The sequence below is a fragment of the Pleurodeles waltl genome, chromosome 4_1 (genome assembly GCF_031143425.1).
Source record: "Pleurodeles waltl isolate 20211129_DDA chromosome 4_1, aPleWal1.hap1.20221129, whole genome shotgun sequence".
NCBI classification, from domain to species: Eukaryota; Metazoa; Chordata; class Amphibia; order Caudata; family Salamandridae; genus Pleurodeles; species Pleurodeles waltl.
The window spans coordinates 60,764,361-60,868,114 of record NC_090442.1 but is presented as its reverse complement, the minus strand read 5'-3'; the positions used below and the strand labels follow the sequence as shown (position 1 = coordinate 60,868,114).

At 45.5% G+C, this 103,754-nt stretch overlaps 2 protein-coding genes across 2 annotated transcripts; both read right to left on the bottom strand.

Moving 5' to 3' along the window:
• Positions 1-8,548: 8,548 nt before the first annotated feature.
• LOC138286989 (mucin-22-like) lies at positions 8,549-64,288 on the bottom strand. The gene is made up of 6 exons (XM_069227352.1): positions 63,952-64,288; positions 57,040-58,881; positions 51,040-53,205; positions 34,318-34,421; positions 16,442-16,543; positions 8,549-10,667 (listed from the first exon to the last, which is right to left on the bottom strand). The coding sequence occupies exons 1-5, from the start codon at positions 64,286-64,288 to the stop codon at positions 16,475-16,477; spliced, it is 4,518 nt and encodes a 1,505-aa protein (XP_069083453.1). The 3' UTR covers positions 8,549-10,667; positions 16,442-16,474.
• A 6,315-nt stretch (positions 64,289-70,603) lies between these two features.
• On the bottom strand, positions 70,604-79,439 carry LOC138286988 (uncharacterized). Its single transcript, XM_069227351.1, has 4 exons — positions 79,328-79,439; positions 73,479-74,380; positions 71,609-71,670; positions 70,604-70,763 (listed from the first exon to the last, which is right to left on the bottom strand). Exons 1-4 carry the CDS (start codon positions 79,437-79,439, stop codon positions 70,604-70,606), a joined length of 1,236 nt encoding a protein of 411 aa, XP_069083452.1.
• Positions 79,440-103,754: the final 24,315 nt, after the last annotated feature.

Here is a 103,754-nt window from a genome sequence, read left to right as displayed (position 1 = left end):
GTATAATGCATTCAGTAAAAAAAAAAACTGTTTTGAACGGTCTAGTACATAAAATACTTTTTACCCATCCATGGTTCACTTTTTCTACTTTATGGGCATTTGACAGTTTATTTTGGCGTAATTGACTTTCTCAATTAACTTGCATTGGAATGTGACAGTTTGTTTTTGCACGAGAATGCGAAAATTAACATTGTTTTGCTTAATCAGTAATCTCATGCAGTGCTTAATTTTATCGGTGGTTGCAGGCGCTCATTTTTGGGGGTCAGCTCTTATTTTTCCTCATCCCATGTGACCCACAAGAAGGGAGAGAAAAACACGAAACGGGGAAACAAGAGTATAGTAATGACACAAGACCCAGGTAGGTCACTCTATAGTTTAATCATCCAACAAAACTTTAATCGAGGGAATTCGTGACTAAGGAGAAGTGTTACTCTCTTAGCCATTGATTCATTTTCACATCTTGCTAAACAATTTGTGACTACCAACAGTTCACCCCTCTCATGTATATTGGCTACATTGCACCACATTCTAGGAATATCATTGTTCACTTTTCTACATTCTTCAATGACACCCTCATAATCAACTTCATCCTGCTCATCAATCAGGGTATGGCAGTCCTTCGTATGAGGGCAGACCACTGTCCTTTGAAATGTAATGTTAGGCCCTCCACCCTTCCAGCCCAGGAAGACCCATTCAGTATGCAGATGTGTGCAGGTGTGACTGAGCATCCTGTGTTTGTGGTTGTCTGGGTGAAATGCACAAGGGAGCTGTCAACCAGCCCAGCCCAGACGTGGATTGGAGACAGGCTGTAATATGAATATGACCTGTCTACTCCTTTCTGATCAGAATCTACCACTCAAACAATAAATGAGGGTAGCCCTAATGTTGGAAAGGAGCAGGCCTCACAGCAGTGGAAAACACATTTAAGAGTTTTCCACTATCAGGACATACAAAACACATAGGTATATGTCATGCCTTTAACCTACACAGCACCATGCCCTATGGGTTACATAGGGCCTACCTTAGGGGCGACTTACATGTAGAAAAAGGGGAGTTCAGGGCTTGGCAAGTACTTTTAAATGCCAAGTCGAAGTGGCAGTGAAACTGCACATACAGGCCTTGCAATGGCAAGCCTGAGACATGGTTAAGGGGCTACTTATGTGGGTGGCACAATCAGTGCTGCAGGCCCACTAGTAGCATATAACGTACAGGCCCTGGGCACATGCAATGCACTTTACTAGGGACTTACAAGTAAATTAAATATGCCAATTGGATATGAGCCAATGTCGCCATGTTTTAAGGGAGAGAGCATATGCACTTTAGCACTGGTTAGCAGTGGTAAAGTGTGCAGAGTCCTAAAACCAGCAAAAACATTGTCAAAAAAGTGTAGGGAGGCAGGCAAAAAGTTGGGGGTGACCACCCTAAGGCTGTCATGTGTAACAATATGCATAATTGAAGAGTTCACTGTCAGTAGTACAGCTGCTGTTGGATGATCTGTCATCAACAAGTTTTTTGTTGTTGACATTAAAAAGGTACTCACAGATGGATTTTCAGTTGCTGAGGATTTGTGAATGGGTGACCACCTAACTGTCGTAATTCTTATGCTGTTGTCTTTTTTTGAATGACCAACACTTCTTTTAGTCAGGGACTCTTCACCTGACTCAGACTTATGTTTCATTGCTTCAGAATATTTCTTTGTTTTTTCAACAATATCCAAAGAAGTGTCAAGCAGCAGGGGACGAACCTGTTCACAACCAGTATTGCGTGGTAGCACAGAGTCACAGCTATAGGACCCACTTGAGAGAGAAACTTACCTATGGGCAGTAGACTCACTGCCTGGGAAAATGTGATGTGCTTGAAGGAAAAGGAACAGAGGAATTCAGTGGGGTAATAGAAACCCTGATGAAGTCCGTCTGGGAAGAAACGTGTTGGCTTGGCAGGGTTGTTTTGTATGAAGATTTCAAACAAAGGAATTTGGACGTTACACTATGGCTACCGCCTTGTAATGGATCTTGAAAGGACCACCAAATTAATCATAACCTATGGATAAATAAATAATGAACATTGGGACTACCGTGTGCATACCCTCTATGTGGGTTCATTCTTCTGAATGACCAACTTCAGTTTTTTAGTCAGGGACTCCTCACAAGACTCAACTTTATGTTTCGTAGTTTCAGTAAGTTTCTTTGTTTTTTCAACAATATCCAAAAAAAAGTGGCAAGCAGCAGTTGTCCAACTGTCATACCCTTAGAAGCAGGATCAGAGGGTCTTACAACGGGCATTGAAGCCTTGCTGACTGACTTCAGTATTTGATCCCCAGTACCCTTCTCTTTACCTGAGTGCATAGTTTTGACCACCTTCTCTTCTAAAATGGCTAACACCAATCTTTTTTCTCTGTCTTTAAGATTTTTAGAGTAGAAATAAAGCAGATGTAGCATATTTTGGGATTATAACAGGGATATTGAAGCAAAGGCACTTCTATTGTGGATCATCCATATAAATCTTTTTCTTTCCACAGCCTATACATGACCTGAAGAGAGATTTCTTTACTCCCAGCTTGGACATATTAATGAAAAATATCCTTTTTTGAAAAATCCTTTAAAAAATCTTCTAAATAGAGAGCTTCTTTTCAGGGTTCCTCAATGTGACATGTGGAAAAAAAACCTTACAGTTGGAAGCCTCCGGCAGGAGAACATCTGAGTGTGCTGGCCTCTGATTGGCTGTAATGTGGATCATGCATAATGATGTGAATGTGTTACTAAAGTTGTTCGATTAGAACAGTCGTGCATGGTGATGGACGTGCACCCCTTCCCTCAGTGCTCCAGCTGCAATGGTTTCTGTATCACTGGTGCTGATTTTTGTTGTCATAGGTGAACATGGATCATGCGTGTGTGCCATGACGTAGGCCTGCCTCACAGATTGTGGTCTTGTTGGACTGGGATGGCTGCTTGGAGTGCCACCCCCTCGTAGTGGTGAAAGGCTACTGCCCTTGCCAAAAGTTAAGTAGCACAAGTGCAATGGTGGTAGCATACCATGTAGTGATCAGGAGGAGTCACCAGGTCTTTTTATCTGTGTCAATGGAGTGAGGTCTACAAGCTCACTCGTGTAAAGTTTGTGTGACTGTGAATGGTGTAATAGATGTGGGACTCTGGGTTCCATTTTGGGAGACCAAGAGCTGACAGAGGAGCGCGTGGAGATAGATGAACACCCCAGGTACATATGTGGATTGCTGCATTCCTGTGAGATGGGTGGGACACACACTGGAGGAAGAGCCAGGCTCTTCAGTACACTTTTAAGGGTGGTCTTTGATTCAGGGAGAGGTCACTGACTTGCGTACTGCGCTTGAGGTACATCTTGAGAGTTTGGGGCCTCAAACATCTCCAGCTCATATGTTACTTGCATAGTTTTCTATCTTATTCTAGTAGCCACACCCACCAAAGCTAGCTTTACCATTACTGAATCAAGCAGTGCAAAAAAACTACGATTGAGTAGCAGTGGTAGGCTCTGGTCAAGATAATGCAGTTAAGGGAGGACTATCATTTTCATAATGCCAATTTGCTCAGCCATAGATATTGGGAGTCTCTCCTATTTGTCAACATTAGTAGCTATATTCTCTGTCCACACCCCATAGTTTGCACGATACAAAGTGTCTGCATCCTAGCGATTTTGTATGTCTATGTACTGGTCCGGGTCCACACTGCACTGTAGGGGATAGTTTAGTGCAACAGCATTACCTCCCTCAGTCAAAGGAATCATAATGGATTTGTTCCAGTCTATGGTAGTACCAGACCGTCAACCAGACACGATTATTTTTCAAATGATGGGTTCCTGACAAGGAGCATGATGTCATCTGCATAAAGCGATAAAAGTATTCTAGGCCTACTGAACTTGATGCTGCACTTACAGTAATAGGCATGCTAGGGTCTCCCCCTCCAGCGCAAACAATATTGGTGACAGTGCGCAACTCTGTCCTGTACCTCGCTGGGTGGTTATTGGTTCAGATACCATCACATTCACCCTCACCCGGGCTGCAGGTTTATTATATAGTAGGAGGACTGATCTCATTAAATCGCATACCAGTCCCATTGTCTCCAATGTGGTGAAAAGGAATGGCCAAGTAATAAAACTGAATTCCTAGCCAGCATCTTAAAAAATACTACTTCTATCTTAATATCTGAGACTATCTTGGGTGTAATGACAAATAGAGGGACTCGTTTACAAGAATCCGATGCATTAGCATTGATGCGTCAGATTTCTTGCGCTTCCCTAAGATCCTCTAACAACGTCATGGATGGGCTGTATTTACAATACAGAGCTCCATGGTGCATGTTTTCACAGATGCGTCAGAAATTCTGATGCATATGTTGATGCTAAACACATGCATTGCTGGAGTAACGTAAAAACGACGCTACTCCAACAATACGAGGAGGCTCCCATTGGAAAAAGCCCTACATCAATTTTATGCCTGCTCTGAGCAGGCGGTAATATCCTGAAGCAGTGAAGTTGCAGAATGAAGTAGTGAAATGTTGTAAATTTCACTAGGTCAGTTCTGCGTGTTTTTTTGCCTGGAAACGCCTACCCTGCCTACCTGGCACAGGTATAATCTGATGCAGGGCTTTACAAACCAATGCATTGGGCCCAGTGCATCAGTTTGTAAATCTGGAGCAGTGCAGTGCACTGCTAGCACCAGCACTGTATCAAAAAAAGGATGCAGCTGTGGTGCAAAGGGCTTGTAAATAAGATCCGGAGTGTGTAAGTTGTCAGCAATAGACCTGCCAGGGATAAACCCTGATAGCTCCGGCGGCACCAAACCATGTAGTAGGGAAATCAATCTGGATGCAATTACTTTGGCAATAATTTTATTGCCTCTGTTGATAAAGTATAGGGGGGTGATACAGTCCACACCTAGTAGAGGGTTTGTCTGGTTTCTGGACCGTGACCACAACTGCCATATGCACAATCAGTGGTAGGCATCTTCTTTTCAGGGCCTCTTCAAAAACCTTTAGCAACACAGGCACATGCTCTTCAATGCATTCCTTGTAGTATTTAATTGTGAAGCCATCACTCCTTGGCACCTTATTGTTTTTCATGTCCCCGATGGCACCACAAACCTACGCCAAAGTTATTGGGGAGTACGATTCCTATTTCTCCACCCACACTAAGGTAGCTTTTTCCAAATACTGATTTATATCTAAAGTGCTATGGGCCTCCCTTACGTCATACAGGTCAGTGTAGTAATTAATGAACTCCTGCATGATTGCCTTCGGTTGAAAGTGTGCAGCTCTATCGCCAGACTCTATTGAGACTACCGTCAAGGCTGCTCACCGTGGTCCAGTGAGTTTCGTGAACACGTGCCAAGGTCCATCTCCCTAACCATATATGCATAGTATCACATACCTGCTGAGAAATTTTATTTTCCTATCTGCCTCATCTCTATAATCTTGTAGTTTCATATGCATAGCATGTAATGCATCAGTAGTACCCTGCACGCATATCCCAAATGTTTAAGTTCAGCTTCCAATTTCCCTAAATGACTACAAATTGACTTCAGTATACCATGCCCCGTGGCTATACATTTCCCCCTTATCACTGCATTGTAGGCCTCCCAGAGTACTCCATAAGAATCTACCAAGCCAGAATTAGTATCAAAGCATCAGACACTTCCCTGTCTACTATCCTCCTTGAGGGCGCTGCCCACAGCATAGTGGAACAGAGGCACCACAGTCTATGTCTGTGCATCTGATCTGGAACTGTAATTGTTAGTGTTACAGAGGATTGATGTGAGTATGCACATGATAGGTGATTGACGTAACATGTCCAGTTGGTCATGTCTCTCTTACCAAGCCAATAATCTAATCTTGAGGCTGAGTTATGGGCCAATGTGTGACAAGTGTTGTCTCTCCCCTGGTGTCTAAATCTCCAAATATCCACTAGGTCATGTTGCTGTAGGATTGCAGGTAGGGCCTCCCTCAATCTGGGATGGATCATATTCTGATTGCCCACACAATCAAGAGTGGATGTAAAGTCACATTATGATACTCGTCCCAAATTAGAGCACCTGGATCCAGCTGCTCACGTTTAGTGATGGCTGACATAAAGAAGTCAGGGTTCACCATGATTCCGGCCACATGAGTTTATTGAGACTACGCTGGCCATGTGGAGCCTTTCCTATAATATTAAATACCATCCCTCAGGGTCTGCAATGTCTTGGATATGTGTGTATGGTACTCCTCTGTGAAAGAATGTTGCCACTCCCTATCGTATGCAGAATCTGAAGAAACTAACCCATGTAAGCTCAATTTTTTCGCTCCTGCTCACCAACAAGATGCATCTCCTGCAGGAATAATATGTCAACAGTATTGAGAGTGGCATACACTAGTATCTGGTAGTGTTTTTAGGATTGTTCAAACACTCTAGGTTCCATGTTATAAGATCATTTTCAAACTAGTTGTACCCTGTATTTGTTGCTCCAGGTTTCATTATAAAGAATGGAATATCTGCCCTCATTTCTATCTACACTTAACTCCAACATTTCAGTCAACTGTCCCATACCCCAACCAACAAATCTAATGTTATAACAACACTGCACTCAAAATTTCTCTATATCTGTTGAAGACTAATCAGCCTAGGCAAGTGGAAGGCAGCCAAAAAGATCATGTGTTATTAATGCTCAGTTATGGATACTTGACAAAACAGAGGTTCCCAAGCCCAACACCATGAATGGACAAGTATGCGCCCAGCAGTGAGCATATGCATAACTTGTGCTTCAGTAATATTCATGCGAAGCCGGTACTAGCAACCCTTTATTCGAGTGTTTCTCTGAATGTATCAGTACACTGGCATCCAGGTCGCAGTCTTAACACCTCCGATCTAGTCCTGCCTGCGACACCACAAGATAGTTAATTTCCTGTTATCCCTAAAATGGAACATATAATCCAAAGCAAACATACAGGTCACCATCACCACATGGTCTCTGTGGAGCTCGTAATTCCCAGGGTCCATCATTCCAGATCACCGAGTTTGTTGTGCACGAGGATCCGAAGCCTTGAGTTTGTTCTCTTTTTTTTTTATTTAAGAATTTCAATGCCGCCCAGAGGTCCGTGTACATGTGAACTTTCCTGGCCCATGTACATCTCAGTCATGCAGAGTAGATGATAGAGTATCGAATGTCCAGTTCTCAAAGTAGTTTCTTGACCTGTAGGAACCTGCAACGAGCTTTCTGCATGTGCTAAGTTGGGATATATTGAAACTCTGAAGCCAGCATGTGTGAGGTCCCTTTATTACCTGGCTAATTGAAGAGTTTTATCCCAGTCTCTGTAGCACAGCAGCTTGGCAATAACAGGGCACTTGGCACACTATTTTGGCCTCAGGGCTAGGAAACGATGTGCCCTCTCAACCATATATATGCGGAACAAGTTCTCACATTCACAGCGTATGGCTACAATATTTTTGATGTAGCCTTTCATTTTTCCCACCTCAGTTGTCTCAGGAATGCCCAGAATGTGGAGATTCCACTTATGAGTTTGGGCCTTCAGATCATCATTGCGCAGAGTTAGATGTTCAAAATCACTCAACATCTCTTTTAGTGTCTTGGCTAGTTTAATAGCATCATCCCCCACATCCGAAAAATCTTGTTTCGCTGAAGCGATGCAAGTTTAGTGCTTATTGAGCTATTCTTTCATCCCGTCCACTTGGTGTTCAAGGGTATCAACATTGCCTTCAATGGCATCTTAAGTACTAGGGTCTGCATGTTTAATTCAGCATTATCAACCTCTGTTGTCTCTGAGTCATTGGAGGTGCCCCTTTCCCATCTTTCTCCTGCGATCTGGCATCTTTTCTGGATTCAAATTGCAGTCAGGCCTGCTTATTATCTACTCTACCCATGGTGAGGAGACACGTGGCTTTAAGAGGCAAACGGATGCCGCCGACACCTGATCCCCCCAGAGTTTAGGCCCACTACAACAAAAGTAAGGTAGAGCACTGGGCACACATGTAATCAAAGCTCTCCCCTTTGTTCTATGTAGCAGGAGTTCAGCAGCAGAAGCCCTCACTCACCCCATGCATAGCCGTAATCTGCAAATACGGTTCACAAGGGCCTCAGCAAGCGCCTACACCAATATGTCAACATAGTTACCGAAGGTTCCCAGTCTGGCAATGGGGAATAATTCAAGTGTGTGAATGTATGAAAGATCCAGCGCTTGGGAGCACGTAGTACGGTCTATGGATGCCTCCCTTTTTGTCCACGCAAATATTTATTCACACCACGCCTGGCTCTACTACTGATTCCTTTTGGCACAGCCAGTTTTGTACTAGTTTTTCACATACACAATGTAGCATCTCCCACATAGTAATAGTATTCACCTTCCACCCTTAGCCTCTGTTGAATGCTATCACTCTCTATATTTTTCCTCACACGCACAGATGAACACATGCTTTCAGCATCTCAGATGCACTGAGTCTCCTGCCAGTGTTTTCAACTCCCAACACACCGTCATTGTTTTTGTTTTCTGAGTTTGTCATACCAAAAAACAGAGTTTATTGAATGCGCTTTATTGATCGATTTATTTGCACAATACTTTAAGAACATGTTATCAGTACAATTACCATCTGCCTGCCCACATATTTACTAATGCATTTTGAAGCTCCTGCAACCAACCAGAGTGGCAGAATATAGTTGTTCAAATCAGCTGTGCCTTGGCTCATTTGGCTTTTTCTTTGTTTTCTCATAGCTTGGAGTTGGCTCTAACACAGCCTGACTAAAATATTCTCACTTTTCCATGTTCGCTAGGATCTGGAAGTGGACTTGCAACCTACCATTGCTGCACTGGGGCAAGTAATCCAATGCTATAGCTGTCAGTCAGTCTAGCAGTGGTTGTGCTTTATAAAGGAGCTGCACAGCGGCCGTCCATCAATACAATGCTTAATCTGCAGCTTAAAAAGGATCGAGGGACTGTGCGTATTATGTCTTCTACACACCAAATTTGCCGCTAAGGAAGGCCAGAGGCACAGCAACATCATGCATTCTCCATACCTAGGGCCTGATTTATGAAACGTTAGCGCCGCCTTAGTGTCATTTTGTGCCACTTTTGCGTCAGAAAATGATGCAAAGGCGTCGCTAAATTTTCATAAATCAGGTCCCTAGTCTTCAGCTCAGGTTCTGTGGCCATCATGTCTTCTCCATACATGGGGCAGATTTATGATTAAAAACACACAACTCAACGCCTCAGGACAGCTTGCTATGCTGCGTGTCAGGGAGAGAGCAGGAATGTGCCATATCTAAATAGATATGGTGAGTTCCTACTCTTCCCTGTGCAGGCATTCTGAATGATGCCTAGGGCCAATTCATGGAACACTTGCGCTATGGTGCAAGGGTGCCTGCATTACAGGCAGGATTGTTTGTTATGCAGGAAGGGACACCTTCTTGTACAAAAACAATAGTTTGAGGGACGTTCCTGTTTCTAGGTGTGCTGCAGAATGCTACATATGTGGGAGGAGAAAATAACAGGGAGAAATAGGGTGGGTCACTATTAGGTTCTCTAGAAGCGCTACAGACCAGATCTTGACCTTAGCCCAGGGCTGTTCTCTACAAGCAGATGCATTGCATTGTTACTTCCCTTCCAAGCCTGGACCTCAGTCTAGGTGGGGCATGGTCTGCAACTTCCTCCCCTGGCTTGAACAAATGTCTAAGAAGGCTCTCGGTCTCTGTAACCAGAAACATGCACCTTCCACTCCATCAGACAGGAGTCTAGGGGGGAAGTGGCCTCCACCCACTGATCCACTGTGGCTTTTCGTTCCACCCCATGCTGTGCCTGCAGCTTGGAAGCAACTGTAGTTCCAGTAACTAATAACAATAATATTAATAAAATAGTACACCTTTGTTCCATAAATAAATATTATTTCCGTAGTATAATACTGTATAAATATATTCTGTTTGGGTAGCTGCCAAGATGGGCCTGTAATACTGGCATTTGTAGAACTTTGGAGATAAGCCTGTGTTGCCTTGCCACGCGTGGTAGCGGGCCACAGCAGGACACAGTTCAGGAAGCCCAAATTCCCAGGCTGGCTCCATTTACAGCATTGGGGTGTCGGACTCCACTGCCAGGAGGCTCTGACTACATTCTCAGGAGGGTCTGACTACAGGAATGAATTTCTGCATTTCCACTAGTGGGTGCCTACATTCTGAGGAGTGGCTATTCACATTGCTTGGGCTGACTGCTCACATTCAAAGGGCTGCCTGCACACATTTCCATCTTGGAATGGCCATGTGCTCTTCTCAGGCATGTGTAGGGAGGTGAGAATGACTGCTAGATCCGGAACCCATGTGGTACCACCAACCACCCAATCCCCGGAAATGGCTGATTGGTTTTGCTGCCTACCACAGAGCTCTGGGCCTTTTGAGCTTGGAGCGAGGGCACCTGATAGAGGGTCAAAGCAGCCTAAGTCAAGGAGTTGGTCGCTGAGTGGGTCAGGCCTAGGGTTACCCACTGGGATAGATAGCACTTGTTCTCACTCAGCCCCTTCATTAACTCTGCTCAGAGGGTAGAAAGAATGAACATTGTAGCAATGTAAACACTGCACTGCTTCCGAAGTCTTTATTTTGCTACTGGTTTGGTCATTCTTCCATCTTGTTTTGTCTTCAAGTTGAATGATTATTCAGATGGTCCAGACTGAAAATTAAAACAGAACTCTGTTTAGGAATCAACATCAGTGCACAGGGTTATCAGACACTCTAGGCAAGCACACACTGCACTCGTTTACTGATCAGATACCAAAAGACTGCACCTTCTGCACTTATTGAGTGACTGGACACCATGAGGAAGCATCATCTGCACTCACTTATTAATCAGATATTCTAAAGAAGCACCTTCAACACTCGCTGAGTAATCGTACATTTTAAAAAAGCACCCCCTGCACTCAGTGACTATTCAGATATTCTAAATATACATCCTCTCCCTTCAGTAAATAATCAGATATTTCTAAGAAACACCTTCTGCACTCACTGAGTAATCAGATATTCCAAAAAAGCATCTTCCTTCACTCACTGGATAAGCAAGTATTCTAATGAAGCTTGTTCTGCACTGACTAATCAGAGAGCAAAGCAGAAGAAGCAAACTGCACTTATTAAATAATTAGATGCCTAAAGTACACTCTGCATTTGCTGTGTAATAATATATCCAGCCACGCACCAGTCACGTGCTGTGCTCATAAGCCTTCGGTGACATACGATGATGAGCTACTTCAGACCCTCAGCTGGTAGGCGCTACACAAATTTAGGTAGTTTGTCATCCAACACTGGTCCCTTCCTGGACAGTGACCCTGCACCAGTCACTCTCTAGGCACAGTGAACACAGTGACCGTGCAAAACCCACTTCCTGAAGGCACTCTGAGTGCAGACATCCGAGCCCAAGCAGTAGTGCCTGGTGAATGTGTGAACAGATCTCCATGTAGCTGCCTTGTAAATTTCAGTTGGTTGAATTTGCCTTTGGTCTAGCTGATATGGTCTTGTTGGCTTTTTGGTAGCATAACACAATGCAGAACACTATCCATCAGGAGATGGATTGCTTGGAAGTGGCTAAACCAGTACGAACCGGGCCATAATTTATAAACAACTGGTCCGATCTGCGTAGGTCACGTGTTTTCTCGAGATAAAACTTTAAGACCATCCTTACATCTAGGGAATGAAGGGTTCTTTCAGCCAGGCTCAAGGATGCTGAAAGAATGTTGGTTATGAAATCGTCTGGTTGACATGGAAATCTGGAATAACTTTCACGAGGAATTTCAGGTGACTTTTCATGACAGCTTTGATAGAGTGAAAGACTGTGTATGGGTTGTGAGTAGATAATGCTTGGATCTCGCTAACTCTACAAGCTGATGTGATTGCTATAAGGAAAGCGTTTTTCCATTCATGACTTGTGAGTGGGTTTGAAAGGGTCCTGCATGAGGTGTGAAAGGGCTATGTTGAGCTCCCAGGGAGGGGAAGGATGACCAATGGGAGGGAAAACCTTCTTCAACCCTTCTAGATATTCCTTGATCGCAGGGATTTTGAAAAAAGAGGTTTGTGAAGGTTATTTTCTGTGGGAAACTGCTGATGAAAAGGCATCCCTTGAAGCAAGTTGGCTACAGAGCACCACCATGTCAGAGATATGTTGTGATTCTGTTGTCCCAGTAGCCCGTCAGATGGTCTGATCCTCGAGACATTCCTGTAGAGGACGCATCTGGAGTCGGGCATTCGGAGTTAGGAAAATACACGAGGCCACCGAGCCGAGGAGGGATGACACTGACCTCACGTGGGATGTGAGACTTTCATGAGAGAATTACACTTCAGATGGAACAATAACAGCCTCTCCTCCGAAGAACACACTCTTGTCTGAATGGTGTTGATGGAAGCCTCAAAATAATGAAGAGTCTAAACAGGAGTATGAGTTGATTTATGGTTAATATGAAGCCCCAACCGTCGAAGGACATCGCATGTCCAGTTGAAATAAAGTTGGGCTTCCTGGGAAGTGGACACTTTGATTAGACAATCGTCCAGGTAGGGGTAGACAAAGATTCAATATTTCCTGAGGTGAGCAGCTACTACTGCCGTGCGCTTCAAGAAAATTCTGAGTGCTGATTTGAGGCCAAATGTAAGTACCTGAAACGGATAATGATCCTGCCCCACAATGAACCTCAAGAATTTGTGATGTTTCCTGGTAATTGGTACATGAAAATACACATCTTGAAGGTCTATGGAGTAGAATAATTACCCCTGTTGTAACTGGGGATCGATATGTTCCAAAAATGTTCTCGCCGAATCCACTTGTTGGTAACTTTTAAGTCAAGAATGGGTCTGAATTATTCGTTCTTGCCTTTCTTCTTCACAAGAAAGTATCTGAAATTAATGTCTGTTCCCCATTTTCTGTGAGGAACTGCCTCCACTACCTGTTTCTGTAGCAGTCTGTTGACTTACAACTTTAGCAATTGCAGATGGTAATTGCATGGTTTTGCTGGTATGGTTGGTGGGAGACTTGTGAATCTGAGACAATACCAATTTCTAACCATATTCAGCACCCAGGCATATTCTGTGATTCTTTGCCACTCTGCCAGAAAATGAGAGATGCTTCTCTCTACTGGAGTGGGTAACGAAAGAGGGGGAAGGGAAGATTCATGGCTTGGAGCTTTTTGCATATTTACCTCCTCAAGCAGGCTGTTGGGTGGATCTTCGGATAGGCTGCTTTCGGTGCTGTGGTTGGTAAGGTTGTTGGTGTTGTGGTTCCTGACAACCTTGATATCACTGAGGGATTTGAACTCTCTGATGGTAAAAACGGCACTGATAGGGCTTGAAAGACCTTCTGTGCCCTTTTGGCCTTTCCAGGCCAACTACCTTAAAGGTTTCCACCTCAGCTTTCATGTGAGTCATCTTGTCATCAGTGTGGCTGCCAAAGAGAGTGGACCCTGAGAATAGAAGGTTAAGGATCCTTTGTTGAGACTACGGTTTGAGAGTTGTGCAGTATTTGTGTGCTGCTAACAAGGAAGAATCAGATGCTGCACTGATGACCTGAATGGACATCTTCAAGCCCTTGTTGACGATCTCCAGGAAGTCTTCCTGTTTGTACCTGGGAAGCTCATCAGCAAACTGTTGAATAGAGTCCCATAGTGCTCAATCATATCTGCCCAGGAGGGCAGCTGCACTGGCTGACTTCATGGTGGTTGCAGCTATGGCCTACTGAGTCCAGTTTTTTGCTCTCCTTATTAGGTGGTACCGATGAAGAGGGAGTAGTGGCATGGTGTTTTTTGGCACTAATATGACCACTGAGTCTGGAGGTGGGTTACAGTGGAGGAAGAGAGGGTCCTGCTCTGGAGATCTATATTTTGTCTGTAGCCTCGATGGAGCAGCTTCAACTGAGGCCAGGGTCAAAAACGATTCCATGGCTGGCTCTAGGAGGCCTGGCACCAAAGGCAGGAGTGGTCTTGATGCTGACCGGTGGTGGAGCATGTCAAAGATAATAGAAGTTGAAGGAGCAGGCACTGACATCTGTATATTGAGTTCCGCAGCTCCTCTTACCAGAGCCTCCTGGAAGGTAGTAATGTCATCCACCATCGAGAGATGCGAGGTGGTGGTGAATCTGACAGTGGCGGCGATTATCCTCTTGTGGAAGTAGAGGAAGCACATCTGGAATGATCTGGCTCTTGTATGATGGTGGGAGTGCCTTGAAGGTGGTCGGGATGATGAACACCTGGAACTGTGGCATCTGTGATGGTGAGACCAACTGCACATTCTCAAACACAACCTAGATCTTGGGAGAGGATCCTCCACAGGTAGCAGAATTGGCATTGGCAGAAGAGGCGCTGAAGTGGTGGTGAAGGAGGTGGCGGTTGTGGTGACAGAGGAAAAGGAGGAGGAGGTGGAGTAGATAATGGTGAAGGAGAGCTTGGAATTATAATAGGTGAAGAAGGAGAGTATATTCTCAAATATTCAGAGTCTGGGGGAGTACAAATCTGTCTCCTCTTCTTACTTTTCTCCTGTTGTAGTGTCCTCGACATCGAAAGACTTCTCGACATTGGCCTCCTTCGATGCCTCAATGTCAATCCACTTCTTGACATTGAAAAGTCGCTATGCTTTGACACCAACACACTCCTCAATGTCGATCTCAGTCTGCGCGTCAACGGTGTATGGATCTTTGATGCAGACCTGCCCTGTCATGACTTTGATGTTCGTCTCTTCCTCTACGTCGATCCAGCCCTTGACGGTGAACAAGTGGGAGCTGTACCTTGCCTCAATATCGATCCTCAAAATGTTCGACCCGGACTGATGTCGTTTTTTTGGCTGGAACTCTCTTTTGGACCTTCCACGTCCTTCAAAGCCCTGGTAGAGGACAGACCATCTCCTCACTCTAAAGTGCCTGCTGCCTGCGTCTTTCATCAATGCCATGGAAGTTAATTTTCTCTCTTTCCCTCAGGATGTGTTTTGCAAACTTCCTGCAGAGTTGGCAAGTATCAGGAATATGGCTTGCTGGAAGGCAGATAATGCGGACCTTATGAGGGTCTGATTTGGCCTTATTTCTCCGACAGGAAGGACACTTGTCAAACAAAGATGGCATTTTATTTGAAAAAAAATACCTTACTTTTCAGTCAGAAAATGACACAAAATATCAGGGAGAGATGAAATTTGTAGAATGAAGTTGTTGCCACAAACCTCCACTGGTGTTTTTTTGAGGAGAAAAAGCCTAAAAAGGCCGAGTTCAGTGCCCCAAGATCGTGTCACTAGAAGCCGGGGAAAAAGAGCCAAAGCAAATGCCACTTGCTGGGCATGATGGGATACTTGTGGTCCCTGGGTCCTTAAAGACACAGACTCTGTTGTAAACATACATAATAACAATATATGGGGTTACACTGTCCTGCTATTCTTCATCTCTTTACTTTTACAAAGCAAGGTTTGTGAAAGAGATTTAAGCTGTTTTTACAACATATTAGCTTTAAAGTTTATATATATATATATATATATATATATATGATTTTCTTGGCCCAATCTGAAGAACTGGGCCTGTTGCTATAGGCTGCATAATGTTTTTTCTATTAAGTGACTCTGCAGGTCTTCCCAAAGAAAGGCGAACATCTACACTTAAGAAGATATACTGTGAAAAAGTGCTCTGGGATCCCCGCACTTATGCGGAACTGCTTCCTCTAAGAGAGAACTGTAATGTCACAGCAACACTATCCAGAGGTCAGTGATGTCAGACTTCACCCCAAGATCACTGATGGTGGGGGCCATCAGTAGCGCCATTCACAAGGCACCATTGCAAGCGTGATGCACTGGACATGAGTTGGAGTTGAGCATGATGTGCCCCACTTTGCATCAACTTTCCTTCCACTAGATGGGGTCGGATGAGTGGTCTTCTCAACCTGTTATCAGGACCTCATGAGACCTCTGGCTACCTGTGGCACCAGACTTTCATCAGGACTTTTTATGGCTCATCTGGTTGATTGTGGCCATAGATCCTTTTCAGGAAACTGATTCTCATCTGGCTATCTTTTGTACACAGACTCTCTGGAGGACATTGTGCCTCAGCTGATCACTGGTCTTCTCAGCCTCTCATCAGGATATTATGCCACATCTGGCTACTTGTGGCCACAGACTATCATAAAAACTTTATGCCCTGGCCTGGAGATTACTAATTCTCAGATATTCCTTATATGCTGAGAATTCAAACCGTTGTTCCGAGGTCTATGAGCCTCCCATTGTATAGCTTGGTTACTTCCCTCTGGATAAAACACCTAATAAAGGAGTGACAAAATGTTCTGATACCTTACTTGCCTTTCTATTTACTCAATAATTTACAGACCGTTCTCTCTTTTTTATCCATTCACTCATTAAAGATATGTTGTGTATAAAAATGGCAATTTATAAAAGTTCATTTTTCTTCTTAATTTTACACACTATTAGTTGCTTATGTAGACTTACCATCCAGCCAACGTTCAGGATGTGGTATCCAGATCAGGAAGCAACCGGGGATGGTCTCAAAGACCGGATAAGCCTATCCGAAAAGGATGTGTTTCTTAAGGCCTGGTCAGGTAGGGAGAGAAGCACATGTTTTCATCATTTTCTGATCCACATAACTAGGGTACATCAGTCTTCCATTCATTATCCTAGACTAGCTACAATCCAGGAGTCTTCAGAACCTTGCCCACACCCAACCTTTAAGGTATCAGAACCAAGACCATACCCAAACCTGAAGCACTCAACCTTGAACCACACGCAACCCAGGAGTTATGAAACCCCAGACCATACCCAACCCAGGAAGCATCAGAATCTTGACCACAACCAAACCACGAGGTATCAGAACCAGGACCATAACCAATCCTGAAACATCCAACCCTGGACCACACCCAACCGAGCGGGTATCAGAACACATACTGTACTCAACCCAGGAGGCATCAGAACATAGACCATAACCAACCCTGCATCACACCAAGCCCAGAAGTTATCAGAACCCACACCATATCCAACCCAGGAGCCATCAGAACCTGGACCACACCAAACCCATGAGGTATCAGAACCATGACTATACACTTAGGGTATCAGAACAACACAATCCTGAACCACCCCAACTCCGGAGGTATCAGAATCCAACCATACCCAACCAAGGAGACATTAGAACGTGGATCACATCCAACCCATGGGGTATCAGCATCTAGACCATACCCAACCCTGGACAACACCCAATCTAGGAGGTATCAGAACCCAGATCATACAGAACCCAGGAGGCATCAGAACTTGGAGCTCACCCAGCCCATGAAGTATTAGAACCCAGACCATATCCAACCCGGGAGGCATCAGAACCTTGACCACTTCCAATCAATGAGGTATGAGAATCATGACCATACCCATCCCAGAATCACACAATCCTGAACTACACCTAACTCAGGAGGTACCAGAATCAGTATTATACCCAACCCTGGACCACACCCAACACAGAAGGTATCAGAATCAAGACTATACCCAACCCTGAGACACCCAACCCTGGACCACACCCAGCCAAGGTGGTATCAAAACCCAGACCATACAGAACCCAGAAGGCATCAGAACCAGAAACACCTCAAGCCAATGAGGTATCAGAACCCACACCATATCCAACGCAGGAGGCACTGGAACCTGGACCACACGCAATCCAGGATATATCAGATCAGAACCTGGACCACACCCAGCCCATGAGGTGTCAAAATTAGGATCGAAACCAATACAGAACCACCCAACCCTTGACCTGACCCAACCCAGGTGGTATCAGAACCAGTACTATACCCAACTCTTGAGCACATCCAACACAGGAACTATCAGAATCCATACCATACCCAACCCTGAAACACACCCAACCAAAAATATATCAGAAGCCAGACCTTACAGAACCCAGGCGGCATCAGAACCTGGACCACACCCAGCCCATGAAGGATCAGAACTAGGGCTTGATGTGCTCCATTACAAGGCAAGGTGCATTCTGGAGGGTCCTTTTGATATCAACTGCCTTGTTATATATTAATGAAAACTAAAACCAAACTGTGGTTAAAACCTTTTAATGCTTTTAATCACAGTTTGGTTTTAGTTTTCATTTAAATAGCACCTCAAAACTTATGCTAACTCATAATTCACTCACACTGCGCCGTTATACAGGAGCACCTTGATTACTTTACTTTAAATTGTGGAATTTAAGTTTCTAATAATTGTGATATATTACTCACAAACTTCATCGGTACAGAAAGTTCTTTATGGTACAACCACTGTTGTGGAGGTTAATTCATATCCCCCCCCCCCCCCAGAGGGACCAAAACATTTTTATGTTACATTATTCATTTATCCAGGTCCCAGGGTACTGGGTTGTCCCATTTTTTCAAAATAATGGTTATATATTAAGTTGGCAGGTGTTTAAATAACATGTATGTTTACATGTGTAGTTTATGTCTGGTGTAAGTGAATTGCATGCATAAACTGTAACACTTTATAGTATTGAATGTACTGCTGTAGTAAGCACACGTACTTTTTGAGCTTACAAGTATTTATGTGGCATCCTAAGTGGGTTGAAGAGCTGTTCACATTTTTTCAATTGTGTTATCAACTGGTAATTATGGCTAGAGGAATGTTTTTAAATGTTGATTGACGGTCGCTTGTAAACGCATCTGAACAAGCAAGTATCTGCCACCTGTTTGAAAGTTACTAACATTTATCCGGAAAGACTCTTAAAAGCCACATTCCTTTAGAATACAATTCAAAAATGGTTTCTTTTCACATGTTTACACCCATAGTGCATGCTATTGCAGAAAATCCCACCTGCTTTATTCCTAAAGCCCTGCATGAAAAATTGACCCTGATTTACACTTATAACTTTTACCTCCCTCGTTTATCTTGAATACCCTTCTCCTTTCCTTCTTTCTTCTGCATGCCTCTTCTGTAAATAGACTTCTCAAAATCACATGCTTCTCTTAATCTTCCTGTGACACCATATCAACAATATCTGTTCATTGCATCAACCATTTGCCTTTTGCATATCTCCCTCTAATGATCACATCTCAGGGCCTGCCACTGACCCATGGAAAGAACACATCCCCCCATCGCCGGACTCGAAGATAAGGATGCCACAGTACCAGGGTATGTTGGCTGGGCACTGCACACGAGGTGGGGACCACTGCAGACATATACATGCCACAGCATTTTTAAAAAATGACTCTGGCATGCATATGTCAGGGAGACAACTGTGTCATGCATGCATGGGGATGCTGGCACTACACACATTTTGCACAAATACACAACTGTCATTGTGGTGTCATTATTCACTGGCAAATGAATGGTGGCAGCACAATGATGGTACGCTTTCATTGGACAATGTTGTGCATTGCAGGGGGACCTGTACGGGTATGTTTGGGCTACCTGTTGTGTATGTTAGTAAGTGTTTGTGTTTTTTCTATATATTTGTTTATTAGTTTTGCAATAAAGAACAACAACTTAAAATGTACCATGTAGCATTAGACATAAAAGTATTAGTATGTATGTAATAGTCAGCTTCCCACTCCAGCTTTCCAGCTAAAATGTAATGCCAATCCTGTCACATGAACAAACCAGTGTCATACCATGGGGTGGTCTAAAAACACTTCTAGCCATTGTATCTCCTACATTTTGTAGTCTAACTAACGTTTGAATTGTGGAGTACATTTAATTACGTTTTAATTTTAATTTGTGTGCCACACCTTGAGAGATTGCACTGACCACTGGTTCAGAGCTAGAGCCCCACATGGTTATGCAGAACATCATGATATTATTCAGGAATGTACTCGATGCTGTCCCACATATCCTCACCTGTTGCATCTGGGGCTTGTTGTCGTAGGTCAGTGGTTCCCAACCTTTTGACTTCTGTGGACCCCCATTTTATCAATACTGGAGCCCGGGGACCCCCAATGAATCATTATTGGATTCTGGGGACCACCACTGAGTCATTACTGATAGTTGGAACCTAATATTATTACATTTTCTAAGCAGTCGCGGACCCCCTGAGGAGGCTTTGTGGACCCCCAGGGGTCCCCAGCCCACAGGTTGGGAACCACTGTCGTAGGTAATTAGTTAGTGGTTCCCAGATATCTCTCAGCTGGAGCTATGTGGAAGCAATTCAGCATATACAGCCAGTTGGCCTTTACAATATATAAGATCAGTAAGCCATTCTTATAATTTCGGTGCTGTCCCACGGCCCCCCCCCGACAGGCCACTCTAGCTAGAAGCAAAGCTAATGTCGAAATTGCCTGAAAGTGGCCTCTATCTCGTTATCATATCCCAGTAAGGCTGTGAGGGGGTCAGCAACATGGACTGTCCCACCATGATTGTGAGGGCTGCGGATACGTTCTCCCAACAAGAGTGTATTGCTCTGCAAGACCCTGCAAGATGGAGGGGGTCGGCCCTCGCTGCGCCACACCTGGAGCAGTTAGCAATGGGCCTAAAATGGAATCGGCGTAGCTTGGCTGGTGTATAATGCATACGATGCAGGGATTTATAGTGTATGGTGCTTAGCCTGCTGTAGAAGTGATCTTGCCTGTTTGGACGCGGCAGTAGCGCCAACTGAGCTTCTGATATCATCGAGTGCCCAGGTGCCGCGGAGTTTCTGCCTGAAGCAGCGCATGAAGGGGCTCATCTGGGAAAGCAGGCGTTACCCTTCCCGCATTATATTTCAGTCTACAGTGGCTCCAGCGTTATAGGAGCATTCCCGTCGAAAAAGGTGTTGTGCCTTAGATTTCCCGTCCTTGTACAGATCTCCCCATCGTGTTGTGCCCCTGGCCTGCAGCAGCCGCCTGCAGATGCCCGTGTGTGTGACCGGGAGCAGACGATGATAGGGCAGTGCTTAACTTGTAAATAAAAAGGTGCCGGTGCCGTAAGCCCTCCTCTTAAACTCGCGGCTGCTGCAATTAAATGTGCGAGCATGAATAATAAAGCTCCGATGCTTCAAAACCCCCTTTAGAAACGGGCAGAGAAACGGTGTCCCATGTTATGCAGGGTTCTGCACTTGCCCATGCCAGCCTATTTGTGCTTTGAGGAGCTGGAAGAACGTCCGTCCCAGAGGTATAGGTATGTTCAGGAAAAGATGTAAAAGTTTGGGTGGGATAATCACCTTCATCAATGCAATGAGGCCCGCTGGTGTTATCCAACGCGCAATACTTTGCGTAATGCCATTGAGTGCAACTCCATAGTTTGCCCTAATGGTGTCCTCTTTCCTCCGTCATAACACTACGCCCAAGTAGCGAGGTTCGGCGTTGCACCACTTCCTTGGCACGTCCGGGTGAAATGGTGGGGTGGAGGATGCGAGGGGGAAAATATGAGACTTTTCCCAATGTATTTGTATGCCGGACAGGTCACCTCATCGGATGAACTCGCGAAGCACCACTAGGCTGTGGGTCTCACAGGTAAAGGGTGATACCATCTGCGTAAAGGGAGAATAATATATGCTTGAAAGGGTAGTGGACCGCATATTCGTGATGGCATTGCCGCAACCTGGCTGCTGAGGGCTCCACCGCAGGGCATACAGCGGCGGCGATGGAGGGCATCCGGGCTCCGTGCCTCTGGAGATCGGGGGGGGGGCTTAAGCCCTTCATTTTCCCTCTGGCAGTTGGTTGGGTACACAGCGGGGTGATGCAGCCGCCGAGGAAAGCATGGGGAAAGCCCATCCGTCCCAAGGTTGTCATGCGGTAGTCCCGCTCTAGCCAATCAAAAGCCCTGCTTGCATCTCAGCACACCGCTGCCAAGTCTGGATGAATGTCACGGAGTAGAGCGACCAGGGCGCACAGATTGCGGCATGTGGATCTACCCGGGATAAAGCCAGACTGGTTTGGCCTGACCTCGAATGCCATGGCCTGGATCTTTGCAGTATTTTGACATCTCAATTAATTAGAGATAACAGGGCCAGATGTAGCAAGCAGTTTTGCCCATTCTGTGTCTATGGGAAAATGTGTTCGTACATATGGCCCACAGTCAGTTATATGCTGTCAGTGGGTTTCCCCGGGTTGGGCAGTTAGATTAGCATGGCTTCCCTCATAGTTGGGGGTAGCACACCTGTGGATCTAGCTTTCTGATATGCCGATTTCAAGACCGGTGTCAAGGTGGTTATACATGTTTTGTCGAAGTCTGCAGGGAGCCCGTCGGGCTCAGGGGCTTTGCCCGATTTCAGCTGCATGGTGGCTTCTCTAATTTCATCTTCAGTTATCTCTTCCGCAAGGAAGTTACAGTGGGCATCACTTAACCAACCTAGGGCTACATCTCCGATGTATGCATCTGCACTGGCAAGTGTCGACCTACGCGATGTTTACAGCGATTGGTAAAATGACATCAATGCTTGAAGGATCTCTGGGGTTTCAATGCATAGTGTCCCAGTTGCGTTGTATACTTCTAAGACATCATTCACTGTAGGATTTACGTGTCATGTTTTCAAGGGTGAAACCTGGTCGTTCTCCCTCCCCATATGCTCCTGCCTATTTACCACGATGTAGACATTCCCCTTCTGCGTATCCTGATAGCCAGAGAGGGTTTCCCTGAATTGTTGGTCTATTCTACGATCGCCCGCCTTCTGCAGCTGTCCTCCAGGGACTTAAGTACAAGTTCTAGGGTTTGTGAACGATTTTGCAAGGAGCAGAGAACTCCTCCACTTTTGGCTAGGCATAGCCCACAAATTGTGACCTTAAAAGCCTCCCAAACTGCGCTCATTAAGGGCACTGAGGCCCTCATTCCAACCCTGGCGGTCTTTGACCGCGAGGGTGGAGGGCAACGGAAGCACCGCCAACAGGCTGGCGGTGCTTCCAGGGCCATTCTGACCGCGGCGGTAAAGCCGCGGTCAGAAAAGGGGATCCAGCGGTTTCCCGCCGGATTTCCCCTGGCCCGGAGAATCCTGCAGCGCCGCCATGGGGATTCCGACCCCCTTCCCGCCAGCCTGTTTCTGGCGGTTTACACCGCCAGAACCAGGATGGCGGGAACGGGTGTTGTGGGGCCCCTGCCTGCACTGCCCATGCCACTGGCATGGGCAGTAGAGGGGCCCCCTAACAGGGCCCCATTAAGATTTTCACTGTCTGCTTTGCAGACAGTGAAAATCGCGACGGGTGCTACTGCACCCGTCGCACCCCTGCAACTCCGCCGGCTCCATTCGGAGCCGGCTTCATTGTTGCAGGGTCTTTCCCGCTGGGCCGGCGGGCGCCCTTTTGGCGGTCGCCCGCCGGCCCAGCGGGAAAGTCGAAATGACCCCCGCGGTCTTTCGACGGGGTTACTTTGGCGGGCGGCCTCCCAAGTTAGAATGCATGCAGCACCGCCATGGAGGATCCCCTTTTCTGACCGCGGCTTTACCGCTGCAGTCAGAATGGCCCTGGAAGCACCGCCAGCCTGTTGGCGGTGCTTCCGTTGCCCTCCACCCTGGCGGTCATAGACCGCCAGGGTTGGAATGAGGGCATGAGTCTTTATTTCAAGTCAGGAAGTCGGTTATCTCTGTGCATAGATCTTCGCGAAAAGGACCATCCAGGAGTGCTGTAGGGAAAGCCTCCATGATGCATGTAGATTCACTCTCGTGGGCACATGTAGTGTCAGAAGCACCAGGGACAGGTGTGAGTATGTACAGGCCAAGTGTACGACCATATTTACTCAGGGTCCCTCCCCCCTAGAAACTAACCAGTAACCAAGCCAGGACCAACTATTATGAACACTGGACTGGAAGGTGCCCTCAGATGTATCTGAACGATGAAACCGCCAGGCATCTAATAGATCTTGTTCTCTCATGATACTATGTATGTTTTGGGCAGCGATGCAGTGATAATCTCAAGGTTGGTGTGAACGGTCATCCCCACAGTCGATCACAGAATAAAGGGTCATCTGTGTTTGGGCCATAGCAATTCACAATGAGAATAGCATGGCAGGCTAATTGTCTCCAAGTTATTGAATAGCGACCTTGCGTGTCATCAATTGATCCCAGATGAACATATGACGCACCCTTGCGCACTAGGGTAGCTATTCCCCAGGCATATGAGGAGTATGTGGAAAGGCCCACCGGTTGGCAAATGAGGCACTGGTTCTGTTCACCATGTGGGTCTCCTGCAATAGGGCAATTTGGATGTCATGTCTTTCCAGATAGGCCAGGATATGCCTTTGTTTATGTGGATCAACCAGCCCCCTGACATTCCATGTAAGGCAATTGACCTTTACATGCTGTGTAATAACAAAGGTGGCTGGAGGCATGAGCAGTTTAAGGTGAGCGATAGTTAATGAGATGTGAATTATGGGGATGATGAGCATGTGCAGTGTGTCGTGGCTGACTTGTTGTGAGTGTTGAAAGTAATGCATGTCACAAATCAATTTCAACAAACCCAGACACACCCTCCTCCCACTCTGGTAGTCCAATCCTGCCAGGGATCCATAACCCCCTCAAAAAGCTAAACAAAAGAGAACAGTCATGACAACAAGTGTGAAGAAATACTCTACGTAGAAGACATCGCCGCTCTGCAAAACCCCCAAATAAATAAACTCTATAGGGATATCCTGTGAACGACCAGAGGGTTGGGCAGGGTCTCCTTCATGGTAACGAGTGTCCAGCGTATAGCTATTTCTATGTCCATCATCTGTCTCGTGTGTTAAGTAATTGGTCTATTTTGCCATGTGGGAGCCAGACCTGTGATAATCATAAGCTTCTTGAGTCCCACTCAAGTCAGAGTGGGTTTTGGCGAAGAGCGTGTTGATGATGCAGGTGACAAGGGCCCCTGGCGATGTTGCTTCAGAAGCAGTTTGACAAAATCAGCAGCCAAGGCTGGATTGGTGAAGTGATCTTTACCTTGATAAGAAATGCGCAGGCACGCTGGGTAGGACGTGGCATAGGGCACGGCGGCCTGGTGTAGCTTTTGCTTGATGAGCACACATTTCACCTGCGCCTCCTGAACTGCGACCGTGAAGTCTGAGTAAAGTGCTACGTCGTATCCATGGAACGTTAACAAGCATTTTTCTCGTGCCAACCGCAGCGCTGTGTCTCTATCCTTGTAATTTAGTAGCCGTGCTTAAATTGCACAGGACGGTGCACCTGGGGGTGGCCTGGACAGCAGGGCTCTGTGCGCTCTTTCAACTATGAGTACTTTAGGGAAGGATGATGCTCCGAATGGGGTGGTGAGGAGCCGCTCTGCATATTCTTCCATTTTGCCTGTGTTAGCTCTCTCCGGAAGGCCCAGGATATGAAGTTATTCTGGTGAGATCTTGCCTCCAAGTCTTCATGTTTAGATGCAATCACTTGAAGGGCTTTCTCCATATTCAATAACTTGTTTCCTCTCATGTTCACTGTATCTTCCACAGTAGATAGGCACTGCTCTGCTTCTTTAAGATGGCTGTCGTGCTGCTCTATATTCCAGGGGAGAGTGTCCACATGACTGCACCTGGTGTCCATTTTGGTCTCGATTGAGGATAAGCTTTGTTGCATCAATAAGAGTAGTGTTTTCATGTCTGCCTCCAATGTGCCAGAACCAGAAGGGGGATCTTCTGAATGTGGCTGCTCCATCACGCCCACCAACCCCTTGACATTATTTCCTACTATTGTACCACTTTTCTTTATTATGTCTTTATTTACCCAGGTCTAGTAGGGTTACTAGGGTAGACCCCTATCTTTCTTATAACTCCAACCCCTTGGCAGTACGTTTGATGTCAAATTTGCTCACCAGAAGCAGCCAACCTAGGAGTAACGTGCATGCTACCCCAGTATGTTTAGCTTTCCGGCTGTCCTCCACCGCACAGCCCTGCACCTGGAGCCCCAAGGGGCTTTTGTAGCCTCCTGATAGCAGGCCCTGCCGCTGTCCCAGGAGAGAATATGTCCAAGGGCCGTGGCCTGGGCTGTATTTGCACCAGATACCCTCAAAGGTTTCCAGCAAGGGTGGGGGAGGGGGACAAGAGCAGACAGGCACACTCTTGAATCGTGTGGAGGGCCTCTGACGCAGGTATGACAGGAACCAGAATGTTAGTGTTCATCACTCAATGCAGCCTGGCCAGGGTTTTCACTTTTCTCGGATAGAGCGGGTATCGTACAAGGTTGGTATTTGCCGGTTTTACCAAATCACAACCCGGGGCACCTAGAGATGGGGGAAGCTGCATACAACTACAGGAACATACACACTCTCTTTGCAGAAGGGGGGTGGGGTGTGCCAGCAATTCATCGTAACAGGGGAGGGTGTTAACATGTATTCAAGCTGTGACTGTTATTGCGTATAGAGTCAGAGTACTAGCTGCTTTTAATTGCAAATTCTATGGACGCGATGGGTCCTTCCCCATCTGCAATGCGCCCATCCCAAATATTTTCTATTTTGGGGGCCGTGCGTGGCGGGGGTGAGCACCATCAGTTTGTGGGCCGCGTTGCTGGCGGCTAGGCCTTGGATGGGCCTGCTCCTAGCCCACCTCCAAAAGCTGATGTCTGTGTTCACCAGATGGTGCTATAGTATCGCAGCACCACCAGTGGTGCCCAGCCACACACCGTTCGCAGCGCTTTTGGAGTGAGGTTAAGGCTTGAAGATAGCCGGTAATCCGATCGGGCCAGTTCCCCCTCGGTGCATGCCGTGGGGATACTGCGACCCCCAGCATATGGCCATATGCATTTCTGGCCACGCTGCAAGGGACAGTGGGGGCCTCCTCAGGACGCTTGGGCCCACCAGCTACAGAGCATCCGATAGCAGGGGCACATAAGTGCACTCACAGCCTTTGTTGTAGTTGCAGGTTGCATCGGGCAGCTGTTAGTGCAGCCCAGCCGCCATGACAAAGCCGCAAGCTAGGTCGGGCAGTCTGGACAATTACATTCTTGCTGAAGAACTGCAGTTCTGTGAGGCAATGTCGGGCAAGCAAGAGATATTCACCAAGGCATGAGGGGCATATATATATCCGCATTCCGACCTGAGGGGCATATGTATCCGCATTCTGACACAATGGTGCGGCCATCTTGCGCACCGGCTCTCTTTTGCCCCCAGTACATGTATGTGTGTGTGTGGATCGGCTGTTTGAGGTGAAGGGATCTAGAGTGAGTAGTGTGGTTGTGTCTGTATGTGTGCCACTTGCATGTGAGACCCATGTTCTTGTGTATGTTGTGTAGTCATGTGGCACATTCAGGTGAGGGTTATTGTTGTGTGGCAGACATTGTTGTGATGTGTGTAGATGTGCTTGTGTGTGTGTAGCTGAGTGTGCAGTTGTATTGGCTGTTGTGTTGTGTGTGGGTGCAGTGTGTTCTGTCATGGATGTATGGCAATGTGTGTTTCCGGCATGTACGGGTTGTGTTGTGTTGGAACTGTAATGGATGATGGTGTGTATGTGGTGTGTTGTGTGTAGTGCAGGGGGACACATGGCTAAGGTAGTGTGTGTGTGTGTGTGATGTGTACCTCTATTCCATAGCCACTGCCATTGTACAAAGTCCATTCGGTCCTGCCGCCTTTTCCCTCCATCAGTAACTGCTCTAAGCATCTAAATGTGGCTTGACGGTCTTCTCAGGTCTGCTGCCGACATGGCCTGGTGGTGACACCGCCAAGATCTAATTCAGGCCCTAAGGGCCAGATGTATCAAGCCTTTTTGCATTCGCAAACAGTGCGAATGCTCATTTGCGAATGCAAAAATGCCTTTGAGTATTTATTAAAGGCATCCGCAACACAAATTAAAGAATCGCTAAAATAGCGATTCCTTAAATTTGCGAGCCTGTTTAGGGAATCGTAAATTGTGATTCTCTAAATAAGAAATCGCACATAAGGAATCCTTATTTGCGATTTCTAAACCACATATAGCAAGCAATTCCTTAATGCAAATTGGGCATTAAGGAATCACCATGACCACCAAGTTGAACTTGGTGGTAACCACGTGCAAATTTTAAAAATGCATTAAAAATGCATTTTTAAAATTGACATGTAACGCACACATGCCACTTTGGCATGTGTGCGCCTTACATGTCCTGAAATATTTTTTTGGGGTGCAGCAGAGGGGGCCTTAGGCCCCCAGCACCCTGGGGTTTTGCATTTCCTAAATTGCGAATTCCAGTTAGGAATTCGCAATTTGGGAAATGCAAAAAAATTCGCAAATATGGGCCTACAGGCCCATAGGTGCGAATGGGGACTGTATCGCAATTTGAGATCCGGTTTTAGCATTTGCGATTTTTAAGAAATCGCTCTTACCGAATTGCAAATATGATACATTGCATTTTGCGAATCAGAAATAGCGATTTCTTAAAAATCGCTATTTCCGAATCGCAAATGCCTTTTTTGTTACATCTGGCCCTAAGTCATTAATGTACTACCAAAACTGGAGTAAATGCATGGGATGGTTTCAGAGTACAAGACTAATCCTAATAACAAAAGGATTGAGCACTAATGTTAACCTAAGAGGTATCTGGATCATGTGGAAGCTAGAAGTTAACAGAACCTGCATCAAGTTCCAACCAAGTGGCATTAGAACCTGTACAAAACCTAACTCTTAATGTATAAAAACCTGGAAAGTACCTAACAATGAAGTTATCCAAATTTGGAAAATACCCAACCGATGATGGATCAGAACTTGGACCATACCAAGCTCAGGATGGACCAAAAACAAACCAGAAGCAGAACTTGGACAAAACCAAACAGAAAGGGCCAAACTAGTATCACACCCATCCCAGGAGGTTGGGTGTGATCCAAGTCATACCGAATCTAGAACGCGTCAGGAAATGAACCATACTGAGCCCACGAGATATCAAACCTATATCACAAACAACCCAGTATCAGAATCTGTACCGCAAAACCCAGGAGTTATCGGACCCTGAACCAAAACCAACTCACAAGCTATCAGAACCTGGACCATGCCAAACCCGAAGCGACATACTCTACTAGGGAGGTTTCAGAACGTAGACTAAATCCAACACAGGTGTTAAGAGAAATGATGAATTAAAAAGAGGATAAAGACATTTGGAGGAAGAAACAATAGGCATGCGAACTAATGTTTGGATCAATGGAAGCAGTTCCCTGGGATAGCTCCATGGTAAAACAGGCCCAAAATGCTTTCCTGCCCCCCTGGTCCTAAGACTCAGAGCCAATGGGGCACTATGGTAGGGTTCAGTCCGTTAAGAATACGAAATGGTGGCATTTCTATTAGACTAGGTTTAGTGAAACCACAACCATCTAGGTAAGAAAAGTGAAAGAATTTCAGGTATTCACTTCCAGACATTTGGGATCAATGTGGGTACTTGTACCACTATGCTGTGGCATTCCTAATAATGAAAGATCAATTGATGAGTTCCTGTGAGTAAAAGGCAAACCAGAACATTTCCTCCAGGATCTGAGAGTACTCCACAAAGGTAATATGAACGGAGGCCCTCAAACTATGGCAGAATAAAAGACACCACCCCATAACTATCTGGTCAGTAATAGTATTTCCATGAGAATATGGCCAAGGAACACCAACACAAGCATGGTTAAATCAATGGAGACATTCAATGATGAAAGTCCAACAGGCTAGCATTAATGAGGATATCTGAATCAATCAGAGGGCACTCTACCTTGGAAGAACCATAATGGGCAGCAGGCTAGCATATGACCATTAAAGGTATTCCTACCATGGTAAGAAGAGTAAGAGAATTCTCACAAATCAACAGCAGCATCCTCACCAGGGTGTGATCCTTAGTGACAATCCCATGAAGAGAAGGACCAATGAAGGCATTCTCACCAGGAAAAGATCAATGAGGTATTCTGTCCAGCCCCTGGCCAATAACGAAGAGCATTCTGGACAGACTAGGATTAACAGGGCATTGTGACCAGTTAACCAACTAGTGCATTCTGATCAAGCTGGGATCAATGAGGCATTCCGATCAGGTATGTACCAAGAAGGGCATTTTGTCAAGGTTGGGTTCCAGAAAAAGATCAATGAGGGCATTCTCTATTGAAGAAGAGAGGGATATTTCCACTAGATGGTCATTAAGGAGGGCATTCCAACTATAGAAAGGACAATGGGCGCATGCTTGTGAGGGTAATATCAGTAGTGACTGTGCCACCATGGAAGGATCAACTATGGCATGCCCACAAATATAGGATCACTGAGACCATTCCCACGTGGATCGAAACACCTCTATAAGGGCATTTCTACCACAGTGGGATTCATGCAGGCATTTGCACCTGGATAAGATCCTACATGGCCGTTCCATTGCCGTTAATCAACGAGGGCATTTCCACCAGGGCAGGGAGAGAGAAGGGACAGGATTATTCATTATTTCCAGAAGGACAGTTTCTCCTTTAGCATCTTTGTGCCTTTATGGAATCAGGGTTAGACAGTGGCTTCTAGACAGTAGTAGCCTGAGTGGTGACTGCATTCACTGCTTGGCGATCCCAAGTTAGAGAAAGTAAGCAGTCATCACTTTAAGTAATAGGCTTCTATTAACATTGACCCTAAGGCCATTGGTAACCTCAGATGTTGCTAGGGCTCTAGTCGTAAGCAGGAGTTAAACTGCTGCAAAACGGTCTTAAAGGTGGGCAGACATGTGGTGACTCCGTGAGTACCAATCTGGTACCAAGTGGTGAATAAAACGTGTCAACTAAAAGTAGATTAAGGCCAAAATAAAAGGCGTTGCCCCCAAAATAGAAGGACTCAAACTAATCTCCACTCTAACAACTAGAACACCTCCTGGCAAAGTCGCTGGTCCTTTCAGTCACCCTGGTGACCTGGGACCAGATTTACTAACATTTGATGCAACACATAAAGACAACTTACCGCGCTGCATCAAATGGAGAGAGCAGGAATGCTCCATATTTTCTAAGATAAGGTGCATTCCTGCTCTCTCTTTGCGCTGGCACACTAAGTGCTGCCTAGCACCAATGCAGACACCCTTGCGCCATAGTGCTGCGTTATTGGCAGGAATGTTTCTGTACAGGAAGAGATAACTTCTGGCACAACAACAATCCTCAGAGGGATTTTGCTCTTTTGATGTGCGCTGCATGATGCAGCACACATAGAAAGAGGAACTAACAAGGATAAATAAACATATTTCTCCTTGTTATGCCTTTGTTGCAATGGATTAGCATGTTGATGCATTTCCAGGTTTATTACCCTTGGTAAATCTTGGAATGCACCAAAATCAATGGGTGGATGCGTAGGAACGCCCTCGTTCCATCCATGGAATACCTTCCAAGCACAGAGTAATGCAAGACAGCAATTTGCGCTGCCTTACATTACTCGGGAATTACTAAGACAAGCAGGGCCACGCAAGGTAGCTTTGCGTCGCTTAGTAAATATCACTTAAGCCCTTGCATTGCCTTCCATGACACAATGACAATGCAAGGGCTCAGTAAATCTGGGCCCAGATGTTTAGTCACCGATGTCTAGTTAGGAACAGCATCCATTGTTAACTAGTATTGATAACCCAACTAATCACTATACTTTTCAAGAAGATTGAAGGAACGAATGGTTACAAGAGTTCCTTTTATCAAGTCCCAAGAATGTCTTTTGCTTTATGGGCTTGGATCTCAAAATCTACTGGTCGCTGTCAGAAATGCTCAGTGTGGAAATCTGAAAACTGGTGACACAAGTCCTAACTTAAAGCTGGATCTTTTGGGTCAGATAGTGAATCACACTTCAATGGGGAACATCTCTGAAAACTAAGATCCATAAAGACACCCCTCAGAAGAGTAAGACCCCATGAGCTGGAACTTGGGTTGACTGTCCTCTAATCCCTGTGGGACTGAAGAATGAGTAACACCAGCACACTACAAGCGTGAGATGGGACAGAGATGCTCCAGGCTCATCCTTGGGCCAACAGCTGACCATGCATCAACTCCTAGTCCTGGATGTTCTTTTTGCTTTTTCCTGAGGATCAAGGCTGAAACAGCCGTGTGTGTCCTGCTCAGGCTCAACTGTCCACTAAGCTGTCCTCACCCAGGTCCTTCAGTCAGGTGGTTCTTGTGCAGGTCTTTTCAGGGTTTGGGCCACTCATTCTGGCAAGTGATGTACAGTACATCAGCAGGTACATAAGTCCCCCTTCTCTCACCAGGTAACAGCAGCAAGGCAGCCCAGCAGGATATTCTAGATTCAGATAGTCTGGAGGGAGAAAAGTAACCCAGCAGAAATTCTACATCTGGTCCTCTAAACTTCTTTCCCAGGCTGGAGTACAGACCTCCATGATGACAAGATGAACAAAGTTCTGGCTGAGGGGTACAGTACCCTGTAGACTCTTTAAATCCTGAAGGAGAACTTTGTCCCTGCTGTTAGGCAGATTTCGCACGCTTCTAAGTCCAGAGCCAAAGTATCACACATCTGCTTTTTTTGTTGGGGGGAGAAGGGGTCTGGGTGAGTTTTACACAGGACATGGGAAGCCTACACTGGATAAAGGGAAAGAATTGAAGATGTTCCCAGCCCAACAATTTCAGAGAGTTGCGGAAGAGTAAGTTAGGTAGCCTGAGTATGCAGGCACAGACCAAAATGGAGACCAGCTTTTCCAAGATAGCCAACCATGCAGGAGCACACATACACGCACACAGCTATCTTGAAATGTTTTTTTACCATAAAGGAAAATAAATCCAATATGGCTGTCTGTGTGTGTGTATGCATGTGTGTGAAGTGATGCGCCATCAGCCACTTTGTAATATCTTTTTACTTTAATTTACCATTCCAAGATGGCTGAAGGTATTTTTGAAAAGAGTATACTAACAAAATAAATTGCATTAGATGCTGCGCAAACTAAAAAGTGAACAGCCAGGTAGGAGTGTGCAGATGCCCGGCCCTTGCAAAAAGAATTTATAAATAAATGAAATAATGTTGGTGCCAAGGGAGAGGCGGGCGATAAGGCAGAAACAATACCCAAAGAGATCCACTCTGAAGCAATGTGCAGATGCTGATCTGTCATGAAAAAGAATTAAAAAACGAAAGAAATAAGATGAGGAGCAGAGTTGAGAATTAGAGGTCGACAGTGACAATACCCAAAACAAGCGGCCAGGTAGGACTGTGCAGCTGCTGGATCTAAAAAAAAGAGAGCAAGAGAGGAAAAAGGGAAATAAGGAAGCAATGTTGGAGGTTAGGTAGTCAACAATATGGGAACAATGCAAAAGCAAGCTGCACGGTACCACTATGCACCTGCTTGAGCCTCATAAAAAGAAGTGAAAAAAGAATATAATAAAGCTGGAAGGGGAGAAGAAAGTGAGAGAAGCAATGCACTACCACAGAGTACTAAAAGACAATAAAAAGTGCAGTGGGAAAAAACAAGTCATGCTATCAGAAACAATGTAAAGACAAAATGTTCCAGGGTTGAAACAAGCACAAGAATAGGAGGAATAGACCCAGGGAACAATGATGGACAAGAAAGCCATCTAACCATGAGCAAGAAGCTGACCCAGGGCTCACTTTATTTATATTGTATAGTAGACAAAAGGTCTTCCACAACAGACATCTGAAGCTGCCCACAGGCTAGAATAAACAAGCATTTGCAATGCAATGGGTCCTCCATTTGCTCGAATTAGAGCTATTGGTGTTGTAAATTCCTAACTGGACTTTTCTTGCCACATACATTGAAAATGAAAAGTGAATCGGTTTACATAAGCATGCCGACTGAAAGTGCCAAGGCCGCCATGAGGATGATTGTGAAGGAGACATACAAAAGGAAAAAGAAGTACGCTCGCAATCAAACATATAGGCAAACGTGCAATTATCCATGTAACCCGGTCAGTCCCCAAGGCGGTAACAAAACCGCCTCAAGGAGGAACAAACGTAAAGTGTTTACCAATGACAACAAAGGATTTTTGAAAGGCAAGCCTGTGAACCAGTGATAGTGATGAGCATGCGGTGGGTGCGGTTGAAAGCCCACATAGATACCAACACGTCGGAAAAGCAGCGCTTGCACGCTGCTATTCTAGACCTACAAATGACACAAGACACTTTCAATTAATTTGAATGATTGACAGAAATGTGCAGGGGCATGGCGGCAAACTTTCCAAAGCCATTCAGAAACTGTTTATCACTGCCAGCCCTTCCACACAAATTGATACAAATCTGGCAATGTTCACCAATGTACGATCAGAGAGGGTATTACCGCTGAACTATGATCAGGGCTGGCAGTACTGCACCTAAAAAATCTGAGGAGCATATTAGAAAGCAGTGAGGAGATATTCTCAGTGAACACCCCAGGTTGCAATGTAGAATGTTATGCGGCCGCTTTGATTGTGTTGCTGGAAAGTGACCACTGGAATTTACAATGTTATGCCACCACCTAGAGTTTGTGGCCAGAATGTGACCTCTGCACCTTGAGTTACTGATCTGGTACTGAATCAATGCAACATCTGTCATCAGAGGTTTCCTGGGACTGCAGGAGGTCTGGGCAGGTTACTTACCATACACACCATGAAGGGCACAGCAAGGATCACCACGCTGAAGAGGACGATGAGTAAGATGGCCCACCAAGGGGCCCTCTCTTCCGATGATATGCCACCAACACCTGTAATTTTTAGAAGAACACAAAATTGTTAGATAGGGTTCATAGTTGGTTGCTTAGTTGTCAGCCTGCATAGTCCACAAACTCTCTTCCTTACAACCCTGCATGAACTTTCAGCTCTCGCCTTCAGAGCTTTGCTCCGGAGAGTAGGACTCATGTGAGTGTCACACACAGGGGGGAAATGGCAGACCACTGCAAATGTGTACTACTACAAAACTGCAGGTTTAGACCACGGTGGCTAAACCAGGATTCACAGTAGAAGAATAGGTTCATACAGTTATGTTATATTATGTAGATTTTTAGAGCGCACCATTGCCCAGGAGGGTATGCTGGTGCTGAGCAGTTGTGAGTCAAGTGTGAGTCTATCCAGTGGTTGACCTGGACCTCCAGCAGCTGAAACCATCTTACAACAGTATATGACCGGCAGTTATATCTTCCATAAGTTACACACAGTACCACCAGTGACAGGTGCACTCTACATCGCTTACGCACATAAATCAATCACATTAGCACCATTGATACCCACGCCCTATATAACCTACACACAACATCACCACTGACAGATACACCCTACATCACTCACACACATAAACCAATCACTGATACACCCTTAATCATTTACACAAATAAATCAATCACATAAAAAAAACAGTGGTACACCTTACCTAAACTACACACATTATCACGACTGACAGATACACCCTACATCTTTTACACACATATAGCAATGAAATTACCATAAGTTATACTCACACCCTACCTAACCTGCAGCCAGTGCCACCATTGACTGATACACTTTATATCAGTCACACACATAAATCAATCACATTAGCACCGGTGGTACCCACCCCCCCATAACCTTCAATAATACACAGGAAGAACTATTAGGGATACAACACCCTACACAATCCACACCATACACAGTACTACTGGTAATAGCGGCACTGTGCATAATCTACAGACACACAGACATTCAGTAACACTAGAGATATTGTGTCGCGCCGCGCGGTGCGGCGCGAGCCGAGAGTTCGACTCAAGCCGGGCGTTCGGCTCGGGCCGCGCACCGCGTTGCTAGGACGCGGCGCGCCCCCAGCCTCTCCTGCGCATTTCGAGGCCCCAGACTTGCATGGGGCCTCGTTCTACCTTCTGCTTTCCACTATACTAGGGGTCTATGACCCCTCTTACCTGTTTTTTCGTTTCTTTCCCTTTTTTCTTCTTTTCTTCTTTTCTGCAGTCTTTTGTTGTGCCTTTCTTTATGTCTTTTCCCCCTTCCCAGATTCCTGTTCTTTCCCAGCATTCCTTGTTTCCTATTCTCTATGGTTCCTGTTCTATTCTGTTCTGTGTGTTGTTTCCCTGTCTAAGATGGTGTCCTTTTACTTCCTGTGGGTCACTTCCTGTTTTTTAGTATATAAGGGCTGTGTTTTCTTCTTTCTTTGCGCTGCAACACTTTCTGCTCAGTTAGTGTCTTCGCTCCTGATTTCCTCACCTTTTGGGCTCTGGATTTCAGCATTCTGTGTTTCCTGACTTTTGCTCCTTTTGGATTCCTGTTTGTTTGTTCTTGTTTTTTCCAGGAATCTTCCTGTTTGGAGGTTTTTCCCCTTTTTCTAAGGGTTTTTTTCCCTCTGGCGCTATTTTCTGAAGGGCACGGTCTGTTCTTGGCGTCTCCATTGCCTACAGCACCGTGGCTACCAGAAAGAGCCGCCCCTTTTTGGGCCAAAGTCGAACATTGAAGATCCACGCCACCAGATCTGCAAATTCTAGGCGCCAGCAGCACGTGAGTCGTGACAGATTGTAGCACCTAACCATTCCGACGTCCTCAAACACCATGGATGACACAGTGGCGGCTGCTGCAGATCCGGAACAATCTCTTTTGACCACGATTCAGCAACAAGCTCAGGAATTGCAACAACTACGCAATGAAAATGCTGCGTTACGGCAGGCTTTGACTCTCCGCACCAGTGATGTTCCAACTATCTCCGCTTCTACCCCTTGTTTCTCTGGTGAACCAACCAGGCTTCGCGAGTTCCTGGATGCATTAACAGTGTACTTCACCTTCCGACCTACCCAATTCTCCCACGACAGGACCAAGGTGGGTTATCTTATCAGTGCCTTAACCGGTCCAGCCTTGGCCTGGGCAACCCCGATGGTGTCCTCCAACGACCCTGTATTGTCGGACTATTCCACCTTTGTGAGTCGCTTCAAACAGATGTTTAGCCGTCCTGGATTGGAAGCCTCTGCTGAAGAAGCCCTGTGTGACATCCAACAAGGCTCTCAAGACGTCCTGCAATATCTAACCCGTTTTCGTCAGCTGGCGGCAGAGACCACTTGGGTGAAACGTACTCTGGTAACTTTATTTCGTAGAGGACTCAAAGAAGAAATAAAGGATGAACTAGTACATTCTACCAGAGCGGAAGATCTTCGTGGCCTGATGGATCAAGCACTGTCCATCGAATATCGTCTTCAGGAACGGAGATCGGAAAAGAAAAGGAGTAGAGGGTTTTCCCAGCCAAGTAGCTCACGAGCTTGCCTGCAGCGTTCCGAGGAACCTCGCACTCCTGCTAGAGACATCGAAGGGGAACCCATGCAGGTGGATACTACCCGAGGTCCGCTCTCTGCTAGTGAACGAGAAGACAGACGCAAGAGAGGGTTGTGCCTGTACTGTGGTTCTGCTGGTCACATGCTTCGTACCTGTCCTGTACGTCCACCCAGGCCTTCGGGAAACGCCACCTCCCGTCCTCTGTAAGAAGGGAGGGGACGGGATCTACAGCTATACCTTCCATCAGCTCCTTTAATGACAATACAACCGCCTTGTTCATTTTTCCTGTCCTGTTACAACTTCCTGACGGTCGTCAAGAAAAGACTATGGCATTACTAGACTGTGGTGCTAGTGGTATATACATGGACAAGACGTGGGCTGCTGCTCACCAAGTTCCTACACAAGCAAAAGAAGTACCCGAACAGGTACACACCGTGGATGGATCCTTGATATCCTCGGGTCCTGTAGACACTACTACCCTGATGTTAAGTCTACAGGTGGGGAACCATCAAGAACACATTTCCTTCGATCTTATCACGTCCCCCAACCATACCATCATTCTTGGAATTCCGTGGTTCATCAGACATAACCCGTATATAAATTGGGTAACCCGGACAGTTTCTTTGTCTTCGCAATTTTGTCATGAGAACTGTTTTACTTCCGACAAGTATTGGTCTCCGAAAAGATCCTTAGATACTGAAGGTGCCACTGGTATGTCCATTAATACGGTCCAAGGGGTCCCAGACCACTATTTGGAGTTTCAGGATGTTTTCCAAAAACCGTCGAAACCTGTGCTACCTCCACATCGAGAATATGATTGTGCTATTCCTTTGGAACCCGGCACAATTGTTCCTTTTGGGAGGATGTACTCTCTCACGGAACCCGAAAGGGAAGTTCTAAAAGAGTATCTGGACGAAAATATACAGAGTGGTCTTATTGTTCCATCGTCGTCTCCGGCTGGGGCTCCTCTCTTTTTTGTGCCCAAGAAGACAAAGGATCTTCGTCCTTGCCTGGATTTTCGAGGTCTGAATAAAATAACAATTAAAGATCGTTATCCTTTGCCTCTCATCAGGGACATACTAGAAGCTATCAGAGGGGCTCAACGTTTTACTAAATTAGATTTACGAGGAGCTTACCACCTTTTACGCATAAAAGAAGGCGACGAATGGAAGACAGCTTTCAGGACTCCATTTGGCCATTTTGAATATAGGGTTATGCCGTTTGGTCTCACTAACGCCCCCGCAATCTTCCAGAGATTTATGGACTCAGTGTTTTCAGACCTTCTGAATCAGACAGTCGTGATCTACCTAGATGATATTCTTATTTATTCTAGAAATCCTGAACTCCATTCTTCCCATGTGAAACAAGTTCTTCAAAGACTTCGTCTCATCAACTATTTTGCAAACCAGAAAAATGTGAGTTCGACATGACGGAAGTCAAATATCTGGGCTATCATTTAAGTCTCACCGGCATAACTATGGATCAAGAAAAGGTACAAGCTATCCTAGAGTGGCCTTCTCCTTCTTCCATAAAAGAAACACAATGTTTCCTAGGGTTAGCAAACTTCTATCGACAATTCATTCTAGACTTTGCCAGACTGACTAGCCACATAACTCACACCTTAAAAAAGGAAAATTTAAAGAAAGGGTTTGTCTGGACTGAAGCGGCTGAAGCAGCCTTTCAAGAATTAAAGAGAGCCTTCACCCAAGCCCCCATCTTGAGACATCCAGATACCACCAAACAATTTATAGTCGTAACTGATGCTTCTGAGAGAGCCATCGGAGTTGTCTTACTCCAACGACAAGAGGATGATGGTCTTGAACATCCTGTTTTCTACTTGTCTCATATCCTTTCCACAGCTGAACAACACTATTCTGTACTGGAAAGGGAATTATTGGCTCTGAAAACAGCCTGCCTTGAGTGGAGACAGTTTCTGATGGGTTCTAAGGAACCATTTGAGGTGAGGACAGACCACCGTAACCTACAATGTTTACGAAATTTTGTATGCCAGAATAGTCGTCAGGCCCGCTGGGCCTTTTTCTTCAGTCAGTACGATTTTTTCATCACATATATTCCTGGATCTCAAAACATTCTGGCTGATGCTCTGTCTCGCCGATATCCAGAGTGTACTCCTTCCTCATCTCAGTATCTTCTGGAACCCAGTAAGATCATTGGAGTGGCTCAGTCTTTCCTGGAAGAAGTACAACTGGAATACGCCAACCTATCGGACCACGACATAGAAGAACTAAGACCATTATTACATAAGAAACAAGGATATTTTTATTATCAAAACCTGATATTCCTCCCTACTAACAAGGTGCAAGAAAAGGCATTACAAATGTGCCATGATTCACCTGTAGCTGGTCATAGAGGCATCAAGGCCACACAAGAACTTCTTTCACGATTTTTCTGGTGGCCTACCTGGAAGCTGGATGTGGAAAGATACGTTCAAGCCTGTCCCATATGTGCCCAAATCAAGATACCCCATACCAGACCGGCAGGATTACTACAGCCTTTGCCTGTTCCACCGGCCCCATGGCATACCATCTCTACGGATTTTATGTGTTCACTCCCACCATCAGCAGGAAACCGGGTCATCATGGTCACTGTGGATTCTTTCACGAAGATGGCTCATTTCACTGCCCTGAAAAGGCTACATACTTCTCAAGAACTAAGTCAAATATTCATTGATCATATCTTCCGTCTCCATGGACTTCCACATACCATAATATCTGATAGAGGACCTCAGTACATTTCCAGATTTTGGAGGCATTTTTGTAAAACACTAAATATTAATAGAGCCCTGTCTTCAGGGTTCCATCCTCAGACCAACGGCCAGACCGAGCGTCTGAACCAAGGACTAGAGCAATATCTTCGATGCTTTTGCAATTCTACCCAAAGTAACTGGAACACTTACCTCTCTATAGCTGAATTTTCCTACAATAACTCAGTCCATAGTGCCTCCAAGGTCACTCCCTTTTTCTGTTCTTATGGTTTTCATCCTACCTCTTTTCCTACTTCTCCACAATCCAACTCTCCTTTACCCGCTATTACCTATTTCTCCAAACGCCTTCTCCAAATCCATAGACTAATTCGATCTAATTTGTTACATACCAAGAGATATATGAAGAAGGCTGCAGACAAGAGACGTGCATCCAATCCAGACTATCATCCGCAAGATAAAGTCTGGCTCTCCTCCAAATTCTTACCCTCACGTATTTCTCAAAATAAGTTCACACCTCGTTACTATGGGCCTTTCCGTATTCTTCAGTTGGTCAATCCTGTCACTGTCCGTCTTCACTTACCTCATACATGGAAGATTCATCCGGTCTTTCATGTTTCTCAGCTTAAACCTTATGTGCCTGACCCTTACTCACGTCAGTTTCCTTGTCCACCTCCTGTACTCGTGGATGATGTTCCTGAATATGAAGTACAGGAAATTTGTGACTCTCGTCTTTTTCACAAACGCCTTCAGTATCTGATTCATTGGAAGGGTTATCCTCTCAGTGAATGCTCTTGGGAAGATGCATCTTCCGTTCACGCACCTCTCCTGATTCAACGCTTTCACTGTTTATTTCCTCTCAAACCTGGACCTTCGGGAGGGGGACCTACTGTCGCGCCGCGCGGTGCGGCGCGAGCCGAGAGCTCGACTCAAGCCGGGCGTTCGGCTCGGGCCTCGCACCGCGTTGCTAGGACGCGGCGCGCCCCCAGCCTCTCCTGCGCATTTCGAGGCCCCAGACTTGCATGGGGCCTCGTTCTACCTTCTGCTTTCCACTATACTAGGGGTCTATGACCCCTCTTACCTGTTTTTTCGTTTCTTTCCCTTTTTTCTTCTTTTCTTCTTTTCTGCAGTCTTTTGTTGTGCCTTTCTTTATGTCTTTTCCCCCTTCCCAGATTCCTGTTCTTTCCCAGCATTCCTTGTTTCCTATTCTCTATGGTTCCTGTTCTATTCTGTTCTATGTGTTGTTTCCCTGTCTAAGATGGTGTCCTTTTACTTCCTGTGGGTCACTTCCTGTTTTTTAGTATATAAGGGCTGTGTTTTCTTCTTTCTTTGCGCTGCAACACTTTCTGCTCAGTTAGTGTCTTCGCTCCTGATTTCCTCACCTTTTGGGCTCTGGATTTCAGCATTCTGTGTTTCCTGACTTTTGCTCCTTTTGGATTCCTGTTTGTTTGTTCTTGTTTTTTCCAGGAATCTTCCTGTTTGGAGGTTTTTCCCCTTTTTCTAAGGGTTTTTTTCCCTCTGGCGCTATTTTCTGAAGGGCACGGTCTGTTCTTGGCGTCTCCATTGCCTACAGCACCGTGGCTACCAGAAAGAGTCGCCCCTTTTTGGGCCAAAGTCGAACATTGAAGATCCACGCCACCAGATCTGCAAATTCCAGGCGCCAGCAGCACGTGAGTCGTGACATATTGACACTCTAGACTTTACAGACTGTCACCAATGATACTTACACACTATCCTTTTTATACACACTACCACTGGGTACAGCTACAACGTGTACAACCTACACTCATATGCACAGACCTACCAGGTTATCTACACCATTTGCACCTCACTAACACACTTACCACAAACAGTGTCCCCAGGGATATCTACACTCTTACTGTAAGGAAATGACTCTTTTTGTATGACTACCCCATTCCCAATTTTAAGGCGGATGCTCCTGCTTTTTCAAAGGGCACTAAATCCTGCTGACCAGCTCCCAGTGCAAGTGCTCTGACCCCTCAAAAGGTATGCAATTGTAATTGTATTTATATAGTGCTTACTACCCCTGACGAGGTATTGAAGTGCTTTACGCTGGGAAGCACACTGCTCCAGATCCTAAAGTTAGAGGATAGTCCAGTGTTATTGGTTATTGTTAGTTACTGGAATTAGTCTTGTGTGTTCTGGAGACCTTTTCATGCATCCATCCCAGTTTCTTTGTCATAGATTACAGTCATATGAGTTTTGTATTATCATAAGCAGGGGCAAGGGAAGGGGGTGTTATGTGAGTTCATGCTGGTGGTGGATTGGGTTAGGAGATGAGTTGGAAGAGATTAGGTATTGTTACGTTGCATGATAGGCTTTCAACAATGGAGAGGTTGTGATCTTTGATATGAGATGCGGGCAGTTTTCAGAAATACAATCAGAGAGATTAAGGCAATGGAGGATCCAAGACAAAGAATCAGCATAATTTGTATGCAAAGATTGTGATATTTTATGTACTTCTGGTAAGTTCTAGAATCAGGCGAACAGTTTCTTTATTGTGTGGCTTCTGCTAGACCACCACCCCAGAAAAGTCAGCTGATCAGTGCAGGGGGTTCAAAGCATAAAGTAATGGCCGGATGCATACACTAGGGAATATCAAGAGCTGTAGGCTGTGCTCGAAGAAGCAGTAACCTCATGATCATAGCAGTGTGAGAAAATATATAGATAAATGTTGCAAACATTGAAAAGGAGATTCTGCAAGTGATGGAGTGGATGTTTATCCTCAAGTGTGGCTCACAGTACTGATGATAAGAATCAATGATGGGTCCCTTTGGATTCACCCTGGTTGTAGCAAGGACAATTTCCCCAAACAGAGGAAGTGTATTGCCTCTATTCCTGATGCTAGAGAGCTGAAATCCAGGCAGCCATTGTGAGGGGGCTTCCTGCAGAAGTTAAATGAAGACTTTGCTAACCGAGGGCTGTTGATTAAACTTCCTGAAACACTGTTCTTTGAATGGTAGGGGACAGGATGTACTGCAGAGTCTGTTGTACAAGGAAAAAAGGTGCCTCTTTGGTTGAGGCCCAGCGTCTGTGTTTCTTGATCACATACAAATGCCGAGACCTCACATCTCTTTGATCATGATCCAGGCTGGAGACTACCCTGATGTGAGGGGCTTCACTACACAAAGATTGTGTCTGGAGAACAGCCAGGAAAGGACATTTAAATTCTGATACCAACAACTACAATATTTTGTGAGGTGTTCAGTCCCTCACACTTTCATTAGGCCTTTCTGTAACAGTTTCTGAAATGCTTATTACTACCCTTGATGAGACCCAGGTGGGCTTTTAAAAAATAATAATGCACCATGTTGTCCTCTCGTAGTTTGCACTAGTTGGAATTTATCATAAATAAATTAAGGGCCAGATGTATCAAAGGGTTTTACCCATTCTGTGTCTATGGGAAAATGTGTTCGTACATATGGCCCTAAAGCCACAAAAACAGAGCGGAGTCAGGAAGTGGAATATTTTTAAAGATAGGCAGATAAGAATGCTTCGATATGAAACACCAACACTCCACAGCCACATTGTGTGATCTTGGGAAGATAACAAACTGAACTGTAGACTGGAAGAACATGAAAGAAGGAAGACCACGGGTTGAGCGCATCGTATATCCGACATGCATCAATAATCTCCAGAACCGGAAGTCAAGGTCATGCAAAAGAGTGGGTTTTTATTGGGATGCATACCACTCATTACATAACTATCCGTAGAAGCGCTAATTCTTTGCTGATAAAGAAACCGATGCACGAGGAGGGAAGTGATTCCTGTAGGATCACCCAAGTTGGGAAAATAAATCTGGGACTCAAAGCAAGATTCCTTGTTTGTGAAGCCTACAACTTATCTGCAGCATATCTCCTCCTTCTACAGTGAAATGGAGATTAATGATGATGTACAAAGACAGAACAGAAGTGACAATGTGGGCCACTGGAGGGACAGAAGACCGGTCCATCAACCACCAGTGACACAGAAAAATGTCATCCATCTAGCAGTGGAGGCCCTTTAGTTTGTAACATGAACCCACTCACTCCCTCACTGGGTTAAAGTGCCTGGATCAATTATGCAAAATTAAGCTGAATCAGATCAAACACATCAAGCCACCAGTCCTTTAACTTCGTGTTTGCTCACTACCATCTGAAAAAGTCTGTGCTACTCTAAAAGCTTATGTCTTGCACAATATCTGCATTTCATTTTTAATTAGGCTAATAAAAGTTACTAAAACCTGTAGAGTTTGAATAAGTGAGTGGATAGGAATGTTTATAAAGCAAAGCTTTACAGAGTAGCGAATGCTGAATGAGTTCTCTTCATGAAGCCGCTACTCTCTCACCAGCAGTGTGGGGCCCTCCCCTGTGCACACTTACCCAACAAGGACACCATGAAGATGACCTGCACAGCCGTGGTGAAGCGTGGGTGGGTGAGGCCAGGGCTCCCTTCTCTCTGCCCACCAGCCTATCATCATACAAGCTGCTGTTAGCCCGCCCCTGCTGGGAGTCGACCTGCTTTGCCCTGCCTACGTGCCTGGCTCTCTGCTGCCTGGTACAATCATGGTTCGTGCAATGCTAATACCTGACTGGAACATTTCACTTACCTATAAGAACATTAAATGTGTGAGTGTTAGAGATTTGGTCCCTCCCTGCTTGTTGATATAATACATGCTGGTCGTATTGTCTGTACGGACTAGCACCAAGGATCCTGCTACTCTTGGGAGAAATGCCTGCAGAGTGAAAAAGATAGCTTTCAGTTTCAGGCTGTTGATGTGCATAGATGTTTCATGTGCCGCCCACTTAACTTGGAGCTGTAGATCCTGCAAGTGGCCTCCCCAGCCACCCAGTGAAGCATCTGTGGTGATGACGAAATTGGGCACCAATGCAGAAACGTAGGCCTTGTGATAGATGAGGTCTGTGAGACCACTTTAGTGTGTTTATAATTCTTAGGGTTATGGAATCAAGTCCTCAAAGGACACTTCTGATTTAATTCATTGGGGCTGCAGTTCTTCCTGCAATGGTCTCATTTTGTGGTGTGCCAACAGGACTAGGTTGATTGCGGAAGAGATCATGCCCAGGAGCGACTTGAACAGCCTCACTGAAACATACTTTTTTCTTGATATTTTGCTATACTAGCCTTGTTTGTCTTTCCTGAGAGGGGAAGGCTTTGTTCTGAGATGTATCTAGGTAGGCTCCTAGAAACATCATTGCTTGACTGGGAGTAGTTGAGGACTTTTGCTGATTCACAGTGAGACCCAGTTTGAGAAATAGTGACAGGTTGGCTTTCGTAGCTCTGACAGCCTGCCTGTGAGTTTAATTTTTTAGCAGCCAGGTGTCTAGGTAGAGGAATACCTGATTACCTTGTTTCCTGAGAGCGTCTGCTACCGGGACCAAGCAATTGATGAATATGTGAGGGGCTGACTTGAGGTTGAAGGGAAAGGCTCTGAATTGATAATAGGTACCAGCTACGGTGAAGCAGAGATATTTGCAGTTTTTGCGATGAATGGGGATATGGAAATATGCATCTTCCAGGTCTAGAGATGTCATGAATTCTCCGCTGTTCAGTAGGTGAAGAATGTCGGAGAGTGTAATCATACGAAAGGATTGCTTGCAGTGATATTTGGTTTAGCTTCCAGAGATCTAGGATTGGTCTCCACTCCCCTGATTTCTTGTGTGGGAGGAAAAAATGGCAGTAGAATCCACTTCCCTCTTGAGCAACCTGAACCCTCTCTATTGCTCCCTTGGCAAGCATTCTGAGGGCTGCTTTCTTAATAAGTGAAGACAAGTGGGGTGCGCTCCCCTTGGCAGAGTGTTTGGAGGTCTTTCTTTAAACTCCAGGGTATAGCCATAGGTTACTAGGTAAAAAACCCATCGGTCTGATGTGGTGCTTTCCCAATAATGGAGGTGATTGGAGATATTTGCACCACGAGGGGTGAGAAGAAGGTGGAGTAGCTGGTACCTGGATGCGGTCACTGCTTGCAACCTGAGTCAGGCTCTGAGGTGGTGGCTCTCTGCGGGGGCCTTGCTGAGAGAAACCCACTGTGGATGGCTGACAGTATTTTTGCTGTTGGTACGCAGACCTGCATTGGGGCTGGTAGGACTGGTACTGCTGGGAGCGTTGGTAACCAACCCTGTGAGTTAAGAAACTGCGCCCACGCATCTCCCGAAAGGGCAACTGCCGGTACTTGAGGGTACCAAGGCATTTGGCTGAGCCACTGTCTGACTTAATGACAAGAGGAATGTCATCAATGGGTACCAAACAGTGTGTCCCCATCATATGTCATGTCAAGTGTCTTAGATTGGTTTTCGGGCCTGAAAGAAGTTCCTTTAAGCCATCCCTGGCGCCTTAAAGTGGCTGCGCTTGCCAGTTGGTGGAAGCCTGTGGAGGGGATGTCCATGGGTCAATCAATGATCTCCGAGGAGGTGTGCTTGCCCTCCTGTAAGATCTTCTTGGCTTCAGGTCTTTTGTCTTCCGGAGTGAGGCCAATGATTGAACCGATATCTGACCACATCTAACGCACTAAAGGCCTGATTTGTACTTATTTAGTGTCGCATTTGCGTCTTTTTTTTATGCAAAAGCGGCTCAAACTTCAAAAATATAATTGAATTTTGAAAGTTTGCACCGCTTTTGCGTAAAAAAAATGGTGCAAACGCGGTGCTAAAAAAGTATAAATCAGGCCCTAACTGTGGTGGCTGACATGGTGGAAAACTTCTTGCCAATGTTTTCTAAACTGCGCCCTTCTTTGTCCAGTGGCGTAGATATATAGTTATGGATGGGTTCCTGGATCTGCAATGAGATGCTTGAGAAATGACCAACTCAGCTTTGGGGTGTCCTGTCAGGCATGAAGGGGAATCCTCTAGTATTCTGTACTTCTTGTCAATATGAGGCAGGACAGCAGTCACTGTGGCAGGGTTCTTCTTTATGTTGACACCCTCTTGCCAGATGTAGTCAATGATGGGTGTTGCGGGGACTGACTTTCTTGTTTGTTCCTTGAAATCATAAATGAAGCTGGTGGACTGCCTAACTGATATAGGGAGATGGAATCTGGTTGCAGCTCTTTCCATTAGGTTATGAAAACCTCCAATGTACTCTGGAGGCGAATTGACAGGTTGTTGAGGAGGTGGAGATGGTGTGGTTATGACGTAGTCATCCCAGTCATCAAGTGGAGTCTGAGGCTCAGAAATCTCACCTTCTTCTCTTTCGTTATCAGATGAGGACAGCTTATCCCTCAGTGGTGCTTCTATATGGGAAGCAGGCGTCATCCTAGGAGTGGCCGGCGGAGTGATAGGTGCTGGAAAAGAGACACAGGCATGTTGGAGCCACTGGTTGCTCCTCAGGAGGTCACTGAAAACATTTCCTGTAGTCAGTGGGCATAGCATGAAGAGCCTGAACCAAGGACCTAGGCACTTGTACGTCATCCTTTCTAGGTGGAGGATCAGGGTAGTATCCGAAGTACTCACAATACCTTTGAGCAGGAAGAGGAAAATAGTCTTGATAATCCTGTCCTTCCTCATCAGAGTCCTCATCTTCGCCCTGGCATTTCACTTGCAGCTCCGAAGGGCTGCGAGCTGGTCCGAAAAGGCCGTTGTCATCAGACTCTTCAGGATCCAGTAAATGGCTTGGAATCAGAGGTGACTCTCTGCTGGATGAAGTAACCTCAGGATGTAATGAGGTCTTGGTTATCTTTGCGATCTTGATCCATGTCAACAGTTGCGTTGAAGGTGTTGTGGTCAGAGCAATGTAACTATCCTGTCTTCATAGCCTTGGTGATGTTGTGCCCTTGGTAGATGGAATCATAGTCAGCGTCGTCGACGGGACCGTCATCGACAGAGCCATCATAGACGGAATCATCTTCGACGGGGGTCATCGTCGATGGGATCATCGACGGGGGCATTGTCCACAGTGTTAGCGTCGGTGGGGGCATCATCGATGGGAGCATCAATGGGATCTTAGTTGACACCACAATCTTCATCGAAGAGATGGGCACATCTATTGATGCTGTCGTCCTTGTTTTAGCAGTTGATGGTCTCAACGAAGAGACAGTTGTAAGGGTCATTGTTAAGGATCTTGCTGTCAACGGTGATGGTGCTGTCGACAGGGTAGTGATAGAGGATTTATGCCTCATTGTCGAAGGGTCTGAGAAGGAGGCATGAGAGTGATCTCTATCCCTGTTAGAAGGTGGTGATGGTGCAGATAAGGCTGTCTCTGAATTGTTTTTGTTTCTCCTTTTTCTTAGAGTCATTAGTCTGATGGGAATTCTTACGGAATTTCCTGCTCTCCTCAGAAGTCCCTTCATGTGACCTAGATCTCTTGTGAGACCTAGAAGAGGTGTCACCATCTTCCTCAAAAGATGCTCTCTGAGTTTTGGCTTTTTGAAGCCACAAGAGCAGCCTCTCCTCCCTGTCCTTCAATGTTTTTGAGGAGAAAGTGAGACACATTTTGCACACTTTTACCTTGTGCCAGGGGTTAGAGGCACTAAAGGCAATCCTTATGTAGGTCATCCATATGTACCCTTTCCTTCCCACAGGTCTTGCAGGGATGGCAAAGTCCTTTTATGTTAGACACTGTAGTAGTAGAAAATCTTTCTACCTTAACACACAATGTGCGGTGAACATCTGGGGGACTCAGCCTCTCTTGGGAGTGTTCTAAAGGGGGCTAGCACCGGATCGGTCACAGCTCAAGTTTGGTCCTTTTTGAAAAAAAAAGGACATAGATAGATTAAACTGATGGCATAGTGCCATTATGGCTTATGGTAGTTTTATGATGCAAGCATGTGAATCTATGAATGATCCAATACTGGATAACCTGCTAATGCCAATGCGTGTGTTCTCACATTCAAAACTGAAGTTATGATGCAGAAAACGTATAAAAACTACAGGCGTCTTCTAAAATTGAGATATCTCCACAGGAATCACTTCACACCGAAATCTCTTTACAGGTATTATCTGTCTGTTGACATCACCTCACACTGTGGTCGTTCTGCAGATATCCCTCACCCTGTGATCTTTCAGCAAATATCCCTCACACTGTGACCTCCCTGCTGACACCACCTTACAATGTGACCTCTCGGCAGATATCCCTCACTCTGGGATATCTCAGCAGATACAACCTTACACTGTAATCTCTCTGGTGACATCTCCTCACAGTGTCATATCTCTGCAGCTCTCACCTCAAACAGTGATCTCTTTTCAGTTAAATCTCACATTGTGATCCATCATCAGCTGTAACGTCCCTCTGATCCCTTTGCTGGAATCACCTCGCACTGTCATCTCCCTCTAGGTCTCACCTCACCCTGTGACCTCTTTCCAGGGATCGCCTCGCACTGCGGCCTCTCTGCAGGTACTACCTTGTATGACTATTTCTCTACTGGTATCACCACACACTGTGCAATCTTTCTGCTGGTGTCACCTCACACTGACATATCTCTCTGCTTGTGTCATCTCACACTGAGATCTCTCTCTGCTTGTGTCACCTCACACTGACATATCTCTCTGCTTGTGTCACCTCACACTGACATATCTCTCTGCTTGTGTCACCTCACACTGAGATCTCTCTCTGCTTGTGTCACCTCACACTGAGAACTCTCTCTGCTTGTGTCACCTCACACTGACATATCTCTCTGCTTGTGTCACCTCACACTGACATATCTCTCTGCTTGTGTCACCTCACACTGAGATCTCTCTCTGCTTGTGTCACCTCACACTGACATATCTCTCTGCATGTGTCACCTCACACTGAGATCTCTCTCTGCTGGTGTCACCTCACACCGACATATCTCTCTGCTTGTGTCACCTCACACTGAGATCTCTCTCTGCTTGTGTCACCTCACACTGAGATCTCTCTCTGCTTGTGTCACCTCACACTGACATATCTCTCTGCTTGTGTCATCTCACACTGATATCTCTCTCTGTGTCTGTATCGCCTCACAGAGCAATATCTCTCAACTGGTATCATCTCACACTGAGATATCTATTTTGTTGTCACCTCCAATGAAATATCTCTCTTCAGGTGTCGCCTCAAACTGAGATATCTCTCTGCTGGTGTCACCTCACAGTGAGATATCTCTCTTCTGGTGTCACCTCACACTGAGATACCCCCCTGTCACCTTACACTGAGATATCTCTCTGCTGATGTTACCTCACACTGATATATTCCCTGCTGGTATCACTACACACTGAGATAGCTCTCTGGTGTGGTGCACCATAAACTGAGATATCGCTCTGCCAGTGTCATCTCACACCAAGATATCTCTCTTCTGGTGTCACCTCACACTGAGATACCTCCCTGTCACCTCACACTGAGATATCTCTCTGCTGGTATCCCCTCACACTGAGATATCTCTCTTCTGGTGTCACCTCACACTGAGATATTCCCTGCTGGTATCACTAACCATAAACAGAGATATTGCTCTGTTGGTGTCATCTCGCACCAAGATATCTCTCTTCTTGTGGCACCACACACTGTGATATCTCTCTGCTGGTGTCACCTCACACTGACATATCTCTCTGCTTGTGTCACCTCACACTGAGATATCTCCCTGTTGGTGTCACCTCACACTGAGATATTCCCTGATGGTATCACTACACACTGAGATATCTCTTTGCTGGTGTCACCTCACACTGAGATCTCCCTGTGCTGGTTTCGCCTCATATAGCAATATCTCTCAACTGATATAATCTCGCACTGAGATATCTCTTCTGATGTCACCTCAACTGAGATGTCTCTCTGCTGTTGTCACCTCACACTGAGATACCTCCCTGTCACCTCACACTGAGATATCTCTCTGCTGATATCACCTCACACTGAGATATCTCTCTGCTGGTGTCACCTCACACTGAGATATTCCCTGTTGGTATCACTACACACTGAGATATCTCTTTGTGTGGACCATAAACTGAGATATCGCTCTGCCGGTGTCATCTCACACCAAGATATCTCTCTTTTGGAGTCACCTCACACTGAGATCTCTCTCAGTTGGTGTCACCTCACATTGTGCTCTGCTTCATCTCACAGTTCCATCTCCCTCAACTATCAACTCTGCTAAACACACTTTATGTTCACTCTTCCCTATACAAGTCTCTATGGAAACTCACCATATACAATTTTATGGTCTCATGGATCCTATAGAATCTTCCCACAGATACTTAATTCGCAACAAACACTACATTCACCCAATACACATTTTGGGGGATCTCCCCTACACATTCTGTAAGGGATCTCCACATTCATGTGTTCTGTAGGCTCTCCCATACACCTTCTCTAGGCACTCTCCCCATACTCAGTTCCAGTGCACCTATGGTGCACACCATATGCTGAAGTACATATGCAGTATTACCACTTAATTAAGGTTTGCTTACTGGCACTGGATGGACGAGTCGTAGAGGCTGTAGTGGTCGCAGTACTTGTTGCACTGCTGGGAGTTGCAGCACTGGTAGATGATCCAGTCGTGTCAGCTGTTATAGTGCCTCTTGTTGTAGTGGTGGTTATAACCGTTCCAGTTCTTGAAGTGCCTATTGTAGATGTACTAGCTGGGGTAGTGCTGGTTGTAGAAATGCCAGTTGTTGAAGTGCCTGTTGCAGAAGTACTAGTTGGGGAAGTGCTGGTTGTAGCAGTGTCAATTGTTGAAGTGCCTACTGTAGATGTACTAGTTGGGGTAGGGCTGGATGTAGAAGTGCCAGTTGTTGAAGTGCCTGTTGTAGAAGTACTAGTTAGGATAGTGCTGGTTGTAGAAATGCCAGTTGTTGAAGTGCGTGTTACAGAAGTACTAGATGGGGTAGTGCTGGTTGTAACAGTGTCAATAGGTGAAGTGACTGTTGTAGAAGTACTAGTTGGGGTAGTGCTGATAGTACTAGTGCTAGTTGTTGAAGTGCCTGTTATAGAAGTATTAGATGGGGTAGCAGTTGTAGTGCCTCTTGTTGTAGTGGTGGTTATAACCGTTCCAGTTGTTGAAGTGCCTATTGTAGATGTACTAGTTGGGGTAGGGCTGGTTGTAGAAGTGCCAGTTGTTGAAGTGCCCGTTGTAGAAGTACTAGTTGGGGTAGTGCTAATTGTAGAAATGCCAGTTGTTGAAGTGCCCGTTGTAGAAGTACTGGTTGAGGTAGTGCTGGTTGTAGAAATGCCAGTTGTTGAAGTGCCTACTGTAGATGTACTAGTTGGGGTAAGGCTGGTTGTAGAAGTGCCAGTTGTTGAAGTGCCTGTTGTAGAAGTACTAGTTGGGGTAGTGCTGATAGTACTGGTGCTAGTTGTTGAAGGGCCTGTTATAGAAGTACTAGATGGGGTAGTGCTGGTCGTAGCAGTGGCAGTTGTTGAAGTGCCTGTTGTAGAAGTACTGGTTGGTCTAGTGCTGGTTGTAGCAGTGCCAGATGTTAAAGTGCCTGATGTAGAAGTACTAGTTGGGGACGTGCTGGTTGTAGCAGTGTCAGTTGTTGAAGTGCCTGTTGTAGATGTGCTAGTTGGGGTAGTGCTGATTGTACCAGTGCCAGTTGTTGAAGTGCCTGTTATAGAAGTACTAGTTAGGATAGTGCTGGTTGTAGAAATGCCAGCTGTTGAAGTGCGTGTTACAGAAGTACTAGATGGGGTAGTGCTGGTTGTAGCAGTGTCAATAGGTGAAGTGACTGTTGTAGAAGTACTAGTTGGGCTAGTGCTGATAGTACTAGTGCTAGTTGTTGAAGTGCCTGTTATAGAAGTATTGGATGGGGTAGCAGTTGTAGTGCCTCTTGTTGTAGTGTTGGTTATAACCGTTCCAGTTGTTGAAGTGCCTATTGTAAATGTACTAGTTGGGGTAGGGTTGGTTGCAAAAGTGCCAGTTGTTGAAGTGCCCATTGTAGAAGTACTAGTTGGGGTAGTGCTGGTTGTAGAAACGCCAGTTGTTAAAGTGCCCGTTGTAGACGTGCTGGTTGTAGCAGTGTCAGTTGTTGAAGTGCCTGTTGTAGATGTGCTAGTTGGAGTAGTGCTGATTGTACCAGTGCTAGATGTTGAAGTGCCTGTTATAGAAGTACTAGATGGGGTAGTGCTGGTTGTAGCAGTGTCAATAGTTGAAGTGACTGTTGTAGAAGTATTAGTTGGGGTAGTGCTGATAGTACTGGTGCTAGTTGTTGAAGTGCCTGTTATAGAAGTACTAGATGGGGTAGTGTTGGTTGTAGCAGTGGCAGTTGTTGAAGTGCCTGTTGTAGATGTACTAGTTGGGGTAGTGCTGGTTGTAGCAGTGCCAGTTGTTGAAGTGCCTGGTGCAGAACTACTAGTTGGTGCTGTGCTTGTTGTAGCAGTGCCAGTTGTTGAAGTGCCTGTTATAGATGTGCTATTTACAGTAGTGCTGGTTGGGCCAGCCCCAGTTGTAGCTCTGTCTGTTGCGGCAGTGCCGGTTGTTGCAGTGCTGGCCGTAGAAGTGGCAGCTGTAGCAGTGCCAGTTGTTGCAGTTATTGTTGAGGCTGTAGTTCCTGTTGTGACAGTTGTGGTTGGCGAGGCTGTTGTTATGACAGTTGTGGTTGGCAAGGTTGTGGTTGTGTTACTTCCAGTATTTATATCTGTAAAGTAAAAAGAACACAGGAACACGTTAGTGATGTCATGGCTATATCAGAGGTGAGTTCTTCTAGGTGACTGAGTGAGCTGAAAATATGGACGAATGGTGTAGTTTCTTCCGCCCAGGCACCAGTAGGTACCTCTTCAACAGCTTATTATGGCTTGCCATCAAGGGGCATATTTAAGAGCCCCTAGCACTTCCTTGCGCCACTTTAGCGTAATTTTGTTTACGTTAATGTGGCCCAACGAGGCCACAATTGCTGCTCCATATTTACAAAGTGGGGCAATGCATGCATTGCACCACTTTGTAACCCTTTGCGCTACATAATGCCTGCGTCAGGCATTGTCCACAGTGTTAGCGTCGGTGGGGGCATCATCGATGGGAGCATCAATGGGATCTTAGTTGACACCACAATCCTCATCGAAGAGATGGGCACATCTATTGAGGCTGTCGTCCTTGTTTTAGCAGTTGATGGTCTCAACGAAGAGACAGTTGTAAGGGTCATTGTTAAGGATCTTGCTGTCAACGGTGATGGTGCTGTCGACAGGGTAGTGATAGAGGATTTATGCCTCATTGTCGAAGGGTCTGAGAAGGAGGCATGAGAGTGATCTCTATCCCTGTTAGAAGGTGGTGATGGTGCAGATAAGGCTGTCTCTGAATTGTTTTTGTTTCTCCTTTTTCTTAGAGTCATTAGTCTGATGGGAATTCTTACGGAATTTCCTGCTCTCCTCAGAAGTCCCTTCATGTGACCTAGATCTCTTGTGAGACCTAGAAGAGGTGTCACCATCTTCCTCAAAAGATGCTCTCTGAGTTTTGGCTTTTTGAAGCCACAAGAGCAGCCTCTCCTCCCTGTCCTTCAATGTTTTTGAGGAGAAAGTGAGACACATTTTGCACACTTTTACCTTGTGCCAGGGGTTAGAGGCACTAAAGGCAATCCTTATGTAGGTCATCCATATGTACCCTTTCCTTCCCACAGGTCTTGCAGGGATGGCAAAGTCCTTTTATGTTAGACACTGTAGTAGTAGAAAATCTTTCTACCTTAACACACAATGTGCGGTGAAAATCTGGGGGACTCAGCCTCTCTTGGGAGTGTTCTAAAGGGGGCTAGCACCGGATCGGTCACAGCTCAAGTTTGGTCCTTTTTGAAAAAAAAAGGACATAGATAGATTAAACTGATGGCATAGTGCCATTATGGCTTATGGTAGTTTTATGATGCAAGCATGTGAATCTATGAATGATCCAATACTGGATAACCTGCTAATGCCAATGCGTGTGTTCTCACATTCAAAACTGAAGTTATGATGCAGAAAACGTATAAAAACTACAGGCGTCTTCTAAAATTGAGATATCTCCACAGGAATCACTTCAAACCGAAATCTCTTTACAGGTATTATCTGTCTGTTGACATCACCTCACACTGTGGTCGTTCTGCAGATATCCCTCACCCTGTGATCTTTCAGCAAATATCCCTCACACTGTGACCTCCCTGCTGACACCACCTTACAATGTGACCTCTCAGCAGATATCCCTCACTCTGGGATATCTCAGCAGATACAACCTTACACTGTAATCTCTCTGGTGACATCTCCTCACAGTGTCATATCTCTGCAGCTCTCACCTCAAACAGTGATCTCTTTTCAGCTAAATCTCACATTGTGATCCATCATCAGCTGTAACGTCCCTCTGATCCCTTTGCTGGAATCACCTCGCACTGTCATCTCCCTCTAGGTCTCACCTCACCCTGTGACCTCTTTCCAGGGATCGCCTCGCACTGCGGCCTCTCTGCAGGTACTACCTTGTATGACTATTTCTCTACTGGTATCACCACACACTGTGCAATCTTTCTGCTGGTGTCACCTCACACTGACATATCTCTCTGCTTGTGTCATCTCACACTGAGATCTCTCTCTGCTTGTGTCACCTCACACTGACATATCTCTCTGCTTGTGTCACCTCACACTGACATATCTCTCTGCTTGTGTCACCTCACACTGAGATCTCTCTCTGCTTGTGTCACCTCACACTGAGAACTCTCTCTGCTTGTGTCACCTCACACTGACATATCTCTCTGCTTGTGTCACCTCACACTGACATATCTCTCTGCTTGTGTCACCTCACACTGAGATCTCTCTCTGCTTGTGTCACCTCACACTGACATATCTCTCTGCATGTGTCACCTCACACTGAGATCTCTCTCTGCTGGTGTCACCTCACACCGACATATCTCTCTGCTTGTGTCACCTCACACTGAGATCTCTCTCTGCTTGTGTCACCTCACACTGAGATCTCTCTCTGCTTGTGTCACCTCACACTGAGATCTCTCTCTGCTTGTGTCACCTCACACTGACATATCTCTCTGCTTGTGTCATCTCACACTGATATCTCTCTCTGTGTCTGTATCGCCTCACAGAGCAATATCTCTCAACTGGTATCATCTCACACTGAGATATCTATTCTGTTGTCACCTCCAATGAAATATCTCTCTGCAGGTGTCGCCTCAAACTGAGATATCTCTCTGCTGGTGTCACCTCACAGTGAGATATCTCTCTTCTGGTGTCACCTCACACTGAGATACCCCCCTGTCACCTTACACTGAGATATCTCTCTGCTGATGTTACCTCACACTGATATATTCCCTGCTGGTATCACTACACACTGAGATAGCTCTCTGGTGTGGTGCACCATAAACTGAGATATCGCTCTGCCAGTGTCATCTCACACCAAGATATCTCTCTTCTGGGGTCACCTCACACTGAGATACCTCCCTGTCACCTCACACTGAGATATCTCTCTGCTGGTATCCCCTCACACTGAGATATCTCTCTGCTGGTGTCACCTCACACTGAGATATTCCCTGCTGGTATCACTAACCATAAACAGAGATATTGCTCTGTTGGTGTCATCTCGCACCAAGATATCTCTCTTCTTGTGGCACCACACACTGTGATATCTCTCTGCTGGTGTCACCTCACACTGACATATCTCTCTGCTTGTGTCACCTCACACTGAGATATCTCCCTGTTGGTGTCACCTCACACTGAGATATTCCCTGATGGTATCACTACACACTGAGATATCTCTTTGCTGGTGTCACCTCACACTGAGATCTCCCTGTGCTGGTGTCGCCTCATATAGCAATATCTCTCAACTGATATCATCTCGCACTGAGATATCTCTTCTGATGTCACCTCAACTGAGATGTCTCTCTGCTGTTGTCACCTCACACTGAGATACCTCCCTGTCACCTCACACTGAGATATCTCTCTGCTGATATCACCTCACACTGATATATCTCTCTGCTGGTGTCACCTCACACTGAGATATTCCCTGTTGGTATCACTACACACTGAGATATCTCTTTGTGTGGACCATAAACTGAGATATCGCTCTGCCGGTGTCATCTCACACCAAGATATCTCTCTTTTGGAGTCACCTCACACTGAGATCTCTCTCAGTTGGTGTCACCTCACATTGTGCTCTGCTTCATCTCACAGTTCCATTTCCCTCAACTATCAACTCTGCTAAACACACTTTATGTTCACTCTTCCCTATACAAGTCTCTATGGAAACTCGCCATATACAATTTTATGGTCTCATGGATCCTATAGAATCTTCCCACAGATACTTAATTCGCAACAAACACTACATTCACCCAATACACATTTTGGGGGATCTCCCCTACACATTCTGTAAGGGATCTCCACATTCATGTGTTCTGTAGGCTCTCCCATACACCTTCTCTAGGCACTCTCCCCATACTCAGTTCCAGTGCACCTATGGTGCACACCATATGCTGAAGTACATATGCAGTATTACCACTTAATTAAGGTTTGCTTACTGGCACTGGATGGACGAGTCGTAGAGGCTGTAGTGGTCGCAGTACTTGTTGCACTGCTGGGAGTTGCAGCACTGGTAGATGATCCAGTCGTGTCAGCTGTTATAGTGCCTCTTGTTGTAGTGGTGGTTATAACCGTTCCAGTTCTTGAAGTGCCTATTGTAGATGTACTAGCTGGGGTAGTGCTGGTTGTAGAAATGCCAGTTGTTGAAGTGCCTGTTGCAGAAGTACTAGTTGGGGAAGTGCTGGTTGTAGCAGTGTCAATTGTTGAAGTGCCTATTGTAGATGTACTAGTTGGGGTAGGGCTGGTTGTAGAAGTGCCAGTTGTTGAAGTGCCCGTTGTAGAAGTACTAGTTGGGGTAGTGCTAATTGTAGAAATGCCAGTTGTTGAAGTGCCCGTTGTAGAAGTACTGGTTGGGGTAGTGCTGGTTGTAGAAATGCCAGTTGTTGAAGTGCCTACTGTAGATGTACTAGTTGGGGTAAGGATGGTTGTAGAAGTGCCAGTTGTTGAAGTGCCTGTTGTAGAAGTACTAGTTGGGGTAGTGCTGATAGTACTGATGCTAGTTGTTGAAGGGCCTGTTATAGAAGTACTAGATGGGGTAGTGCTGGTCGTAGCAGTGGCAGTTGTTGAAGTGCCTGTTGTAGAAGTACTGGTTGGTCTAGTGCTGGTTGTAGCAGTGCCAGATGTTAAAGTGCCTGATGTAGAAGTACTAGTTGGGGACGTGCTGGTTGTAGCAGTGTCAGTTGTTGAAGTGCCTGTTGTAGATGTGCTAGTTGGGGTAGTGCTGATTGTACCAGTGCCAGTTGTTGAAGTGCCTGTTATAGAAGTACTAGTTAGGATAGTGCTGGTTGTAGAAATGCCAGCTGTTGAAGTGCGTGTTACAGAAGTACTAGATGGGGTAGTGCTGGTTGTAGCAGTGTCAATAGGTGAAGTGACTGTTGTAGAAGTACTAGTTGGGGTAGTGCTGATAGTACTAGTGCTAGTTGTTGAAGTGCCTGTTATAGAAGTATTGGATGGGGTAGCAGTTGTAGTGCCTCTTGTTGTAGTGTTGGTTATAACCGTTCCAGTTGTTGAAGTACCTATTGTAAATGTACTAGTTGGGGTAGGGCTGGTTGTAAAAGTGCCAGTTGTTGAAGTGCCCATTGTAGAAGTACTAGTTGGGGTAGTGCTGGTTGTAGAAACGCCAGTTGTTAAAGTGCCCGTTGTAGACGTGCTGGTTGTAGCAGTGTCAGTTGTTGAAGTGCCTGTTGTAGATGTGCTAGTTGGAGTAGTGCTGATTGTACCAGTGCTAGATGTTGAAGTGCCTGTTATAGAAGTACTAGATGGGGTAGTGCTGGCTGTAGCAGTGTCAATAGTTGAAGTGACTGTTGTAGAAGTATTAGTTGGGGTAGTGCTGATAGTACTTGTGCTAGTTGTTGAAGTGCCTGTTATAGAAGTACTAGATGGGGTAGTGTTGGTTGTAGCAGTGGCAGTTGTTGAAGTGCCTATTGTAGATGTACTAGTTGGGGTAGTGCTGGTTGTAGCAGTGCCAGTTGTTGAAGTGCCTGGTGCAGAACTACTAGTTGGTGCTGTGCTTGTTGTAGCAGTGCCAGTTGTTGAAGTGCCTGTTATAGATGTGCTATTTACGGTAGTGCTGGTTGGGCCAGCCCCAGTTGTAGCTCTGTCTGTTGCGGCAGTGCCGGTTGTTGCAGTGCTGGCCGTAGAAGTGGCAGCTGTAGCAGTGCCAGTTGTTGCAGTTATTGTTGAGGCTGTAGTTCCTGTTGTGACAGTTGTGGTTGGCGAGGCTGTTGTTATGACAGTTGTGGTTGGCAAGGTTGTGGTTGTGTTACTTCCAGTATTTATATCTGTAAAGTAAAAAGAACACAGGAACACGTTAGTGATGTCATGGCTATATCAGAGGTGAGTTCTTCTAGGTGACTGAGTGAGCTGAAAATATGGACGAATGGTGTAGTTTCTTCCGCCCAGGCACCAGTAGGTACCTCTTCAACAGCTTATTATGGCTTGCCATCAAGGGGCATATTTAAGAGCCCCTAGCACCTCCTTGCGCCACTTTAGCGTAATTTTGTTTACGTTAATGTGGCCCAACGAGGCCACAATTGCTGCTCCATATTTACAAAGTGGGGCAATGCATGCATTGCACCACTTTGTAACCCTTTGCGCTACATAATGCCTGCGTCAGGCATGATGTATGCAAATGGGGAGGTTCCCCCATTAGGGGGAGGAGTGTGGCCGAAAAAATAGCACAAAGAAATCTAACGGATTTCTTTGCTTCATTTCTTCCGGGATTTTTAACACCTGCTCGCAGCAGGCGTTAAAAAGAGGCTCCCCTTTTGACGGTAATCCTACAAAGCACCGAAATAATATAAAAAATGATGATGCTAGTTCCCTAACAACCGCCATGGTGCCCTGTATATTAAATATGGCGCACACATGGTGGCGTATGGGGGATGCTCTGAGGGGCGCAAGAAAAGTGGTGCTTCACCAGGTGCAGCCCAACTTTTCATAAATCTGCCCCTAAGATGGTTAAAAACTGTGGTTAAAAGTGTAAGACAAGTGGTGCTCCGGCAGTGCCTCTGAGCGGGCAGTGGGACAGAGGCTATTATTGTGCACAAGTCTAAAAAATGTGGGACAGTTGGCCACCCTAATTAGTGGACTAATTTGCTGCTTTTTTTCTGAGACTGTAGTGCCCGTGCAGCAACATACCCCATTTTAAAGTCTGGGTTGACAGTGCAGCTGTCGTAAGACTTTAGGTGATCAACAGAAAAAGAGATTTTAGGACTATTGAAAACGGGGCTTGGGCTTCACCCACGTGTTGAATTACCTTGAATAAAGATTTTGATTGGGCAGATGCTGTATGCTTCCGCTGAAAATGAGTGCCTATGTTTCAGTGTTTGCCCTGTGGGGCAGCTTATGCTTAACTCAACATGACTGAGTTGGTCATAGAGGCAAGCCACTGATCAAGGAAATAGAGCTGATGAGCCTTTTATGAAAAGTTATGACAAAGGCAGTAGGCCCGAATTGTGTATTGTGAAAATAATATGTTAAAGTTAATAGGTATTTAAAGATGGATTATCATTACACTGTGTTAAAGCTTGTAAACAGGTGTTTATAGGGAATCTCGCAGATTATAGTAGGGAAGGGTTTTAGTGTTTGTTAGGTTCTGGAACAAACTTTCTAGATAGAATATTTGCACCCTAACAATCCTTGCTATGCCATTCTAGAAAGGGTTGTAGATTGTTTTGCCAAGTGTAATTTTTTTACATATTTGTAATTTGATGAATATGTGCTGAAAGTTATGTTGTGGAGAAGCTTATGCATAATACTGCAGGTTTGAGTTGGACATGGTGGCAAGCCAGTGACAAAGACAATAAGCCTGATTGGTTCACTGAAATCTTTATGTCGGAAGACACAGGTTAAAACTTTTTATTTTGAAAATGTTCAACAAAAGCTGTAGGTCTGATGTATCTATTGTGAAAATCATACATAGAAGTCGTAGACCTCTTAAGATGGATTTTATTACCCCTCTGACACTTAGAGGGCAAGATTGCTGAGTGATAATCCTTGTTAGACCCTTTCAGAGGGACTGTGTACTGTTTTACCAAATGTCATTTTGTGTATATTTGTGATTTTATTTTGTGCACCAGATGGTTGTTGGTTTATGTACACCATAAGAGGCCTCAGTGGATCATCGTGACAAGCCAGTGATGAAGGCTGTCGGCTTCATTGGTTCAATGGGAAAGGTTTTGTTGAACATTATAGGTCTAATCTCTTTACTCTGAAAAGTTACGACAAATGTAATAGGCTTACTTATTGTGAAATGCTCACATTAAAGCCAATAGGCGTTTAAGGGACATTTGGTATTACACTGTGTTGAAGGCTATTGACTGGAATCTCACAAATTCATTTAAGGGGCAAGAGTTTTGATTTTGGATAAATCTTTGGATAAACCCAAAGGGATTAAGATTTGCACTGTGATATTCCTGGTTAGACCTTTTTTAAGAGGGGTTATATAATGTTTTTCCAACAATAATTCTGTACACATTTGTAATTTTATGACTATATACTTGATGTTTACATTGTAGGAAAGGTTAGGCTTAATATAATAGGCCTAGGTTAATTACAGTGAAAAGCCAATGACAAAGGGTATAGGCCTGACTGATTCATTAGGAAACGTTGCATCAGATGCCACGGGTTAGATCTGTTTATTATGAAGAATTACAACAGAGGCAGCAGGCCTGCATTAAATATTACGAAAATAATATGTTAAAGCCAAAAGGCTCACACATTAGTATAGTAAGCAAGACTTTAGGTGGTGGTTACTTCCTGTGAGAAACCTGGAGGGGAGGAGTAGAAGATTTACACAGTGAAACTTCTTGCTAAACCCTCTTAGGTAGCCTTTCAGATATAGTGGTTTGCAAGCTCTTAAAATTAAAGAACACATTAAAATCTCTACAAGCACAGATGATCTTCTGGTCAGCCCTGCCATTTGCGTTCTGCTTCTCCCTGTGTTAGCTTATGTCTGTCATTTACTCTATGGCTCTGCGAGGAATGTGATTTATCCTGAACACATGTGCACCTCTGCTTGAAAATGAGTGTGCTTCAGGGCCTGGGCTGGTGGTCAGTGTTTTAGTTTTCCATTTGTTTCCTTCTACAGGGCCCCTTTCATATCTTTCCTTCTTTGTTTTCAGAAGATACTGCTCTCCCTGTGAGACAGCCTACGGGCTACCGGGTTGCCACTCATTTAATCTGCAGTGTGCCACATTCTTTGCAGCCACTTTTTCTAAACTGAATGGCCATGTTGGAATGGCAATGTCCAAGTGTATTTCTTGTTTATCATTCAAAGATATTCACCATCTTATACGTCTAGGATCAGTACAACAGTAATACACCATACATTTTAGCATTTAAAGATGGCTATTTTGAAATGCTATTGTGTGTAGTGTATCACTGCTTCCCCACCCCCAAACATCCAACATGTGCCTTCTAAATATGGCGGCCATGTTAGAACTTTAATACAACAATACACTATGCACAATATTAGTGCAAGATTCTCCTGCTGCTATGTTTAATTTTATTTTTGTATTGCAAGCATACTCCCACCAATATCACGTGGCAGCAAGATTTTTTCTATTTTCATTCTTTTATCTTTCATACTCTTGTTAAATGTGTGTGCCTGTTTATTTCAGATGAGTAAGAGTTTGAATTCAAGAATCAGTCTGTGAGCAGATGAAAGGATGTATACGTGGAGGGACGAGTGATAATGTGCATGTATGTTTACTTACTGAGTGCCTAAACTCATTGGTGAAAGAAGGAATAGTTTCTTACATGTAATCCAAGTTCTCTCTCAAAGGAATCACCATTGTAGTCATAAGCACTGAATAGCCCCACCCACACGTAGGATCCCAGAACACTTCTTTAAGCCCAGAATTCCAGCTTACTTCAGGAAGGTCAGGATTAGTACTTAATTTATTAAAAAAGGGTCAGTATAAATTTAAAAAAACAGGAAAATTACCAGCAGCTGAATCATTTTCCCTTACAAATCTCATTTACAAACCTTTTTTAAAGGAAAATTGAGAAGCAAGACGAGGACAATGTAGACTTATAGGCCGCAGTTCTGCAGCTATAAAAAGTGTCCTTATGCCTTGAGTGCTCATAGCCCAACAATATCCCATCACGTCCAGCAGGTGGCAGTCATCTAACTTCTCTTTTACCAAGCAAACAGTATAATAGCTAAGGAAGCAGACTGTCTATTAATCGCCTTTGTCTCTTCCAACGAGAAGGAAGGTGGGTTGCTTATGATTTCAATGGAGCTTCCCCTTCAGAAAGAACTAGGATTACAGGTGAAAAACAGTTCCTTCTCTCGCAGGGGATATCTATTGATAAAAATAAGTACTGAACAGAGTAGCAAGCCCATGTCTACAAAATGCAGTGGAAGAGAAAAAGGCGATCCACAGAAATAGCCAAGTGAAGAGATTCCTCTAGGAAGCCTGTCCACTTGAGCATTTGTTCTAGCATCTGAGTCCAAAAAGTGTGAACTGATTTCCACGCTTTGCACGCTTTGCACAGTTCAGCACTAGGAGTATTCCTCATCAAAGCCGTTGTGCCTGCTTTTCCTCTAGATGCATGAGCTTTTGGGCCTACCGGACGAAGTTCTATGTGCTTTCTGGTACCAACACAGGATGAAAGAAACTATCGACCAGGATGAGATTGTTTAGGTGGGGATAAACCTGTACGTATAGGGCCGCAGTTCACAAACGACTGATTAGAAGTGCATATGTCTTATGTTTTGCCTAGATACATTTTAAGCCCCGTCTAACATCTAAAGTACTGAGAGTTCTCTCTACTGGAGTGGAAGGGTGCTGAAAGAAGATGGTGACGTAATGGAGAGATTAATATGAAATCCGAAACAACGTTAGGTAAGACTTTTGGATGAGTCCTCATAACCACTTTACCACTATGGATTACTTTATATGGGTTGTGAGAGCATAAAGCTTGAATAACACTAACTCTATGTGCTGATGTGACAGCAAGTAGGAGAACACTTTCCAAGAAAGGTATTGTAATGAGGCTTTATGAATGGGTTCGATACGAGGTGCCATGCGACAAGAGAGTACTATGTTCAATTCCCAAGGGGGGAAAGGACGGCATACTGGGGGAAAAACTTCATTGATACCCTCTAGGAAGTCTTTAATAACTGGGACTTTGAAGCAAGGTTTGGGAAAGACATTTTCTATAGGCAGTGATAGCTGCCCAATGGAGCCTACTAGAAATGAATCGTAAGTCAGATTTGGCAAAATAAAGCAAGTATGGAAGTATAGCTTCTTCTTGACACGTAGATGGATCAATGTTCTTGTCGGAACACCAGATACAGAATCTCTACTGTTTAAAAGATTAAGCTAATTGATTTGACAGACTTTTAGCCTCTTTGAGAATGTTAATGCACTCTTGTGATAAACCTAAATGTCCACATTGTACAAGTTCAGGAGTCATGCTGCCAAACTCAAAGAGAAGAGATTGGGATGAACCCTCTGACCTCTGAATTTCATACGAAGGTCCGGTCTGCATGGCAGCTTTATGTGTGAATGTTCCAACATGTGGTGTAGGTCTGTAAACCACCATTGTTGGGAGCACTCCGGAGCCATCAATATCATTCTGGCCTTCATGTAAGACAGCTTGATAATTACTGATGGGATCATTAGAGTCGGAAGAAAGCGTAGAGAAATTTGCTGGACCAGTTGATCCATAGGGCATTCCCGATGTACTTGGTTGGTAGTACCTCAAGGCGAAGTTTGGGCACTTTTTGTTTTCCGCAGTTGCGGATAAATCTATATGAGGAAAACTGCATGAGTAGAAGATGTTTTGAACAACGTTGTTCTGTGGAACCACTAGTGATTTTCTTGAAGAATCTAGCTTAGTGAGTCTGCTTGAGGATTCTGGACACCCAGTAGAAAGGCTGTAGTGATTCTAAGATCCCTGGATAGCAAATAATTCCATATTGTTTGGGCTGCCAGTGCAGTGCATTGGACTTTGTCCCCTCTTGCTTGTCCAGATAGTACATCATTGTTGTGTTGTCTGTCTGAACAAGGAGGGATTTCTTCTTGAAGGATCGTAGGAAAGACTTCAACCCAAATGTACAGCTCTTAGTTCTAGAAGGTTGATATGATAAATCATTTCCTTTGCAGAACATGTTCCCTGAATTTGGAGGTGATCCATGTGTGCTCCCTAACAGTGCAGACAGTACGCTTTCCAAGGGTGCTGGCAGTGGAGCCCCCAGAACTGGCTTTCCGCCAGCCTTTTCATGGGGGGGACCCCGCCATGAAAAGGCATATGGAAAGAGCACTCATGATCAGTATGGTGGCGCTGAACTCAGTGCCGCTATCGCTGACCACGACTCCGACCGACGCCACCCCGTCGGAAACCATGTTCCTGGTGGTGGCAGCGGTCTGACCCCCAGGGTCATTATCCCTGCGTGTCTGGCGGTCTTGAGACTTCCAGACTCATAAAGAGGCCCTTAATCAGGTCTGTGGGTTGTCTCTTTTCCTCTCCATAGCAGTTTGTGGGGATGGGATTGCTACTCTCTTCAGTGTGATGGCTATTAATGGAGATCCCCTGAGGGAGAAGGAATGGTGTCTTAGCTGTAATCCTAAATCTCTCTCAGGGGAATCTCCATTGAAGTCATAGGCAATCTGCCTCCTCCCCAGTGGAAGAAACAGAGGGTCGCGGATGACGGAAGCACCGCCAACAGGCTGGCGGTGCTTCATAGCCCATTTTGACCGCGGCGGTAAAGCCGCAGTCAGAAAACCGGGGCCGGCGGTTTCCCGCCGTTTTTGCCCCGGCTGGGCGAATCCGCCATTACCGCCAGCCTGTTTCTGGCGGTTCTCACCGCCAGGAAGAGGCTGGCGGTAACGGGTGTCTTGGGGCTCCTGGGGGCCCCTGCATCGCCCATGCCACTGGCCTGGGCGGTGCAGTGGCCCCCGAACAGGGCCCCGGCCGGCTTTTCACTGTCTGCCTAGCAGACAGTGAAAAGCGCGACAGGTGCAACTGCACCCGTCGCACGGCCGCAACACCGCCGGCTCCATTTGGAGCCGGCTTCTGTGTTGCAGGCCTCCTTATCGCTGGGCCGGCGGGCGCTAACATGGTTAGCACCCTCCGGCCCAGCGGGAAGGTTGTAATGCCGGCAGCGGTCTTTTGGCCGCATAGCGGCCAAATGGCGGTTCCCGCCTGGCGGGCGGCTACCGCGGCCCGCCAGACTTGGAATGACCACCTATGTTTGGATGATTTTGCCTAATACTGCCAATGTCTCAGTAAAAAGAATGGAGGAAACTGCTACCTGCTGGGCATGATGAGATACTGGTGGGACGTGAGTCCTTAACGGTGCAGACTCTATTTTCATATCTACAGAGTTGCACCCTATAGGGCTACATTGTTGTAGGAAAATACCCTCTTTCTTGGCATGGTTACCCACATTTATTGCCTGTTGTCAGTGTATTTGACTGTGACTACTGGGATCCTGCTAACCAGGACCCCAGTCGTTTTGCTCTCTTCTGTAAATTGGCACACTGGTCCCCTCGTGTAAGTCCCTAGCATATGGTAACTAGGTACCCAGGGCAATGAGGTTCCAGGGGATCCCTATGGGCTGCAGCAGTTATTCTGCCACCCATTGGGAGCCCATGCAAAGGGTTCTGGAGGCCTGCCATTGCAGCCTGTGTGAAACAGGTGCATGCACCCGTTTTCACTACAGGCCACTGCACCAGGTCACTGTAAGTCACTCCTATGGTAGGCCCTCTCATCCCAGAGGGCATGGTGCAGGTACTTGTGTGTGATGGCACTCCTGCACTAGCTTAAGTGCCCCCATGGACTCCAGATCCATTTTCCTGGACTTTGTGAGTGCGGGGACACCATTTTACACGTGTACTGGACATAGGTCGCTACCTATGTCCAGCTACATATTGGTAACTCCGAACCTGGGTATGTTTGGTATCAAGCATGTTGGAATCATACCCCAATACTGTTGCAAGTATTGAAGTATGATTCCATGCACTCTGGGGGCTTCTTGGAGGACCTCCAGCTTTGCTATCACCAGTCTTACAGGGTTTTCCAGGCAGCCCAGCTGCTGCCACCCCTCAGGGAGGTTTCTGCCCTCCTGCTGCTTGATCTGATCAAGCCCAGGAAGGCAGAACAAAGGATTTCCTTTGGGAGAGGGGTGTTACACCCTCTCCCTTTGGAACTAGGTGTGACTGGCTTGGGAGGGGTAGCGTCCCCAAGCCACGTGTTTGCTTTGAAGGGCACATGTGGTGCCCTCTGTGCATAAACCAGTCCACACCGGTTCAGGGACCCCAGTCCTTGCTCTGGTGCAAAACTGGACAATGGAAAGGGGAGTGACCACTTCCCTATCCATCACCACCCCAAAGGTGGTGCCCAGAGCTCCTCCAGAGGGTCCTTGGGTTCTGCCATCTTGTTTCCAAGGTTGACAGGGAACTCTGGTAGCATCTGAGTGGCCAGGCCAGGAGGGTGACGTCAGAGCCCCCTCCTGATAGGTGTTTCAGTCCCCCCTTCAGGGCTATTTAGGGTCTCTCTCTCTTGGGTGGGTCCTCAGGTTTGGCTTGCGAGATTCCAGGAGGACTTCTCTGCAACCTCCACTTCGACTTCTGGCCAATGGAACCGCGACTGGACCCTCCAGGAACCGAAAAACGCTGAAACAATGAAGAAGACTCTTCTGCAACTTTGTTTACACATCTCCTGCCAGCTTTGCAACATTTTGCTCACCGTTCATCCTCAGAAGACTGCAAGTCTTTAGCCTGCAGAAGAAGAAGAAGGAATGTCCCTTGGAGTGGAGTCACTCCTCTGCAACCGCGGGCACCTATAGCAAGCGACGACCGGCTGTGTGGATCTCCCCTCATCTTGAGCTACGTGGGTCCTGCATCAGGGGTGGTGGTCCGAAGTAGTCCTCTTGGTCCTCTCTGCCAGCTGTCGAACTTTGGTGGAGGTAAGTCTTTGCCTTCCCATGCAGGGCAGTACCCTATGCACCGCGTCTCTTGCAGCTGCCAAGGCTTGTTTGCTTATCTTCCAAGGGATCTTCAGGCGAGGTGTAGCTCCAGCCCCCAGCACGGCAACGTGGGATACTCTTTTGTAGTGCTGCGTGGGGTTCCTCTGCGACTCCTGTGTCCCCATCCTGTGGGACTCCTGTGGGCGCTGCCTCTGCTCCTGTGGACTCTCCGCAATGCCGAGGATCCCCTGTGACTCTCCCTCCTGGGGTGAGTCCTCCTGGGCCTTGCTGGTCCCCGGCAGCACCACTTTTCCACTAACCACGAGTTTGCCTTTGCTAAGACTTGTTAGTGGAATTCCTGCACCGACACCCATCTGCAATCTTTCTTCCAGCATGGGGCATCTTCTGCATCCACCAGGAACTCTTCTACGGCTCCAGGGCTGCAGAGCTGACCTGTTCTTCATAACCGTTGACCAACTCCTGCAACTACAGCTGAGTGGGTAGTAGCTCCTACTCCTCCTGGACTTCACTGTGACTCTTGGACTTGCTCCCCTCTCTCCACAGGTCTTCTTTCTTCAGGAATCCGCCACTGGTTTTCTTGCAGTCTTGTCTGGGTGTCTTCTTTTCCTCCTTTTGGGTGGTTTGGAGAAAATCCACTGATTTATTCCTGCTTTCCTGGTCACTGGGGGGTACTGTGTTACTTACCTCTGTGGTTTTCTGGTGCTCCCAGCTCCCTTGAATACATTCCACTTACCTAGGTTGGGCTCCTGTGTTGGCATTCCATAGTATATGGTTTGTGCTCCCCCTAGGGTCACTATTGGTTATTGCTATTTGCACTGTTTTCTAACCTTTTCTGTGCCTATTTCTGATTGCTAGTGTATATATTTAGTGTATTACATACCTCCAATTGGAGGATTGCCCTTCTAGTATTTTGTGGTGATTTGTTCCAAAAATAAAGTACCTTTATTTTTGTACAACTGAGTGTATTCTTTCATGTGTGAAGTGCTGTGTGACTACAGTGATATTGCATGAGCTTTGCATGCCTCCTAGGTAAGCCTTGGCTGCTCATCCACAGCTACCTCTAGACACTGCCTACACTCACCTGGACCTGGTACAAGGTGTAATTACCTTAGGTACCCACCACACACCCGGCCAGCTTCCTTACAATTGTCCTCTACTCCTTCATCATTTTCCTTTAAAAGGGGTTTGCAAATGAGATTTAAACAGTCAAATATCACTATTCCAGTTAATTGCCTGATGTTTTTTGTATATTTATTACCAGTAGCCTTTCTTATATGCTGCAAAACATTACTGTCTTAAGTGTCTCTCCAGGCCTCTCTGAAGAAAGGCGAACAACTACACTTAAGAAAACATATGGTAAAGAAATGCTGTGGGATCCCCGTACACGGACGGGACTATTCAGTGCTTATGAGCATCAATGGCGATCCCCTGACAGAGAAGGAACTGTAACTCATATGTAATCCTCGTTCTAAAATGTAGGTATTTTCACTCAAGTCATGATCGGAGAATAATCCCGCCTGAATGTGGGGAACCCCAAACACTTCTTTATACATATTTTGTGACTTTGGAGGTAACCACCTCAATGTTGAACAGTCTTGTGACACCCCCATAAGTTCATCGTAGGCCAACTTTACCTGCATTTTTTGTATAAAAGACTGCAGCAATATAATTACCATTATTATAAACCTACACTACAGCATTTAAATTAAAAATATGCCCTATAACGAAAAATAGACTAAATTCCTGATGTAACTCTAGAGAACAAATGAAAGGAAAGTTGGGCCTCAGGTCAAAAGTACATTAGCTGCACTCAATATACACTGTAGCTTTAAGAGTCAGCAGCTTCCATTACCAGCATGCACTGTGCTGGCTTTTTGCCTCACAGACTCTATTCCTTATGTACAGAAGTATAACATATCCCAAAGAGAACTCTGTATACTAATGTCTGCATTGTATTACTTTGACTGTGGGGTAGGCGGGAGGGTTTTTCATGACTTTTATGATAATACCTTTGATGTAGAACTAAGAGAACACACAAGTAACATTTCCGGCAATTCTGCAATGTTGTTTAGATTTAAAATAATTATAATTATATCACTACAGTCTTTTATTCACAAAAAAGGCAGTTAAAGTTGGCCTATCATAGACTTAAGGCGATGCAACTAGACAGTTGAACATTGAAATGGTCCCCTCCAGTGAGAGGGGTGGAGACTTTAATGACTAGGCCTCAGCTGGTTCAGAAATGGTTCCCTCCAGTGAGCGGGGTAGACACTTTAACGACTAGGCCACAGCTGGTTTAGAAATGGTTCCCTCCAGTGTGAGGGGTGGAGACCTTAACCACTAGGCCACAGGGTGCCCTGAAATGGTTCCCTCCAGTGAGAAGGGAGGAGACCTGAACCATTAGCCCACGGGTGGTTCAGAAATGGTTCCCTCCATTGTGAGGGGTGTATACCTTAACCACTAGGCCACAGGGCGCTCTGAAATTATTCCCTCCAGTGTGAGGGGTGGAGACCTTAACCAATAACCACTAGGCCACAGGGTGCTCTGAAATGGTTCCCTCCAGTGAGAGGGGAGAAGACCTTAACCACTAGGCCATGGGTGGCTATGAAATTGTTCCCTCCAGTGTCAGAAAATATCTATATCAGGCGGGACTATTCTATGTTCATGACTTTCAGTGAGAGCACTACAACGTCAAAGTGAGAGTTTTCTTAAATAAGGGAAATAATCTGTGAGTGAATCAGTAAATGAAGTAATCAGTGAATGTGCAAATTAATCCAAGTGAAGTTAGTAGTGGATAACTGAACGACAAGAGTAATTAATGAGTGAAAGAGTGAAATATTTAGCTAGTGCGTGAGCGTGTGTAGAAGTTAGTGAGTGAAGTAATTAGTAAGTAACTGAAATAATGCACCAGTGAATGTTAGTAGTGACCAGGGGTACCTACAAACGTGTCAGTATTTTATAGATCAGTCCGGATAGAGTTTACTGCCCCTCGCCTTAGATAAGGATCCTGATTGGATAGAACAGGATACTGTCTTTTAGTCATTGGCTATTGACTGCTGTCACTCACCGCCGACTCTGATGGCAGTCAGTATTAGTTCTCTCAGAAGCTGCAAGGTGCTGTTATCAATAGACACGGCTGCCACAAAAACATTGAAGACGTCCTGGCCTGTGGCGCTGGGGTCTAGAAGCAACAACATGTAGACGTACACGGAGCCGGGCCTGCGAGAATAAAGAGTGCACATGAGTGAAAGTCAGGAAGAAGAAATGTGAAGTGAGAGAAGGGAGCCTTTAGGGACAAGACCACAGCTTCCCGGTGAGGAGAGTAGGTCAAAGATAAAATGAGATCCGCACTAAGTTCTAGCATTGAGGAGAAAAGAAAAGGAGCCAGGACTGAAGAGGCATCGGCTTCCACCAGCGAGGAGAGAGACATCAGCTGCCACCTGTGAGCAGAGGGGGGAGGTAGAACATGAGACCTCCAGCTCCACGTATGATGAGAGAGGAAGGGCCTCTGAATTTCAATCAATCAATCAATCATTCAGGAATTTGTAAAGCGCACTACTCACCCGTGAGGGTCTCAAGGTGCTGAGTGGGGGAGGGGGGCAAGGGGGGGGGCAGGTGCTGTTACTGCTCGAACAGCCAGGTCTTGAGAAGTTTCCTGAATTTGAGGCCTCAGACTCCACCATAAGTAGAGAGTAAGAAAGTCTGTAAAGTTAAAACCTCCAACTTCCATCACTGAGAAGAAAGGAAAGAGCCTGTAATGATGAGACTGCAGCTTCCGCCGTGAGTTGGGAGGAATGAAGTCTGTAACAAAGAGATATCAGTTTCCACCATGAAGAAGAGAGCAAGGCAGCCTGTGGGGAGAAGAGCCCAGCTCCCAGTAGAGCACTGAGGAGAGAGAAACAGAGGAAGGAGACAAGATGGGAGCCCAGCCTCCACGATTGTGGAGAGAGGACTGGAGCCTGTGAAGAAGAGACCTCAATGTCCACCAGTAAGAAGCGAGGAAGGGAGAAGAGAACACCAGAGCTCAGTTCATTCTTCTGCAGGATAAGATTTCAAGCTCTTACCGAAGTTCCACCTGAGTGCAGGAGACGCAGGAATATGAGGCGTTCCTAAATATTTCAGTCACCTGTTGGTCACAAACACATTCAGTGAGCATCAGTTCATTCCCTGAGATGGGACTGAGAGGGGAAATAAGGAAGGGGGGGAGACGAGGAAGGAACTTGAGGGGGAAGTAAGAGTGTGAGAACATACAGGGGCGCGAGAAGTGAACAGTGAAGGATGGAGAGAGAAAGGGGGAGACTGCTGAGAAGAATGAGTCAAGATAGAGGGAGTGTGAGAAGGGAGACATGAGGGAGGGAAGAGGAAGGGCGAGTGAAAGGAGGAAAGGGATGGTAAGAGGTGAGATAGGAAGTGAGGGAGAGGAGGTAGTGTGAGCGGGAGAGAGATTGAGTATAGACAAGGAGAGAAGAGGTGGAGATGTTGACTAGAGGTAGATAAAATGTGTGAGAGGATTAATATGTTGGTTGGGGAGGGGAGACCTTGAGGACAGAGTAAGAAGGGAGGAATATATATACTAGGAGAATACAGATGAGGTGTACATGAAGAAAGAAGAGAAGCACGTGGGGGAGGAGAGGCAGAGAGGTTAGGCATGAGAGGGTGATGAAAGGACAGACCGGAGAGGAGATGAAGTACAGAAAGGAAGTAGTGCGAGTGAGTAGGGTGACTTGAAGTATGCGTCCATATGGATAAAACAAACATTGGCAAAGCCAATGGATCTTGACTTAAATATGCGATCATGGCATATGTTGATCCTTACTTCAATGTTTGTAAAACGTACTGAGTTTAAAAAATAATGCAATTTATCTTAACGCCAATGGGTTCAAGGTTTAAGGATTAAGGAGCTGATTTATGAGCCCCTAGCGCCTCCTTGTGCCACATTAATGTAATTCTTTTTATGCTAATGTGGCCCAACATGGCCAAAATCGCTGTGCCAAATTTACAAAGTGGCGCAATGCATGTGCCACTTTGTAACTCTTTGTAACCCTTTCCGCTACATTATGTCTGCACCAGTCATAATGTATGCAAAGGGGGCGTTCCCCCATTGGGGGCGCCAAAAAAATGGCACAAAGAAATCTAAGAGATTTCTTTGTGTCATTTTTTTTCGGCACTTTTAACGTCTGCTCAGAGCAGGCGTTAAAAGGAGGCACACCATTATTTACAATGGGCCTCAATGGGCTTTGCAGGGCTAGCGCCAACATTTTTGACACCAATCGTGCAAAGCTCCGAACTAGCTTCAGAAATTTTGAGGGTCCCCTAACTACCGCCATGGCGCGCCCTATCTTAGATACGGCGCACACATGGTGGCTTTAGGGGGGCGCTAAGGGAAACAGGAAAAGTGGCGCTGCACTAGTTGTATTGGATTGGATTGGACAAGTAAGAGGACAGAAAGACATGGTTGGGACAGTGAGGAGCAAAAGGAGGGAAGAGGCTGAGGAGGGATGGAGAGAATATGGGAAACACTGGTTGAGTGACAGGTGGGACAGATAATTATGAGACACAGAAAGTATGGGGAGATTGTGAAAGGGAATTGAGGTGAAAATGGGGGAGAGTGAAGTGAGATGGAGAGTTTGTGGGAAAGATTAAGATAGTAAAAGAAGAGATGCAAAGACTATGAGAGAGATTGAGAGAGAAGAAACAAGAGCATGATAGACTATGACAGAAGAGATGGAAAGACTATGGAGAGATTTGGAAAATAGAGTGAAAAGGTAAGTGGAGTGAGAAAAGGAAATGAACGCACTGCGGTAAGACAAAAGGAAGGAAAACATGAGAGCAGTGGGAAAAAGGTAAGGTAAAAAGAACAACTAAAGAGTAGAGAGACATTTAAGTAGTGGGAGGGAGATGACAGTAAAACAAGTAGGAAAGAGAGGAGCCTACCGCCGGTTCTGTGATGCTCCTGATGCTATGGAAATCTGAAGAGGTCTTGTCGCTCATGCTTTCTGTATAATTTCGGTTTATAACTTTGAACTGCAGAGGGTGGCCTCTAACTTCAGTGCATGAAGGTGGTGTTGTTGTCCCAGAAGAAGGCATTAAGGCTGTGGTGGGTGCCTGTGTCATTGTTGAACTTCTGCCAGCCCCCGTTGTTGCACTGGATCCAGGTGTAGGTCCAGACGTCTCTTTGGTGGATGTCTGTGATGGTGAGGAGCTCCCTCCAATCCCTGTTGTTATACTGGAAGCAGATGTGGGTCCTGAGGTGGCTGTGGAGGGTGCCGGTGATGGCGTAGAGCTCCCGCTGGCCTTGGTTGTTGCAATGGATGCAGATGTGGGTCCTGAGGTGGCTGTGGAGGGTGCCGGTGATGGTGTAGAGCTCCCGCTGGCCTTGGTTGTTGCAATGGATGCAGATGTGGGTCCTGAGGTGGCTGTACTGGGTGCCTGTGATGGTGATGAGTTCCCACCAGTCCCTGTTGTCGCACTGGATGCAGATGTGGGTCCTGAGGTGGCTGTGGTGGATGCCTGTGATGGCATAGTGCTCGTCCCAGCCCCCGTTGTCGCACTGGATGCAGATGTGGGTCCTGAGGTGGCTGCGGTGGATGCCTGTGATGGCGTAGCGCTCGTCCCAGTCGCTGGTGCTGCACTGGATGCAGACATGCTCTCTCTGGTTGTTCCCATCGCTGTGGTTGTTTTTCCAGCCGTTGTTTCAGGGGTTGAAGCTGCTGCGGTTCCACTAGTTGTTCCTGAGGTTGTGGGTGCTGTAGTACTGCCCGTGGCTCCAGATGTTGTGACTCCTGTCGTTGAGGCGGTTGTAGTTGTTGAAGATGTTGTGACATTATAGGGTACACCTGTAGTGGGATGATTAGGATACGAATAATACTTAAGATTTATGCATGTCAAACTTAGACAGAAATGGTTAATTTAGCAAAGTCTGATTTATGTTTGAAATAATTTACTAATAAAAACAAATTAAGTATTCTTATCATTTTTAACCCCCTAGCATTTTGTGTCATAAGCCACATCATGTCAGAACTGTTCTATGCACAAGCAGAAAGGAAGTTTGTCTTCGAGCCTTTGTGAGTGTAAATACCCCATGGGTTAATGTGAGGATTAAACTTCTCTGCCACTCAATCACAACTTGTTGAAAGCTGGATGTAGCCTAAATGGCACTGCAGTGTAAGCTCACTTTTACTCTCACGCAATTCAACCATATTCACAGCAGACTGCAGTCGAGAGGACCAGCAGTGTCATTTAAATTTACTGCCCTACAGCTAGAGCTTGCTCACGGCCGAGTGCACCCTAGAGATGTGAGTTAATCTTCCTTGTCACACAGTCAGAGGTTTGTCACAGTAGGGTGCAGCTTGGGGGCCTGAAGTGTGAGTTAACTAACCTTCCTTGTCACACAGAGGTTGGTCACCACAGAGTGCAGTCTCTGTAGCTTTGTATTGTGACGTCACCTTTACTGTTGCACAAGCAGAGCTTCATCAGAGCAGAGTGCATGTCCCATGCCCTATAGTGTGAGTTAAACCTCCTTGTCCCTCAAGACAAGCTCGGTCACAGCAGGGTGCAGCCTCTATAGTTCACTTATCACCTTTACTTTCCCACGAGCAGAGCTTGGTCAGAGCAGGGTGCAGCCTCTATAGTTCACTTATCACCTTTACTTTCCCACGAGCAGAGCTTGGTCACAGGAGGGTGCAGCCTCTATAGTTCACTCATCACCTTTACTTTCCCACGAGCAGAGCTCGGTCACAGCAGAGTGCAGGCTCTATAGTTCACTTATCACCAGGGTGCAGCCTCTATAGTTCACTTATCACCTTTACTTTCCCACAAGCAGAGCTTGGTCACAGCAGAGTGCAGGCTCTATAGTTCACTTATCACCAGGGTGCAGCCTCTACAGTTCACTTATCACCTTTACTTTCCCACGAGCAGAGCTTGGTCACAGCAGAGTGCAGGCTCTATAGTTCACTTATCACCAGGGTGCAGCCTCTATAGTTCACTTATCACCTTTACTTTCCCACGAGCAGAGCTTGGTCACAGCAGAGTGCAGGCCCCTCGCCTTTGAGGAGTGAATTAACCTTCATTATCATAGCTTGGTCACAGCAGAGTGCAATCAGCGTTTGTTCACAATAAACTGCAGCCTCTGTTCACTGTCACACAGTCAAAGCTTATTCAAAGTAAAATGCATTCTGAGCCAGGGCTGTCACACATGCTTGCAACCGGTGCTTCATTTGTGCTGGTATATGGTGGTGCTCAGCTCCAGTACTTTCTTCTAAACATCAGCACATGTAGGAGTCCAGAACATGGTGGCGCTATGTGTCTATTGGTTTGGTTTAGCAGAGTACATCGGTGAAGTGTGTAACTATTTGAAAAAACAGCTCTTCCAGGCCACCCCGAAAGTGTGAGATGACCTCCAATATTCCTAAATGCCAGACCTATTTGTATGTGATCATTTGTAGGTGATGCTGCAGCAGCGCCATGGGTTGTGGGTGATGCTGCAGCAGCGCCATGGGTTGTGGGTGATGCCGCAGCAGTGGCATGGGTTGTGGGTGATGCTGCAGCAGTGGCATGGGTTGTAGGTGATGCTGCAGCAGCCGCATGGGTTGTAGGTGATGCTGCAGCAGTGGCATGGGTTGTGGGTGATGCTGCAGCAGCGGCATGGGTTGTGGGTGATGCTGCAGCAGTGGCATGGTTTGTGGGTGGTGCTATCAGCAGTGGCATGGGTTGTGGGTGATGCTGCAGCAGTGGCATGGGTTGTAAGTGATGCTGCAGCAGCGGCATGGGCTATAGGTGATGCTGCAGCAGTGGCATGGGTTGTGGGTGATGCTGCAGCAGTGGCATGGGTTGTAGGTGATGCTGCAGCAGTGGCACGGGTTGTAGGTGATGCTGCAGCAGCGGCATGGTTTGTAGGTGATGTTGCAGCAGTGGTACGGGTTGTAGGTGATGCTGCAGCAGCCGCATGGGTTGTAGGTGATGCTGCAGCAGTGGCATGGGTTGTGGGTGATGCTGCAGCAGTGGCATGGGTTGTGGGTGATGCTGCAGCAGTGGCATGGTTTGTGGGTGGTGTTAGCAGCAGTGGCTTGGGTTGTGGGTGATGCTGCAGCAGCGCCATGGGTTGTAGGTGATGCTGCAGCAGTGGCATGGGTTGTGGGTGATGCTGCAGCAGCGGCATGGGTTGTGGGTGATGCTGCAGCAGCGGCATGGTTTGTGGGTGGTGCTAGCAGCAGTGGCTTGGGTTGTGGGTGATGCTGCAGCAGCGGCATGGGTTGTAGGTGATGCTGCAGCAGTGGCATGGGTTGTAGGTGATGCTGCAGCAGCGGCATGGGTTGTAGGTGATGCTGCAGCAGTGGCATGGGTTGTGGGTGATGCTGCAGCAGTGGCATGGTTTGTGGGTGGTGCTAGCAGCAGTGGCTTGGGTTGTGGGTGATGCTGCAGCAGTGGCATGGGTTGTAGGTGATGCTGTAGCAGTGGCATGGGTTGTAGGTGATGCTGCAGCAGTGGCATGGGTTGTAAGTGATGCTGCAGCAGTGACATGGGTTATGGGTGATGCTGCAGCAGTGGCATGGGTTGTAGGTGATGCAGCAGTGGCTTGGGTTGTGGGTGATGCTGCAGCAGCGGCATGGGTTGTAGGTGATGCTGCAGCAGCGGCATGGGTTGTAGGTGATGCTGCAGCAGTGGCATGGGTTGTGGGTGATGCTGCAGCAGTGGCAAAGGTTGTAGGTGATGCTGCAGCAGTGGCTTGGGTTGTGGGTGATGCTGCAGCAGTGGCATGGGTTGTAGGTGATGCTGCAGCAGCGGCATGGGTTGTAGGTGATGCTGCAGCAGTGGCATGGGTTGTGGGTGATGCTGCAGCAGTTGCATGGGTTGTGGGTGATGCTGCAGCAGTGGCAAAGGTTGTAGGTGATGCTGCAGCAGTGGCTTGGGTTGTGGGTGATGCTGCAGCAGTGGCATGGGTTGTAGGTGATGCTGCAGCAGCGGCATGGGTTGTAGGTGATGCTGCAGCAGTGGCATGGGTTGTAGGTGATGTGATGCTGCAGCAGCGGCATGGGTTGTAGGTGATGCTGCAGCAGTGGCATGGGTTGTGGGTGATGCTGCAGCAGCGGCATGGGTTGTGGGTGATGCTGCAGCAGCGGCATGGGTTGTAGGTGATGCTGCAGCAGTGGCATGGGTTGTGGGTGATGCTGTAGCAGTGGCATGGGTTGGGGGTGATGCTGCAGCAGTGAACTCCCGTGAAAACCTAGGGGTCACTGTACTTATATTTTACAACTTAAGCACTGCCTGCAACATCAGCAGAGCTGAGCGACCCTGGTAGGGAAGCTGGAAGCCATGTCTACAAGACTTTGGGCCTGATTACAACTTTGGAGGACGGTGGTAATCCGTCCCAAATGTGACGGATCTACCACCTACGGTATTACGAGTCCATTATATCCTATGGAACTCGTAATACGGTAGGTGGTATATCCGTCACATTTGGGACGGATTAACACCGTCCTCCAAAGTTGTAATCAGGCCCTTTATGTTTAAATGATTTTATCAACTTCTAACATGAAATAAATTATGTCTAACTCCCTCCTCAACTTGCCTGTATAAGCAACTTGTTTCCCTCTAAGCTAAAATATGCCAAACTTTACAAATGAAGATTTTAATTATGAACTTTATAAACTAATTTAGGTAATGTTACTGGATTGTTGTATAGTGTAGCATTCACCAATTACGTGGCTGCTTGGATTTGTGTGCAGACACAGGTCTGTAGTTGAATCTTCCATCCAGGGTTCTTTTCCCAGGGTGCTATGCTTGGATAGGTGTGCATCACCCTCACAGGTGTGTGAAGTATGGAGGAACAAGGTGGCCCTTGTGGCGTTCCATCCAGACCAGTGTGAATATTGAGGAGCTTATATACAAGCCGAGTGTGCCACGGAAGCGTCACTTTTTTTGCGCTCCTGGTGGCGCACAGTGCAGACCCATATCGACAAGGCCATGCACAGCTACACTGCATGGCTTTTCATGGCCCTGTAGACACTGCTTCACAATGCGTCAAGGAGGCGTGCCATGGGCGTTGCTGTGGGTGTTCCCACTCAACACCCATTGTAGGAAAGTACCCTCTTTCTTGGCATGGTAACCCCCATTTTCTGCCTGTTGTCAGTGTGCTTGACTGTGTTCACTGGAATCCTGCTAACCAGGACCCCAGTGATTATACTCTCTCTCTCCACCAAATTTGGTTGTTACTTACTGTTAACACAGTTTTTCACCCACAATTGGCACACTGGCGCCCCCTTATAAGTCCCTAGTATATGTTACCTAGGTACCCAGGGCATTTCAGGTCCAGGGGATCCCTATGGGCGGCAGAATATATTTTGCCACCCATAAGGAACCTATGCAAAGGCTTCTGCAGGACTGTCATTGCAGCCTGCGTGAAAAGGTGCAAGCACCCTTTCACTGCCATTTACACTGCACCAGGTCACTTATAACACACCCCTAGAGAAGGCCCTCCAGCCCTGAGGGCACAGTGCAAAGTACCTGTGTGTGAGGGCACCTGTGTACTAGCAGAGGTGCCCGCACAACCTCCTTGACCATTTTCCCGGACTTTGTGAGTGCGGGGATGCCATTTTACACGTGTACTGGACATAGGTCACTACCTATGTCCAGCTACATAATCGTAACTCCGAACATAGGCATGTTTGTTATCAAACATGTTGGGATCATACCCCAAGGCTTTTGCAAACATTGGTTGCAAGCATTGGTTGTATGATTCCATGAACTCTGGGGGCTCCTTAGAGGACCCCCAGTATTGCCATTACAGCCGTCTGATGGTTTCCCAGCAGCCCAAGCATAAAACAGTCTACACCAGATCAGGGACTCGTCCTCATGGGTAGAGTCCACCTGGTCCTTCCTGGTCCCGAGCAGCGCCATGTTCCGCTAAGGCTTGTTGGTAGACTCTAGCGATGAAGACCAGAGTGCAATCCTGCATCGGGCGTGGGACATCACATGCATGGTCCAGGAACCTGACTCCGTCTTCTTCGCGGTTCTTCTTTTGCACCTTCATCTGGGTTAGCAGGGGCTCCTGTTGTTCCTGGACTCTTCTGTGCTTCTTGGACTTGGTCCCCTTCTTCCACAGGTCTTCTGGCCCAGGAATCTACTGTTGGTGTTTTGCAGTCTCTTCTGGTTCTTGCCTAATTCTTCTTCTCATTTCCATGTGTGTTCTAAAACACTTACTGTGATTTACTCCTGCTTTCCTGGTCACTGGGGTCGGTTCTAGTACTTACCTTTGGGTTTTTATAGTACTCCCAGCTCCCCTCTACACACTACACTTGCCTAGGTGGGAGACAGACTTTCGCATTCCACTTTCTTAGTTAATGTTTTGAGCTCCCCCTAGGCCCATTTTAACTATTGTGATTTTTACTAATTGCACTGTTTTCTAACAGTTATATGCCTATTTCAGCATATTGTATATAATTTGTGTAATACCTCTATGGTATTTTTGGTATTTGTGTCACCAAAATAAAGTATCTTTCTTTTTTTAACACTGTGTTTTCTTTCATGTGTGTGCGTACTGTGTGACTACAGTGGTACTGCATGAGCTTTGCATGTCTCCGAGATAAGCCTTGGCCGCTCATCCACACTACCCCTAGAGAGCCTGGCTTCTAGACACTGTCTACACTACACTAGTAAGGGATACCTGGACCTGGTATAAGGTGTAAGTACAGTAGGTACCCACCACACACCAAGCCAGCCTCCTACACTCATGGATTTTGACACTGCCCCACATTTACAACATAGCGTAAATCTGGGGCAGCGCCAAAAACTTACGCCTCCCCAGAGCAGGCATAATGAGGAGAAATGTTTACATTTCTCCTAGTTTTTTCCTCTTTCCACGTGCGCTGCATTCTCCGGCACACATAGAACGAGGAGAACACCTCTCATGATTGTTTTTGTGCAGGAAGGTGCACCTTCCTGCACAAAAAAAATCATGCCAACAACACAGACACCTTTGCACCATGGTGCAAGGATGCCTGTGTTGGCACTTGCCTGCAATTTGTGTGCCAGCTGAAAGGACACGAATGCACCATATCTTGTAAATATGGTGCATTCCTGCCCTTTTTAATTAGCGTAGCGCAGTACAGCAAAATGACTTCAGAAGCTGACCTATGCCAATTCTTTGTAAATAGAGCCCTTAGTGTGCAGGGGGTTTCCTTTGCCTGGCAGTTCACCGTGGGGGTTGAGATCTTGAGGCTCCCTGCCTGTCTGTAGTCATCTATGGCAGTATTTTTGCATAATGCTAATGAGTATTTGAACCTCCCCAATGACCTAGGCGCTTGAATGACGGTCGTTCTAATGCAATGTTTGTGGGTGTTCTGTTCCCCCTCAAAGACAAACTGTCCATGATCTAGGGTTTAATGCAAACATACCAGCCTGGGTACTTGGGTCCCTGTCTCTTACAGTGATGGTTCCTACTCCACAACAGGGGGTTGGGCCTCACAGCACTATAAAACAACAACATAAATGCATACAAACAAATAGAGGATGCCCCAGGAGTCCCTCTGAATGCAGCAGAAGGTCTTTCCCCCACAGCATGGAAGATATTACTTACCTGTAACTCCAGTTCTCCAACATTGGTATCTTTTATATATATTCACATGCTTGAGTCAGGCCAGGAATCCCCGGGACATTAACAACGAGGATACAGTGTAAAATATACAGCATTTTATATATATATGTGTATATATATATATATATATATATATATATATATATATATATATATATATATACTAGAAGATGAAGGATCACAAGAAAACAACGCCAGTCAGGGCACAAATCTGGATCCTAAAGGATACAATGAGTCACTGAGTCACAAGAAAATGTGATATCCAAGAAAGAAGTGACTCACACAGATGATCTCACTAAAGAACAAAAATATATTTCTACTACAACGTTTCAGCTTCCGCCTTCCTCAGGTAGTACAAGATGGTTTGCTCAGTGGCTGCACAGCTGACACTGGTGGATTTTCAAAAAGCATCATGAGTGAAGATTCCAATTGGAATGTGGAATCAATGCAGTCCTGAGAACTCTTCAGAGATGCAGAAATCAAGTGGTATTGTCAGTGATGTTCAGTCCATCTGGATGCAGTGATTTTAAACAGTACATCCAGAAATTTTCTCTGATGTCCAGTAGTTCTTCCTTTAAAACATGTTCCACAGGGAAAATCTTCAAATTTGATAGTAAATGGTCCACAAGGTTAAAATGGTTGGCTACAGGCTGGTCAAGTTTCTTGTTAATTATTGCTGATTTGTGGTTCCTGAATCGTGTACAGAGGTCATTCACAGTTTGGCCTACATATTGTTTTTTTACAGCTTTGACGTTGGCACTGAATCACATACATAATGCATGTAGAGCGACATGTAAGAGGCTGTCTTATTCCATAGGTCCTTCTTGTAACAGAGCTAGTTACTGATGATGTTTGTAAAAGGTACTCACATGTGATGCACCTTTTGGAATCACAGCAATGAACTCCTGCATTTGTTACAGCTTGCTTAAGTTCAGCTCTCACAATAAATGATCGTAAATTGGGAGCTCTGGGGTAAGCAATGACTGGCGGTTTTTGGAAAAAGCTTTTGCAATTTTTCACAAGTAGATAGTAAGGGAAAAGTTGTTTGTATTATATTTCTGTAGTTGGGAGCTGATGGATGATAGTCAACCACAAAAGGGATTCTGGCACTTTTGTTTCTTCTGTTGTTATTCCAAATAAGTGCTTTCCTGGATAACTGCAAAGGCTTGTCAATTTGTTGCAGAATGATATGCAGAGGATAGCCTCGCTTTTTAAATAATCTAACAAGCTCCTGTAGATGGTCTTTACAAGTTTCTTCATTGCTGCAGATGCGTCTTATTCTGAGAGCTTGGCTGTAGATGGTGCTGAGTTTAGTGTGGTGTGGGTGACCTGAAGTCTAGTTTAGATACAACTGAGCGTCTGTAGGCTTGTGGTACAGATCAGTTATAATTTTTTGTTCATGAATGGTGAGTAACACATTCAGAAAAGGGAGATGACTCTTCTGTTTAGTATTGCCACCAGTGAATTTGATGGTAGGATGGCTACTGTTGATAAAAGCTGTAAATTGCTCCAGTGTTCTGCTTCCTGCATTCCATATTATAAATATTTATCAATGTATCGTAGCCATACCAGTGGTTTGATGTTAGAACTCGCAAGTATATAGTCTTCCAGTTTGCCCATGAAGATATTTGCATAGGAAGGAGCCATCCGAGTGCCCATGGATGTCCCTGGTATCTGCAAATAGTGTTTACCATTGAAGGTACAATTGTTGAATAACTCTTGCAAAGTTGGTAAGCACATTTGTTGATGGTTTTTTCACAGTTCTTTTATTAGGAGCTTCAGATTCAAAAGCCCATCAGCATGTGGTATATTGGTGTATAATGATGTAACATCAAATGTAGCCAGAAGAGTGTCATCATCAAATGTGCAGGTTTGGTTTAATTTTTCAATAATCTGAAGAAAGTGACTGGTGTCCTTAACAAATGATGGAAGTTCTTGGACAATGAGCTGGAGGTGCAGGTTAACAAATAAAGAGAGTCTCTCAGGGGCCGTATCATTGCCAGAGATGATGGGGCGGCCAGGATTGTTCATTTTGGGAATTTTGGGAAGCATATAAAATCTTCCAGGTCTTGGTTTGGGGTGAACCAGTATATCTGCTGTTGTTTCATCAATTAGGTTTAAGCTCCTGTACTTTGCAACCATGTTCTTGATTTCTTTGTTCAAGTCTTCTGTGTGTTCAGTTTCTAAAGGTTTGTCAGTGTTGGTATCCATCAGTTTTCTCATTCCCTCCTCAATATAATCACATACTCAGTGCTTTAAATGGGCCGGTACTCTCCGGTACTGAGTACCGGCACTTTTTTATTTTGAGAGGGAGAGTACCGGCACATCTCAAGAAAAATGCAATACTTTTAATTGAAGAGTACCAGCACTTCTCAGAAACAAGCAGGTACTCTGGCACAGAGTACCTGCACTTCTATTTTTCCATTTAAAGCACTGCACATACTTTTATGAATATACATATTTCAAATATAGCCATAGACCTAAAACAGTATAGAATCTTTTGCAGCAAATTCACCTCTTTGGAAAGAACCCAAACTTTAGCCAATGAAATGGAAGGTTAAGCTCTCCTACTTCTCCTAGAGGTCACCATAGCTCAGATGTCTATGGCACAGCATGTGCGAGCTCTGCTCTAACTTTTCAGTGACCCTAAAGTTATTACTATATTGGTCTGCTCTAGATTTGAACCAGCCCTGACTAGCTCTATGGTACTATGAGGTGGTGTTAGGGTAAATTATTATATTTTCTGAACCAGAGGGATATTTTGATCTGACAACCAACTGTCACCATGGCTGACAAAGAGAAGAAATCTCTCATTAAACCTTGTTTATCTTGTCGAAACAATAAGATTTACACCGATGGCCCACACTCTCAGTGTATTTATTGCCTTTATCCCATTCAAAAGCCATCAGAATGTAATATTTGTAAGTCTTTCTCAACTGAAACACTTCCAGATAGGGAAAGGAGGTTGACATTATTCCTTATGGATAAAGAGATTTGTCCTCCTTCTGAAGGAGATGCCCCTTCTGCAGGGGAGGATTATGTGAAAAGTGCCCCTCCAGGCACTTCCACGAAGGGAGTAAGAGTGGGAATAAATATGAATAGCCTCTGCCCAGGTAGGAGGGAGGGTCACATGTGAATAAATAAAAGATATATATGTTGGATAACTGGAGTTACAAGTAAGTAACTAATTTCTACTCCAACATTGGATCTTTTATATATTCACAAACCTGAATCAAAATAGCAGGCAGCACACATTATGAATACAACAATGTGGGGCACAGGCTCACCTTTAATTAAACAGGTTTATCAAGACTCTCTGTCTTACTGCTACGTCAGTCGCTGCATCCACGTCTCAGCAGTAGTGCTTCATGAATGATTGTCTGCTCCTCCAGGTGGCTGCACGGCAGATGTCCTACAATGGCACCCCACCATAGAATCCTGCAGTTGAAACCATGTCCATGGCGGTATGCGTCCTCATTCTTCCCTGGAAAGTACGCTTGACTTTGGCATGACAGAAAGCAATACAGGCTGAGAGCCAACAAGCTATCCCCTGCCTGGAGAGGGCTTGACCTTCTCATGATTGCGTAAACAACACAAATAGATAGTATGATGTGCGTATGTCTTTTCTCTTGTCTATCTATAATTTGAGACATCGACATAAGTCTAGAGTATGAAATGATCTTTCTGCTGTTGAAGATGGGTTTGGATAGAAGGATCTAAGAATGACAGGTTTCTTTAGGTGAAAGTCAGTAGGAACCTTTGGAATGAATTTAGGGTTGGTTCTGAGAATTACTTTGCCCTTTGTGAATGATTGAATCCCTCCCACTCTCCTGGCAGATGTCAGAGTCAGCAGTTGTTCAGTTTTTTTTCCATTAGACATATTTGAAGTCTGCTCTATGCATAGGCTAAGAGAACAAGTTACTTACCTTCGGTAACGCTTTTTCTGGTGGATACAGTATCACCTTTTGAATAGCCCAATGCACCAGAATTCTATGGAAACTTTTCTTCATATCTCTCCACGTTGACAAGGATGTCACAATAGCCTGGCTCCACTTGCGTCTCTGTCTAACGTCATTGGAGCCATAAGAGGCCCTCGTCAGCTTGCTGATATCAGTTCCCTTTTTTCCATTCCTTCGATGTGTAACTGTTTTCTATTATCTCTCAAGTTACGTTGTAGACTTTCTTCAACAGTTTTTTTCTCCAAAGTAACTACTTTGCTGCAGGAAAAGATATGTCTTCTCTAAGGAAATCAAGCTTTAAGCCGTGCAGGGAATGCCTTTGGTGCTTGACTTTGGATCATGACGTTGAGACCTGTTTGTCAGATGAATCCAAAAGCATTAAAGGAGTGGGAGGTGAAGCTAAAGAGGTCGTTCGTAGCTCGCTGTGCCAATAGTGGCGACGCCACCCTGGAGCAATGAGGATCAGAGAGCAATGATCTATCTTTGCCTTCCTCAACACCCTGCGGAACAGGGGAAAAGGAAGAAAAGATGCAAACATCTTGGACCAATTGAATGAAAGAGCATTGCCCATCATCCCTGTGTGCCAAAACATCCTTGTGAAGCACTGGCACTTCTTGTTGGAGTGGCAAACAGGTTGATTGTGGGGTGATCCCACTGATTAAAAATGTAGAACAACTACTTCTGTTTTTGTTCCCACTCTTGACAATCTGACATTTGCTGATTGAGTGCATTTATCTGATCATTTTGGCAGCCTGACAGAGGTTCCACAGTAATGTCTATCTTGTGAAGAATGGCCCGGTTCCACTTCATTTGACTCTCTTTTGAAAAGGGTTTAGGAAGTGTCCCTCCTTGCTTGGTTATGTAGAACATAGACATTGTGTTGTTTGTCCTGACCAAAACTGGCTGACCCACTAATCTGGGGAGGTATATTTGTAAACTTAGTCATATTGGCACAGAGTTCCAATACATTGATTTGGAGCTTCTTCTCTGAATCTGACCAGATGCCTCTGGTTGAAAGTATTTGCAGGGTAGCTCCCCATCTCTTCATGGATGCATCTGTAGTTAGTATTATTCTTTCTGTAATGAGCAGTAAAGAAGGTCCTATATTTAGATTTGCTGGGGTCCTCCACCACATTAATGCTTGCTTCAGGCGCCTTGTAACATGGAGCGTATCCTCCCATGAGCCTTCTATCTGTATCCACTGCAAATCCAGTTCTTGCTGGCCAGGTCTCATACAAAGCCTGCAGAATGGAATTAGGCCTATACATGATGCCATCAAGTCCAATAGGGACTCGCATTGCCTCACTGTGGCAGTACATGCAGGGAGTTAATAAAGCATAAACATACCAATACGTTTGGATATTAATGATTTTGAGAAAATTCTAAAATTTACTTGCAAAATACTTTGACAAATATGCAAAAACGGTATGATAAATGCTATTTAGATAGGGAAGAATTTAGATATCTGGATATTAGTAATCCAATGATACCTATAATTTACTTTTTACCCAAGATAAACAAAAGTAGTAGGATCCCACCATGCAGACATAAAATATCTGGAACTGGATTTTGAGAGAATTTCTGAATACATCAATATATTCTTAACACCTATGGCTACTAGCTTAGCCTCGTATATCAAAGACACCTAAGAATTGCTGCGGAAATTGTCAGGGATCCCATGGGAGAATATTTATTTGTTGGTAATCATAGGCATGAAGAGTTTGTATACCATTATCAGGCATGAGTTTGGGATTGCAGATTTTAGTCATTTAACTCTGCAAGTTGTTCCTGACATATTCAAATGATTTTGGAGAAGACAGCGTTTTTCTTACAGAACAACTATTTTCTGTACCAGAGAGATCTTTACCATTAAATTAGTGGAACGGCTATAGGTGCCAGATTTGCTTCCTCTTATGCCAACCTGTTCAGGGGTTGCTATGAGAGGAAACAGTCTTGGAATGAATGCACAATGGCTATAATCGTTACTTGTTTGGTATAGTTACATTGATGATTTTTTCTTAATATGGAAAGGGACGGATGAAGGATTACGAGAATACCATGATTCTTTGAACTCCAATTCTTTAAATGGCACAGTCAATATTTTCAACTGAGGTCCATTCTCACTATTAGAGAATCTTCTTGGCGTCTACCCTTGCATGGGTTGTAATACAAATCCAAAATTCATACCACCTTTGGATTTCAACTTAAATGAGCCCATAGTGCTAAAAACATACTTCCCCAATCCTCGAACAAGTGCAGAGAGATCTCTTCACACTCTAGACATCAAAAGATGTCTTAGATTTTATTTGCACAGAACAAAACAGTTCCGGAAAACAGACCAATTATTTGTTGAATATGGAAATTTGAGAAAAGGATTTCCAGTATCAAAACAGTCTGTAGCAAGATTGATTGCAAACACCATTTAATTCTACCACAGATAAGCAGCAAAACCCTTAGTGCACAGAGTTAAGGCTCATTTCACTAGAGCCGTCTCAACTACCATGGTTCTCTATGCTGATGTGCCAGTTAAACAGATATGCCCAGCAGCAACATGGTCCAGCAGGGACAACTTTTCCCAGAATTACTGCTTGAAAGCGGCTTACACACAGTGCGACTCATTAGTGGTTAGGTAGCAAACTTGTTGGGTGCGATAAATATCATAATTGTGTATGTTGTAAATATGTAAATTAGAATACTGTTACTTTTACTAATCAGGATTGGAAAAGAAGCTTTAGGATTAAGGATTTTATTAACTGTAATACCAGTTTTTGCAATCAATTTATATTGTGACGTGTTTGCTCCTTATAATATGAGGGATCCACCGATAGACCACTTAAGGAGAGATGCAAAGAGCACCTTGATGCTATACAAATTGGTAGTATAACATCTCCATTTGCATTACATTTTATGGATAAACATCAATACAGAGATATGAGACAAATTCCGATTTTAGGCATAGAACATGTACTCAAACACCAAAGAGGGGAAGATTGTGAAGATTGTGTACAGACACTGTGTTTTAAGGAAACTTGTGGATCAGCAATTTGCAAACTGTACAGCATGGTTTGAATATTGATCAAGAACTGCAGACCACTTTATAGTACATCATGATAGAATGTATTACTGCTATATTCAGTTTTTTATATATAAAAAGATAACGCCGAAAAGTATTCATCTGTTGTTTATATTTGTCCTTTGTACTATATACGGACCACCATGGTTTATGAAATACTTAGGAACTGGGCACTATAATAACCTGTGAATGTTTTGGAGGCTACATGTGATAGCCTAATGCACATATCTTGATGTACTTAGTTGTGAGGGATGCAGGGTTCGAAACTGTTATGTCACTGAGAAATGTTCATATTACACTTAGGCCCTAATTTGGACTTTGGCGGTCAATTTCCCTGACCGCCAAAGTCCAACCCGCCAGACGACCGCCAGTGCTGACGGTCAGCAGACCGCTATATTATGAGTGATGGCTGCTTTCTGCCATCATTGAGGCGGAGAGCAGCCAGCAGTCCTGCTGGCTGTCAGCGCTGCAGAGGTGGGTCCTTCGCCGGCACCGTCAAGCCAGCAGGACTCCGTCAGCTGTATTACAAGCCATAATACGGCTTGGTGGAGTCCTGCTGGCGTGGTGGTGGCGGCGAGGGAAGACCGCCAGGACCCATCCTCTCCCAGACGTCCCCCTCGACTGAGGAGATAAGTGAGCATCTGAAGGGAAGGGGGAAGAGGGTTTGTGTGTTTGGGTGCACGTGTGCATGTTTGCGGAGTTGGTGCTGAATGCATGCGTGTGTGTGCGCGCCTGTATGGGGGAGTCTGTGTTGATGAATGTGAGTGAGTGGGGGTATCTGAGTGCATGTATACTTATGAATGGTGTGCATGTGAATGCATGCATGCATGAAGGGGCGGGGGATGTTTGTGAGTGTGTGGACGGGTGAGGGGGAATGTGTGCATGTGTGGGGACATGTTTGCATGTGTGTGCCAGTGACAGAAATGGAGATTCCTGTCGCCGGGTGCGTGACCGCCAGGGTTTTTGTGGCGGGGTGAGCGCCACAGAAAGCTTAGCGGTTTGCAGCCTCGTAATCCAGACGGCAGGCTGGGGACTGTCGCCAGATTGGAGGTGCTCACCGATGGCCGCGGCGGAGCGACCGCACCGGCGGGCTAAGCAGAGTTGTGGAGGCTTGGCATTTGCCAAGCCTCACAACTCGTAATGTGGTGGTCTCATGACCGCCATCGTCATAATAAGGGCCTTAGTCTTGTTATTTTTGCATTTATATGGGCACATTTATTTTAGCTGTGAGGCCTGTGCCCTCTCACCTAGTTACTTGTCATTTTATTCCTCTTATTATTTTAGCAAAGCTTCATTTTAGTGGCAATGTTTCATTATTTTGATTAGTTGCCCTTCCATGCACAATTTATTTATTTCTTTGCACAACATTTTCATCATGTGCTCAACCCAAGGCTGCACACAATAGTTTACCAGGTGTTGGCGGTCCAAAAAGTACAATGACTACCCTACACAGAAAAATATGTATTGTCACATCCGGGCAGTTCTTAGAGTAACAGATGTTTTATTATAAAACACCAAACTGCCCCCACCTACATCAGAGGGGACAATACAGCCAGCCAGCCATCTTATGCTGCAATTTGTCATTGCAGTTTCTGCTGAAGGTCTGTGTCTTCTCTTCATCCAATTGGGAGCACTCCCAGCAGACCAGCAGACCTCTTCTCTACCTATGGCACAGGTATGGGGATTGGGTTTCCTTCCAGGGACTAGACAGGCAGATTAGGGCTAACACTGCTATTGCTCTCAAGTAGAATTTTAATAGTGCAGGTAGGGATTTTAGATTCGCTATTGTGACAGTATGGTGGGACTTTTCCTCTGCTTCACTTTTCTAGTCACCGCAATAATAGTTTTGTGTTTCATTAACCTGATAATCGCAATTCATGCATTTTTACACAGAATGAAGTTGCTTCAATAAAACGTATTGAATCACATCCTGCTTCTGTTTGTCTTTGCATGTATGAGATATGCATAACTGAGAGAAAGGGGTAAGATCTGTCCCCCCACAACATACCTGAGGAATCTTGAAGTGTCATGCTATAGGCTGCCACAAATGATCTTCACTCTTGGGTTCTGGTGAGGTGCTGCTAGCTAGCCAGAAGGGTTAGGCCAGGAGCTATCATATGGTGTGGGATCAGACTCAGTCCCCTACGTGCCGTGGTGCTGCCTCCCAAAATCCAGCAGTCTCGTTCCTACAACGAGAGTCCTACGACAATAGATAATGCTTAAATGTGTTCATGTGTTATTTGGGTTTGGCTTTTTGCACTATATACCTGATCAAATGGTTCATCATGATTTATAAACAATTTAGGGACAGGCTATTATAATAATCCGTGATACTTACAGGCTTTCGACGGCTACCAACTACATTAACATTATATGTGAAAGTATTCAGTTGTTAAGGATGCAGGGGTTGAAACTGCTATGGCCATATGTACATGTAATTAACTGTGTTGCTCTGGTTGTATCTTCAATTTTTTTCCTTTGCTTAAATGTTTTGATAACATGATACTTTTCATTGTATTAATACTCCGTAGTGACTACACAAGCTTTTTTTTAATCATAATTAACTTTTGTAAATTGATTGTTGTGTGGTTACTATTTTCAACATTTATGCTGTTAATAATAGGCAGGAAATGAGGTCAGACACCAGTCCTAGGCCTTAATATATGAAGTCAGGATCCCTTCGGGTTGGTTTGATCTTTTGTGGCTCTACATGGAGTGATGGGATCATTTCACTTTTTGTATCAAAGGTATGTGATTCTGTGTGCGGTTCCACTTGGATCAGGAGATTTTGGAGTCTTCCTTGTTTCTTTTCAATTCATGATGTTTTGTGTAATTAGTTTAATGCAATTATTTATTCCATCCATGCATAATTAATGTGTGGATGGTTCGGTTATGAGGTATGTGATGTTGTGCTTGACTCCATTTGGTACAGGAGATTTTGGAGTTTTCCTCTGATCCTTTCTGATCCATGATGGTGAATGTGTGTAATCAATCTAACATAAATACTTATAAAATGAGTCTATAATCAAGTGGATGTTATTGTTTCTGTGTCAACATAAAAATATTTTGTAGTTTGTGTTAGGGAAATCCTAGTGCAATTATTTGTTACAACATTATTTGGCAAATGTTTTCAGTTGGTCATGGTCTCAATGAATTGGTGCTAATGACAAATGAAATACTGGACGGACAATGAATTGTTTTGATCAAACTTTAATGAAATTGAAGATGTGTAGTTTCTGTGCAGGTCTTTTTGCTTTTATGGTAATTTGTCAGCTGAGTATTGTGTCAGACATTCTACATTTTTTATTTTTATTGTACAGGTTATGAGGCCTCATGTGGTGACTACATATCTTATTTGTTTTGTGTGTATATATATAGAAAACATAGATTTGTGAATGCTAATTATTGTTTCTTTGGTCTTTTCTTAGATAGGAAGGTGGTTACTCCGTGGTAAGTGTATTTGTGTGCATTTCAACCATTATTCTTTAGACTTTTTAGAGGGATTTGTGATATAATTAAATAAATTATGGTTGGCCCGTATTATCAAGGGTAGCTCGTGACCTGTGGGGCTACGATTATTTGATGGTCATTTGATCTTGGATTTCAATTTGCTTGTAGTTACAGGGACATTAATGTTTTGTGATTTTAAAAATGTTTTTTGCGTGTTTACTTTCTCATTATATCTTTTTATTATGTATTTATGTCAATAATAAAAATTAGTGTCTCATCAGTGTCTCTTGCTACTGAAGTCATGATTAAAGATGAGTGCATCTTCTAACATGGGGTGCTACTGTATAATATATTAATGTGTACTGTATATGTTCATAATATGAACATGGTGTTTATTGTATAGTTTCTCTATATGTTTGTTTTTGTGAAATGTAAATCTTATACACTTCGATTATTGTTCCTGCAGCCCTGAAGAAATGGAAGGACAACTGTGAAACACGTGTTGGCTTTTGCAGGACTGTTTCTTCCAGGACTGTCTTCTAGCTACTGCAGGACTGACATCTTAAGAAATAATTAACACAAGGACTGGGTTTTGCAGGAAAGTTTTCTTAGGAAACAATTGTCTAAAAAGGCAAGACTGGATTAGAGGCACGGTCCTTGGATTCGCAAGTGGAGAATGAATTTTATTTTGGACATTGTTATTAATTTGATGTTTGATATAAATCTGAGTATCTGTTTTAAAAACGTAAAGATCTCACACTCTAATTATGTAATGACTTCAGAACTAGTAAGTCTGTTCAACTTTTAGAGTGGAAAATTGAATCATTCTTGGTATATTTATGTTTTATTAACTCCCCACATCCAAATAGTATACTATTTAAATGTTATACCAGAGGGGTATCTGGTAGTGTGGGTTGTGTGTCTTGCAGCAATAGTCTTTGTCATATTCTGAAACTTTCTCACCCTTTCCGCTGATGGAAAAAAGCTTTTCCTAACTGAGTTTCGAGTTTTTCTCCCAGAAATTGGATCTCTGTCTGGTGCTCTAATGAGGATTTCCCTCTGTTCAAAGTGAGACACAATCTTCAGAAAAGACTGGTGCAGGCCTTTGTTGAAGCCTTTAACAAACCAGTCTTTCAGGTATGGAAACACCTGGTGACTTCTTGTCTGAGAAAAGCAGCAACTGAATATTTGAGGTGCTGATTTTAGCCTGAAAGGGAGCTCTTTGAATTGGTAGTGTTACCCCGCTAATGAGAAACAAAGGTACTTTCTGTTTTTTCAGTGAATAGGTATGTGGAAGTATAAATCTTGAAGTTCCAGGGATGTCATAAACTCTCCTTCCTGCATCATCTGGAAGATGTTTTGTTTAATAATCATGCAAAATGGCTGTTTCTTTACAAACCTGTTCAGATGCCTCAGATCTAGTATTGGTCTCCATTGATCCATCTTCTTTTTGATTAGGAGAAACGTGGAATAAATCTGAGATATCTTTGTGAGTTGGAGACAATTATTATAGCCCCTTTGAGAAGAAGCATGAGCATTTCCATTTGAAACTCCTTCAAGCAAAGATGATGGTCCTTTTTAGGTGGACAAACCGGCTATCTCTTAATGAACTCCAATGTATGGCCTGACTGAACAATTTGTATCACCCATTTGTATGATGTTATGTTATGCGATGCTGGAGCAAAAAGGGAAATTCTCTCCCCCAACTTCTGAAGACCAGATGGAAAAGGGGGTACAAGCTGGTAGTCAAGTTTTTTTCTGATTGTCATTTTGCTTGTGAAGAGCCTCTCTTCCTTTCTGATGACCTCCTGTAAAAAGGTCTATGGTTCCGATTGATGGAGTATCCTCGATTGCATGCAGACTGTCTTTGAATATAATATGAATGTCCCTGACCTCTATATTGATTGAATCCTGCTCTGAAATTTTGAGATCTTCTCGAGCCACAAAAATTAGAAGCCCCAAATCTGCGATACTGCAAAGGTCTTAACACTTTTGTGGTGTCAATGTAAGTTTTAAGACCTTGGAAAACGTCATCTGCGTGTTGCCAAAAAGAGTGAGGCCACTGAATGGCGTATCTCTGATCCTAAATTGGACGTCAGTACGGACTTCTGTGGACTTTACCCAGCTCTTTCTTGTTAGTACAGTACCTCCTGCCAATTGGCGAAAATCTGAATTTGAGGTATCCATTGCTGCTCTCGCTGTTTCCCTCTTATCCTCAGGAATTAGTTCCAGTAATGGAGAAATGTCATGCCACATCTGGGGGCATAAGGACCTAGAATTTCCAGGGCATCGGCTGTCTTAATCGCAGCTTCTGCCATAGACGAAAGTCTTCGGCCCAGATTATCAATGCGTTTGCTATTCTTGTCTGGAGGACTAGGGGATGGTGTTATTGGGATTTTGGTTCTTCTCTGAGCCTCTGAAGAAATGACTGCATACAGTTAAATACGACCAGTGAGGCAAGCCATATCTGAATCCCGAGCCTTATTATTTTTAATCTAGACAAGGTATCACTATTGAAACTGTAGCAGGTGTCCACATCAATTTCAAACCTTCTGACCAGACATAGGGGGTGATTTTAACCTTGGCGGACGGCAGAGGCCGTCCGCCAAGGTACCGCCGTGAAATGACCGCACCGCGGCGGCCATTTAAACATTTCCTCTGGGCCGGCGGGCGCTCTCCGAAAGAGCGCCCGCCGGGCCAGAGGAAATGCCCCTGCAACGAGGACGCCGGCTCAGAATTGAGCCGGCGTAGTTGCAGGGGTGCGACGGGTGCAGTTGCACCCGTCGCGTATTTCAGTGTCTGCAAGGCAGACACTGAAATACTTTGCGGGGCCCTCTTACGGGGGCCCCTGCCGTGCCCATGCCATTGGCATGGGCACGGCAGGGGCCCCCAGGGGCCCCGCGGCACCCCCTACCGACATCCTGTTCATGGCGGGTTTCCCGCCATGAACAGGATGGTGGTAGGGGCTGTCAGAATCCTCATGGCGGCGGAGCGCGCTCCGCCGCCATGAAGGATTCCCCCGAGCAGCGGTAAGTCGGCGGGAGCCCGCCGACTTGCCGCTTCTGACCGCGGCTGAACCGCCGCGGTCAGAATGCTCGTGGGAGCACCGCCAGCCTGTTGGCGGTGCTCCCGTGGTCGGTGGCCCTGGCGGCCACCGGCCGCCAGGGTCAGAATGACCCCCATAATCAAGAATGGGGGTGAACTTAAAAGTTTCTGAGGTTGGTCTTCAAAGTCATAAAGAAAGTATGGTTGATCTACAGTCATTGATAGATTGAATTGCTTGCAGCTCTCTCAATCAATGAATTACATTTTAAGATGTCATCTGTAGAATCATGTGGAATTGTCCCAGCATCATTTCCACTTGGGACAATTAAGTCACGTCCGTTATCATCTCATCTGCCACTGCCTGGTGGAAGCTCGCCTTCCTCTAAATCTATACCAGAATACACAGAACCATTAGAGTGAACCTCATCCATGTCCTCTCCAGGAACAGGTCTGGAAGAGGATTCCCTTGGTGCTGGAGGAGAAGGCGAAACTGAAAAAGGAGCACATTGAGAAGGTAGCAGAATGGGTGTAGCAGGTGAGCAAATATTAGGATAATTAGTTGGTTCCAGTGGTAATACCCTGTTGAAAGTATCCATCATGTGTTGCAACATTAATAAAAAAAAGCCATTGGCACTTGGACTACATCTGGTTCTCTATAATATTTTGGTGATTTCTGCCTCATACCAATTCAGGTGCTCTCAGACTTATAATCCTGCTGGTAAACATATTCGCTGTACGACTCCTCATCGATCATTTCATCCTTTCCAAAATTTGGGACATATCTTGCATCTAATTGTGTTGCATTGTAAGCTGTCAGAGACGCATAATCACTAACTGCTTCTTCTTGAACAGACTGCAGTATTTGAGCTGGAGGTAAATTTGTAAAAGTAATGGTGAAAAATCATCTCCTCCTATGTTTTTCGTGAGCTATGTGGCCCTCAACAGTGAAGTCGTTGAAGGTGATTTTGTCGTTGAGGGTATGGTTATTAACAGTGTTCTCGTCATCGACTGTATGGTCGTCGTCAATGGTATGGACATCATAAACAGCATGGTCAACGTCGTTGGTGTCCTCGTGGTCGACCGTATATTCGTTATCAATGGTGCCATCATTGACGCTGATGTCGTCAACATTGTGGTCGTCATCAATGGTCTCATCATTGTTGACAATGGAGTTGATATCGTCGATGGTCTCATCATCAACGAGGCTTCCTTTGAGGATGAGCCTTTTGAAAGTCTTGTCTCCTTTACCAAAGGTAGATCGTCTCTATAGTTCTTAGAGGCATACTCATTTGGTTTGTTACCAGAGAAGATGGCTGCAAGCGCCAGGGGTATAGCTTCGGGTGGTGGGGGTGTTTGGGGTGCTAGCCCCCTAATGAATCTATTTTTTGATAATAGTTGGGTACAGGTGCTTTCAGTCGGATGTGGTGGGTGTCTGTTGGATTTCGTCAAGAAATTTTACACATACAGACAAGAACGCACACACACACATGCCCTCTCATTGTTTAGAAAGACAAAAAAATGTTGGTTATTTCACAAAATAATGTGCTTTCTCTCACTTAGTACCCCATCAATCTGCATTTCTCTCCCTTTTGCTGCCTCTTCATCCCCTTTTCTGTTTCCTGCTTGTTGTATCATGCATTTCAGCATTATGTGCCAGCGTGAGTGTTGGGAAATCTGAAGTTCACCCCCCCCTAGTATTAGAGACCAAGCTACACCACTGGCAAGTGCTATACCAAATACATTTTACTCATGAAACTGTACAAGTGTGCCTGCGTGGAAATGCTTGGAGGGGCACTTTTTCATGGAATTCTCCCCTCAAGAGGGGGGATTCGCTTTTAGAAGGAGGAACATTCTCTTTATCCGTAAGGAATAATGGCAACCTCCTTTCTCTATCCTTAAGTGTTTCAGTTGAGAAAGACTGACAAATATTGCATTCTGATGGCTTATGCATGGGATAAAGGCAATGAATACACTGAGAGTGTCGTCTCAGTGTTAATCTTCTTGTTTCGACAGGATGAACAAGGTTTAAAGAGAGATTTTCCATCCTTCTCAGCCATGGTGACAGTGGGGTGTCAGGTCGAAAGATCTCCTTGGTACAGAAAATATAATAATCTACCCCAACAGCACCTCACAGTACCACAGTGCTAGACAGGGCTGGTTCAAATCTAGGGCAGACCGATATAGTAATAATTTCAGGGTCACTGAAAGGTTAGAGCAGAGCTCACACATGCTGTGCGGTAGAAATCTGGGCTATGGTGGCCGCTAGTGGGAGAAGAGCTTAAGCTTCCACCTCATTGGCTAAAATGTGTGTCCTTTCCAATGAGGTGGATGTGCAACAGAAGATTCTATGCTGCTTTAGGCCTATGGCCTTTTTTGAACTGTATATAGTATGGTGTATATTATTATTGGATACTGCTATGTTACTGTATGTGGGATTGCCAGCCTGATGACAGGGAATGGTTGAAGTATGTTAATATATAAAAGATCCAGTGTTTGAGAACTGGACAATATGGTTTTGGGGGGCTATGAGGGTCCCATTAATCAGAGAACTTTACTACATCAAAAATTTGAACACTGTGACTCTTGGGGTCCCATGCAGTAATATGTAATTGCAGTGAGGGTCTATGCTCCTCAGCAAGGGGTTGGGCACCGTAAACTGGGGCTCTGATGTATTAGTGAATTGCTGTTCCTTGCTCTATAGCAGGGGGTTGGGCACGAAGATCTTGGGGATCCAATGCACACATGTAGAAGTACCTCCTGCACCACAGCAGGGGGATGGGCATGAAGATCCTGGGATCCCATGTATGAATGCAGCAGTGCTTCCTGCCCCACAGCAGGGGGGTGGGTATGAAGACCCTGGGATCTCACGCATTAGTGCAGCAGTGTTTCCTGCCCCACAGCAGGGGTTGGCCATGAAGACCCAGAGGATCCCATGTATTAGTGCAGCAGTGCTTCCTGCCCCACAGCAGGGTTGGGCAAGAAGATCCTGAGAATCCCATACATTAGTTCAGTAGTACTTCCTGTTCCGCAGCAGGGGTTGGGCATGAAGAACCAGGTGATCCCATGCATTAGAGCAGCAGTGGGTCCTTCTCCAGAGCAGGGGCACGGATAGGACGACTCAAGAGCTTTCAATGTATTAGTGCAGTGATGGTTTCTGTACCACAGCAGGGGGATGATCACATGCATTGGCTCAGCAGGGGGTAGGCAGGGAGACTCAGGGGATCCCACGCATTAATGCAGTAGTGTTTCCTGCTCCACAGCAGGGGGTTGGGCATAAAGACTCAGGGGGATCCCATGCACTAAGGCAGCAGTGCTTCCTGCTCACAGCGGGGGTGCCCATGAAGACCCAAGCGATTCCACGCATTAGTGTAGTGGTGATTCCTGCTCTACAGCGGTGGGCTGGGCATGAAGACTCAGGTGATCCCAGGCATTAGTGCAGCAGTGTTTCCTGCTCTAAAGCAGGGGCTGGGTATGAAGATGCAAGGGATACCATGCATTGGTGCAGCAGTGCTCCCGCTCACAGCGGGGGTGGGCATGAAGACCCAGGGGACTCCACGCATTACTGTAGTGGTGATTCCTGCTCTAGAGCGGTGGGCTGGGCATGAAGACTCAGGTGATCCCAGGCATTAGTGCAGCAGTGTTTCCTGCTCCACAGCAGGGGGTTGGGCATGAAGACTCAGGGGGATCCCATGCACTAAGGCAGCAGAGCTTCCTGCTCACAGCAGGGGTGGGCATGAAGACACAGGGGATTCCACGTATTAGTGTAGTGGTGATTCCTGCTCCACAGCAGGGGATGGGTATGAAGATGCGGGGGATCCCATGCATTGGTGCGGCAGTGCTTCCTGCTCACAGCGGGGGTGGGCATGAAGACCCAGGGGATTCCACGCATTAGTGTAGTGGTGATTCCTGCTCTACAGCTGTGTGCTGGGCATGAAGACCCAAGTGATCCCATGAATTAATGCTGCAGTGTTTCCTGCTCCACAGCAGGGGGTTGGGCATGAAGATGCAGGGGATCCCATGCATTGGTGCAGCAGTGCTTCCTGCTCACATCAGTGGGTCCATCATCTGTTGTTTTTGCATTTGTTGCCCTAAGTGGGAAGGATATGCCCTGACATGGGTCCCATGCTTGCCGTGCCACCAGATTCAAGCTAGCCTGGCTGATGAAGGGTAATACCCTGAAACCGGTCCCCGATGCTTGTTTCTGGTCCAGGGAGGACCTGGCCTGACAGGTCAGGCTGGACTGTTCCCATGTGAGGAACAGGGTCAAGACTGATTTGTGTATGGCTGGGTCCAAACTGGAATGGCGTGGCAAGGAAAAAAACTGATGGATTAAACCGAGATCTTTGACTGGGGGTGAATGTTTGATTTGTTCTGCATTCCGTCCATCATCTGTTGTTTTTGTGACTTCACATTAGTGGGTTGGGCATGAAGAATCAGGGGATCCCATGCATTAATGCATTAGTGCTTCCTGCTCACAGTGGGGGGTTGTCCATGAAGACCCAAGTGATGGCATGCAGTAGTGCAGCACTGCTTCCTGCTGCACAGCAGGTGCTTTGATAGGATGACTCAGGAGGTCTCAGTGCATTAGTGCAGTGATGGTTTCTGCACCTCAGAAGGGCATTGGCCATGAAGACCCAGAGGATCCCATGCATTAGTGCAGCAGAGCTTCCTGTTTAACACCAAGGGCTTGGATAGCATGATTCAGTTCTCAGTGCATTCATACAATTATGATTTGGATATGATGCAGTACAGGGTGCCATGCATTAGTGCAACTGCGCTTCCTGTTCCCCATGTTGGGTTGCACAAGATGACCCAGGAGTCGCACATGATAAGACACAGGACACGTTTGCATTAACAAACCGATGGTCCTTGCTCCGCTTTAAGAGTCTTAACACCATACTGCATGAGGAATGTTGGTGCATTAGTACAAGTGTTGGTCTCTGCACCGCAGGAGGTGGTTGGACACGATGACCTAGGGGGTGCTGTGCACTAGTGCACTGATTGTTCATTCACCACAACAGGAATTGTATGTGAGAATACAGTTTGTGCTGCTTACATTAATACTGTGAGAAAGAACACAGCAATGTGCCCATCGTCTGCGCTCTCAAGTGATGCATGCACGTCAAGAAAGCAGTCTGCCACACACTGAAGGCTGAAGTCCATTTCTCCACTGTCTAGCTTCTAGAGTGCCCGGAAAGTGATGCCATCTTGAGGCCAACTGAATATTGCTCTTAATGGTCTGGTTTGACAGTGCGGCTGTTGCCAAACCACTATCTGAGAATAACGAGGAGAGGGGCTTTGGCTCCAACCACATGTTGGGAGCCAGGAGCACATATTTTGATTGGGCAGAAGTTTTGTGCTCCATAAATTGATGGTGTTTTTTCTCATGCAGCAGCAGGGATGGTAGTAGGGCTGTCAGTAAACTTCACTGATTTTTTATGGCTGGCTTGACAGTGCAACCTTTTAACCTACACCAAGATTATGCTACAGTTCTTTGCTTCCACACAAATACATATCGTTTCCCATGCTATAATTTGCAATGCTCGATATTACCATACAAAATTATTTTAAAGAATGCTTGTTAGTACTGCAGTATGGTTACTAGAGGGCTTCATCTTACCAGGATACAACATTACTGGGACTTACTTTCCCAAATCATTGGTTTATGTCTGCTGCTTAGTTTAACAAATTTAAGCAAGTTTACAACTCCCACAATGCACTACTTTTTGTGTGTTTGTTTAATGAGGCCCACTGACTGAAAACAATTTGGCCTGGATTATGGGGCCTTGAATAAATTTATGTGGCAGAAAAAATACCTTCTGTTAAGAAAGTATCATGACTTAAGCACATGACCCTGAGCCCATCCCTCGCCTAGAGGTTGGTGTGATTTAGGTGGAGCGCCTCAAACCCCCGTGATGTGTCCTGCATTGAACAGGAGCAGCACGTGCTGCGGGTTCTCCAGACAAGGCTCGCCAGTGCGGAGTTACTGCTATCCTGATCTTAAAGGCACCCCTGTGGTCTAATCTGTGAGGATTTCACAAACCTTTTTCATGTTTCATATTCAAAGTATTATTTCATTTATATAGCGCTTACAACCCCAGGCAAGGAGTTTGTGTTGTATTGTAATTGCATTATTTAGCACTTACTACCTCTGATGAGTATTTTGTCTTGCAGTTGCAGTTCAATAGTGCTTACTACCTCTGATGAGTAGTGTGCGTTGTATTCTAATTGCATCTATATAGTGCTTACGGCCCCTGATCAAGCGACTGTGTAATTGCATTTATATAGCACTCACTACTGCTGATGAGTTTTTGTTATTTTATATTTGCATATATACATATCGCTTACTACCCCTGATGAGGTGTTTGTGTTGTACTGTAATTGCATTTACATAGTGTTTACTAACCCTGATGATGAGTTTGTGTTGTATTTGAACTGCATTTACATAGCGTTTACTACCCCTGATGAGGTGTTTGTGTTGTACTGTAATTGCATTTACATAGCGCTTACTACCCCACAAGACAAGTTTGTGTTGTATTTTAACTGTATTTACATATCGCTTACTACCCCTGATGAGGTGTTTGTGGTGTATAATAATTGCATTTACATAGCACTTACTACCTCTGTTAAGGTGTTTGTGTTGTAGTTGTGTTTACATAGTGCTTACTACCCCTGACGAGACATTTGTGTACTCACCATTGACTGTGATGCTGTTCGGATCCACGGGGAAGCCCGCCAGCGTGTTGCTGTTATTTACGATGTAGTCTCCGATCACCTTGGCGATTTCCGCATCGGTAGGCACAGGAAAGGAGGGGTAGAACAAAACTTCCAGCTTTGTTACCACTGAGCCCCGGCTGTGGAAAAAGCACAGAAAGAGTGAACGTTTCCGTGGATCACACCAGCACCCACCAGCCTTGCACATCCCTAGTGTCTGGACTTCTCTAGAAGGCCCTGTGGACATTTAAATATGTTATTAGCGAATTATATGTGCTGATTATCTACAGGAGTGCTTTAAGAAGTTAATTAGCCATCTCACTCTTTACTGTTTGCAAAAACACCTTTTAAGAGCATGGATTCCACGTCTTCTGAAGTATCTAATCTGTTCAGGCCTCTCACTTGCCCTGGTACTTTGTTGAGTGTTGCTCTGCCATTGCCTGGTCTCTCAGCTGTAAATCTCAGGGCCTAATTTACGAGGCCCATGACACAGATCCGTGCAGCAAGTGCCTTCCTGAACTGCCCTGCCCCACCGGGAAAGGGCAGAAATGTGCAGTATCTACAAGATACGGCACATTCTGTCCTCTCCCCCGGTGCTGGTGCACAAACTGCTGCCTAGCGCCAACGCATGCAGGCACACCCTTGCACCTGGTCACCAGGGACACCTTCCTGCATAAAAACAATCAAAAGAGGTGTTTTCATCTTTCTATGTGTGTTTCTCCTTGTTTTTCCTCTTTTGAAATGTGATGCATTCTAAGGCACACGCAGAAAGAGGAAAAAGCCTTGGAGGATTGGAAGAACAATCATGCCTGTATGGCAGGCACACGTGCACCATGGTGCAAGGGTGCTTTCACTGGTGCTAGTTAGCAGCTTGTGCACCAGCACAGACAGAAATGCACCAAATCTTGATAGACACAACTCATTCCTGCTCCCTCTCTTTTATACAGCGCAGCAAGGTGTTGTTGCATGAAATAATGATAAATGTGGCCCATGGTTTTTAAAAATACAAATTTCACTTCTTTTAGTGGCATCGGATTTACACCCTCTGCCTGCCTTGTGCTACATTTAAAAGGCATGTAGCTGGCAGTCACTTATCCATAAACAGCACAAGCAACCATAATGCAGCAGAGATATGCAGTACATCTGGCAACAGCTCAATTCCAAAGAGCTCCAGCTACCAAGACACACAACAGAAAGACAACAGAAGATTTCAAACAGAATATTGCCTCCATGTACACCACAGCACAGCTATCCCACATAATTAGCTTTCACTTTGTCTTCCTCTTCTCAGTCCTACACATTGTAGGGCACTAGTTGTGGACAGCCACCATTTCAACGGCCATAAAGAATACTTTTGACCCCACTGCAAGGCGTGAGAGTGTTTCTTCTTGTCCTGTCTCAGCAGGGACCCTTAGTACACATTATTATGTTTGCTTTTTGCAGGAGGTTTCAGTTTTTCTCTTCCTTACTGACCTGGAGTGGGTAGGTGCTCCTCTTTCTGTCTTCGCATACCCTGATTCCAGGATAGACATCTATGGAGAAGACATTTGGTGGGGGTGGGCTAGAGGCACCCCTGCTGCAGTTGGCATGAGTCCCTCTTCTGGTTGCACCCACATAGAGCCTCAGTGAGTGACAGTAGTTAGTAATTTCAAGTCCCTGCGTTATCTGTTGTGTGTGCATCTGAGGACCGGCATCCAGGAGGGGAGACATCCCTGCATGGGGTGCCTCACCTCGTCATGGTGGTGCCCTACAAGAGCGCAAGGAAGCCATGCTGCAGGAGGGTGTAGAGTGCACTGATCTTCTGGCATCCGTGCAAGTGGTTATTAGGTTGCTGTCACATGATCATTAATGGCTTGTGATTCATGGCAGGAGCTTTGGGAACTTCCATTGCATCCAGGGCACATCTATCTTCAAAGTTGGAGGCAGGTCAGAAGGCCCACATCACCTTTCTTCCATGTATAGGGCCCAAGCTGTTTGGCTTTGCACTGTCTGATATGAAGAAGTAATCACAGAGGAGCAGATGCTCCAGCCATGTTGTCCTCCCATTCCTAGTTGTTTGTTCTTGCCTTGATGACAGTGTCAGTAGTAGCAACAGTAGCCTTGGCAGTGCTTTCATGGGAGGGACGGTTGCAGGTTGGCTCCATTCCTAGACTGGACCTGGCCGCCTGCCAGATTTGGCAACTCTCCACAACGTTGCCACTATGTTGCAGTAGGACTGCCAGCGGGGGGTGGTTGTTGCCTTTTTTGTTGCTGGGACTGCATCCATGATTTGTGGGTCTCGCAGGCAATGTCTTTGGACTATATAATCAGATTCTGCAACTGCCCTCCACCTCCCAGGGAGTGTGGGCATTCCGTCTTGCCTGGAGAAGCAGGCGATC

Bases quoted from the DNA above. Each gene is read 5' to 3' on its own strand.
- LOC138286989 (XM_069227352.1), bottom strand. From the start codon at position 64,288: ATGCCCTATGGATCAACTGGTCCAGCAAATTTCTCTACGCTTTCTTCC. The intron at 58,882-63,951 runs GTCTGTCAAATC...TTTACTTTACAG, and splicing joins CATTCTCAAAGAGGCTAAAA to ATATAAATACTGGAAGTAAC. The intron at 16,544-34,317 runs GTAAGTAACCTG...CTACCTGACCAG, and splicing joins TGCCCTTCATGGTGTGTATG to GCCTTAAGAAACACATCCTT.
- LOC138286988 (XM_069227351.1), bottom strand. From the start codon at position 79,439: ATGGCGCTGCTCGGGACCAGGAAGGACCAGGTGGACTCTACCCATGAG. The intron at 71,671-73,478 runs GTAGGCTCCTCT...TGTGACCAACAG, and splicing joins GGAGCATCACAGAACCGGCG to GTGACTGAAATATTTAGGAA. The intron at 70,764-71,608 runs GTAAGAGCTTGA...TTATTCTCGCAG, and splicing joins TGCACTCAGGTGGAACTTCG to GCCCGGCTCCGTGTACGTCT.